Here is a 142474-nt window from a genome sequence, read left to right on the forward strand (position 1 = left end):
GCCAGATGTTTAGACTGGATTTGGCATTTTTATCCATCTATCGAGTCCTTTCCAAGAACCTGGGATAGGCAGATGTTGTTGTTTGATGGTGTTAAAGGTATCATCGCAGGATATAAGCTGTTCCAACTAAAGCTACCTTTTGCAATTGACTGATGAGTAAAGCTGCATTTTGCAATTGACTGATGTTGTTGTTGTTATATTGTTATTATTATTATGGGTAATCTACAGGTTCACAGTCAGACTGGTGAAAACTTAATAATTCAAGTCCTAACCAAGCACCTAAGAATTATTAAAGTAGCATCTGAGGATATAAGCAGTTCCAAGGAGAGTATGTTTTTGTAAAATTAGGGTGAACATGTCTGATAAATTCAAAATTTCCAAATATCGAGGGAATCCTTTACGCATTGCTCCAAGGGCTCCAATCACAATTGGCATAACAGCAGATTTCTTTTTCCACAAGCATTCCACTTTGATCTGCAAGTCCTGGTATTTTGTAATTTTTTTCAGATTGCTTTTCCTCTGTTATGTTGTTGTTATTATTAAGTTGCTGTTGTTATTGCTTAGCAGAATAGTAAGGAGTTCAGGGAAAGAAAAATAAGTTGTTTTTTGAAAAAAATCTGCAGAAAATCCAATTGGTGACATTCTGCATGTCAGACAAATATTATAACCATTGGGCTACTGGGACACCCTTGGTAAAAGTAGCTGTAGTGGAGGAGTCATTTCTGCCCCTGGGCAGTTGCCAATCAAAGTGCAGAGATTTGCCTAGAAGTGGCTTTGTGAGTGGATTTCAAGGACAGCCCATGTAGAACACATTGCAATAGTCACAATGTGATGCAATTTTTAATTGTGCCTTCAAGTCAATTTTTGACCCCTGGTGATTGCCTGGACAAGTCCCTGCAATTTTCTTGCTGAGGTTTTTCAGAAGTGGTTTGCCATTGCCTCCTTCCTAGGGCTGAGAGAGAGTGACTGGCCCAAGGTAACCCAGCTGGCTTTGTGCCTAAGGCGGGACTAGAACTCCCAGTTTCATGGTTTCTAGTCTGATGCCGTAGGCACTACACCAAACTGGCTCTTGATATAATTTTGCTGTTATTAATTCATGATTTCGGCTTTGGTGTATTTCCGTATGAATATTGATTACCTAATCATATTTTCAAATTACTATATACAAAGCACCATACAGAAAGCAAGTACTTAAAATACAAGCTTAATGAGTAGAGGATCCTAATATGCACAAAAACAATAACTATAGCTTTTTAAACTAGCATTAAGACCATAGAATTCAAATTTGTGCCTTCAAGTTAGTTTTGATTCCTGGTGACTACCCCCTGAAGTTCACTTGACAGCATTTTTCAGAAGTAGCTTGCCAGTGCCTTCTTCCTAGGGCTGAGAGAAGTGACTGGTCCAAGATCACTCAGTTAGCCTTATGGGTAAGGCAGGACTAGAATTCACAGTCTCCAGGTTTCTACTTTGATGCATTAACTGCTACACCAAACTGGCTCTTTTAACAGCATTGATCTGAAACCAAAACAAATCTATAAGGCATAACTGCTTTATGCAATAATGATTTATATTATGCATCTGCAACTTCATGTACCATTTATTTTATAGTTACCCGTATCAGTTTACCTTAGCAATATTTAAGTCAACGTTCAATAACTTTTTAATAATTAATTCAACAAACATATTTTGAGTCACTATAGCTTGGACAAATACAACGGATTGCATTTATTTGTGTGGGAGTGTGTGGAGTAAAGAATCATGTGCACTATAATTATATTTGTAAATAACAGGCAATTTTTTAAATATTCAGGAATCTGAATAAATGGAAGACACTGAAGTGGATATATAAGGCATAATCGAAATGTGCAACTATATTAAATAGCAATTTAAGACTATAATACAATTCAAATAACTTCAATTATTTTACATTAGTTGTCCTTTTTTTTATCAGAGCTTGGAGTTCTTATGTGTATGTTTCCTTTTACGAGACAAAGAAGGCAATTTCATGAAGATGACTGAGATAACTGAACCCGTTTCTTCCGTTCTACCACCTTGTGCAAAACCTCCAAGATTGTGTTTGCATTATTCTGGACATTATAGTTGGTTAGATTTAACAGCTTGTTAAAATCCTCCTCCTGCAGTGAGACCTGTCTTGTAGAATATGGAGAAAAGACACTTGAGACATCAACGTTGCCCTGTGGCATTTGAGCTGCATTACGTTCTATGCCTGCAGAAGAAAAATAAATAAATTAAGTCCTCCAACTAATTGTATATAAAAATATGACATAAGACTGAAGGCTTACCTTGTACTGTGCTTCTGTATTGACCAAACTAATGCCAATTGGAAACCCACAGGCAGGACATAACAACAGTCCTGCCCTTGCATTCTTGTTCCTTAAGAAGGAACAAGTATTAATGGGAATTTCTAGCCCTATTGTCGATATATTGATCTAATTACTTTTTTAAACTATTCAGTTTGGTAGTCATCATTAGAGTCTGGTTCATACATCACTCTAAGTCACTGTTTGTTTAATAATGTTTGTACTGCAAACCAGGGTTTATAGTCCAAAATTAACTAGGTTCATACAATATATTAAGCAAAAACCAAAGAAAGCATACTATGGTTTAGTGTAATGTATGAACTCAGTCTTATATACCAAAGCAGAGTTACCTGTGTGCTGTCCTTTCATATGTTCTGAATCTTTCACCATTCAACTTAATTAGATGAGCCAGGTTCTAGTGTTTCCAAATGTGAAAAAAGATCTATTTGCTTTCTCCACACAATACATGGTTTTATACAATATTCTTTCTTATTTTCCTTTTTTTCTGACTAAAAACTCAACTGCAATAACTTCTCCTAACATATTAGCTCTTTCAGTCCTTTGATCAATGAGTTTGTCCTGGATCAGGCAGCATCTAAACATGCTTAAGATCTAATCTATATACTACTAAAACTCTCGTGTCTGTAACTTTCAAGCTACGGGAGAAACGGTGCATCATAGGGCAACAGTTTTTGAAACCAGATACTGCAAATGGGCTAACTTACAGAATGAGTCCAAAATATGCAACTATATTAAATAGCAATTTAAGACTATAATACAATTCAAATAACTTCAGTTATTTTACATTAGTTGTCCTTATTCAATCCCATTACTCCTGTGGGATTGAAATTTGGGACCGCTTCAGCATTGCTGTACTGCCATGCCGCCAGTGCCATCCCAGGTCAAGTGATTGTCATGGGTGTATCCCCAACCTCTTTCCCACCTCCTTCTGTCCCCTGCACCCAATCGGCTGGCAGCAAGGCCTGATGGGTGAGTGGCGACTGGCTGCTTTGGAACTGAGGCTGAAATTTTAATCTCTTAACAGCGGTAGGCATTGAGGGAAGGTTGAAGGAGCAACTCAGATGCCTGCTGGTGAGGTAGGGCTGGCTGGGAGGTACCAGTGGTCGATGGGTGAGCCCTCTTCCTCCATCAAGGGAGGGAGCTCTTGGGGGGACACCAGAATGAGGAGTGGAGTGCAGTTTTCCTTGCAGTCTGTGGCTCCATTTATTCCACTCCACAGGCAATTCCATGGGTCATCTGAGGAAGAGGAGGAGGAGGCTTCACCAGGGCTCTCCCGAAGGTTGTGAGGGGAGGGCAAACAACACAAGCCTATGTTATATGTGGGGAGGGAGGGAGGGAGGGAGGGAGGGAAGGAAGGAAGGAAGGAAGGAAGGAAGGAAGGAAGGAAGGAAGGAAGGAAGGAAGGAAGGAAGGAAGGAAGGATTCTGACTCCCTGCCAGCTTCCCATAAGCAAAGTCAATGGGGAAGCTGGCAGCAAGTTGTAAGTTGCTCATACTCCCACTGCTTTTTTGTCCTTGGTCATTCTGTTTCTCTCTTTAGGTAAGGAAATACCTCTGAAATGATGACCCAATAGGTCATGGGTTGTCTAGTACCTACTAGAAATGTATTTACTTCTGTTTTGTACTATTAACTCACCAGGTGCAATGTATCTTTGGAAGGTGTCATTCACTAGTGGGAAATAAAGCACGATGGGTGCATCAGGATTGTTTGCATCTTCAAATACATAGCATTCTTTTGGATGTTTCTTTTCTTCATCTTTTAGCAGAATCTTGGGGAATGGGATTCCTTGCGCTGAGAAATATGTGAAGGCCTGTTCTAGAGGCTAGGAAGTACAATAACAGCCAATGTTAACAAGAGCAAAAAGGAATCCAACCAGGATTTTTTAATACAGATATTAATTTGAAATCATAATGTAATAAGCACCAAACTAGAATAATAATTCTTAGAATGAAAACAGTCTTGAAAAGACCCACTTCCTTCCTTTATGTTAGCTAACATTGGTTATTAATAATTGGTTATTATCAGATCTGAAGTTAAGGTTGGCCAGATTCTGAAATTCAATAACATTATGAATGCTTACCAAGCCTGCAAAGGAATGCTAATACTTTAGAAAACAGAAACATAATTTTAATTGGTCTAGGTGGAAGTAGGCTGAAAGGATGTATGAAACTTTTTTTTTTTTTAATGATACTTTAATTATTTCTTGCTGGCATAATGCAGTCCAGTTGCATAGGCTGCAGCTGGTCCACTCAGCCATTAACTGATAATTACAGGCAGAAAATAAGCTGGATAAGTTGACTGGCCTGCTTTTTGTTGACAAGCAAAACCCCTGATGTGGTTTTGTGGACAGCAAGTGTACTTCAGTTAACTGCAACCTGTTTCTGGTACTGTGGCTGGTCCTCAGCATTACAATTTCAGAACAATTCAGAAAAACAAACAGAAGCAAAAAATGGCAGCAAGAATGATTTTGGAGGACTGAAAACTAAAGGTTATAAGAGACTGAGGGAATGGGAAATGTTTAGCCTTGAGAACAGATGAATGCAGCAGTGTGATAATACTTTTCAAATATCTGATAGTGTCACACCCAAGAAGGACAACACTTGTTCTCTATGAGGGGTGCCGCCAGCAAAGCAGCATCCCTTGTGCCTGAATTGTGATACTGCTGTGGGGCAGGGCTTGTGTGGTGATAATCTCACTACATATGCCCAGACTCCACAAAACTGCATCAGGTTTTTTGTTTGAAGAAAAATAGGCCAGTCAGCTTAGCCAGCTTATTTTCTGCCAGTAATTGCTAGTTAATGGCTGAGGGGGCCAGCTGCAGCCTGTGCAACAGATAGAAATAATGAATGCACCATAAAAAAAAAAGGTTACCACCCTCTGCTTAGATTTTTTTTTTTTAATTTTCTAGAACTCAAGTTGTGTGCATTGACTTCAATGGCTACAGTGAGGACATCCCTGCTCTCCTAGAATACACACAATGGAATGATGGCCTGAAGTTACAGCAAGACAGATTCCAGAAGAGTGTTCAGGAACCATGTTAATGGTAAGATCCAGGGATGTCCACACAGTATGGTAAAAAAGAGTCAAGATGGCAGCTGCAACAGGGAGACTGAAGCTCCATCTGTTTTATATGTGCATTGCACTATATTTCAGTGTTAATTTCTCTTGTTTAGTACCTCTCCTTTCCACACACACATGCGCACATGCTCTCTCTCACAAACACACACAAACAGCATCAGATTAAATGTTAGTATAAATACTTATAAGAAAACTTAACCTTGGAATGTGTTGGCTACTGAAATAGGAGGCTGTGTCAGTCTAGATGGGATGGAACAGGTTGAGGTGAAACTCTGACAAGATGGAGTTACTGCTTGTTAATCACAGATCCCTGAAACCTTCAGCTGTGTCTCTTGATGGGGTGGCACTGCCCCTGAAGGAGCAGGTTGGTGACTTGTGAGTCTTTCTTGACTCACAACTACTGCTGAATGGGCAGTGGTGGGCATGATCAGGAGTCCTTTGCCCAGCCTTGGCTAGTGTACCAGTGCAGCCTTATCTGGTATAGGAAGATCTTACATCAGTGACCTGTGACCTCTACATGGGTCTGCCTTGAAGACACAGAAGTTTTAGTTGATCCAGAATGCAGTGGCCTGGCTTTTGGTGGGTACTTGCCAACATGAGCACATTATACCCATGCTCCAGTCCCTGCACTGGTTTCATATTAGCTTCCATGTACAATTCAAAGGACTGATTTTGACTTCCATGACTGTGTCCTCCACTCATTTTCAACCCACCCAATGCAATTCTTTCTCCCCATAAAAATCTATTATTAGCCCCCCTTTTCTGGAAGATTAGGAGGATTAAGACCTGAAAATGTTGTTTTTCTGTACCAGTGCTGAATACTATGGAGCTTCCTGCCACCCCAAATCCAATCAGCTCCTGTGTTGTTAGTCTTTGTGAAAGTATTCAAAATAGAATTGTTTAAAAGGGCCTTTAAGCTACAGATATCACCGTATATTTTTATTCCTTTTTAATTGGTTGCTTTATTATTTTGTACATGTTTCAATTATTGCTATGGAAAATTATTTATATTGTGGGTATTTTATTGTTAAGACTGTAACCGACTGAGAGTTTCTCGATTGCAATAGGTAAAAAATTGAATAATTATTGTTTTTAGGTGTGATATTGGGTAACTGGATTATGTTTAGAAGTATAATGTTATAGATTAGCCAATTAATATTATTTTATACTATACAATACAAAGAATTATTATTTTATTACAAATAATAATTTTTTACGGTATTTTAATGTTTCTAAATTATTTATAGTTTTTAGCCATCTTGGAGAGAATTGTATTTCTTTCTTTTTATTGTGAGCCGCCCAGAGTCACCCGTGGGGGAGATGGGCAGCATACAAGCCGAATAAATAAATAAATAAATAAATAAATAAATAAATAAATAAATAACATCAGTATAATCTCTTCTAACCTTGGTTTGTGATCCTCCAGTATAATTGAAATGCAGAATGACATCCACTTTCCTCTCTGGTCTGAGAAGTGGAGGACAACTAGTATCAAAGAAGAAAGCTGTATCTACAAGTTCCAGATGTTCTGTAGGATCTTTCAGTTGATTAGGGGATTCATCAAGCACTGTATCTATAACATACATTTCAAAAGTAAAATCAATCCCCATGGGCCATCACCAGACATTTTTTAAGGTGAAGACAAATGCTTACAAACTTCCTTCTTGCCCATGCCCATCGCACCATGAATCTACTTGCTAAACACCCAATTCATTCTCATCAGGATCCATGGCCAAATTATTTTAATCTCCTGACCCAATACAGAGTACAGCTCCTATTGCTAGAGATGAGTAGATGGAAAGAATTTTTTTCCTATTGCATGGAGCAAGTTCAACTTCCATAATTCCCATGCATTCCACTCTAAGGACCAATCTATCTCCTAAACCATACAACAGGTAGAGTAGAGAGTCCCAGATTCAGTTATCTAGTGACCTAATATAATAATAGTAAGACATTTTCTTTTTAATGAGAAAAATGCAATCAACTAGACAATTGTGGATTTCTAATAATACATAAGAACAACTGAATGCTGTTGTACCTTTCCATTTAGAAAAATGTTGATGCTGCACATATTCATTATGCATTTGGAGCCCTTTTAAAAAATTGTGATACTTGGACACTGCTGGACGATCCGTTAAAATATCCCGTAGAGCATTGGAAAGACCTCCTGCAGGAGTGAACATGCGAGTTGGCATCTCATGGGGTCTCTCTGGTAAACCAGGCACTTCATCTAAATACAAACAAAAGAAATAAACCTCATTTAAATAATAAGAGTCTTGTACTAGTATGGTGCAGTTCAGATGATACTCAAAAATGAACAATTGAGTGGTGGCATGAATGGGTTTTTCCTTCTCATGTACATCTATATTTATTTATTTATTTATTTATTAAACTTGTCCCTGCCCATCTCCCCCCCAATGGGGGACTCTGGGTGGCTTACAACATATTAAAACAATAAATAAATATACAGTTAAAATTTATAAGAAGACACATTTACAAAGAATAAAAGGAAAAGGAAAAATCCAGGAGGCCAATGGAAGCAACACCAGGCCTCTAGGGGGCTAGCAACCCTATATCTGATGACCTCCCCCCCCACCCAGGCCAGATGGCAGAGCCAGGTCTTCAAGTCCCTCTGAAAGGCTGGGAGTGAGGGGGCCTGTCTCACCTCCGGGGGCAAGATGTTCCAAAGGGCTACATATGTGTGTGTGTATGTATGTGTGTGTGTATATATATATATATACACACACACACACACACACGCATACATATGCTGCTTTAGAAAACATCAGGTGTGAATTTAAATTTCAGTAGGCCTACACATAAAAACCTAGGTTGCATAATGAATTCCTGAATTTTATTTCGGTATTTTTTACACAATGGATTAAAAACCAGATTCTCTCCAGATGTTTTGCATTACAATTTCTGGAGTCCCTTATAACTGGCAGTGCTGGCTGGGAATAGAGCAATTTTACATTTATATGTGTTATTGAAATTTTTCACCCATGCATGAATATTTACCGAGTGGATACTCTTCACAATTATGAAGGCCTGAGAAGGCTTCATAAAAGTACTGAGTAGCTTTGTGAACCAAACTGAAGCCGTGATGCTGAACTTGTGAGGCATAATAATAAACGGTAACTTTATATTGCAAAGATAATGATGGGTAACATTTAGAGTTTAGCTAGAGCTAGTTGCTCTGTTCTAGCTTTAGCAAATCTAGCTGGAGAAGGTGTGAACTGGTGTCATACAGAAGGAACAAGGTATAGAAAAAGTATTCTTATATCATGTGTTTCAAAAGATATTTAAAAATGGCTTTGCCCTTTGGAGCATCAAGAAACCATTAATCAATAAGCCTTGCGCTCTTAACTGGTAGCATATGACAATTTTTTCTTTCAGAGAAGTATTTATTAAAAGAATTTGTTTAAATAATCAGATTACTGTATATTTCCAAGATACTTCAAAATAAGATGCAGGTGAAAAGAAGGGGAGATATATTATGCAAGTAAAGTAATATGGATATAAAATTACAGGTAAAAAAATTTAGAAGCAGGTAACGCAGCAAGAAGGAAGCAAATAAAAAAATTGTTCATAGCAGTCTAAGATCTGCTTGACCATTGAAGAGTTACAAAAGGGTCATCTCTTTTTTCCCTAATATTAATTTAGTTTGCATAAAATAAATGTATCTTTTGCTGGGAATTTAGTAGTAGTCCTGATAGTAGTTTATATGTAACACTGTGAAATAATGCATTATAGTTAGTAAGATCAAACTATACTTCTTCCCTCTTTTGTGGTTTGAATACCTACTCCTGGATATAAAGTCATCCAAATTCTGGGACCCAATTGTCCTTCAGTTTCTACAGGCAGGACAGATAAATACAGTAGATGTAAAAAGTGTCAGCCAATTACATTCTGGTTTCCATCTTGTAATTTGGAACAAGTTTCATAGCTTACCAATCTCCGTGAGAGTATCTTGGGTCCACCTGTTCCAAAAATCTTCTGAATTGTCTGCCGCATGCCAGGCATCTAACAGATTCTTGGAAAATACACTACTCCACATTCCTTTGAAAAGAAGAGACCAGTAAAGTTGAAGCATTTTCCTTTTGAAACTTTATTTTATTGTTGGGACAGGGACATAAACAATGTTCTGTGCATGGACTGTTTGTACATAGAACAGGTAGTTTGGGGAAGTCCATGTTTGCACTGAAACATGCATGTTTTGTATTAGGTCTGGGCATGGATCCAGAATGTGCATGATATTGTCAGAAAGTATTTTGGGATGGATAGAATAGGGAAAAGGTAGGCCACTAATTGTGGTGGCAGCTAAGAGTAGGTGGGGAAAGGAAAGTGTTGGAAAGATCAAGGGAAGGGGTGAGTGGCCCAGTTGGACGTGTCAGCTTGAATTGCTGATGTGTGACAGCAGCTGTCCTACCCCTCCTCCAACCTTCCCAGTATCCTCTTTCCCTACCTCAGCTGCCACCCTTGAAATCAAGTACCACATATCCAACCTGCCCTCCTCTCCCCTGCTGGATAAACTGTGCTTGTATTCAGTGGTGGTAACAGCATGTGGTGGTAGCTAAGGGGAAGTAGGAAAAGAAAGGAACTATGGAGATTGGCAAACAGGCCAGCCCACAAGCCATGCATAGAAGGACCAACCTTGCCCTTCTTGCCCTTCTTGCCTCTAGATTTTGCCTTGATCAAAACCTAGAACAACCAACGTGTTCTGGGATTCTATTTATTCAAACCATGGCCACCCAGAAAGGTTTGACTGAGGGACACCCCTATTCTGGAACTAAAAATTTTCTCCCAATTCAGTGGAATTCTTCACTGTTAATCCACTAGTTATACTTACAGCTCAGAGAATAATTGCCTCTAGCACTATTCTTAGATGAATTGCCCCAGAGAACAATTGTGTACGTATTACTGTTATTATTAATTAAATTTATTATGGCTACCCACTCCAAAAGACTTCTATGAAGTTTTGTTCTCTGCATCCCAGCATGACATAGAAGCCTCTCAACAAATACAGACAGAACTGAAGCTATATTCCAACCATAGCTATCTTTGAAGTATTTATATTTTGTATTTTCTGTTGCCTCTCTTGGAACAGCTAAGATCAAATAATGAAGTGCTACCCTACTATTTTAATTTCACTGAAAATATCATCACATTCTGGGGAGGGATGGAGGGATAGATTAGAGAGAGAGAGAGAGAGAGAGAGAGAGAGAGAGAGAGAGAGAGAGAGATAATTGCCATTTTTTTTCTCCCATTTTACATAATACTGCATGATGGTAGAGCCCTGGGTTCTCTGAATAATGCTCAACAGCCAGGAGGGAGGGGGCCCAAGCTACTCCAAGATAATACTAGATGTATTCAGCTGAGAATCTGACTGCAAAGTGAATCCAGTTCTCATGAAAATACCATGGTAATCTAATACTCACTGCACTGTGCCTACTAGATATACCATTAGTATCTTCAACAAGGGAAACCCCCTCCCTTTCCACTTGAGGTAGAAAAAGGTCACCTTGCATAAAACAGATCCTTGATTCTGGGAGTTTCTTCATCATGTGCCCCATGAAAAACTCGCTTCCAAAATTTTCAGCAGGAACAAAGGCTCCATATTTCGGAAATCCTACTTCATATGGTGTGAATTCTACCCACTCTGTAAAGAAGGCCACCAGCAATACATTTAGTATCATACCTTCACTATGCAGAGAAGGAAATGCTTTCTTAGGTGAAACTGCTAAAAGAAATTATGTTCAAGGAATTATATGTCTTTTCAATGTCGACTGGCCTGATCTCAATAATACATGAAAATCAACAATGATCTGGCATTTCAATATTTTTCAAACCCATTGTTAGTTCTTACACCTGAAGTAAATGAAGGAAGGCAACTTTCAGTATGCATATAAACATTTCAGAGGGTCCATTACAATATTTATTTAGCCATTATCTACATTACAAAGTGTTAAAAGACACTTATAAACTATTTAGAAAAGATAACACTGCATTTTGTGATTTTTGCCCATCTCTTTGCCCAGATATGTTTATCATCTCTGGCATACGTAACAGGGATGTATATATACATACACAAACATACACAGATATGCATATACAAACATAGTTTTAAAGCTTGATATATATAGATTTTGAGAAGTTGCCAAAGAGAGAATAAAAACTTAAGAATCAAGTTTCTTTAGATCTCCAAGGCAAATCTTTGTTGTTCTGAATCTGAGAAATTGTTTGTAATAGGCAGCTCATACCAACAAAGCACTAGCAGAATCCAAATGCTTTCTTGGCATAATGGTACCATACAGAACTATTACATGAAGAAGCTAATGCCCCAAAATAAACTAGTGACCTTGTACTTGAGCTGAGATTGGGTCCCTCGGTGATTATCATAGCATGAATGGCTTCTTTTTAATATTGAGATTGAGGTGCTGTATGCATAAGGATAAAAAGTCCTCAATTCGTGGTGGCTAGGTGGACATACCCATGTGGTGTTTTGGCACAACACTGAAGTGAGTTGCCGTTGCCTTCCTCCTAGATGGTTTTTTTCAACTTCCCAATCTAGCCTATAGTCCTAGGATTTCCTCATGCACTCCCATCTGAAGACTGAACAGGTCCATCCCTACTTAGCTTTTCTTGTGATCGGCTAAGGGTTGCTACCTGCTTTGATCATATAGATTGCAAATGCTGTAGGTTAAAATGTTTGTATATGAAAGCCATCAGTAAAGAACACACCTCTAAAATCTTTTGTGGCGATGTTGTCTTTCACGTTGAGTGCCAGGTAGATTGGCAAAGGGTTCTGACCTCTGTTCAATGCCTGTTGTTGCTCTGAGAGTTTATGATTATTATTCTGTGTTTTTGTGAGAAAAATAATTATTTTATACATACACACACACACACACACACACACACACATGCACATGCATTAAAAATCTGATTAATTTAAGGGAAATAGAAATTACAGCTGATTTGTTCCCTTAGACCTCATATCCATATTCAATAGAGCAGCTGAGGATCAAATTACAGCTTAAACACCAGCCACATTATTTTTCCCAAACCTTGGTAAAATGCATGAGAAGGAAGGAAAAGAAAATGGAATATTTTGGGGGGAAGTGAGATGGAAAATAACAGCTGTGTGTCTGTGTAGGGTTGACTCCAAAGTGGGCAAAGAACATTAATCCCCTTTCCCTGAACACCTTATCCAGACTGGGGACTCATGTGGCTGGATATAATCACAATCAATAGTAGTACCCATAGCAGTAGTGATTGTAGTTGGGGTGTCTGGGAGGGAGGAGAGAGGTCAGAAAAGTCAATACAGTGGCCACAATCACCTGATTGAAGCACATAAATAAAAGAATGGTCCTGGCTGCAGTCTTGACATTTTTGAGCCCCTGGATCCTCTAGTAGTAGGAATAGTTCAAGTTTACCATCTCTCCCAAAACATGATGGACTACCATGCTGTTTGATCCCAGGAGCAGGGCCAGATTTAGATATGGTGAGGCCCTAAACTATGAGAAGCTGCAGTGGCTCTACTTGACAAGTGCTAACAGAGAATAAAGCTGTGTAACGACTGAACTTGGCAAGAATGCTGCCAAGATGCACAATAAGCCTGTGATGGGGTAGGGAAAGGCCTTTGAACAGAAGGTATGAATGCATGCAGAAACAAAGCATAACTTAATTACTTAATGAGCCATGCAGAGGGGCATAATTTATGGAGACTTTCATAGATGAAGTGGGGGTCTGACTAACAAAAGCAAAATGATGCCACTGTGGCATCATTCCACAAGGCCTGTCCCTTTTGTCCATGCATCATGGTGCCATAGACATGTACAAAACCACAAAGTCTGTAGATAAATGTCTGGACACTTACAGTATATCATTCTGATTCAGATGAAAGCAGGAGGATCTTGTGAGTGCAGTCCTTAATGCCTATCCTAATAACTAATTCTGCATGGGCTGGCTTTGAAAAGTGTCTGAACATTTCAGATGGTTCCAAATGACAGGCCAAGTGATAAAAGAGAGGCTGGTGGGATGGAGCTTATCAACAGATTTTATTATTTATCAATTCAGAATGCTGGCTCTTTGAAAAGTTTGGAACCTTCAAGTATGGCCCCAGTGAAGATATGGCAGATGTGGCAGCTTAACAGGAAGGCCCACCTGCTTTCTCTACTTTTGCTGGATGGTGAAGACCTGACATTGATAAACACCCTGGTGAACAGATGTGTGAAATTTATGGCGTTTTACACTCTTGCTCTGCTCTCATGAGGAGCAAGCATATTCTAAATAAGGGTGTTCAAAGATAAAGATTCCTTCAAAGAAAGCTTGACTTGTGGTCACTAAAATAAAAGTGGGTTGCCCCTATTGTCTTCACCAATATTTTTTCAGTGCCTCAGTCTAACTTTTAGCGCTGGGTTTTGCAGATATCTAGTCAAAGTGCTAATCATAGCCAACTTTACTTAGCTTTTGAGGTTGGCTATATGCTGCTCCCTGCTGGGGTGAGGTAAAGTAAGTAACTTTACATTATTTTTATGTGTTTATTTCTACAGATGTTATCCATTAGGCAATGTATTATTTACTACATAAATAAATACCAGAGGTAGGGATGGGGGAGAATTTGAGTTCTATTAATCATTATACACTGAGGACACAGTAGATAGGCACAACAATCATTGTGCAGGAAGATTTTACAAGTCTAATTCAGGGGATTAATTAAGGGATTAAGCAGGGATTAACACCAACAATCAAGCAGAAAACAATACCCTAATGAGGGAACTATCAAGGAGAAAACAACACCCCTACCAACACTGGCAAGGCTATAAAAACAGGGAGTAAACCCCACACTCACTAGCACTGATGATGTTATCTGGTTGGGTAATGAAACCTGAGCTACATATAATCTCTTCTATTGAAATCTAATTCACTTCAGTAATCTACTGTGTGTTATTGTTTGATTTAGAAAGTTGTTTCAGTTCAGAGATTCCTCATGCTGCCTTTGAATTTAATTTCCAATCAAAGCTTTACAAAGTCCTGCTAGACACAAGAATATTTTAGACTATTTCATTTTGTAATATGGTATTTTTAGAATTCATAAATTGCCCTTTTAATAGATACCCATGAAAGACACATTTTCAAAATGTATCAGGAATATCATCACTTTTTTTTATTTCTCCCTCCTCCCACACCTTTTCCCCATGACTTCTGATTTTCATTTGACTATGGTTTCCTCCATGCTTACTCACCTTACAACAAAGAATTCTAGGAATAGCCCAATTATCTTAATAGCAGAGGACAAAGTTGAAAGGAGCAGCTGTTATTTTATCTACAGTATAAATCTTGCTGAACTAAATGAGAAAGTGCGTTCATTAGAGGACACCATTCAGAAGCCTCTCCCTTCACTTTTCAGAAGCTGAAAAGCAGCAGAGGAACACCATAAATGGAGAGGCAGAAAAAGCCCTTTTGCATATAGATTACCCCATCATGTAGCATGGCTTCAATCATGAGTCCCCAGAGATCTATAAAAGAAGACTTATATCCTGCAACGGTCCGCTGACACAGCTCCTTGTGGTAAGCCTTCAGGCTTTCCAAGGAAAAGGCCTTCATCTTAGATTTGGCTGCTTGCTTCCGAGCTCGCATAATGATTTCCCCAAGATCTTTATTTGACCAGTTACTATCTTCATACAAATCTGTCATGGTCCTGAAAAGACAAATAAATATAGCAGGAGTTTCATGTTTTGTATTTATTAAAGCTTGGTCTTCTCCAGCCTAAGGCTAGAAGTGGATAACTCCTGATGGACTGGGCTTTGCAATTCAACCATTATTAAATGTTTAGTTATATTCACATATCTAAATGATTAAATAATGTAGGCATAGTTTTTCCTATGTGATTTTATTGCTGGACATTTTCCAAGTTTATCATCTAGGAGGATAGCCCTGCCCTTCAATTTACTTCGGGGAAAGGGACATACAATATTTCAAAACATAATAAAATATTTACACAAATAGATTAAGAAACAGCACATTTAATACATGCTCACACAAATGAATATAATCAATCCTGCCAAGATTAAAACAAAATTGAAAAATTCAATTCCGGAACAGCCCTGCTGGATTAGCCCACAGCACATTTTAGTATAGCATTTTGTTTCTTATAGTAACTAACCAGACACCTTTGGGCTGCTCCCAAGCAGCAGATAGAAACGTAAGCCCTCTCCCACCACTGTTCTCTGCAACGGGCCTTTGGAAGCCTGAAGTCCTGAACACTGAATCTTCAGTGCCAGTTGTCATTGACAGACTGGGCCTCCATGAATTGTCAGCTTTGCAGAGTAGTCCAGCCAAGAAACACACCCAGAAGTACGAGCTCTAACTCTATTGCAAAGTTACACTAACACAATCTTGCAAGTCTGAAAGTGCATTTCTCCCCCATCACCTTTACAACCCAAGAAACTAGGGAGGGTCCCTTCTGATACATTTGCCATACCCCCATTCCTTCTGCAGGCAAAGCTGCCGTTTGTCCGAACATTGTTCTGGCTGCAGCTCTTCCCCCTGTCTCCCAAGGTCATTCCCACATACCATTGCGTGAATTTATCCAATGCCCTTTTAAAGTCATCTAAGTTAGTACCCATGACTATGTTTTGTGGTAAAGAATTCCACAGGTGAGTTATGCTCAGTGTGAAGAAATACTTCATTTCGTCTGTTTTAAATATCATTCTAAGCAGTTGCACTGGATGGCACCCAGTCCCAGAATTTTGAAAGGAGAAAAACCTGTCTCTACTTTCTCCTTGCCATGCATGATTTTATATATATGTCAGTCATGCCCTCCCTCAGTCATCCTTTCAAGCTACAGAGTCCCAAACATTCTAGCCTTTTCTTGTAAGGAAGATGTTTAGCCTCCCTGATCATTTTGGTTCCCTGGCCTGCACTTTTCCAGCTGGGGCATACTTTTTTTCAAATGTGGCCACAACTGTCCATCATATTACAGATGCAGAGGTACCACAGATTTTTTAAGGGCATTACAATGTTGGCATTTTTTTTTCAATCCCTTTTTTAATAATTCCTAGCATGGAGATTGACTTTTTCATAGCTACAACATGCTGAGTCGTAGTCTTTATTTTACTATCCATTAGGTCTGCAAGATATTTTCTCTTGATTAGTTATTTTATTATTTTTTTTATTTATACGTCACATTTATATAGCTGCCCGTCTCACACAAAGTGACTCTGGGTGGCGTACAACAATTAAATAAAATAATAAATGGATAAAAACAATCATTATAAAAAGATAAGTGATTATTAAAATGAAAACATTATCAAAAAATTTTAAATGTTAAAATATACAAACCCCACAGAGAGATCACAATATCAATTACAGTGGAGCCATCTAAGAATATCTCCAGTTCCCAAAGACCCCCAGGCCTGATGACATAGCCAGATCTTGAGGGACTTCCTTAATGACAGCAGGGAATGGTTGAGCCTCACTTCAGGAGGGAGAATGTTCCACAAGGAGGGAGCCACAGCGGAGAAGGCCTGCCTGCTGGGACCCATTAGATGCAAGTCCCTGGCTGATGGGACGTATAGCATACCTTCCCTGCTGGATCTAATGGGATGGGCTGATGTAATCGGAGAGAGGTGGTCCCTCAGATAACCCGGCCCCATGCCATGAAGGGCTTTAAAGGCCAAAACCAGCACCTTGAATTGGACTTGGAAGCAAACTGGCAGCCAATGCAACTTGTGAAGCAAAGGTGTAATATGTGCTCTTCTAGGAGTACACAGCTGCCCACACTGCCACATTCTGCACCAGTTGAAGCTTCCAGATACTCTTCAAGGGCAGCCCCATGTAGAGAGCATTACAGTAATCCAGTCTGGAGGTGACTAGGGCATGAATGACTATAAGCAGAGCCTCCTGATCCAGGAAGAGGTGCAACAGGCGCACAACATGAAGCTGTGCAAAGGCCCTCCTAGCCACAACTATCACCTGCTCTTTGAGCAGGAATTGCAAGTCTAGGAGGACCCCCACATTGCACACTGGGGCTGTCTGGGGCAGTGCCACCCCATCCAGCACCAAAGATGGTATCGTCCCAGAACCAGCAGGACCTCAAACCCAAAGCCACTCAGTCTTGCCAGGATTCAGTTGAAGTCTGTTGTTCCCCATCCAGACCCTCACAGCCTCCAGGCACCGAGATAAGGTGTCCACAGCATCACTTAATTCGCCAGGGGCAGAGATGTACAGTTGGGTGTCATCAGCGTACTGATTATACTTCACCCTGTGGCAATGGATGAGCTCACCCAGCGGTCTCATGTATTAAATAGGAGAGGGGAGAGCACTGAACCCTGTGGTGTTGTAGGGGCCAAGGGCCGAGGTGCAACCTCTCCTCCTCAATCATCACTGACTGGAATCGACACTTGAGAAAGGAGGCAAATCAACACAGCACTGTGCCGCCCATGGTGTTATACTGTTGATATGTGATGGAATGGTTTGGTGAAGGCCGCGCTCGGGGAGATAAGCATTTCCTTAGCCCCCAGAATAAGCATGGGAAGGTGAAGAGGTTGAGACTGGCACCGCCCTAAGGAATTTGCAGTGTTTGCTTGCTGGCTTGGGAAGTTTAGATTCAGTCTGGTGAGACTGATGTCAGGTTCAGCCCAAAGAACTCCACGAGACAGTACTCGGTCCTGTAGGTGGAAGCTAATAAATGCAATAGAACTGTATCCGTACTGTCTCGTGGAGTTCTTTGGGCTGAACCTGACAAGATATTTCATACCCCAACAATGTGTATGTGAAGTTAGGCTTGTTTTTTGTTTAGTCCAGATATGTTATACTTACTTGAATTGTATTTGGCCAGTGAACCAGTTTAAAGGGTTGTGGGGTTTTTTTTGGTCTTTATTTATGGTTTTTAACCTTCTAGAATAGGTTAGTATCATTCACAAATGTGGACAGTTCACTGCATAAATCAAAATTGTTTAAGAGAACGTTATATACAGTAGTAGTGGTTTCAACACAAATCTTTCTGGGACTTTACTTCTTAGTTCCCTCTATTAAGAAAATTGCCCATTTATTCCCACACTTTGCTTTCTATTTTGACTAATTAACTTCTATAAAAAGAAGAGCCTGTTATTCCACAGCTACAGTTTCCTTAACAGCCTTTGACTGTCAAAGACTTTTTTGAAAATCAAAGTATACAAGTTATCAGAATCCTATCTATCCATGTGCCTGCCCACACTCTCAAATGGTAGTGAATCAAGATTTACCTTAAAAAAAAAAAAAGATTTACCTTTACAGAATCCATGCTGCTTTTCCTTTAGCATGGCTTTTTCCTCTACCTGCCTAGTTATTATATTTTTTCTTTGATTACTGTTTCTATCAATTTGCCTAAAACAAATGTTATACTCATTGGCCTATAATTTTCCAGATCCCGTTTTAAAAATTAACTACCTTCCAGTCCTCTGGCAGTGAGCTGATTTGAGTAAGTTACATATTTTGCTAGATTGTCAGTAATTTCGCATCTGAGTTTTTTGAGAACTCAGGTAAATGCTATCAAACCTAGTAATTTACTGCCCCTGTGTCAGTAGCTGAAGTTAAATCTATTATCCAATCCTTGAAACCTAATAAAGCCCCAGGAGAGGATTTTTTACCTCCAGAACTCTTTAAAACTCATATTGACTGGTGGGCCCCATTACTTGCAGGTCTGTTTTCCTACATAAACAATACAGGATTTATTCCAGTAGGGTGGGAAGTTGCAATCGTCGTCCCTATACACAAAAAGGGAGACAGATCTGATCCTCAAAATTATAGACCAAAAAGTCTCATCGGAATTGTAGCGAAAATGTATGCTAAACACCTCTTGGGCAAAATAGAGGATTGGGTAATTAGGACAAACCTCCTTGCAGAGGAACAAACTGGTTCTAGACCAGATCGCTCTACATTAGATCATTGTTTTATCTTATATCACCTTATTACAAAACAACTGGCTAGAGGCAATTAACTGTTCACTGCTTTTATAGATCTAACCGCAGCTTTTGACTCCATAAATAGAACTACCTTATGGAAGAAATTGATTAACTTAAATATGGAGCCCAGACTCTTATTTCTGGTAAAGGCCCTTTATTCAAATACCCACCTAAAAGTACGAACTGGTGTAAATGGCTCCTTAACTAAGAGCATCCCCACTCATAGAGGTGTTAGGCAGGGTTGTATCTTAGCTCCAATGCTTTTTAATCTTTACATAAATGATATGCCAGGGTTCCTGCGTACCCCAGACACACACATGCTAAAAATTCATGGTACATTTGTAAATGTTCTTTTATAAGCGGATGACATGGTTTTAATGGCATACTCTCAAATAGGTCTGAGAAGACTCTTGAAAAAGCTAAATAATTATTGTGTTTCTAACTCTCTAATTATAAATAAATTCAAATCTAAAGTGATGGTTTTTAGCAAAAAGAGAGTGAAATACAATTGGCAGATAAAGGGGGAGCCGACAGGTGAATTCTTTTACCTATTTGGGAGTGGTTTTTACTGATACTGGAACCTGGGAAAATCACTTTCGAAGGACAGCAGGGAGGGCTGAGGTCTGTGCCAAAAGTTTACTCAAACTGTATAATTATAAATATCCTGGCACGCTGACCCCTATATTGAAAGTATTTAGAGCAAAAATTGTCCCAATGCGGAAGTGTGGGGCCTTGCAAAATCTGTTGCACTTGAACATGTCCAGACATGTTTTTTAAGAAATATATTGGGAATTGATAAGAACACGTCAGCCCCCGTGATCAGAGCGGAAACAGGTACCCATTCTATACAGAGCCAGTCAGTAATTAAGGTCTTTTCTTATTGGCAGAGAGTCCATTTAATGGATTATGATAGGCTTCCCAAATTATGCCTGTTGGAACAAATAAGTATGGACTCGCCTGGCTAAAACATCTTACTAAAGTTATCTCACAATATGGGCTTTCTACTCAACAGGTACTCATAAATACCTCGCAGGCAAAGGATGTTTTTAAACAGTGAGCCCTGGATATCAGTGCCCAAATGGACATGGAGAAACTGGCTAAAAATGGGTCATTAAAATGGTTAGCTAAGAATAAAATTACCTTTAATTCTGAAAAATACCTGTCGATGAGTCTAACTCAAAACCTAAGAAGGGCCTACACTAGAGCTAGGTTTGAATTACTGGACTCCATGGTCAAATATGGTCTTTTCCATCATGTGCCTTATGATGAGAGGCTATGTGTATGTGGGTACCCAGCCATAGAAGATATTGCCCATGTTTTGTTCGACTGTAAACTTTATGACTCACTTAGGCTTAATTATTTGTCCTCTCTGTTGGAAAGAACAGTCCATTGGGACTCCAAACACAGATTATCCTATTTTCTTTCGGGCACAAATATCTTTATTGTGAGTAGGACTACCAAGTTTGTGGACAAGGCAGTTCAGTTGAGAGCCCGATATATAGAACAGATAGGAGTATCACGTAGGGGTGACGGTCTTATATGAATCTGGATTATGATATTAGCGATACATTATTATTTTATAGTAGTATTATATTTTGTACTATCCCATTTTATTATTATAATATTTTATTGTATCATGGATTTTGTGTATTAGTTATTTGTTTCACCTTTGCTGATGTTTCTTATTCTTGCTGATATGGTTGTAAGACTAATCAATAAAGTTGAAAGTTGAAGTTGAAGTAGTAATTTACTGTAGTGTAGTCTCTTGAGATGTTCTAAATATCTTTTCTTTTTACCTCAATTTGTTTCAGTTGTATAGTTTTATAGAATACTGTATATTCTACCTTCAGCTCCTGGAGGAAAGGTGGAATATAAATCTAACTGATGAGAATGAAAGACTCATTAAGATTCCTTACGGTCTAAGCAATTGAAATAAATCCCCAATAAAAACACAGTCGCTTACCATGTGGTTCCAGATGACCCAGTTATATATGAAATACAATCCAAAAGCTTCATTCTCTGGAGGCCCCAAAGGGTGCCGTAAAGACCTGTTAATGCTCTCATACCAGTTCCTGTTGTTGTCACAGCAACCACTGGCACCTGTTCAGTGAAAGAAAAAAACAGATGTTATGACCATGTTCTGAGGGTAAAACAAAGTCCTCAGAGAATTCTGTCAAAACCTTTCAAACTAACATATTTGATGTGTCATAAGTTTTCATTGATAGGCCTGTACTTCAACTGATGCAGATATTGGATTGGGATATACAGTATATGAGAAAAAAATTAGATGGATTAATATCAAAAAGACATATTTATTTTATTTTATTTATTTATATTTCAAATTTACTGCAGAGCGACTCTGGGCGGTTTATAGTAAAAAAAATAACTATTAATTAAAATAGAATAAATATTAATTAAAATACATTACAACAGGATTCCTATATAAATAATAAATATCTTCCAAGAAACTGATGTTAACTAGGAGTTATTAGACTTGGGGAGCACCTTCAAGGCTCCAGCCATCTCCAGGGTTGGTTATATCCCTTCTTGCCCGACACGAGTTTGCAGAGCCAGGTCTTCACCCCTTTCTGGAAGGCTAGGAGAGTCAGGGCCCACCTCTCCTCTGGGGGAAGAGTGTTTCATAGGGCAGGGGCAACAGCAGAGAAGGCTCTCCTCCTGGGGCTCTCCTCCTGGGCCCCACCAGTTAACATTCTTTTGTAGACAGGGTCCGTAACATACCTTCTCTGCCTGACCGGTGGGACAGGTCGACATAATGGGGATGAGATGGTCTCTCAGGTAGCCTGGTCCCATGCCATGTAGGGCTTTAAAGGTGATAACCAACACCTTGAATTGTACCCAGAAGCAAACTGGCACCCAGTGCAGCTTCCACAGCAAAGGTGTTGCATGTGCGATCCTTGGGGCACCCAAAATAGCTGCATTTTGCACGAGCTGCAAGCTTCCGGATACTCTTCAAGATTAGCCCCATGAAGAGTGCATTGCAATAGTCTATACAGGAGATGACTAGGGCATGAATGACTGAATGGAGGGCCTCCCGATCCAGGAAAGGGTGTAACTGGCACACAACGCGAAGTTATGCAAAGGCCCTCCTGGCCACAACTGCCACCTGCTCCTCGAGCAGGAGTTGTGAGTCCAGGAGGACCCCCAGTTTCCGCACCAGGTCAGTCTGGGATGGTGCCACCCCATCCAACTCGCTTAACAACTTGCTTAACAACTTGTTTAAATTTAACAGGCAAAACTGTTAAAACAGTTTTAAACAGGGGAGGTTAAAGGAAGACTCATGTATTCAAAAATGCCTTATATATTATGAACAGTTATATCAACAAGAAATAACCTCCAAAGATGAAACTAAAATGTATTTAGAAAATGCTGTTACCTAAAATACCAGAGTTGACAAAAAAAATGATGGAGGAGGAAATAACAATGATGAAGTTGGTGGAGGCAATCAAGAGACAAAAAAGCAGCAAGGCACCAGGACCAGAGGGATTACCAGCGGAATTATATAAAACCCTACAAGATGTGTTAGCCAATCCTATGCTGGAAGTCTTTAATGAATTGATAGATACTGCGAAAATTCCAGAGTCGTGGTTGGAAGCTTTCGTCACTCTTATTCCAAAAGAAGAATCAAATTTATGTCAAATAAAGAACTATAGACCTATTTCATTACTAAATGTGGATTATAAAATATTTGCCTCTATAATAGCAGAGAGACTTAAGAGATTTTTAAAGGAATTTATTCACACGGATCAAAATGGTTTTTTGCCTAAGAGACAGATTAGAGACAACTTGCGAACAATTTTGAATACCCTGGAATATTATGAAACTCACTCTGAGAAACAGATGGCACTAATTTTTTTGGACGCACAGAAAGCATTTGATAACGTGAATTGGCATTTCATGTTATCACAATTGAAAATTATGAATTTTGGGGATAGATTTGTTAAAATGATTAATATGATTTACTATAAACAAACTGCGAGGATAATATTGAATGGAGAAATGACAGATAAGATTGATATTCAAAAAGGTACGAGACAGGGGTGCCCGTTATCACCATTGCTATTTGTGTTAACATTGGAGGTCTTGAATAGAAAGATAAGACAAGATAAAGAAATAAAAGGCTTGAAAATTAAAAAGGAAGAATATAAATTACAGGCATTTGCAGACGATTTGGTTTTTATTTTGGAAGAACGCAGGAAATCAGGGAAAAGATTGTTGGAAACAATAGAAGAATACGGCAAGGTTGCAGGGTTGAAAGTTAATAAAGAAAAAACTAAGTTAATTGTGAAAAACCTTACAGAAAAGCAGAAAAAAGAATTGATAGAGGAATTAGGTATGCAAATGACGAAGAAAATTAAATATCTGGGGATATATTTAACAGCAAGATGTGTAACAGTTAGGAATGATAACTATGATAGATTGATAAAACAAATTAAGAGTGACCTGGAAAAATGGAAACACCTGCAACTTTCATTGGTAGGAAGAATAGCCACAATTAAGATGAATATACTGCCAAGGTTGTTATTTTTATTTCAAACAATACCGATAAAATTAGAGAAGAAATTCTTTGAGGATCTTCATAAAATTGTGTTGAAATTTGTTTGGCAGGGAAAAAAGGCAAGAATAAATTTGAAAATGCTACAAGATGCACGAAGTAGCAGGGGGTTTGGCCTGCCGGACTGGGAATTATACTATCAAGCAGCAGGGCTAGTTTGGATAAAAGAATGGATAGAATTAAGGAACATAAGACTATTAACATTGGAAGGACACAATTTACAGACTGGCTGGCATACGTTTTTGTGGTATGAAGGAGGTAAAACCCATAGTTATTTCAAGACACACTATATAAGGAATGCTTTACTAATAATTTGGGAGAAAATCAAAAAACAACAATATGGGAAAATTCCGGTGTGGGTTTCAGCAATAGAAGCACTCACACATCCAAATCTTATAGAAACGGAGAATGTGATTAGATATAAAGACATATTAAATGATAAGGGGGAGCTAAAAAAAACATGAGTTGGTGGAGCAGGGAATTGATATGACTTGGTATGTACAATGGCAAATACAATCAAGATATGAGAAGGATGTTAAACAATATGGACTTTATGGGCAATTAACAGAATTGGATGAGATATTGATAGGGAAAGATGAGAAAATGATTAAAAATTGATATGACTATTTATTAACATTTAAGATGGCGGAAGAACAAGTTAAAGGAACTATGATTGCATGGGCAAAGAATTTTGGACACTTGATAGATTTGGAAAAATGGGAGAATTTATGGGAGAAAAACTATACTTTGACAATGTCAACAGCATACAAAGAGAATCTTTATAAAATGTTTTATAGATGGCATTTTCCCCCTTCAAGATTAGCAAAGATGTTTAAGAATAAATCTACTAAATGTTGGAAGTGTCATCAAGAATTAGGATCCTATTACCATATGTGGTGGACCTGCTCAGAAGCTAAAAAATATTGGATGAAAATATGTGAATGGCTAGAAAGAATGACACTTCAATACATAGAAATGAAGCCAGAGATATTCCTATTAGGAATGATACCAGAAAATTATAGTAAAGAAGATATATATTTGATCATCCATGTTTTGACTGCAGCTAGAATTGCATTTGCTCAGAATTGGAAAGGGGAAAAGATACCGAATGATGAAAATATAATAAGGAGGATATTAGACTGTGCAGAAATGAATAGGTTGACACTGGAGATTAGAGATAAGGAAGATACTGAATACTATAAAATATGGCAGGTATTTTATGCCTGGCTAGAGAGTAAATATGAAAAAGAGTAATAGAAAAAGTTAAGGAGTTTAATTAGATAATATGTGATGTTTTACTTTTATTGATGATACATATGTATTTGGATATATTGGTAATATGATAATATGATTATGCACATTTGTATTTGTAACCCGTTTTGACTCGCTGCTCGATGTTTGATAAGATTGTTTTTTAAGAATAAAAAATTTAATTAAAAAAAATGCCTTATATACACAGCCAAACCCCAAATGCTATACACATTAAGGGAATAACACTGGAGTTTAAAGATATGTTTCCTTTCTCACTGGTGAAGTGTAAACTTCCCAAGAACACAGCAATAAGGCTATTGTGATAATCCAAGGCATTCTGTAATGGATATTCTTTCATACAGGGATTAATATCAAATTTAGCATGAAACCAATGGTATTCAATTGTGCAATTAAAGTGATGCCCATGCAAATTTCCATTGTTCCATAATGCTATTAAAGTTACTGCCCTAGACAGAGAACAGTCAATCGAAATTCATTCTTGAATCAATTAATATTGAAGGAATCACCTAACTGTAAACTGCCTTTCATGTTGTGCAGGGATGGGCCCATAGTTTCATAGCAGGCAATTTAATACATAGATTTTGGAGGAAATGGGGTTGATACTTGCATTGGGCTCCACTTACTTCGTGGTCATTCAGGTTTTGCCCCAAAGGAAGAATACTTTTCAGAGTAGCAGCAACTACTTTCTTTCGTTTCTGCAGGAAATTCTTTTCCTCTGAGCACAGACCATATCCTAGGCGCACATCAGGAACTTTTGGTCTTTGAAACAACAGCCCCTGGGTCCTAAGGTACACAGAAAATCCATTTTAAATGTTGCTATACTTTATTGGCTTAAATCTAGCAAAGACACATTTATTAATCTGTGCAAGAATTAATCATATGCAACTGATCATATCAACCTATCAAGAGCCTTGGAAAGAAAAAGTAGCTACATTGCGAAACATTACAACTTCTTACAAAATAGAAATATCAGTGCCACAACAACTTTTGCAACAACCTGGGCAGACAATTAAGCAGACATATACAAACGAACAGGGTGATAACTAGATGCCAGCATGGATTTGCTAAAAACGGGTCATGCCAAACAAATCTTATTGCTTTCTTCGATCATGTAACTAGATTAGCAGACCAAGGGACCACTCCAGCCACAATGTGGTTCTAGTGTACTTAGATTTCACTAAGGCATTTGATAAAGTAGACCACAGCCTCTTTCTTGATAAACCGTAACAATGTGGGATGGATGTTCTCCCTACCAGATGTTAGTCCTTAATGAGTCTATGTCCACATGTAGGGAAGTATGTAGTGGGGTACCTCAGGGTTCTGTCCTGGGGCAAGTACTCTTCAACATTTTCATATATGACTTAAATGAGGGAATAGAAGGGATGCTCATAAAATTTGTGGATGATATAAAACTTGGGGGATTGCTAATACTCCAGAAGACAGACTCAGGATTCAAAAGAATTTTGATAGACTTGAACATTGGGCCCTCTCCAACAAAATATTATTCAGTGGTGAGAAATGTAAGCTTCAGCACTTAGGCAGGAAAAAACAGATGCATAGGTACATGATAGGCAGTACTTGCAAGAAGGATCTCGGTGTCTTGGTAGACCACAGACTGAGCCAGCAATGTGCCACAACTGTCAAAAGAGCCAATGCCATTTTGAGCTGCATCTATAGAAGTATAGCGTCAAGCTTATGGAAAGTGATAGTACCGCTGTATACTGCACTGTTCAGAACATACTGGAATACCTCTCAGAGTCCCCCATTAAGGGGAGATGGGCAGAGATAAATCTAATAAATAAAATAAATAAAAATAAATAAAATACCGTGTCCAGTTCTGATCGCCAAAATACAAAAAGGATGCTAAGAAATTGAAAAGTCCTGAGAAGAGCAACAAAGATGGTAACTTTAATTGTGTACACTACCCAGAGTCTCATGCAAGTGAGATGGGTGGCTATATATATTTAAATAAACAAACAAACGAACAAATAAATGGCTTGAAAGCTAAATCCTGCAAAGAATGGTTGAAGGAACTTGGTATGTTTAACCTAAAGAAGAGAAGGCTAAGGGGAAATATGATATCAATCTTCCAATACATGGTGGGATGTCACCAGGAAGAGGCTGTGGATTTATTTGCCAGAGCATCCAGAGAGAGATGTTTTACAGTGAGAGATCCAAACTTGACATAAGGAGGGATTTTCTGGTTGTGATTACTATTAAGCAATGGAACAACTTACCTCCTGAAGTTGTGGGTGCTCCATCACTGGAGGTTTTCAAGAAAAGATTGGATAGCAATTGGATTCCAGTACTGGGCAGGAGGTAGACTAGAAGACCTTCAAGATCCCCCAACCTTATGATTCTGATTCAATCAAGTTTTGTTTCACTGGTTGGATGTATCTATTTTTTTTTCTTTGTTCCAATCCATCATGGCTCTTTGAAAGCTTTGCCCCAAATCCTATAACTTCCCCAAATGTAGGCATTAGTTATCTCCAAATATATAATTTAAAAGGATACAGAGGATAGCAGGTCCCCCAAATACTTGCAGTTATCCTTACTTCCTTAGTTTTCCATCACAGAATGTTTGGATTTAATGCAATATTTGCATTTGCATTGAATATTTCCATTTAAATTAATTATTGCTATCTTAAATATAATCTGTGCCTATTCTTTGGCACCCATAGACTCATTCTACTGGAACAGTCCCTCATTGTTGCTGTTTTGGTTGTCTTGCTCCTACTCATTGCTTTGCTTGAAACATTAGCACATTAGCATCTTCTAGATCGGAAGTACAGATTGTACAATGGAGTGAGATGTTGCTTTTCCCCCTCTACCATCCGAAAACATTGTCACTGAACCCATAAATCATAGAATAATACAGAGCCAGAGCCATAGTTTCCTACAAGTGAGTAAAACCTGTTTTGCAACAATGAATATTGCTCTGGAGCAGAAGTGCTTCACTGCCTTGTGTTGCAAGGCAGGCTGCATTTTCCCTAGATGGGACACCTTGCTTGTCCTACCTCCTGGGCATCAGAACCTCCTGGTCTGAAAAATAACCCATATTCTTTTCTGGATCTGGACTGGTGAAATCTCTTCAGAGGAAGGAGAGATCATTGAGATAACCCACGTGACTCTGGACAGCTGCTCCTCATGAGTAGGCCACAGGAAATGTTTTGCAGTCAGCTTATGGGTTGAGTGGCCGGAGTCCAGATTATATCAAACTCATACTTGTAATGCAGCCTTTTAAGGACATAAAGCTTGACCAGGTCTTGTTTCTTAATAACTTTTTGGATTATTTTGTTTTTTATTGTACTGGAAATATTAAGCCTCTTCAGATCAGCAATGTTTTACTATATTCATCAGGTCAGTTGTCTTCTCCTTGGACAAAGATGTTTTAAATGTGATTTTGAAAGCTCTGGAAAAATATTATTTTTTTGGTTTAAACAGAAAAAGGATGCTTAGAATATGGATTTTGGAAAGTTAACAACAGATTAAGGTTCAAGATGAACTTGGAATTACAGTTTTGAATTAATTAGAAGAATTTTCCCTGTGGAAAATAGCTATTGTTTGGGTTCATATAAGAGGAAATATGATCATGGGACCTTGAAGGTTGGACACCAGAGGGAGCTAGAGGACAATAAATTCATTTCTTTAACAAAGAAATAAGAATGGAGCAAACAACTTTAATGGATGTTTTTGAATATTGGTCTTTAAAATTACTTGATATAATAGACAGATCATGTGTCAATGAAGTTACAGAAGAACATCAAGCTACAACAGATAAGTTTGAAATTAATTTGAATGTGGATTTAATTGTGCCAAGCAATGAGAATGATATGGAGAAAGATGCACTGGATTTTCAGACAAAACTGAAGCATATTTTACTGCTTAAAGAAGATGTTCAATTACTAGACCAGAAAAGCAATTTGGGTAACTTTTTCTTACTGGATTTACAAAAGAGATCTGTTAAAGTCTTTAAGGACTTTATGAGAAGTGATAAAAAAAAAGGACAAACTTTACCTATTGGATGTACAAAAGAGGTCTGCTAAAGTTTTGAAAAATGTTTGGGTCAAAGAGAAGATGAACAGAAAACAAGCTCTGTGACTATTTTGGAAGGGATTTTTAAAAAATTGTTAAAAATTCAGGTAAGGAATACAGAGTTGGCTTATTTGATCAAGGTTAAAATAGAAAACTAGTTATATCTGGTTTCCCTTACTGGACTTTTGCTGATAAAGAATGAACAACAAGGCTTTTGGACTTTCTTTTTTTTAGTTAAGAGATGAGTTATTGGGTGAAGAGAGTATATGTTGTATTAAGAGATGGTGATAAGTATAATTGTTTTTACTTACTGGGATGAAGGGGGAAGTTACTTCTTTTCTTTTCTTTTCTTTTCTTTCTTTTTCTTTTTTCTTTCTTTCTTTCTTTTCCATACTTTTTTGTATTTTTCTTTTTGCATTCCTATATTTTTTGTAGTTTGTATTATATTGTATTATATTTGTAGTTTGTATTTTATTCTTTCTACTTGTACCTCTTAATAAAATTATTTGGGGAAAAAAAAGAACCTATATTGCTGGATTCAGTACATGAAATGAAAGTCTAGTACTGTGCTCCCAAGATGAACCAAAACCAGAAATGCATTCCTTTGACCTTGTGTTATTTTTACTTATACTTAAAGGCAGGAGAAGAAGCTCAGTCATGAAGATTTAGTCTGAAGTGAAAGGCAAGACATGGCAGTCAGTTTGTGGCCAGAACCAATTGGTTGTCAGCTGCCTTAGTCAAAAAGTAAAAGCACTGATTGGCAGCCCTAACAAGTAACCTTATTCCATTTTCATAGCATTCCAATGTCTGAAAGGATCTAGAAGGGTCAATACAGTGGGGAACAACTAAAATCAGAAGGGTTTGGAAATAGGAAAACTGACTGCTCATTTTTCAAATTTTAGACAGGGAACCATGCTATAGATTATTATTAATTATTAGAATTATATCCTGCATTTTCTCCAGTAGCTCAAGGTACATACACAGCAACACTTTTCCAATTTTTCCCACAGCGACACTCTGTGGGCTACTGAGAGAGAGAGACTGGCTTTAAATCACCCAATGAGCTTCCATTGATAACGCCAGTCCTCCCAGTCCTAGGGCAACACCCTAACCACTTAACAAGAATCCTTTTCTTTTCCTTGTGGTACAACCTCCATTTTACTCTGGTATCTTATCTGCATTTCTAGGAGCAGAATAATTCCTTCTTTTCTTAACCTATTTGATTGTCTCTCTGTCCAGGCAGATCCTTTTCCTCAAGACTGAATAAAGAGAAAAATGTGACAGAAGAGAAGTATTTCAAACATAAAGTAACAAATTGCTTCTACTCAACCTTCTGTGGCACAGTGTATCTACTAACACTGTAGACAGAGTGCTTATGTCAGGATGATACTATATTTAAATACATGAGAAGCTAAAGTGAGTGCTCCAGTTAACCTTTTCTAACAGCCCAAGGGAAAATATGCAAATAGGAGAGTGTGGATTTTGTTTGTCATGTCTGCAGAACACCTAGGATTTTGCAAATGTGCATGTGCAATTCTAGAGGGTATGAGAAATAGAGTATTAAAGATACAAACAGTAGGAGGAAAGAGAAAATACATGAGCACTATCCAATCTCACTATTCATAAGGATATCTCTTTCTTTCTCAATGGGATTTGCTTCCAGGTAATTGTATATATAATTCTGCCCTTTATTCTGGAAAGGTTGCTTCATAATATGAAGATCAAGTATTATTCTATCATAGTTAGAAACAGGTGTACTAGCAATATTCAGAACTGAAATATGAATTTATCTGCATAATAAGTTCAGATAGGAAATCAGCTACACGTTACACTACATTCTGATTGCAATTACACCGGTAGAAAGAAAACAAACTTACTTGCAAATATTTTTGATGGTACGATTACAGATGAACTACAATCTTACAGATGCCTGCTCAGAAAAAATACCCAGTATATTTAATGGGACTAATGGGATTCCCAGGGAACTCCTTATAAGACTGCAACTCTTTTTTTTTGGTAGGAAATTGGGAAACCTATATTCATAGATACTTTTTACTTTACTTTGTATTGGACTTAATCAAATTGTATGAAGAAATCAACTGCAATTTAGTATGTTTAATTTTGCTAACTCTTTGGGAAATGTATTAATCCCATTCTGTTCTTTCTAAACAAGGAGAAAGGCAGTTCTCAAATGACAAACCTTCATGTCCAAATAAGGGTAAATAAGCACATTTCAGATGTGACATTCCAGGAAACCTACTATCTGCTACCACAGATATACTCACTGGAAAGTGTTGCCAACTACAGTTCCCCAGCAAGTGACAATAACAGGGTTGTCCCCAGAGGTGTCAAAAAGTCAGTATGGGAGCCAGGACCATGCAGTCAAGTCATGTGACACATGTAAAAAAAAAAAAAGGACGAGGTTTCAACTGCATGGTCGTGGCTGCTTTCGTGACTTTTTTGACTCCCACTGTTCACTCTTCTGGGCAATCATGTTGTCAGCTGGTCACATTTGCCCTTCATATTAAAATCATATTAGGTTGATACTACATAAAAGCAAGAAATATAAGGACCTAAAGAATTAGAGAGCATGTGTGAAGTTATAGCTCAGGGTTAGAAAATGCCTCCTTACCAATCCTTTGACTTCACGCTCAAATCAAATATCTTGTCCTAAAAAAAATTAGAAATAAAGTAGGTGGTTAAATGCTAGAGGACATTTATGCTTTCATTTCTTTCAATTTCAGAACATATTTTACTTTCTCAATAATTGATACCTTTGTGGCTCAGTAAGAGTTTCAATGTGCAAAGGATTAGGAATGAGCAATCGCCATCATCCTAAAGCATTGCAAAATGGGAGCTTTATCTCACAATTGGATAGATTAACCCTCACATATATTTCACCAGATCTAAGTTTTAAAACACAATAAAGAATTAAAGAACCAATCATATTTATCAGATATAAATCAGTGTAGACAATAGAAAAGCTACCTAACAAGACTTCAGGTAGTCATTGATTCATAACTATACTGTAGATCTTTGTTTCTTTTTAAATATGTTTTCTTTATTTAAATTAAGCAGATGAAACAGGAAGAGGAACTAGGGATTTATTTCAGGATGGTCTAGTGATCAAAAGAACTCTTGAACTTAATTGTAATGCAATAAGTAAAGCTGAGCTAAAACAATAATTTATGGAGAAAAGTTGGTAATATCTGAAACTCTTTAATCAATGACATCCCCCTTTCCCTTTGGTGCTGCACAATGCTACAAATCCTAGCGTATTCCAGACCAGTGTTTCTCAACCTTGTCCATTTTAAGATGGGTGGACTTCAACTCCCAGAATTCCCCAGCCAGCATACTGGCTTGTGAATTCTGGGAGTTGAAGTCCACCCATCTTAAAATGGACAAGGTTGAGAAACACCTCTCCAGACTATAGCTACGTGTTACATCAAACAACAGGAATGATAAGAAAGAATAAAAGAATTTTTTTTAATACGGATGACAGTACAAATGGCACCTGTTAGAAGCCACAATAATAGCATGTGCGTTATGATGTAATCACAGGTGTGAAGTCATTGGCCCTCCTTGCCCACCCACCCCCTTTAATATCCATGACTTCATATTATCCCTTTCAGCTGAAACTATCTTTCTATATTTTTGTTCTAAAAAGGCAACAGCTGATTCTCACCGGTGCTATAGTCACTTTCTCATTTATCGGAAGTGAGTTCAGGGGAACAGTTGTTGATTCATTGGTTTCTCTGGATTGCTGCATATAAAACAGATAAGTAAATTCTCACTAGGAAAAAGTCCAACAAATTTACTGGGGCAAGAATAGCTGTGGTGAATCATGAAGGAATATTTGATGGCCAGGAAGTGGAATGGCCACTGGTCATCTGACCACTATTTTTCTTCAAGCTGTTTAAGCAGGGACTTCAGCTACTTTGGGCTTGTTCTGACTCTTGGAGGTGCTACTTGGATTGACTACTTCAGCTCTGATCCCTGACGGCTGCTGTTTCATGGCTGTCCATTGCTCAGCCCAAATGTCTGTTCTCTCTCCCATCAAACCACTAACACATATAAGGCATTTCCACGCAACCCCAAATATGACATCCAAAGTCACATTTGCACTGTCCTATAAGCATTCTCATCACAGATGCCAAGACATTGACTACTGTGCCCTCCCTCCAATAAGGCTGTATAAAAATTGATGCTCCAACCACTACCCCAGTCCTGCTTCACTGTTGCCATGTCAGGTTTGTTTTATGGGGTGGAGTGAAAATAGGCACTGTGTGTTAAAGAGACCAAGCTGTCCCCTAAATCCAGCAGACAGGATTGGGGAACAGTAGCAAGGTGCAAGAGTTTATTGGCAAAGTTTCCCCTGGAGCAGCAGTTGAGCCAGAAGTTAATTGGGTCAGCTGCTGGAGACCTCCTCTAGACCAACATTGTTGTGGAGACACAATGATGCAGTGCCATTCTCAGGTAAGCACAGGCTATGTGCATGGAGACAACCAACTTACTACACAGAGGTGCCTTCTTGGCAGTTCAATTTTAAGATCTGATTGGTTGTATTTGATATAGTGAAATTGAGCAGGAGAAGCAGGACAAAGCCAGTTACGTAAAGTGAGATTTTGAGCTTCTTCATGGGATCCACCCACTGAAAGGGTAAATTTTCTTTCTAAATAAAAGACAAAACAAGTTTGAAATTAATTGATTGGTAATCTTATGAAAATATGCACAAATATTAGAAATACCACTTAGATTCTTTGATTAATGAAGAATTTGTTCCAACTAAGGCTGCCTATCATGAAAGAAAGAAGGGGAAGACATTTTTCTAAATTCTCCCTTTCATCTCCCGCTCCTTTTGCCACATTCCATATTATTTTGAAGAGCATTCAACTCTTTTTAGTAAGTACAGAAATTAGCAAGAACCAGGGAAATTCACCCTCCCCACTTCTTTCTATGAGTAGAACTTCATTCTCTGATCACTAGATTCAACCCTAGATAGGAGAGCAGCATAAATCAAATTCATATTCTCTTGGTATGTGGATTCCAGCATCACATCTTAGGAGTCCCTTTAGAATATGAAGGATATCAAACCATGAAAAATGGTTTCACTTAAAAAAAAACAGCATGCAACAAACCAAATCTAGATACTGAAAAATGTGATGAATAATCAATGAATTGATAACCATTTACACAATTAGCCACTGCCCCAAGATAGAGGGAGATGACATATATGGAAGTTGACCATTCTTTTAGAGTCCCCCCAGCCACCCAGGTGTTGATGGATATTGCTCTGGTACAGAGGTGACATTCAGTTGCCAAGAGGAAGGAGATGCCATTTGATCCTTTGCCTCAGGCATCTAATTTTCACCCAGAGTCATCAGAGCCATCCCAGAGTCTCCCATTTTGTTTCCATGCCAGATTAGAATATGCAAGAAAGCTGTACCTCTAAAGAGGTAAGATGGGTATTACCCCTGTGTTGGGTAACAGAGTTCAACAGAGCTGTAGGGTGCTCAAGAATGTTTTCTTCTCAAAACATGAATGATTCAGAATGTTTGCTATATCAGGATGCAATTAAATAACAGTGCATGTTGTAATTACTTGGTAGTACTCATAAAAAAGGGGTATTAAATTTCACTGGATGTTACACCCTTTACTGTATTTTCATGAAAGCAATTTTTTTTGTAACATCTTTGGGGAGGAATGATAAAAAGGAGACAGAGATACAGATAAATCAGAAATTTTATATAGATTTCACAAAACCTGTACAACCATATGCAAGACCCCACCATGGGGAGTTTATAGCCGACCTAGTTTTGCTAATTGCTGGACACTACAAACACAAACCCAAAAGGGTCTGTGAAGTTTAGGGTAGGCCACAATCCACAATTAATAGACTTGAAGTTATTTCATATGTCTCAGTTGAATCTTATAGGTGAGCTATGAATCTCACTTTGGATTTCTGAATCTCACCTGTACCATAAATTCAGTAGACGGCCTTAGGGTAGATCCTTGGCCTGCTCTCTCTACTAATAGGAATAACAATATTGGCTTTCATTTCAGAGTTGTAGTGACAATTTCACTATTTTAATGGACACGATTTATAGTATTTGCAACTGCTATATAAATGCTACACACATTTTTTAAAACTTCATTTGTGTTTTTGAATCCAAATAAACCAATTTTAACAAAGCTGTCCCACTGTAGCAATGGGTAAAAATTCATTGATCAATGTGCTGGCACTTATTTGTGTGATAGGATTTTTGAAGGTGTAAGAAGGATTGTGGTAGGAAAAATAATTGTCCTTTTTTGATCCCACTGGATGATTCATCAGCAGAAAAATCTTTCTAGATTTAATCTAGTCAGCTGTTTTATAAAGCCCTGTAAACAATTAACATTTAAAATTAAATGAGGAAGGGGGAGTCTAAAATAAATTGCAGAAATGATTAATTTCTGCATTAACTATGTGTTCAGATCTGCAGTTACCCAAAATGCTTTGAATGATAGGACCCAAAATTGTTCAGTTTCTCAGCACTTTCTAATAAAAATCAGAATCTCTCCCTCTTAGGGTTTGTGCATGATTTTTCCCCATTCAATCCAAATTAATTTTGGATTTTGCTTAGAGAAGATGTGGTATTTGTCAAGATTCTAGTTTTCTGGAACACTCACTACATGCAATTAAAATGTTTTTGAACGTTCCATGAGGTCATAGCAGTTCAGTACGGAATGGGAAGGGGAACAGCTTGCAGAGAGGAAGACAAAATACTAATCAGTTCTTCATACATAGCATAAAAATCAAAAGTTGTAATTTACCTGATGAATCCCTTTTCTTTCTTCCCCCATTCACTTGAACTTCCAAACAGGCAACTTCACGAGACTGTATAGGATTTTTTTTTTTTAAATGCAATAATAATAATTAATGTGGTATAGGGCAAAGTTATGTTTTTATACTTCCATCCTGATTCTGTTATGCAGAATGGCATGGGATTTAAATGGTGCACAAGGCATCAGGCCCTAAGCTCTGGATTTATTTTCTGTGATAACAACATGCACAAATGAAGCATATGAAGGAATAACTAAGCATGGTGTTCTTAATTTATTGAAACGCTTTCCCTTTCTACTCTGTAGTCAACTTCTATCAGTCTTGGCTTTTTTAAATTTAGAATTTAAATTTAGAAGTATATGAGTAAATCCTCCCCCAGTAGTAAGCAGCCCTGAGTAGGTATGAAATGCCAGTACATTGTTTCTCCTTCCCCCAGGCCAAGAAACTTTGGGATCAGGTACTACAACATCTAAAACTACCTCCAGCTCATCTGCTTGTTTTCTGTCTCCCAAGGTATCTGCACGTCTTGCTAAGAATGGAGATAGAGAAGAGGAGATGCCTGGATTTTATACTTTCAGAAATGGAGGGCTCAACTTGTAGCTTGTTTTTCAATTCTCTATTTCAATCCACTCAATTACTGAATTTCTTTCTTCATTCTAGAGCAATTTGAATCATTTCAGTATCCAAGAGAGCCTAATTTATATGTCTGGCATAGATTCTCACGTTCCAATCAGATTGTAACTAAATGCTTGATTCATCTTATTTTTTATGTTTGTTTGTTTTACTCTCATGTGCATACTTTGCTTCCCCCCCCTTTTTTTTTTTTTACTATTTACTATTTTGTTTGATAAATTTGGAGAAGTACAATTTTACACACTAGTTCTAGTTCAGCTAATCACACTACATTAATACAGATTTTAGGTCCCCCCCATTTTGGCACAGTTACCTTTATACTGTTGCCGTTGTTGTTATTTGCATCTTTCCTCCTGAACACAAGATTGTATAGCCAGTGGTAATGGCAACACATTGCTCAAGTTTCCAGCTAGAGATTGTCTTTTGAGCAATTGAAAAAAATGTTCATTTGGGCCTTGTAGTACAATTTCCTGTCCTATCCTATTTAAGCCTTAGAACAATCTATCTTAAGCAAAGATCTATAATTATAATAATGTATAAGTGCATACAATAAGCTGAGTGTCAAAACCTGATCTGAGTGTAATCTCTTGATATCTATCTCCATGTCAATATTTAAAAAAAAGAGCGCAGTACAAATATTTGCTGCTTTGTAGCACTCAGATTGGGGAAGATGTGGTGGTATATAGAAGCTTGCACTGAGAATGTCTCTTCTAGCTTGGCAGAAGCTGAGCATCTTCACTTTAAGAATCTTCCCTCCACCAATTGTTCAGTTCAAGAGTTAGAGTAGAATAGTAAAATTACCACAAAGACTCCATTGGTAAAAAATTTTTCTGGACCATCAGGGCTAAAAAGGGGGAAAAAATTACACTATTTCAGTCACTGTTTTAACAAGCAGGAATGACATTCCATCTGCCATGTTTGTAATCTTCCATGCATCAATTCTATAGTTTGGCTAGTCCAACTAGATAGTCATTGGACTTAGTGAGAAGGAACCTGGTCTCACTGTCCTCATCCCTAAGTATCTCAAACACCCTGTATTTGGTATTCTTTACAGAGAAAAAGGAAGCAAGATAGAAGGGCAAAACTCCACTCAGAGAGGAACCCAAAGCATCAGCTGTAAGAGGGAGAGAGCAGGAAGACAAGAATCATTCTCTGGGGCACAGCTGGGTGAGAATACTTAAGAAATGCCAGCCAAGCAACTAACAGACAACCCTGTGAACTGCACAAAGACTCCAATTACAATCAGGGTCTGAAGCAATAAGACATAAAGACACATATTAGGAGGTGATGTTTCCGAGCCAGGTATATAAAATCTGAGGGGAAATTCTGCCAGGGGCAGATAAGTACTTCTGAGGCCATCCCTGTATGACCTTGCTCTTACCTTAACTCTCACAGAGTTATTATTAATTTGGTTGATAATAGCTCTGAGGTAATTGGAGGATAATTGGCATCCAACTGTGGGGGCCAATGTGCCAATGGATCCCTGTCTTTGTGACACTTTGCCCCACTTGCCTTTTTGTACCAAAACTTTGATAATTCAACTGACTGCATAAGCTTTCCCAGACAAAAAAAAATGGCAACTGATTGAAGTTCACCTCTTTGCTTGAAAATGTGCCTGCTTGTCTAGAAAAAGGACAAAAATAAGGAGGGAACATCCTGCTGTAAAAGTGGTATATTCCCCCAAAGATAAGCTGATTGATTCAGCCCTCCAATTTATTTCTCATATGCTAGCTCCAAGGAACAGACTTCTCCATTCACTTCAATAGGAGTAGAAGTTTTCTTTGTGAAAGTGGTGCATAGACCTATCTTTTCACTGAAGTGAATGGGAAAGCTGATTGCACAAAAATTCCATGTGTGTCACAGACTATGTTCAAGTCTCTGAATCAGGAAGATCACACACACAAAGATAGCATATATTATGCTAGACTCCTTTTTATATATAAATTTACAAAGTTTTACAAGGCATGTAAAAACTAACCCACATTAATAAAGAGTAGAAACAATAAAGAAGAGAGAGAGAAAAAGCAAAAGTGCAGAAAAAAAAGTAAAAAAGAAAAAATAGAAGAAGCTTCCTATTTCCTCTGCAGTAAATATAAATACAATTGCAAACTTATCTCTTACTCTATGATTTTAAAAAAGCTCACTTTTTTTCCTATTATTCAATTTTTTTCTAATCATCAAAACCACAAATCCTAAGGGCATTTTTTTCTGTTTCATAGAAAAAGTCTATAAGATCTAGACTCCTTCTCCTATGTATCTGCATAAATTTTACATGAAAGATCAGGACTCTGAAATGCAATACAGTAACTCAGAAACAATTTTGTTATGTATTCTGTTGGAAGCATATATATGTGACGTACTGTAAATAAACAACACTCAAACCCTTTAGTGAGTAGTTGGTTTAGTAACTATTTAGCTATTAGACACCACTGTGGCCAGGGGTGAAAATAGCATTCTGCTATTATTGCCAGATGAATTAAACCTGGATACATACTGACAGCAGTATCTAGTAGGTGCTAAGGGTGGTCTAAAGCAGACTGTCTCTGTCGGGAATTCTCTTTTATGGTTCATCTAACAGTACTTCCTCTTACCTGCTCTCCATTGTGAATTCAACTTCTAGTTCCTCCTTGCCCTGAAAATATAAAATAAATAAGATGTTTCACATTTTCTCACATTCCTTTAGGAATAAGCCCTTTTCATGATTAAATGCTTCAATAAAGTTCTCTTTGCTGAAACACACAATGAAACCAGGTCTCTTTCCCACCCCTGCCCTACTATTTCCAACACCCACAAGTTAAATGTGGATGACCAAGCCAGGGAAACCAATATAACTGTACAAGATAATACATTGTCTCTTATATATAATATTTACTACATATTTTTACAGATAGTGTGATCTGTAAACCTAGAAGTAGAAAAGTAAAAACAAAACAAATATTTCTTGCAAATCTTTGAATTTGTCAGACTCCAAACCATAGGCATCTGTACTGTAGAAGCCACAGTGATATTACAGACATCATAACAACATCAGATAAATTATGCAAATTATGTAGTTTGCACATTATTTGTATCATTTGCACAATGACGTCGTGGCACTCATGTTATTACTTGTCTCATCCATGTGTCTGTGCTACTGACAAAGGATTTGCTCTCCAAAAGTTTTTAAAAAATGGAAATAAATGTGGTAAATTAGTTCATTATTAAGCAGTCTTAATTTAAAGGATACTTGTGTGGCTATCGCTTTGGAGTGGCTTTGATGTCCAGGTGCCTGAGTGTCTAAAACCTCTCAACTCAGTACCCAAATATTTAAAGAAGAATGCACACGGCTCACATTAGAGTTGGGCGGAGAAAAATCTGCATTTTTCTTCTGCCAGTCCTCATTTAGATTGCTGAAAAAGCATTTGGTTTAGATGTATTTTTAATGGACTAGGAGTAAGTATGATGTTATTGCATTTATTTGAAGGCCCTGTTTTTCATTATTCAATCACCTGTCCAATGGCCCGTAGCCACCTTGACTTCCCATACTTCCATTAAATCCCAGGGATGTACATCATGAGGGAGCCTCATGTGGGCTTTTTCAGTAATGGTAGTACTGTCCTCACTAAAGGGAAGTGCTGCCCTTGAAAAATCAAGAATCTTTTCTACATTGGACAAATTCAAAGATTCTTTTCAGCCCACAAATTAGGTAAAAAAGTCCAAAAAACTATTTGTGACAAGCTGTACCTCATAAGTTACATATTTGATATGAATAGTACCATCTTACGCAAACCAAATATCCCACTTATAACACGGCTCCACCTTAACAGAATGAGAAAACCAAGAGAAATGTGTCTTTTCCATCAAGGGGAAGAAGCAGGCTTGCTAAGTTTAATGGTCACCTTTGGATTCAGCTGAAAGCTCAGGGGAACACTTTCTCCGAGTTGGATTTTAGATACATCAAAGAAAACGGTGAGGAGATGGTCATCTTCTGTAAGTTTGTCTTCATCATAGACTTTAAGTTCCAAAATGTTCTAGAGAAAGCCACAACAAAAGGAACTTCAGAATTCTATCCATGACTCAGGCTAGCATCCCGCCTCACCCTATTTTTTTCCCCCTTGCTGTTTCATTTGTTCCTTAGGCAACAAAAGACTGAACATTTCCCTGCAAAAATAATGGAGCAATTATATGTCGGTGACTTGTTCATTTTTACTTATAATTGCAGGTCCTGACTATACAACTAACTATTTATTGATATTGTATCCATAATCCATGGGGCAATAACAAATTTCCACTGAGCAGGATTTGCTTGCCAACAAAACAACTGAAGGAGCAAGTTGTGAGTTATTATATATAGGAAGTCATGTGATCTTATTAGCCCAAGATCTTATGGCACATACGCCAGTATAATCCTGGAAAAGTTCCATTTAATTAACATGAAATTAAATATGGAAATCCCTATTCAGATTATTGTTTTGTCAAGCTTTCCAGGAAACTTTTTAAAAATCCAAAAGGAGCAAGACTTTGTTTGTTTGTTTATATGCTGCCCAACTCTCAGTGACTCTGGGCAGTTTATCCATACAGGGAACAAACATTTCTCACAAGTAAGAAATGGGCAGAAGGTAGGCCTACTCTACTTTCAGCCTTTGCATGACAAAGCATTTCTTCTATCTCTATAAAGACTGCAGACCTCATTCATATTAATTGGGTCTTAATAGAATTATGGACTTAAGTCCTACTAATGTGAGTTGGAACTGAGTGTAACTAAGGCTGCATTTTTCCTTTCCCTGAGAATAAGCTCCATTGGACTCACTCTTTGTGATCCAAGATACGGAATGTACTAAGGAGAGTGCCAGTGCAATCTCATAATATCTGCAGATTCAGTTGGACTCATTTCCATATAGATGGGTGTAGAGTTGTAAAGTATTTACTCAAAAATGAGTAGCATACCACTTGTAGGCAAATGGGGAAATATTTATCTCCTTGTAAATAACAGGACTGTGCAAAACCTTGTAAAGGTGTACTACATAAAGCCCCCCTTCTTGAAGCATTGAAGCTGCACATTCTTGGATAGTATCAGCCCAGCTGTTTTGAGGGCTTCCTCCAGTTGTTTTGGTCTCTGTAGATTTGCACAGAGGACCCTCCCACCGGGGCTATAGGTGAAGTAAAGCTGTTGTGCATGAACATGCACGTGGAGGCAACAGAGAAAAGCTTGCAAATAGATGCGCCATACTCGCAGGGTATTTTCAAATGCTGTTTCAAATACTTGAAAGATAAGTGGAAGACACCTCAGTTGTGTATGCCGTTGTTGTTTGTTGTGAGGCAACAAGAGAGGCAAAATGGCAAGTTTCCCCATTGCATTATCTCTTGCCTGAGGTGTAACTCTTGAACGCCCTTGGTAATTCATCTTTTGCTGTATGGATTGATTCACTGTCAAGGCATTTTGTTTGCTCTCCTTTTATATTTACATGAAGTGACAGTTGAGCAGCAAGTGGAACTTGAAATATTGGGAGATATCGTTCTAAAAGTATGCAGCCAGGCATGAATTTTTCAAAACTATTCCTCAGACAATTCTGGGAGGTAGCTCTCATTTCATAGTTTTAGCCTCTTTGCATTATTATTTGTATATTGACTTCAGAAGGGTTTGCCTCCCAAAAGAGCAACAACATCTGAGAATTTCCCCATAGAAATTGGGCCTTCGAGGGCATCTGCAGGGAGGAGGGGGATGTAATAAAAAAAAATCAATATGACAGCCATGGCCACATGATCAAAGCCCCAGCCCTTTCTTATGTGTGTCAGAGATTTAATACCTGTAAAAAGGGCAGGTTTCAATTGCACAGTCACAGCTGCTATCTTGACTTTTTATTCCCCCCCAAACAAGGACACCCTTGTCATACCTGGTGCCTTCTAAATGTAATACAACTTCAAAAATTACCTTACCTTTATTTTATTCTGAATTCTAAAGTAAAAAGTTTCATTCCACACGGGATCCTTGGAATCTTTGATGGTCTGTGTCTTCATCCTTTTCGCTGAAGCGGTAGGCAGCCATAAACTCACATAGCAGTCAGACTGGGTTACTGTTCCAAAAGACACAGGCCTTTACTAATAATAACAATGTATTTTGATTACATAGTGGTCTGCCTGAAACTCTATCATTCTTACTATGTATAGTCATTTAGTACCATCAGCTGAACTGATCCTTGGTCTGAATAGGGGATAGTGGGAGAAGAAGGGGTTGAAGTCAGAAAAGACGTGGCTAGCCCAAGATATATGGATTTAAAATATATTATTAGTAGACTGCAGAGCAATAATTATGATCTTGCTTGTGGTAATGAACCAGACTAGTACAGAAATATGTTAAGAAAAGTGTTGCTGACATTTTCATGGTAGACTTGCGATCCAGAATGTATAGGAACACTGTTCAGGGTTGCCAAATTTCTCTGTTCAGTTAAGTACAAGAACTTGCATATGTATTTTTGTTTTGTTTTGTTTTGTTTTGTTTTGTTTTGTTTTGTTTTGTTTTGTTTTGTTTTGTTTTGTTTTATTTATTTTATTTTATTTTATTTTATTTTATTTTATTTTATTTTAATGCCATGCCCATTCCCAAAGGCTCTGGATGGCTAACAGTCAGAAACATCACAGAGCAACACCTCCCCCTCAAAAGTAATAAATAAACCCACCCATAAAATAAATCAAATATAGTATCAAAATTATACAAAAAGAAAATAAAGAACTGTAAAGTAATATGAATACACCAAATTCAACTCTTCAGTCACAATATGCCCTCCTCCTTTATGGAATAACAGGATCTTAACTGCCGTCCTGAAACCCAAAAAGAAAAGCACCAACCAGATCTCTGCAGGAAAGGAATTCAGAGTATGGGAGTGGTGATAAAAAATGCCCACTTCTGGGGTTCCATCAGATGGCTTTCTTGTATAGATGGGATCTGGGGAGAGTTGACACTATTCAATCTGATCAGATGAGCAGATGCATGCGGGATAAGGCAGTCCCTCAAAAAACCCAGTCCAGAGCTATGTAGAGCCTTAAAGGTGATGACCAACACTTTGAATTTCCCCTAGAAAGCAACAGGCAATCAGTGCAGCCCCCAGGTGGTCAGCCCCACAAGGTAGATCAGACCCAAAATCAACTCCACAGAAAGATTAGTACTATAGCTTACGGTAAAGTATAATAAGAGAATCTTGCAAGTTTGATTATGCTCTTCCTCCCCTTCCTCTTATACGCCAATGAGTCAGGGAGGGGCCAACCTGATTCTTAATACCCTCTCTCTTCCCAGGGCTTAAGGAATGCTTTTATCCTTTTTTGCTTACATAACAGTTTCTAAATAATTATTCCAAAGCTACCTCTCTGGCTCTGTACACAAGCACTGTGGTCACCCAAATATATTGGGATACGTCCATCACTGCCTGGACCGCTGCATTTTGTACCAGCTGTAGCTTCTGAATGCTTTCCAAGGGAAGTCCAATGTAAAGCTCATTGCAGTAATCCAAGCTGGAAGTCTGTGATGGAATGTATCTATGAAGGGGGAGGTGATGTGGTGGAATGCAATAGAGCACCTGGTTTTCAGGAAGGAGGGAGCACATTCCAAGAGTGGGGAGGTTGAGACAAGAGGCAGCACAGTCCGGAGCAGGAGCATGGAAAGAGGAAGAGATTTAGGATAGCCATTCCCTAGAATCTCCCAGGTATACCCACTAGGTTAGAGTCGAACAGATTTAGTCTGGCAAGATTCTGTCTATATGGTATAAGCAATAGAAGAACTGAACTTGGCCAGACTGTTTCCCTGTTGTTCTTGGGCTGGGCCTGACAAGTCACTATGACATGAGTGACTGTGAGCAGGGCCTTCCAGTTCAGGAAGGGTCACATTTGGCACACAAGATGTAACTGCACAAAAGCCCTCTAGGCTACAGTTGCCACCTGCTGAGTGAGTAGTAGCTGTGAGTTCAGGAGAACCCCAAATTGCAAACCACCTCTTGAATAGGGGAGTACAATTCCATTCAAAATCAAAGATGATATTCCCCTGGAATCATTTGGTGCACAAACCCAAAATAAACCCTTCTTGGACGGATTCAGATGGATTTGTCCCTCCCTATTCAGACCCTGACAACCTCCAGCTACTGGGTCAGCACTTCCTGTTTGGACTGGGGCTGAGATATATAGATGGGTATCATCAGGATGATGATGATGATGATGATGATGATGATGATGATGATGATGATACCAAATCCCATGCTGACAGATGACCTCCCCCAGCAGTTTCAAGTAGACATTAAAAAGAAGTTGAGAGAATAGAGAGCCCTGAGGCACTCCACAAAGTTAGGGAAATGTTTCCTCCTACCTATTGTCCTCTGGGGTTTCAGAGCCATCACTTTCTCTACAATCTTCCCTAAAAGGGGAAGGTTGGAGAGGTCTAAAATTATCCAAGATAGTTGATTCGAGCAATAGCTTCTTGAGCAGAGGTACATCGCAGCCACTTTCATAGGTAATGGGAACTCTCCCTCACTGTAAGAAGGTTGCTGCTCAAATCCAATCTCTTGCTACCTCATGAGAGCCCTTAAACAACATGAGAGGCAGGCTCCAACTAAGAGGTGACCGAGTGTCTACAAAGAGCTCTCTCTGCTTCTCCAGTACTCACAGGCTCAAAATTATCCCAGATCATTTCACAGGATGAAATCTCAGTTATTGCCATTGGCATTGCTAGCTAGAGTCCAAGTACATTTGAATCTGAGTGATTTGCCAAATGGTACAAGAATTCTTCACAGTGGCCATTCAGATGTTCTTGGTGGCGGTCTTTTCTAAAAAGGGAATGAGTTACCTTAAAAAGGGCTGCTGGGCAGCATTCTGCAGATGCCACTGAATAAACTCAAACATGAGCTGTTACCAGTTTCTCGTCAGACTCAAGATGGGTCTTCCTCCAGCAATGCTTTAGGTGTCTCCTCTGCTGCTACATCTCCCTGAGCTTCTCAGTAAACCAAGGAGCTACAGTGGATCTGTGAGAGGGGAGCAGCCACTCTGGCACAATCCAGTAGTTGCCCCTTTATTCCAATGTGGATGACCAGGGCCTCCACCAAACTGCCCAGCAGATCTTCATGAAACTTGCCAAGTTTCCTTTGAAAATCATTAGGTAATTGTGGAAGACAATCTAACCTAATTGTGGAAAAATCTAACAGGTTTCTTCCCACTCCATAGCAAAACTGCATAGCAATCAAGAGAGTGATCTGTCCATGACAAGAGCTAAGCTTGATTGCCCTCCCCTCCAGGTTCAGATCACATTGGGTCTGCCCCAAGGGAGAAAAAAAGTTCTGGTGTGTGACCTGTTATGTGCATCAGGCCCTTTGTAAATTGTATCAGGTCCATGATTGTCTTGGGAACCATGAACTTCTGGGTTGCTCCAGACCCCTCACCAGAGAAGGCACATTGAAGTCCCAACACCACCAGTTTGGGGAACTCCACTGCCACACCTGCAATTAGGTTGTGTAACTTGGCAGGGATGGCACTGTGCAGCAGGTGGAGTAGCACAACTTTTCCTTTGAGACTAACCACACAAAGTCTCAATCTGCTTATATGTTGAGTAGCACCTTTCAGAATTGGGCTAACTTTATACTTTGGCCAGTTTACAGGTACTGTTGTGAATAAGAGGGCTGGATTTGACTTTATAATCAAGCAAACACCTGCATCTATCCTCCTTTCTAATCTCTCCTTAAATTAATCAGAGGAGGAGACACATAAATTAGTAGAATTGTCCCTGTACTTAGCTCTTATTTCTGGAACAACAACAACAAAAAAGGATTCTTGAGCTAAGATGTCAAAGTTTATAACTGAAAGCACAGCTAAATGTGAACAAAGAGACCAGATGCCTAAGCAAGCTCCTGTTTATTTTCAGACAAGATCATTTGAGTACCATCTTCCTGTATAAAGCAAAGGAAACTAGATGTTCTGTTATGGACAGAGACTGCACGTTAGACATGAGAAGCTTAATATTTATAAAGTTGAAGAGCTATTTTAAAATACGTATAACAAGTAGAAATGTAATGGATGAACACATTGCGGAGGTGCAAAATGTGCTCTAGTCTTCTCAGCCATTACTTGATATACAAAAGAAAGAGGTTTTTCCCAGGATATCAGGCTGGGGATGGTTCACATCACCTATAGAAAGATGTTAGTTCATGCACATAAACCGCCATCACAGCCCTCAGATCATTCTTGGGCAATTGAATGCACAAGGCTGAGTGGCTTAGATTTTATGACATCACAGACACTTTACTAAGACTACTAAACAGGTGCTAATTATCACTCCTACTGGCAGGGCTGGGGCTTAATTGTGCTGCATAACTGGAAACACAGAAGCAAAAACATTCAGATGAAATAATACTTTTGTCACATAACACTTTTCAACAGTAATACACTTGATCCAAACAGTTTGATATGTTCATAGTGCAGTGTTTCTGAACCTTGTGAACTTTAAGATGTCTGGACTTCAACTCCCAGAATTCCCCAGCCAGTTGGGGAATTCTGGGAGTTGAAGTCCACACATCTTAATGTTCCCAAGGTTCAGAAACACTGTCATGGTGAGACATTTTTTAAAAAATTGAGTAATCAAAATACTGATGATAAAACTCATATTAATTTGAATTAGCATAGGATTCATAGTACATCATGGAGTTCAACATGCTGGCATGCTGTTTAACGGACTCCTTTAATTTTATTTGCTCCAATTTACCTGAAAAACTGTATCATACTTAGTGGCATGCTAAAAACATTCTAACACCATTTACATCACCATAAAGAAAAAAAAAACCCTGACATTCTAGAATTTGTTGAATTCAGAGCCTCCATGAGTGACAGCACCAATTTCTACCTACCACCATACTCCAGAAGAGTCATACGGAGAGTTATCACTAAGTTATTTCATAAAATGAGAAATCTCTTTGCATGTCCAATCTTTCCATCCATCTGTCATCCCTTCATGAATATGACTAAGCAGTGAACCTGCTCAGAGATAGAGAACCTAGAGAGAAATCTAGAAGCAATGGATGCATCACTCATGTGCAAGCAACAAACTCTGTTCTCTACTTGAAGGGAAGACACACAGAAAAAGGAAAAAATTAGAGGGCAGTGTGAGGGAGTGAAGTTGGGGTTGCTGTCTGTGATTGGGAAAAGTAGCTGCAGCCAGGCAGAAACTCTTCTCACCCCATTTCCCTCATTTCCGTCACTCAAACTTTGCTCACAAGCATCCAAGCCAGAGCTCCAGCTGCCTGTGGTAACTGAGCCAGACCTTGGCATTTTCAAGGGCATGCCGACATGTCCAGAGGCAGCCTCACCCCACCCAGGTTAGAAAAGCAAATGCTAAGCCGGGGGGGGGGGGCAGGTAGGAGGAAAGGTGAAAGCCTACAGATGGGGAAACAGAGGCGACGCCTGAAGCTTGGCAGCTATTACAAGCAGGCAGGAGGAGTATAATTCAACTGCCAGGACCACAAGTTACAGTGAGTAGCATATCCTGGTGGGAGTCCTGCTTGGAGCTTAGTAGCAACTAGAAGAAGAACAACCACACTGAAGCAGCACCTCATCTCAACTAGTTTAAAAAGATTTGGAAAAAAGCAAAGGTTGTATGCTGCTTTACAGACGTTATAGACTTATATGTTTATATAGATGTTATACTCTTTATAGAGTTTTGCTTGAACCAAGTATTAAAGGACTGAGTATTAAAGACACATTTACATGGCAACATCACCTTGCAAGTCCTAGAAGGTGGACAGCAATAGTCTGTTGTTGGGGAAGGTGTCTGCTGCAATAAAGCATTTTGTACAGATTTGCTATGCTGTGGTGTGTCCAGTCCTTGGAAAACAAAGAACCCTCACAGGTAGAAGGAGATCTGATGGTCTCAAATCACAGAACAGTGCATTTTATCTCCCTGAGCTTGTGAAGATGTTATATAATTCTGATAAATAATTTTTAACAATGCTGAATATCCAGAATGTTTAAATGGGTCATCAACTTATGGATATATCAGCCAAAAAAGTAGAAGTGAAATCCCATATAAAATCCATGAATCAGCCACAGAATCTGTGATTACATATGATGTTCTATCCACAAATCAAATGCGGGTGGTTTCAGAAGTGAGGTGGGTACAATAGATTACTAAGGAGGAAAAACATGTCAAAATGTTAAGGAAGAGATTTGGGAAAGGCTCCTCTGATATTTCCAGCACACCTAGAGAAAATAAGATATTTTTTAAAAGGCTTGTAGATCTAGATTTAAAAGGCAGGTGCCAAAGCAAACTGGTTTTGCCATATGCTGCAAAGAAAGGTGGGAGGATTGATCCCAAATAATCATCTAAGCTGGCATGTGAGTAAATTTTTTCAAGCGTGTTAATGATCAATCCTGTTGAGATCACGCAAGCACAACCTGTCCATCCATCTGCCTCCACAGTTCACTTTAGTGCAGTGTCATCTCTGTTTCCTAATTGTGTGTCACTCCTTAATCAAGACTGATCACATGGAATTCTCTGTTTTCTCACCACCCAGGCTTAGAGTTGGAGTGGTAAACTGAAGTATGTAGGCCAAGAATTGGAAGAAGCATATTCTGTCAATCTCTAATATTAGAATTCAGTTACTGTCAAGGAAGTATAACTGTTGCAATCACTAAGAACTCAGAGATCCCTCAGATGTCTTGAGCCAATAGGCACAAATGGAATTTTAAGAGTATGTCCTAGGCACAAAATGGCTTTCATGAAAGTGTTCACCCTTTCACAAAATAAACATAGCAGCACTTCCATTCTACTGATTAAGTTTAAAGAAACTTTCCCAAGAACTAAAGTGTATGCCCATGAAAAATTGGTGGAGAAAGGGAAGGACAAGGGTATTTTTAAGTTTCAAAAGAAAATTAATAATTAGGTAGGGCAATAAAAGTAGCATTCATGTGCCTATTGATGTCCATATGAGCCACAGTGGAGCCCCAAGGTTAAAGTATCAAACTACAGTATTTATTCTATCTTTTCTAATAAAAAGCTGACTATTTGGCCAGAAAACCAAGGCCAGCCATTTCAGAATAACTATAGATGTGATATAATTGTTTCTGAAAGGAGTTTAATTTTAATTAAAAGCACATAAAACTAGGACTTAGGTAAAACCTACCCTGAGTAAAGCATCTGGGGAAGGCAGACTTAGTTTTTCTAATGCCTGAAAAGGGCTACTATCAATTCAATTCAATACATTTATTGTTGTGGCCAAGGCTATAATAAGCATGATGACATGATGTTGTTACAGTGTTGCCTTCAGAAGTAGCTGATTTCTGACAGTCACTAAATCCAGAGTGTGCAGTCTTCAAGCTTATGTGTAGTTTTTTGGAATCATGAGTTTTGCCAACTGGGTGAGAGGAAATTCTTATCATTGTTGCAGTTGTTAAACAATTGGTAAACAGAACTCCTCTACGAAGTACTTCAAATCAACTTGAGTTCTATCAGTAAATTCCTATGGATTACCTGCCAACCACTGCATTAAGCCGACTTGGGTGAACTTCATTTTCATATCCTGACCAGAGAAATACATTTGCTATGTAATCAGAGTGCTCCCCACTCCCCAATTTCTGAAGCCAGGTTTTTTTCGTGTCCACTTAAAACTTGTAAAACCCATCATTCCTTTTCATTTCAACCCTAACTTTATTACCATCACAACAGAAAGATGCAATTGTTATCTGTTATGTGTTTGTGAAAAGGAAGGAAACCTATTTTTCATTCACTGTTTATTCATGAGAAGAAAAGATAGGTAGGGACAAGTAGGGAGGGTATAGGGAGGAGCATTTTCCTCCTGCATTGTGAAGCAAGAAACAGCCAAGAGCATCTTACAGAGGTAAGTAAAAGATGGAACCAATCGATTTTGTGCCTTCTAATTACCACAGGAATTCAAGAGTAGCATTTCCCAAGTAAAACCAGAGGGTACCATTTCTAAGGTAACCAAAAAAACTAAGTCTTGTATAAAGATAGCTTTGACTGACTTTATGATTGATCAAAGACATCCTGAAGATTATCATCCTAAGAAACAAAATACTGATTTTGTCCTTCAGATACTTGTATTGCTAAAAGTTATAGGTTTCTCTATACGGTCACATTTGATGATTACATGGCATGCTGGGGGTCATATTCCAAAACGTGGAAAGTGTCTGGGACCAGGATAAAAAAAAAAAGTCGTCAGACCAGGATAAAATCTAATTAATTACATTTAAACAGTTCCTACCATTATTCCTGAGGTAAGAATTATAATTCAATGACAATTTGGGGATAACTGCAGGGGGCAAGTCTTTAGGGGCTTAGGCATCATCACTTGCACACTGGGTAGTTTTCTGATAATCTTTGTAATTAGTAAGAACTTTCAATTAAGCTCTATAATGAAATGGAATCATATTCATTCATTCATTCATTCATTCATTCATTCATTCACTCACTATATCCTGCCTTTTTTCTAGGAGCTCAAGGTGGCTGGTGTAAGCTTTCTCTTCATGTTATCCCCACAAGAATACTGTGAGGAAGGTCGAGCTTAGAAAGAGTTAATGGCCCATTCATCTTTTATAGTAGTATCCCCCAGTGAGCTTGCATGGCCTGCCTGATTCTAGTCCAACACCTTAACCATGGCACAACAACACATGGAGCTGACCATCAGTTGGCAACCTACAATTCTCCACACCTTGAAGGATGTCATTTACCAGAACCTTTACACACTTCCTTTTCATTATTTTGCATTGTGTGCTCCATTAATTAATTATCTAACCAAAAAAAAAATTAGAATAGGCAAGACATATTAGTTTTCAGAATACTATTGATTAGCTGTTAGGCAACAAATAAATCAAGACAAACAATAAATACATCAAATATAATCATTTAACCTTTTGTTCTTCTTGTCTTTTAACAAATGATAGTGTTTTTGCTGTTGGCATTCTTCTTTTTCCACTAATTAGTCCTATGCAAAAAGGTTTGTGATTAGGAGATTTTATCTCCCATATTCAGCATGCATCATTACCATTTATAGCTCTATGATGGTTGTGGCTACATGATATAGTGAGGTTTTAATGAAAAGAAAATTCTATAAAAGTTGTAATCACATTATCTTTGATATAAAGATAGAAAAAGCCTCTCTATGTTCAATAATAAATAAACATAAACATATCCAGGCATTCTTGCAACTAAGGAAATCCATCTTTAGCACTCTAACAATACTTTCTGTTAACTATAAAAAGTCAGAGCAGAATACATTTCTTCAATTCCTTATATCCAGGTCTTATGAGGCCAGGAACTTCTGCAGGCCTGAATAATCTATTGCAAATAATTCAGTCAGCATGATAGCTTGGATCTGTGAGATTTTCACAAATACTGCAAATTTTAAAACGCTTACAGAAGCATAACTTGTATCACATAGTGATCCAATGGTAGACATTAGGATAAGAGCCTCTAAATGGATCCATCGCAAGAGAAGTGGCCTAATTTTTAAAATGCAACATATATTTTAAATTCCAAATGCAGTTTCAACACTTTCAGCTGGGGATGCTGTTTTGGCTGGCCAAACCAGTTCACAGCTAATTCCTATTGTCTGGAGCTCACTTTGTGTTCTTTTCACTTTGCACATTTCCATATTGAGTGTGCTGCATTTTTTTAAAGGAGAGGCACATCCTTCCTACTTACAGCTGTAATTTCCAGTGTGATTAGGCATTCCATTTTTTATGAAACTCGGAGGTGTTACTGATGATCACATGCTTGTTGCATTATACAAGCAACAACTTGCAACTGAATGTAATCAAAGTCATTTGCTTCAACAGATTCTACTGAAATCGCATTCTTTTAATTGTTTGCAAAGAACAGCAGAAGTATAATGAAGGTGACTATCTGCTGTTATATGTTGTTGAGTAGAATATATCATTTCAATCTCATTGAAAAGACTAGCTGAAAAGGTAGGGCTGGGGCAAATGATTGCAGGCTAGAGTGTCTTGCTTAGGGTTCCAGACAGCTAATCATCCGCCATTGCCCAAGACGTTCAAAAGAGTGGCTATATGTCCACAGGCTGTGCATAGGATTTGAAGGAGAAGGCATAAGCAACATGTCTCTTCTCAAAGCACTGGGGCAGCTGCGCCCTCTGAACAGGTTTGGACGGCTGATTAGCTAAGTCAACGAGACTTCATATTTGCATGGGTTATCTTGTCAACCTATCTCTCAATTAATATTTAAATTATATTGTGGGTAAGTTTGCATCTATATAAATTAGCCTAATTATTATTTATAAATGAATTTATAAATTTGCATCTATATAAATCAGCAGGCATAAATGTTAAGGATACCCGTGACCTCCTTTTGGCAGAAGGCAAACCCTGGTATTCTGAGCAGCCCTCTCTTTTTTTTCACATCAGTCAGGTAGCATTTTGTGTAACTGAACAGGTGAATCTGCCAGGAAGTGGGGGGGGCATTGTGCATGTAAAAAGGGGGCAGGGCTTTGAGCACATGGTCACAGCTTCCACCTTAATTTTTTTGACACACACGTACCTCATGGATACTCCATTACTAAATGTTCTTACAGGCAGTTCTCACTTAATGACCATTCATTTAGCAACCATCCAAAGTTACAACAGTGCTGAACAGGTTACTTATGAAAGGTCCTTGTACTTATGACCATCGCAGCACCCCCACAGTCATGTGATTGCAATCCAGATGCTTGGCAACCAGCTCACACTTACAACGGTTGCAGCATCCCAGGGTCACATGATTGCCATTTGCGACCTTCCCAGCTGGCTTCTGGCAAGCAAAATCAATGGGGAACAGCATGATTTGCTTTAACAACCATATGATTCACTTAATGACCATGGTGATTTGCTTAATGACCACAGCAAAAAAGGTCATAAAATCAGGTGTGGTCACATGATGTTTCACTTTAACAACCACCCCACTTAATGAATTTTCCGGTCCCTATTGTGGTCATTAAGCGATGGCTACCTGTATTTGGATGGGGGAATTGATTTGTTTTTTCCTCTTTTAGGGCTTTTCCCTAACTAGTTTTTTAAAAAATCTCTCTAAACCTTGGGATTCTCCCAACCCTGTTGATAGCTCCCTGTCATGCTAGTTTAACTACCAAAAGATCAAAATTTAGTGACTTGTTGTTACTCTACGATAAGGATGAAGGTGAAATTTATTCTCGCAAAACATATATATATTTTAACATGGCTGTTTTAAACAGGAGACCCAAACATACGTATTTCCCAAAATGCCCATTTTGTCAAATACATGTATTTGGGGTTTTCCTGTTTGACAGAGCCAAGCTGAAATATGTATACAAAAGTTAACTAGTGTACCATCCTCGAGATAGCTTATTCAAACATTCAGGCGAGCATGATGTTTCTTCAGGTACCAATAACACCACAAATATATATTTAGGTGAAGCCAGTGCTTCTTTTAATGCAAACCACATCAAAATCTGCTTCCACATGGAATGATTGCATAGCAGGAAGAAGATTATACTTAGTCATTGAAGCTTAGACTTTCATATGGATGGGTGGGACTGTCAATCTGATTTTCATTGAATTTCATATCTGACTAACCATTTGTTCTCATTAATGCCTTTTTACAAACTCAGCAGAAAAGGTTTGCATAAAAATACGTTTTCCTCAGTGTTCCAAAGGTATGCACTGTTTTAAGGTCTTTTTTTAATAGCATGTTCACTCTTGTGAGCAACTTTCCCACAAGAAAATGTATTTCAGTATGTCCTTTAAAATGCACCTAGGGTCAGAACGTTGACTGCCTTCCTGTTGCATTTTGCCAAGCTTTTGGGGAGTAGATGGGATACAGAGGCTGCTGTCACTGACATTCTGTGTTGGCTTTAGTTGTTGATTTAATGGAAATCATGTTGCATTGGTATTTTCAGTGGTAGATTCAGAGTTATGTTCCAAACATAAACTGCAGAAGGTTTTTATACCCCATCCTTACTTGTCTATTCAACAGTAAATTTGTTTCTTTGTTTAATTAAGGACAAATTATCTTGTGTAGAGAAATACCATTGGTACATCATTAGGAGATAATAACTTTATCCACATGACATGGCTGACGCAGTGAGCCTCCTGCCTGCTCATGATCACGTGTGTCTCAATCAAACATCTCTGAAATATGTTTCCCAGTAACCACAAGGTTGGCTGTGAGATTGTCACTTCCTGGGTTCATACAATTCCTTTTCTTTTCCTTTCTTGGGAGGTTGGAGGGATTTTGAAGAAAAGTTTTGTTTGCAGTGATCTGATTGGTATAGGTGTCACCATAGACAGAGTTGGGAGGGTTACCCACCCCTATCCTTTTCTGCCTCTGTTCTGTCTTCCCCAAGGCCTTAAGGAATGAAAAGCAAACCAGGGAAACACAGAACTTCTAGGGCAACCACTGTTTATGGAATAGCTCTAGCAGTTCATCTCTGCCCTAGGAGCCACCTGTTAATTATCTTATCCCTGTCCAGACTACATGGTCAACTGGAGGAATTTCATTTAGTCACAAACAGTCCTGGGGTTTTGGGGAGCTGAAATGTTTTGGTGTTCATAAAACATGCTAATCATTCTTTGACCAACTTAAGTGTGATGAGCCATTATAATCTAGTATTAGGAGTTAATAGCTACTATATTCTGTCAGCATGACCAGTGTGACCTATCCTTAGATTAAGCTAAGGATAAATGGAGAAAACAAACTATTAAATGCTATTTGCAGGATAGAAGGGCATTTATGGCATGTATTGCTTTAGCATTTCATATAGCAGCATTTGTGCTAAGTTGGTTCTGCCCAAGAAATTCTCATCTCATGAAGAATCGGTAGCATGGCACCCACAGATATTCATACATAGTGCCTGTACCTGCCCAATACATTTAAAATAAAATAAGGAGTTTTAAGGTATGTTTCTGTCTTTACTAAAAAATTTAGTAAAATAAATAGTGCATTAACAATACACTGAAAATTTTAAAAACAGCATGAATATGTTTTGCAATGTGGTTTCAGATAAGTATAATAATTTCTTCTTAAGACTGCAGATGCAAACCAATGAAGAACATCAACAATATTTGAAGAACTGCATATCTACACATCATTAAAAATCAAAGATCCTCTTCAGTATTACAAAACTCAACAATGAGTTCTCTTGAAAGTCTTAAAAAATATAGAAAGAAGACATGGATAGGAACTTGAGCCAGCTTGGGATTCTTTACTGTATAATTTTTTTTTCTAACCTACTCTGTGTACATATTAGTACTTTAGCTGGCAGTGTTGTTTAGTTACTACTTTTGGTTACATTTTTGGGGAAACTGGAGAAACGTATCCAACCACCTCTCATTATGAATCTTAAGGCGGAGTTACTGTCCATTTTCCCCAAATCTTATGAAACAGTGAAGCATAAGAAACTATTCTGACTTTTACAGTTAGATGAAAAATGATTCTTTTCCTATTGATGGAAAAATGTTACCAATGATAGGCATCGGCAGAAGGGTTGGTGGACAATGACTTGTGTCATGATGTCATCACACAAATAATGTAACTTACATACCTGCATCAGACATTATAAAGCAGTTTGTGTGATGATGACATGAAATGGATGTTATCCTGTTAACATTATTGTGGCTTATTGTGGATGTCTATGGACACAATAGCAAACCCTAAAGAATGCTTCAATTATGGTTTGTTTGATTCATCCTCCAGAAGGTGCTTGGCTTTTAGATTAAGTAAATGGTGCCTATGATGTTCAAGTAGTTTTACTGTTTACTGTTTCTATTATTTACATATGTATTTAATGCATTTGTTTTTACTTTGTTGTATCCCTCCCAGAATCCATTAGGATTGGGATGTGCAATAAATATTGTAAAAATAAATACATCATAAATAAATATGAGGTATCTATTTTTAATTATATTGACCAAGTATTTTTTAATAGATTGCCTCAATGGGTAAAATGTCATGAACTTATAACATCTCCTGAAATGTCATACTAATATACTAACCTAAAGATTTCAATGATGGTGGGCACTTGGCCTATCGTGCACATTTAGCATTCAAAAAGGTTGCTGATTCATGTTATACTCGGAATCAACCTTTCTGTGATTCTTTTGTCCCGTATGATTCTAAGCATCTTAACACCAAAAGAAAAGTTCAGGAACTCACATAGATCTGCCTTCCGGAGATTCTTGATTTTTATGATCTTTACTGTTAGGAGACTACAGGGAGCTGGTTCCGTCTACAGAAAGAAAGTAAATAGAAAGTATTGATTAATATTTAGTTTGTATCTGGCTGGCTGTTATTTTGTATATCATCAGACAGAAAGGCGAAAACACAATTATATTCCCCCACTCGCAAGACAATCAATATTCTCTGCTCTCCCAGACAAGGACTGTTGGTCTGAAATACAAAACTACATAGCATGCTGCAAGCCAGGCAGGACAAACTCATTTTGTCAAGTTGCCTGAGTATTAGTGACCAATTATTATCTATTTTTGGCCTGTCAGCACATTTGGAATTTGGAAATGTATCATGGCATGTAATTAAATTTGAAAAGTCAATTATGAGTTCTCTGTCATGGAGTATTTGCCTATTCATGAAATGGCTACCACAGTGGCCATGGCCAGTCACAAAATACTCACTTACCAGAAGCCAGACTGGCAAGGATTTCCCTTACCCCATATGCTCTTGATCATCTTTGTCTTTTTTTCCACAGAGGTGAATACCTTTCCAAACAAAGCACTGAATTTCAGCCACCACTTTTTTCTTTTCTAAGCATGCTTATGGAAACTATGTGGAATATGGAGGCAGCCTTGGAGAAACAGATGTGACTGACGGCTCCCCATTTAATGTTCTCTTTAATTAAAAGAAACTGGAAATCAGGAGGAACCTGGCAGGGAGGAGCCTGTGTGCATTCTAGACCCTCAGGCACCAGGCTGTCTTGTGCCTATACTGGTAAGTTAATTCATCTGTTTGCACAGCTGTACAAGGCTTTACCAAGCATGGTATACTCGGCCCTTTCTTGATTGATATTTTACAATAAAGTTGAATTGATTCCATCTTTTGCTTAAGATCCAGTGTGCAACTGATAAGGAACTGCACACTGGAACATATGACAACAACGTCAAGCATATCTATTTCTACAGAATGATAATTTTCAGTTCAACCGGATATGAATTTTTTTAAAAAAACTCCTGAGATTCTTTTTATAAATACAAAAGCAAGGTAGGAAGGCAGGAAGAGTTACTACTATTGCATTTCCCTTTGTATTTCTACCTAAAGTGGCAGATACAATCCCTCCAAATACACTCTGAATTTTCACAAACCAAACACATGTAAACCAAAAGCACACAATACCAAATGAAAAACCCTCAACAAAGCAAAAATTGACTCCACTGTTACTTCCAAGAAGCAAAAATCTGGATGGCATCCAAGGCTTAAAAGATGTAGAATTCTTTCTTTGGGATGTTGCCAGTGAGATTCTGAGATCCCATCCTGGAGAAAGCGATGAATCTGCAATCTCAGTGAATTGCAAGTTCTTCAAGAAATGTTTATTTGGAGATGTGAGAACTTCCATTCTCACTCTGAGAGCTTTAAATTGCTTCAGAATCCCTGAAGAAGTGCTGACTGTTGAATTTTGCTTTGATTAACAACAGTACTATATTACGCAGCTATATTTTACTATGTATTAGTACAAAACTATATATAATGTGGATAGAATTACAATAAACCTTGTGGCCCTAAAAGTTCTCAACCATTCAAAACTGCCTAGGTTTTTACCAACGCTGCTGCTACAGCAGTAATATGCCCCACAGCCCAGTTCAGGTAGGTTGTCATAAAACTAAGAACACTTTTGTCACCCTTATTAAGTTCTTTCAATTTTGTTACTTCTTTAAACAGTAGATGCCTAATTATGTTACAGATGGTGGTGCAGCCATGGGTTATTGCACTAAAAAAGGGAATGGACAGTACCATTCAGTTCCTCTTTGTATCCCTCAATAATTGGCCTTAGAAATTACTACTTGTAGTACTAAATTATTAGGGTGTAATCTGAATGAATCGGCAGCAGATAAGGAGCATTAAGTAGCCCTATTGGACTAGAACAGGGATCCCCAAACTCTTCAGCTCATTGACCTCTTCATGAAGTTTCAAATTGTTCATCAAAATGTTTACCCCACAATATTTATAATATGAAAATAATTTAATAAATACCACTTTAACTAATAGTAGTGCAAATAATAATAATAACAGCAATGATAATTGATAATCCCATCAACCCTTGGAGGCTGATATTGACAACTTTGGGGGACCCTGGACTAGATGGATCACCAGGATGACCAAAAGTACTTACAGACTTCTCTGGAATAAAATATCCAAATCTATTTACTCATGGCACTTAGGTAATCAGGCTAAAAATTACAAAATGGGAAGCTTTGATCTTATAAATAGGCATTGTTTTAACCTGGCATAACTGAAGTCTCCTGTAAGGGATGCCAAGATATTTTTTCAACTTGGGCAGTTCTATGTGCAATTTGCAATTGGCCTGGAAGTTAAATTTTTCCCCAATAATATAATGAGGTAGAGGTTTTCACTGCACCTAAAAGCGGCAGGCTGTGCTAGAAGCTTATGGAAGGCGTTCTCCCTAATACCTGCTTCTGCCTTCCAGCATCAGCCACCTCACTTGGTCTCATGGTAGGGCCAATCCCACATCCTGTTATCTAACCCATTGAGCAGTTTGTCCTTGCCTAGGAATGACTACCAATACTGTAATGCTTCCCACCTACCTTAATATAGCCTATAGACACCCAACTTCTTTCTTGATCACCACTTCACCAAAGCTCCAAATATTCCATGAGACAATTTCACTGTGATTACCTAGAATTTGGAGGCACCCGTAAACTTTGAAATCCCTGTCCCCAGTGCCATCTGCAAATCTCTTAATTTGCTGATAATGTGAGGGTGAGCCTGGCAAGGATGAATTTTCATATGACACCTTGCATTGGTATAACCATATACTGGAACACACTTTCCAACTTTCCCATCTGCCAAGGGGCTAAAATTAGGATATAGAAAGATAAGGATGATATATCTGGGCCACCAATGTGGACCCAAGCAGCATTTCCACTATTTATGGTCCCTGATAAGCTACCTAAAAAGTGTCTTGAAGAACAGTCAAGTTTGTCCCACCCTGCCCCATGATTAAATCAACTTTCTGAGGCCATTTTGCTGCATGGCTTCTCACATCCTTATTTAATTTTGGTCAGCCACCAAGCCAAGGACACCTCCAAACAGAGGGTACGGGATATCCGTGTTCAAACTGACATAGAGATACTTGCCAGCATGAAATCCTTAAAATGGCTAGCCAAGAATAAAAAGACATTCTAGATGGCAAAATATCTAACAACTGCCAAGGTGATGATTTTATCTGAATATTTTCCTGGACATTTTTTGCACATCTTGGTATGTTGCATCTATTCTATTCTACTTTATTATGTTGATGTTATGTAATGATTTGATATGGTCATTTGACTAATCAATAAACTAAATTAAATTAAACTAGACTAAATTAGACTAAACTAAACTAAACTAAACTAACTAAGCTATTCATAGTCATTCATTATTCTATTATTTTCATATGGTCCAGGTTGACCTTAATCATTCCCAAGCAGCACAAAACAAGAGTCACTTGCAAATGGCTCTTCCACACCTTATCAGTTTGGACTGAAAGATTCTTTCTATTCTGTCAATATTCTAAACTTGGCAAAGATATTTATGGATAAACATGGAAGTTCTCATAAAATTACATTTTATGCATACTATGCAATTGGGGAATTATAAGATTAGGGAATGATATATTCTAGGCTTTTACGTTATGACCATGGAAAGAGCTCTGTATAAATGTGGGAGACAGGGAGAAGATTAAACCAATTAAATCAGGATAAATATCTATGAAGCTTGGAAGCTATGAAGCTAAATACCCAAGTCATTACTTGAAATTATTTTGTTTCAAAGTGCTGAAAATTTAGATTCACACATCAGGAAAAATTTACCTAACTTGCATTTTTAAAAAAATTAATTCATTATCAAAAGCTTGTTGAAAATTTCAATTTTGTATGCCTCCCTTTGTCGGTGAATTTTGACAGATGTACCATTTAAAAAAAAGAGGGCTATGAATGCCAAAACATACTTATAAAACCTCTCCATGTAACTTCTGACATGTCCATACAGAACTCCTATTCTGATGTTCTCTTGTACAATGCATACCCCCTCTACCATAACACTGGAGGCGTAAGAAACACCATATACTACAGCTGGCCCACAAATGAAAGCTATGTGAATATCTCAGCATTGCTACATAATCTACATTCTAGTTGACAAGCTGAGTCAGCACCGGGATCCCAAGGATTTCAAAGCTTCCTTTGCTTTAAGTCAACCAGCTGTCTTAGCTGAGTTTGATCATTCTCAGTTTTATAGTACAACCTTCAGTGCCCAACTGTACTAAACAAGATGAAGGTATATCAAAATGTCAATCAACTGCTTAAGGATAAATATTCCATAAAACTGACGATGTCAAAGAATTCTGCACTGAAGTATCATAACTGTATGAAAATATAGTCTTAGTTAAAACTCCTAAGTAGCTAGTGAAATAACTTAGAAGTCAGTTGGCTTTCCTGAGCAACTTACCTGTTGTTTGCTTGGAAATAACCCCATTGTGTCCCTTGTCTGACAGATCCCACAACAGTTTCCTAGCAGGCAGCGATGGATAAAGCAAATGTGTGCTCTTTAAGTTCAGGAGTCGATGAACAGGTATTTTACAATCTGGCTCGCAGCTCCACCCCACTTAATTAACATAAAAGTGAAGCAATCGCTTTCATCAAACTATTATGCTCAGAGCAATGAACCAGTAAACCAGACATCTACTGGCAACTTCACTGATACTGGCCAGAAAAGTACAATCTAAATAACATTGATGACTACAACAATAATGATCATGATGCCATTAATTACATTAATGAATGACGTTGCAACCGATCCCTTAATGTTGAGTTAGTTATAAAAATGGGCTAAAATAAAAATTTTAAACACCAGCTTCTTTATTTGAATGGTCTGCGAAATAGAAATAGAAATATTTTGGGCCTTTTGGCTATAAAATTACACACACACACACACACACATACACACGTATATAAAAGAATTAAGCAAACATGGTAATAAAAAAAGGAAAGAAGAAATTAATCAAAATAATACAGAGGAGGCAAAACCAAGGCCTGCTAGAAGAGGAGAGCCAATTGGCTCTTCATGAGATCAATTCAAGGAATGGATGAACATCCCTACTCTTCATACTTATGTCAATACACCCTTATATTATATATTACTTTACTTCATCACAATTTTTGGTAGGTGTTTATAGTATTGGGTAAAGACCAGGTCTGGTAACACGTAGTAAGGCTTCCTGCACATTAGTAAATAAAAGGACTCTTAAGGAGTCAAAACAGGGTCAGGATTGCAACAGCCTGATCAAGGGGTCTCTACTATCCCATTGTGTGTGCCAGCTCATATTACTTGACTGCTGGCTTCAGGTCAAGGCTAAGAACTTGCTATACCTGGTGGAATTCTCCAGCATGCATATGTTTGCCAGCAGGAAGATTGGTCACAGTATGGGTTGTGCATCTAGACCCCAAACTGCATCAAATCTTGTGTCAAGTTATAACCCAAAAAATCACAGCAAATATTTCACACTGGATGGCAATCACTACACTGTGTCTCCTGTATTCAAGGATCCTAGCTTCTCTTTCTTCTTTCCTACTAAATTTGGCATGGCTATTGAAGTAAGTGACTTAGAAATTTTAGAACTCAGTTACACATTATTTGTGTTTCAAGAATGCTGCCAAAAAATCAGTATTAGAACAGAGGTGCCCACAGGATCCAATGCTTTCCTCAAAATGAAGAAAGCAGCATCACACCATCATGATGCCAACTCCATCCCTTTCATATGTGCACTTGAGGTCATGATGCACTACAAAAGGGGCAGAGCTTGTGTCACAACAGCACAAAGCTGCTTTCTTCAGTTGCCCTCCCTTGATTCCTTTGCACAGTTTTCAAGAACTCGGGAAATAGAAATCTAAAAACTGAATTATTTTTTACACCATAGAGATGGTATGGTTGTTGTTTCACCCTCTCTCCTCTCTTGAGTTCCTTCCCACTTTATTTCATTCAAGAATAATGCAAATAAAGTTCAAATGCACAGCAGAGACAGGACCACACAGAAAGGCCATACAACCATCAGAGGCTACATCAAACAAACATTTCTGTAATCTCATATAATCTGGTCTCTCTCACTTCATACATCTAAAATCAGGTGGAATGGAGCTACAAGGAAAAGAGAGTGGTGATCTTCCATAACCTAAGAATGGAATTCTAGACAGGGTATCCAGGCAAAGACCTATAATGATGTACATGGCACATTCTTCCCCATGCAGATTGTGGAAAGTAAGAACAAAGGTGTGACGGGCTTGTTTCATTGTAGCTAAAAGAAGTTTAGAACTTTAGTTATGCAATAGAGAAGAATACAGTTGGAGGATAAAAGTAGCCTTTTGAAAATTAGAAAAGACTATGGCTAAGACTGGGTTGCATCTAGCCTGGAAGATATTATACTGTTTTTTCACAGGCTAGAAATAGAGGATTAATTCTTCAGAGAGCTAAGGTGGAATAACAGAGGGAAAACTCCTTCCCTTATCTCTTATGTTTGCAAGCTTTGAAAGTTTGGGGATGTTTGAAAAACCTGTCAAACTAGTTGGACCAAAAATGACAGTGGGATGAAAATATCCTTGTGGATAGTGTCATTATATACACTAGTCACTAGGTGACACTACAGTTAGTTGTATTTGATTAGAGTCAAGTCTCATGGGTTGTTTTTGGAAAGAGATCATAAAATTGTTGTCTTACTTCCTGAATAATATGTCCTTTTAGCCTTGCAAGGAGACACATTTTAAACCCACTAGTTATTAATAAAATAAAAAACAAGGCACAGTGCCCTTAGCCAGAAATCCTCAATATTAATAATCCTGTACCTCAGGTGCCATGCATATGGTTTTCTCATGCTTGCTACTAGTTGTGCAGATACATACCATTATATGACATGCATCAGGTTGGTCATTGTGAGAGAAGGGTGACCTCCAATCTAGTGGCTGGCTATCTTGACTTCCCACCCTATGGCTTCATCCTAGAGACAGGTTGCCAGATTGCTGGAGATCTTGGCCTCAAGGTGCTAATGTCAATGCCAGGTTTGTTTGTAACAAGACCACCTTTATCTATGACTTGCTGGTGGATGAGACAGCAGACCTGGCATGCATTACCAAAACCTGACTGGGCAATGGCAGTGATATTGCCTTGCCTGAAATCTGATGAACTGAATATCAGACCCTTCAGCAGACTCAACACCAAGGCCAGGAGGTGATAGGAGGTAGTAACAAGTCATCTTATTTGTGGTCATTGACTCTGCTGCTGACATACGGGGATGTGAATGCCCATATGTTAGGTTGGGTTATAGAGACAAATGTGAGATCCTGCTGGTATAGCAGCCATCCTGCTACCTGGCAGATCTCTTCCTGGACTGCAGGAGCTGGCCTCTGGGCTGGTGGTAGAGACCCTCTCCTTCTGTTGAAGGACTTCAACCTCTATGCCTTAGGAGCATGGCTCTGGTAATATCCAGGCCTGACAAATGAAGGAGGTCATATGTTACACCTTGTCTTTTTTTTTTTTTTGGTAATAATTTTATTAAGATTTTTAGAAAGAACAATAAAAGATAATACAAAAGAAAAATAAAAAATAAAAAATAAAGTGCACAAAAAAATAAAAAGACCCCTCCTTTAAGAAAGCAACTTCCCACCTTCATGACAACTATAAAAAGTTTCCTAATCTCTTCACCTCCTCTTAATTAACAAATATAAAACTCTTCATCTCATAACCCATCTCTTAGTAATAGGCAAATCAAATAAGTAACATCTTCTCCTTATCCAATTATCAGCAAAAAGTCCAAACAGAGCTCTAAAATATTAACATTAATTAACATATATAATACTCAACATTCCATGTCTCATCTCTTAACTGTAAGCAAAACCCCATTTAAAAGGCATAAAAAGGTCCCAATATCCTAGTGTAAACAAACAAAACCTAAAGTTTAACATGACAAAAAGAGACAATTTCTCCTTTAAAAAAGACAAATGCCAATACACAACATTTTTCCCATTCCAAATGCCAACAATTCTAGGAAAAACCACCCCAGATAGAAACATATCCCATTCAAATAAACATTCCATATCTCAAGTCTAAACTATAAATACACATTTCACAAATATAAAATAATCCCAGCATCCTAATATAAACAAAATGCTAAACATAACAAAAAGAGATGGTTTCTCCTTTAACAAAAACAAATTCCCCAAGCTTCCTTACTTTAAGTAAAGGGGAAAAAAACAATTACATACAGAGAGATACAGAGAGTTTAGATACTGAAAAATTAAGATACATAAAATAATTATAGAGTAAAAAGTTTAAACACCATATAAGCAAATCCAGTATACCACATTTTTCCAGTCAAAATATCAGTAAATCCAAAAAGAACCACCCAGAATAACAACATATCCCATTTTAACCCTGGTCAAATAAGCCAATTTTGTATTCCTTTTTTTTAATGCAACTCAATCTTTCTCTGTAATCCATTCAAATAATTATTGATCCTTGTTACAGATTTCTTCAATACATTAAGCAGTCTCTTTTGTGAATCCAACAAAAAGGAATTATTCCAACTGCTTTCTGGGATTGTCATTTTTATTTCCTTCTTAATTTTTAAAGCCTCATCCAATTTTCTCTTTATATCTGGTGGCAAATTCTTATTCAAAGTCACGTTCATGTTGTTCTCAAGTGGAATTTGTTGCATATCTGGTTCTATAATATCTTCTTCTGCAGACAGACTGTTCCCAAAAAGACAAAACACAGCTGACATAATTGATTCAGAGTCTCTATGCAGTTCCCAGTGGAGTTCCTCAAAGATATCTCCAAATGCCATTATAAGTTATTTGTCTTATTATGTATCCAATATCAAAAACAATTTTCCTTTCTCACAAATATGCATGTATTCTTTAAAATAATTTCAAAGTTAATATTTAAAATCCAATGTTCCAACATTTTTGATCCCTTAGTCCATTTAAAACTTTCTGTACCCAAAACCTTGTCTAACTTTTTGCTGTTTATTTTAAGTTCTTAAAAATTATAGAAATAAATCTTCATTTTCTCATATTAAGGAATGAAGGCACTCACCCGGTATTTGCAGTCTTGCTACTTTGAAGGTGTCTAACTTCTTTGAAACAATTAATTGGCAATTGCTATAGGTAGCAAGGGAAGTACATGAACTTAGTGTCCTTTGAAAAGACTCCATTTGCAGCTTGAGCAATTATAGCAAATCCCCTCATCTCCCGATTCCCCTTCCCTCCAAAAAAACTGCTGTCTTGTAGTCTCTTCATGAGGAGAAACCATAAGAAGAAATGGCTTGGGTGATATCGCATCTCTCTCTTTTATCCAGAGAGGATAGTAGGAGCCGATCTACTAATCAGCTTCTTATAAATGTCCACAAACATTGGCTTTATTTGTTTACAGAGCTGTCTTCAGTCCACTATCTTCCCCAGAAGTCCACACCTTGTTTTTTTGGGGGGGGGGGGGAGAGCTGATGTATGATTTGGAGAGAAAAGGGATTTTCACCACCCTTTTGCTGTGGTCAAATCACATCCTGCTCCTGTTGAAAGTCACCTGTGACCTTCAGGAGGGGGCATAGCAGGACTGATTCGGATGATCTGCCTCGTGCACTTAATGGATCCTATTGGTTTCTAGCAGGTGCTTGGGAAGTTTCTAACTCTCTGACAAGTGATTCAGTTCAGTCCCTGATAAATCAATGGCAGTATCCAAGGTAGACAATGGACCCAATTGCTCCCAAGCATCCTCTTTCTGGAGGCCAATCCCAGTTGCTGCCTCTCAGAAATGAAGTCCCAGAAATGATGCCTGGAACCCAGTGAAGGAAGACAAAAAGCAAATTCTGGCTGAGCACAAGTACATGCTCATGTTCGAGCAAAAACCACAGCTGTAAGGGAGGTGAAGCAGGCTCACTTCTCCCTTATTGGTTCAGCAGGCTGTCATCCAACATCTTTTAAACATTAAATGTTGTTTAATGTTTGGTATTTAGGATATGTACTGTGTAAAAATAGAGAAATTCCCCCACACAAAGGGGTAGAGTGAAAGTATTATAAATCCCCATACATGGGGGCATGACATGATGTAACATTTATATCTGTTTGAGAGCTTAAGGGAAGGTGTCCTGTATGTACCATTCTGTATGCATCCATGTTAGGGAGGGGCATTACAGCCATCTCTTGCCTGGCTGCAGTGATCAGGTACTTGCCCACAAAGTCACTCAGACTCACCAAACTCTTGACTCCTCATGGGCAGAGTCTTTAGTAGCATCTAGGGTGCCATCTCTCCATATTATCTGGGTTTCCTTTTGGCTTGTGAACTCTTGAGGAAGTGGATAGGGCACTGTCTAGATTATCTTTTGCTACATGTAGTTTGGACCTCTACCTATTCTGGCTTGTGAGGAATGGGTAGAGAAGTAACCACCTGGATCTGTGAGATTGTTAATGCCTCCCTGATGAACAGATGCTGCCAATGGCCTTGAAGGAGGCTGTGGTGCACTCCCTTCTCTAGATGCCATCTTTGGATCCAGCAGCTCTAGATGACTACTGGTGAGTCTCCAACCTTCCCTTTTTGGAGAAGATTGTTGAGACATTGGTGGCAGAAAAGTTACACAGCACCCTAGAAGAAGTGAATTAACTGACTCTTTTCAGTCAGGTTTCAGCAGCAGGTATCAAACTGAGATAGTTTTGTTTGCTCTCCTGGATGATCTTTGTCAGGACCTGGATGGAATGCTGCACTCTCCTGGTCCTTTTACATATCTTGGTGGTTTTTGATACCAGTGAAATTGGGTATGTATTGGACCACTACAGGAGCTGGGGATATGAGGCACTGCCTTACTGTGCTTCTGCTCTTTTTCAGTGGAAGGTTCCAGTCCATTGTGGTGTGAGCTGAGAGCTTATCTCTGGACAGGCATGTGTTGTCAGTGAAAGAGCAGGCTTACAATTTGGGGATCCTTCTACACTCACAAATCCTGTTTGAGCAGCATATGTAAGCTTTGGTGTTGGCTGATGTGCCCATTGTAGTTTTACCCAGCTTTGGCTTATGTGCCAGTTGTGGCCTTACGTGGTGCAGGAAGACCTATTTACAGTAATTCACAACCTAAGTGCTACTCAGATAGACTATCGCAACAAGCTTTACACAGGGCTGCCTTTAAAGACTATTTGGAAATTACAACTGGTACAGAACACAGTCCATATGTTAACCGGTTCCAGATCCTGGGAGCATGTAACATCAATACAGCAGTCCTTGGCACAGGGGTATCTGCAGGACCACCTTCTCCAACCTGAATCAGTTTAACTTACTATGAGGGAGAAATCCTTTGTGGTCCCACACTTCTGAGAAGTGAGAGAAGCTGAAGCTAGAAAGCTCTCTTCTCAGTGGCAGCCCCAGTGCTGTAGAATGGTCTCCCTGTGGAGATCAGGCTGGACTTGTCCTTGATGGCACTCAGAAGGTTGTTAAAAACTGGGCTTTTCCAGGGAGCATTCCAGTGATGCTTACCCACTGCACCATCTTTTACTTATTTATTGTTATGCTACAGGTGGTTGTTAATTTTGTGATATTGTTTATGATTTAGTTTATTTTTGTTTTAATTTTGGATGTTTTAATCCTTTTGCATATCTTCTAAAACTGCTGAATGTTGTGAGACTGCAGCAGAATATAAATTCAATTAAATAAATATCGAAGCAATCCAGAGTAACCTCTACTAACTGCAAATACAAAAGGGAAAATAACACTGATCGTAAACAGAAAGGAAGTGCCAGATCTATGCAACTAAAAAGCAGCATGACCTTCAACCTCAGCTCAGTAATTAAATCAGAAGCCCATTTTTTTTAATTGCAGTTTATAAATCTACCAGTTACATCCATTAACATCATTATATTATATTAGACACTATATTTACTCATAAGGTAATAGGGCTTAATATCTTGGAACTGTGTTTAGCACCACAGCTTAAATTTGTATTACTGCTCCATATTACTTCTTGTACTTCTGGTGTCTTTTTCTCTGCACTGCAACATGCAAGGCTTCAATGATCTTGTTTTCATTGTTGAGGATGTTGTATTCTGTTAATTTCACCAGTTTGTCAAAATTGTCCTCTGAGAAGCTCACCTCCCGTGTACCAAATGGGGAAAGTAAGCTGGAGACATCTACATTGCCATCTTCCATATTAGTAGACAAACGTTGCACTCCTGTAAAAAAAAAAAAAAAAAAGCAACACTTTCATCAATAAAGCATTTATTTAAAACAGACTTTCCCAATCTGGTGCCTTTCAGATTATTGGATTTCAACTCTATTCCTACTCAGGGAAGGCTGATCTACACCATGACAGCAAAGATGCAGTCAAACCAGTCACATGAATCTGATATATTTAGTACCATTGGCCTTGCTTAAATACCATCTATTATTTAGATCTCTGGTGTAAATATAATATTGGTGTCCTATAAATTAGTTTTCTGTAGGAGTACACAAAACTTTATGAAATCACATCAAAACTCATCCAAAATGACCAAAGATAGCACCCAGCCCCTGTTGTCAAGTGTGTAACAGACACACATAACCAATAACACTAAATTCTCATAGAGTTTCATTAGTCAGATTTATCAAAAGAAAAGGGGTTAAGTTACAGAATCTTGGAAACAAGATATCTCCCTTTTAACACTCCAGTTTTGAGTAAATACATCAAGACAGGTCTCTTTGATCCCTTTGACCCTCTTTCTAACTGCCTCTTGATGCTAGGGAGATATTGCTATGCATTTAACCAATAAGGAAGGAATACACAGATGTTCTGGCCTTGCAATATTTTGCAAATCACTGTTCCTGTTCCCAGAGAATTCCATGACACCTGGGTATCTGAAGGATTACAGGTAGAACCAACTCTTCCAGCACATTCAGCCAGAATGGGGATGCTGAAGATATCTCCCCAAGTGCGATCAAAGAAGGGAGGCCAACATTTTCTCAGGATAGGCTCCTATACTATAGAATACCTTTTTATCTCCAGAAATCTGAATGGTATCCTCCCTCACAATTTTTGGAGGGATTTGAAAATGGAACCCTTTTGGAGAGCTTTTAATGAAAGAGGAAGAAGGAAGTCAGCATGAGATGCCAGGTTTAGTAGTTAGAGGGGTGCCTTAATATTTATATTTCATGGCTTCAGGTGCAATTTCTGTAAACTCATGAAAACAGCATGATGGAAATAAATAAATAAATAAACAGCATGGTGGTGCTTTTAGGACCTCCAATACCCACTTTGGTAATGTGTGTGGAGTTTCCTTTAAAGATATCTGGAACTTTCACTTAATTGTTGATAATTGTTGTGACCTCTCCTTCCCTCCAAAAAATCCAGATCCAAAGAAAACCTGGAAATGCCAGCCCTGCCCGATAACATAGAGCAGCCCACTTGTTGCAACTCTCTCCACTGCAGTCCTTACTACTCTCCCAAAATTACTCTGAAAAATGTAGTTCCCATCCCATGCAAAATTATTCAACCATGCTTTAAAGTTTCAAACGATGAATGACTGGCTGCAGATATAGAAGCCTTCATGGATCCTGCAATCAGACAATACAGATCTACATTCTGTCTCATTACATGAGAAACATTAGATTAATAGATACCAGGGAATGGACTTTTTCAGAAATGACCCAGAATTGAGAGTTCTCCCCAATAGTGGAAATATAAAAAATAAAAAGCTTAAGGCATATTTGCTTCAGTCTACAGTAGCAAAATCAGTCACATGGGATAGATTGTTGGATAGACATTTAAGGGTATGATCTCAGTGGAATGTGACACCTTGAAATGCAGAAGTAAAGAAGTGTTTGTAAACAGAAAATATTCAACTCAACAATACCATCATTTGAGATAATAATTTTCAAGTATCCAGAACATTCTAAAACAGATAGCCTTGTAATGCAAAATATTTCGCTTTACCAATACAAAATTTTGTACCTCCTTCATTTTCAAATCTTTCTCTTTTTTCATTACATTATTATTAGGAACAAAAGTGGGAAATTAAAAAGATTGGCCGGATTTACAAATTAAGTTTAAGATGATATGGTAATCCAATTATTATCATTTACCAAGCACACTTTATGACTTAGCATGATGAGTTTGCTTGTTCAATAAAACCATCGATAAAACAAAGTGTGGTTTAGCATGATATGTAAAGTCATAAGGTGTACCATTATATACCATTAATTGGAGGATAGGCTGCATAATGAAGCCAACAAACAATTATTTTTATAATCTCCTTAAATTCAGGTGACACATGGTCAATTCATCTTTCAGATATAGTGATCATAGTATGAGTAATAAATTAAAGGAATGCTTATGTGCACTGGATAGGATTAGGTTATCTTGGGAAGTAACGTAGTACTATTCCAATACAACAAAATATTCTTTCAGAACTTACCAGGTGCTTCAAATGCTCTGAAGGTCTCATTGGTCAGGGGGAAAAAAAGCACTAAAGGAGCAGCTGTGTTTTCTGTGTCTTCAAAAACATAGCACTCCTTCAGGTTGTCCCTGTCTTCCTCACTGACCTCTGTCTTTGGGAATGAGACTCCCAGCTCAGAGACATATTTTGAAAACTGGTCCAGATTCTGTGTGAATAAATTATCAAAAAGTAAGTATTAAAGTCAAGTAACAAGCAAAACAAACTGTGTACCAACAAATATAAGTAGAGTAAAACAGAGAATGTAAAAACCTGGTGCTATATACTGTCTAGTATTGCTGTACTCCCCTTCATGGATCACTGCCTTGTCATGGCAAAGGGGCTTGCGTAACTCAGTGAAGCCATGAGCTATACCGTGCAGGGCCACCCAAGACGGACAGGTCATGACAGAGAGTTCTGACAAAATGTGGTCCACTGGAGAAGGAAATGGCAACCCACTCCAGTATCCTTGCCAAGAAAACCACATGGACAATGTTAAAAGGCTAAAAGATATGACGCTGGAAGATGAGCCCCTCAGGTTGGAAGGTGTCCAATATGCTACTGGGGAAGAGCGGAGGGCAATTCCAAGTAGCTCCAGAAAGAGTGAAGCGGCTGGGCCAAAGCCGAAAGGACGTTCAGCTGTGGATGTATCTGGAAGCGAAAAGAAGGTCCGATGCTGTAAAGAACAATATTGTATAGGTACCTGGAATGTAAGATCTATGAACCAAGGCAAGCTGGATGTGGTCAAACATGAGATGACAAGACTGAACATCGACATCTTGGGAATCAGTGAACTGAAATGGACGGGAATGGGTGAATTTAATTCGGGTGACCATTATATCTACTACTGTGGGCAAGAAACCCTTAGAAGAAATGGAGTTGCACTCATAGTCAATAAGAGAGTGGGAAAGGCAGTAATGGGGTACAACCTCAAAAACGACAGAATGATCTCAGTGCGTATCCAAGGCAAACCATTCAATATCACAGTCATCCAAGTCTATGCCCCAACCACTGATGCTGAAGAAGCTGAGGTTGACCGCTTCTATGAAGACCTACAACATCTTCTAGAACTAGCACCAAAAAAAGATGTCCTTTTCATCATAGGGGATTGGAATGCTAAAGTAGGAAGTCAAGGAGTAATCGGAATAACAGGCAAGTTTGGCCTTGGAGTACAAAATGAAGCAGGGCAAAGGCTAATAGAGTTCTGTCAAGAGAACAAGCTAGTCATAGCAAACACTCTTTTCCAACAACACAAGAGACGACTCTACACATGGACATCACCAGATGGTCAATACCGAAACCAGATTGATTATATACTTTGCAGCCAAAGATGGAGAAGCAATATACAGACAGCAAAAACAAGACCAGGAGCTGACTGTGGCTCAGATCATGAGCTGCTTACTGCAAAATTTAGGCTTAAATTGAAGAATGTAGGGAAAACCACTAGACCACTCAGGTATGACTTAGATCATATTCCTTGTGAGTACACAGTGAAGGTGATGAATAGATTTAGAGGATTAGATTTGGTAGACAGAGTGCCTGAAGAACTATGGACGGAGGTCCGTAACATTGTACAGGAGGCAGCAACTAAAACTATCCCAAAGAAAAAGAAATGCAAGAACGCAAAATGGCTGTCTGATGAGGCTTTACAAATAGCTCTGGAAAGAAGGAATGCGAAAAGCAAGGGTGAAAGGGAAAGATATAAGCAACTGAATGCAGATTTCCAGAGAATAGCAAGGAGAGATAAGAAGGCCTTCTTAAATGAACAATGCAAAGAAATTGAGGAAAACAATAGAATGGGGAAGACTAGAGATCTCTTCAAGAAAATTGGAGATATGAAAGGAACGTTTAGTGCAAAGATGGGCATGATAAAGGACAAAAAAGGCAGGGACCTAACAGAAGCAGAAGAGATTAAGAAGAGGTGGCAAGAATACACAGAAGAACTATACAAGAAAGATCTTAATGTCCCTGATGTCCACGCTGGTGTGATCACTGACCTTGAGCCAGACATCCTAGAGAGTGAAGTCAAGTGGGCCTTAGGAAGCATTGCTAACAACAAAGCTAGTGGAGATGACAGTATTCCAGCTGAGTTATTTAAAATACTAAAAGACGATGGTGTTAAAGTGCTGCACTCAATATGCCAGCAAGTTTGGAAAACGCAACAGTGGCCACGGGATTGGAAAAGGTCAGTTTATGTTCCAATTCCAAAGAAGGGCAATGCCAAAGAATGTTCAAACTATCGCACAATTGCACTCATTTCACATGCTAGCAAGGTTATGCTCAAAATCCTACAAGCTAGGCTTCAGCAATACATGAACCAAGAACTACCGGATGTACAAGCTGGGTTTCAAAGAGGCAGAGGAACTAGAGATCAAATCGCCAACATTCGCTGGATCATGGAGAAAGCACGAGAGTTCCAGAAAAATATCTACTTCTGCTTCATTGACTATGCAAAAGCCTTTGATTGTGTGGATCACAACAAACTGTGGCAAATTCTTAAAGAGATGGGAGTACCAGACCACCTTACCTGTCTCCTGAGAAATCTGTATGCGGGCCAAGAAGCAACAGTCAGAACCGGTCATGGAACAACCGATTGGTTCAAAATAGGGAAAGGTGTACGACAAGGCTGTATACTGTCACCCTGCTTATTTAACCTATATGCACAGTACATCATGAGAAATGCCAGGCTGGAAGAATCACAAGCCGGAATTAAGATTGCAGGGAGAATCGTCAATAACCTCAGATATGCAGACGATACCACCCTAATGGCAGAAAGTGAAGAAGAACTAAAGAGCCTCTTGATGAGGGTGAAAGAGGAGAGTGCAAAAGCTGGCTTGAAACTCAACATTAAAAAAACTAAGATCATGGCATCTGGACCCATCAATTCCTGGCAAATAGAAGGGGTAGAAATGGAAGCAGTAACAGACTTCATTTATTTGGGCTCCAAGATCACCGCAGACGGAGACTGCAGCCATGAAATTAAAAGACTCTTGCTCCTTGGGAGGAAAGCTATGGCAAACCTAGATAGCATATTAAAAAGCAGAGACGTCACCTTGCCGACAAAGATCCGCATAGTCAAAGCTATGGTTTTTCCAGTAGTAATGTATGGCTGTGAGAGCTGGACCATAAAGAAGGCAGAGCGCCGAAGAATTGATGCCTTTGAACTGCGGTGCTGGAGAAGACTCTTAAGAGTCCCCTGGACTGCTAGGAGGTCAAACCAGTCAATCTTAAAGGAAATCAACCCTGACTGCTCATTGGAAGGATCGATAATGAAGCTCAAGCTCAGATACTTTGGTCACCTAATGCGAAGAGAGGACTCTTTGGAAAAGACCCTGATGCTGGGAAAGATTGAAGGCAAAAAGAGAAGAGGACGGCAGAGGATGAGATGGTTAGATAGCATCACTGAAGCAATGAGCATGAAACTGAGCAAACTCAGGGAGGCAGTGAAGGACTGGAAGGCCTGGCGCAATATGGTTCATGGGGTCACGAAGAGTCGGACACGACTTAACGACTAAACAACAACAACAACAATTGCTGTACTATAATTTTTATAAGGACATATAGAATTTTCTCATTTCACCTCATCTGTAGCAGTATCCAGGACAGACAGACTATTATTACAAAAAGCTTCTACTTTCTGATTCAAATACTAGTATTATCAGCCTTATCAAAACTGAAACTTAGTTTTGTGTTGCAGTGGTTAAACATGTCATCATATGCTACATCCCTGAGTATTCTGTTTTTATATGAGTTTATGTTTTAAAGTGGATTGTTGATCATAATCAACAAGTATAAACAACAAACACTACATGTAAAGTCATCACCTAAAATCTACATAAATATTTAGAAATGTGGAAACTATATGCTAGAATCTGTGCAGCATTAAAAAACAAACTGTAGCATCATTATCCTCTAGAACATTCCTTTTCAAAGACTTCAAAAAGTCTGAATTTGAATATTTCTCAACGTTGTCAAGATATACGGTCTATAATGAGCACCTGCAATATTTGTACAATATTTGTAGGAACAATAATTTGAAATATCTAGTCCATATTTAACAGATAGCAAACTGTTAAGGTTACATCACAGTAAGACAAGAAAAGGGGATGAATTATCATACGCTGCTTGCAATCCAGAATATCATAGTGCTTCTCAGCAGTGCTTATGATAACCACTCAACCATGTTCCAGAGAAACTCCAACTCTTAAAATTTTTACATAAAAGAAAACCTATCCTAATCCAGAATTAACATTCTCTGGGCTAGCCATATTCTTCACTAAAATAATTAATCTTTGCCAAAATAAACAAGAGTCCATAGCAGGTAAAAATCTGACTTTTTAAAAACTTACATAACGTATGCAAATTTGTGGGTACAAAAGAGGCAAATATATCTCCTGTGAAATTAGGGTACTCTTGAAATATCATGGAGTTCAGTGTTGACTCCAATGCAAAAGATTAAAGGTAGAGTTAAATTGATGTCTCTTACCGAAGTCTGTACTCCCCCACTATAATTTAAATGCAGTATAACATCCACTTTTCTCTCTGGTCTTAAAAGGGGTGGGTAACTGGTATTGATGAAAAACCCAGTATCCACCAGAGACAAAGTTTGGTCTGCTGTTTCCATCAGTAGGTTAGGTCGAGAGTCCAGCACAGAGTCTGAAAAGCAAATATTTCCAGTCAACATTCTCTAGCAGGAGTGCACTTCTCTTGGGCCATTGGCTGCATGTAACCTTCATGGGGTGCTCAAAAACCATGCTAAAAAGTAATGGAAGGGGTAAGACAACAACTTCCTTTTATTTACACTCACATCTTAACATTCTTTATAGTAAGTGCAGTTATTTTCCAGCCATGTTTTAAATAATACCATGCCATATTCTTGCCATATTTAACATTACAGGGTAGTAAACACTTCTGAAGATCTCCAGAAGATGCGCCCCAAATTTTAGAAGCTTACATGTGTATGGAGGGGTACCTTTTACCACCACAGTGTATTCCTGGAGCTCCAAGTTGTCTACCTTTGTTCTAGAACAATAAGTTCCTAGATGAAATAGAGGTATTCCCTCTCCTACCTTCCAAATTTCACATTTGCTAGCTTTCTTTTGCAGTTCCCAAGTCCTGCAGTTTTAAAGAAGCATATTGCTTAAAGAGTAGCACCTTCTTTTAATGTTTTAAAAGATGTTTAATTGTTTTATCTTTTAAATAAAAGATAGGATAAAAAATATACTGGCAAATAAATAATGTTTGGAAGAGGAGCACAATGCATACTTCAGTTATTCTATCCATTTGTTTATTAACAGCATGATACCGTGTTGTTATTGAAACAAATGGAGCTTGATTAAGCTAGGTACCTCAAAGAATTAGGCTTGGATCAGCCAAGTGAGCTATAGTCTTCTATAGGCCTTAGAGCACTACTGGAGTACAGAACAGGATCTACAGTATTAGCCATTATTCTGAGCAAGAAGCACAGTGTCTATGGATAGACTATGCTTAGAATAAATTCTAGGAGGCAAGGATCTGTCTTTTCTCTCTATTCCAGCCAACTATAGGATTATTTGTTAGAAGAAGCTTCAAATGGCTTTTCCAAGACATTTTGCTGCCTGATGTGAAGGACAAGTTACTACCCCCTGTTCCACAATACATCTAGAAACCAACTGAAATGGCATTTTATTTCAGCACTCACAATGAAGCAGGGTTTTCTACTCCAACTGGCCATGAAGGAAACCTAATTCAATTTACAGGTAGGATCTTTGATAGGATTACCAGATCTGGGATGCAAAGAACTAGTTGGCCACTAGATGGCAACAAAGAGATAAATGGAAACATTAAACTCTTTGCTGCATATAGTAGTCATCTGGATTTTTTAAACCCAGAAATCTAGCTTTAGATTTGGGTTCCGAAGCTGTGTCCTAGCCAGAAAATTGCCACCCTGACTAAGTCAAATACAATTCAGCAAACACCTATTACAGTATGATATATTGAAAGAGTACTGTGTTTATCTGCCAGCCCACTGGAACTTGTCTATGTAGGAATACAGGAAATGATGTATAGTGAATCAGATAATTGATCCATCTTTTAATAGTGTGGACATTAACGGGCACAGGCTCTCCAAGATTTTAAGCAAGAGTTTGCAGCCTTGCCTGAAAATGCCATGGGCTGATTTATGTACTTCTGTATCCCAAAAGGTCTTGTGTATTAACTTAAAGCCCTTCCTTGGAGGACTACTGGATATTTTTTACTGCTGTTGGTTTATTTAATAAATGGTGCCTTCATTTCATCTTATAAGTACAACATCAATATATTATTTTTTTAATGAAATCTAGCATTTGAACTCCAATTCTTTATTTTGAAGGTTTTTTTAACCCAACTTTCCCAGTCAAAGAGTTAGGGTTAGCTAGCAGATGTATTTTCAGTCTGGAAAAGTTTGAAAGGGGTTTTGCAGAAAATGAACATGTGGATATTGTTCTCAAATGCTGTTGATGGCATAAGCACATGCTTTCTATCTCGAAGAGAAATCTAAAGCACCGGGGGGGGGGGGTTTGTTTTGTTTTGGTTTTTCACCAAATCTCAGGGTTTGATTAAAAAAAGTAAAGGGGGCAGCTACTACAGTGCAATGGAAGTTCCACTTGTTTTTTATGTGTGTCATGCAGGGAACTGAACATCGTGGCGGCCATCTTGATTTTTTAAATCCTAACCTGCAGATATTCCTGTAAAGCACAAAAGGTGGCAACAAACAACCTGTGCAATTAATACTGTGGCACCTCAGCAGAGGCAGCAGAAGATGCAAAGTATCCCAAAGCTTTGTGCTTTGACACCCATGCGTGCCTCAACTACCTTTTCATTTAAAACAAAAGATACTTTCTGCCATTTCCCTTCCCAAATGTCTTTGGTGGAGTGAGTGCCAGGTTCCGATTGAAGCGATCCTTCCATTAGACCTTGTGAAGTGAACCAGGACTTGAATGAATTCCTAGATCCTTTAACACTAAGATAGGTTATCCATTGTCTTCAGTGAAATGTGGAAAGAAAGGAACATCATTCTCAGGTTGGAACTGGCTAGCTACATCCTAGTCAAGTATGATAACCAAGAGCACTTTATAAAGCTAAGATAAACCACAAATGTAAATTTATTACTGTGCCTTTCCATGCAGAAAAATGGTCATTCTTCAAGTATTCATCATGAAACTGGAATCCCCTCAGGAAATTAGGATATTCTGCTATTGTTGGGCGTCCAGTTAAAACATCTCGGAGAGTAGAGGAAAATTGGCTTTGGCAAGTGAGTAGGCGAGAGTCCAGCTCATGTGGTTTTGAAGGCAGAAGAGAATCATCTGTAAAAGACAGAAAAAACCGTTCATGCCTTCTGACTCTACTCAAGCTTTCTTATGTGGGCACAATAGGATCACAACTTATAGGAGGACCAATAGCTATGGCAAAGCTTTGTGCAAAAGGAGGGTTCTAAATGCTCACATGCAAATATTTGTATATTTATTTGCAAAGTCTAGTGGTAAAACATGTGAAGAGTGATGGACTTACACATGAGAAAGATAGATGTGTGGATTGTTGGGGAGACTACTATTATTGCAGCTTTCCATAAAGGAACCAGCCATACTGTGGCTTAGTTGCTGGATTTCTGGCAGTATGACTGTGGCATCCTTAGAAAACAGAGCCTCCAAATACCATTCCTATATGACATGGCGTTACTAGCAGGCACGCCATATGAAAAGAAGGGGCTGCCCCCATAATCCAGCCTTCAGCATGTCCAGTTAAAAGATGCATGGTCAAGGAGACAAGTTGGGAAAGACTGGTTCAAAACCTTGGCAAATCATGGTTCATCACTGGTTGATGAAGAGCATACATCTAAACCACAGTAACTTGGGAATAAAACCCAGGGTATCTTTGGATAACAACCACTGGTGCAAAGATGTATAGAAGTGCATATCAGACAGTTTCCTTCTATAGAGTGTCCTCCTCCAAGTATTTGGGACAAAAAGTCCAGAATTCCCAGACTGCATGGAAGGCATCTGGTTGAGATAAGCTCATTTAAACAACACATTTTAAACAAGCAATTGTCTCATGGATTCTAATCATACTCAGAGTCAGAAACGAAAGAAAATGTAAACCATCATTATGGGTTAGGCATGAAAAGGACTTGATATTTCACACTACTTGTCAGAGTAATTGGGAGAACTTTTCCAGCATTTCCAAATATTGTATAAAATTATTGATGTTCAACTAACATCAATAATTTCATACAGAAACAAGTCCTGTGTCTTCTTACTGGGATGAACTCATTAATCTTAACAAAGGTAGGAGAACAATAACAAATTTACAAACCAGGAAAGACAAGAAGGGAAAAAAAGAAATCACCTTACCAATGTCTTGCACTCTGTCTCTTGTCCAACTATACCAGAATTCTTCTGAGTTATTAGCTAAATTCCAGAAATAGATTAAATCCAAAGAAAATATACTGCTCCACATACCTGTGAAATAAATTTAAATAATTGGTTCAATAAATGTAAATAAATAGTCTTAAATTTGCAGTGTCAATATGAAATTGTTTCTTTTCCACTGCATCTGAAACTTCAGCTTTTACCCCTCATTCTGAGTTTTCCAGATATTTCCAATCAAGAATTGTTAGGCTATGCGAATATATTTTTACATAACCATAAAGGCTTGCTTTATAAATTGATCAGCTAGATGGGAAAAACAAAGGCAGTTTCCAATCACCCATTTACTTCCTTTGGCCCTTTACTATTGTTCAGCTTCAATCATAATTTGTATCTCTCATTTCCCTTTTCACACCAGTAAGGGGGAAAAAACACATCAACCTAGAGGAATTCAGTCATCACTAAGTCGTGTACTAAGTTATATCTGCCAAAATATCATCATCTATATAGCTATGAAATGTACAGAATTGCGGGGGGGGGGAGTATCTCATGCACATTTACCATTCATCCTATTGATAGTTCACATTTTCAGTGCTTGGAACAGTCAACTGATCATCAAAAGAAAACAATCTGTCCCCCAACAAAAGTTAAATCACATTAAATATTTTGTATGAAATTTGTAGAAAACAGAGTAGAGTTGATAAAATAAAACTAGGGTAAGACCCACACAATTTTTTTAAATGTACTGATGAAACCATGACACTTCTTGAAAAACAAAACAAAAGTAATATAGGCAATTTACAACAGGAATTATTAGGCAGTAGCTTGCTTTAATTTAAACTACAGTTTCTTATTTATTTACCTTGCATGAAGCAGATCCGAGTTTCTGGGAACTTCTTCATCAATCGTCCCATGAAAAATTCATTCCCAAAATCTTCTGAACAGATGTATGCACCATGTTTTATACTTCCAACCTCATAAGGAGTGAATTCTAGCCATTCTGGAAGCACAACATGGGGGTTAATATATCCTATGGATTCTTAATTACAAAATTAACCAAAGCATATCGGCTGTTCTTTCTTTTTTTGCTTGCTTGCTTTGCTCTGGTGTGGGAATTTTTTCCTACTCTAGGAACCTGGGGCCTGCAAGAAACTCATTTTTCTGTTCCCTTCTAAGGTGAAAAAAATGTTATTTTTAATGGTCTATTTAATGGTCTCATTTTAGTACTGAACAATTAAAATGTTAGTACAGAATAATATGAATAATATACATACAGCATTACCTTTAAAATCTTGAGCACTGTAGTTGTCTTTTAGGTTGACTGCCAAGTAAATGGGCAAAGGATTCTGACCCTCACTCACAGCCACGCGCTGATCAGAAAGTGTGTGATTGTCTTTCTTCAAAAGAGGGAGAAAAATATGTCTGTTGACCATCATGTGTCCATAGACATGCAAGTCTTATTAGAGAACTCACTTCGAACTTTAACATTACAATGATATATAGAGACCTTCTGATTGTCCAGACTGTAGGCAAGATGGGATGAGGGAGGGGAAGAGTTACCTGTGTACAGGAATTCATGCGTGGAATATCTATGTGAACCCTCATGGAAGAACCCTGGAAGGACCTTGCTAAGGCAGATCTAAAGATCATCTAATAAAACATTTTAGTTCCTACAATGCACAAACATTTCCAGATTGTCCAAAAGCAGACTCTGTAGGTCAGCTACCTTCTCTCACTGCCCGTGCTTGCTTTTAATCCTGAAGATAAGTATATGTGGCTAATAGCCACTGAGAGATGCATCTTCTATAAATTTGTATCATCCCCTTTGAAAACCCTCTCAGCTTGTGACATGGCTTAACTAACCTCCATAAACACAGTATATGAAAAAGGACTTTCCTAGTAGACTACTTCTTTTTCAAATCATGCATCTATTTCATAGATCTCTCCCTTTAATTAATATGAAGGCTTATTACCTCATCATGTAACATGGACTCAATGACAAGGCCCCAAAGGTCTATGAAAGAAGTTCTGTGTCCTTCTTTGGTTCTTTGGCTCAGCTCATTATAATAATACTTCAGCTTATCAATTGAAAAACAGTTAAATTTAGATTTGGTCACATGTCTTCGGGCTTCATTAATGGCTTCTTCCAGGTATTTCTGTGACCAATCAGGATCTTCATATAATTTACCCATGGTCCTGAGTTTTTATTAAAAATAATAATAATGAAAATGAAAATGAAAATGATAATTAAGAGTAGCACACAACTAATAGCATAGAAACCTTACTTTCAGAGAGAATGACACTATTGTTATGTTTAAATATATTTTGGGTTATAATAATATCCCCCTGCTTTCCTTCCTCCTAGAGGGCTTTCTGAGGAATGGGGATAGCTATCCAGGGCTTCCCACATGGAGGGGGCAGCATTCAAAATATAGTATCTGAAATGCCACATGACATTGTCCCATGAGTGTCATAGTACTTTTCATTTAAGGTAATAAAACTGATAAATTAAAATGAAATCCCAACATTTATTTCAGTATTTTGTTTTTTCCACAGACAAAACAGTAACAGACAGTTACTGGGCAACTGAATTTAATGGGAAAAAAACAGAGAGGGGAAAACCAATATTAATATAGGATGCTGTAAGAAGGGAGTGGTTGGGTCTCTGTTGAATATTTTGCCTAGGAATATTCTCCAGTTTTACACTGAGCATAGTTTAGCACATCTATCTCAACCATAAATTGTTGTTAATCTTAACTCTAATTAGTAGAAAAAAGCTTAATTCCAATTAAATGTTTGTTTATGAAGTTGAAAGCTTCTATCATTGTTTCATTTGATAAATAGATTAAAATTTAATTATATTTAGTTTAAAATACAAATTTAAAGTGATATATTTATTTTAGAATGATTATAAATTAAAAATGGTATATTTATTTCTTGCCCGAACCTATCTCAATGAAATCATTAGTTTTATTCATGGGAAAAGTGGAGGTTATATACATTCATTTGTTACTTTTAGCGGGCCGTGGTATACAAAGTTTAACAACCCTTGTCTTACGTATTGTTCTGAACCTTTTCTGCAACATTATGCATACATCATATACTGGACAGGTCATGAAATATAGTAAATGAAAAGAAAATCCTCCTTACCATGTTGTGCCAGATAAACCCGTAATGTATGTAATACAATCTAACAGATTCAGTTTCTGCAGACCCAGAAGGCTTCCATACATTGCTGTAAAGGATCTGGTTCCACCACCAGTTGTCATTATTGCAATTACTGGTACCTATTTAGCACCAAAGGGCAGAGTGAGATAGGGGGTAAGCTGCTAGACATTGCTCCAATCTTAAGGTAGAGAAGGCTGAGCAGATGTACCATAAACAAGTTCTAACTGCAGGCATTGACAGAGATTATCGAAGCAAAGACAAATGCTCTTGTATTTTTTCTACCAGTTCTCATTCAATTTGATGAAAGAAAATTTACTTTAGAAATTATTTGAAAGGAAAATAAATATTTGTGGGTTGGAGAATGTTTGTAAATGGAGTGTGGTGTTCTTCCTACTTATTTAGTTACAGGGTTGCATAGGGGTATATGTGAATGCCCTGTCCTTCATTGACTGATCATCTCTCCAGTAGTCTGTACCTTTCTTGCCAGCTTCCTTAGCTTCCCACATTTCAATTAGGACCAAAGGCAAGACATCAAGAAAGAGTTTGTTGTATGAAGCTTTTTCAGTAATGGTACTACAGTTAGTCCTCACTTAATGACCACAATTGGGCCCAGCAACTCCATTGCTAAGCGACATGGTTGTTAAGCGAGACATTACGTGACCATGACTTGTGATTTTACTGCTGGCTTCTCCATTGACTTTACTTGTCAGAAGCCAGCTGTGAAGCATGCAAATGGTGATCACATGACTATGGGATGCTGCAACAGTTGTAAATACCCAGCAGTTGCAAAGCACCCAAATCTCAATCACATGACTGCAGGGACTCTGCAACGGTCGTGTGAGTAAAGTAAAGTTACTTTTTCAGCACCTTCATAACTTCAAATGGTTGCTAAACAGGGCAGTTGCTAAGTGAGAATTAGTTGTCCAAGGAAAGAGGTTCCTGCCTTTGAGAAAATGTTGGAGATGTTCTCCTTTCCCTGGAGACATTCAGAGAAATTGTCCACCTAATGTCTATTCACCTAATTCTGAAAGCTCATTTGTACCCAACTGTAAAAATAAGCTGATATTCAAATTATGCTTTTAGCAGCCAACATGACCAATTTATTTTCTTCCAGTTGTTCTCCCATTGTCCAAACAGGAGATTCCTGTATCCTCTGTGCTGGTACCTCTCTTTTATTCTTAGATCCTCTCTACACACCCATCAATGTTTGGCATTGCGGTGCCTACAGAAGGGTGTTTTTGCTATTAGTGGCACTTTGCCCCAAAATATAACTTACTAGTCCATAAATGGAGTTAGCAGTCTACTCTGAACTTACTGGGGAAAGAAAAAATGTGGGCATGTCCCTGCTTGACCTACCTCATCATCCTTCAGTTCTTCTTGTAGCTGAAGAACCTTCTTCAGGGCAGCAGCAACGTACTTCTTTCTCTTCCTTAGGAAGACTTGTTCTTCTGCACCCAAATCACACCCTAAGCGTACATTGAGGTCTTTTGGGCTGCAATATGATAACTTAAATTTTGTAATCAATCCTCTATTAACATATCAGCTAACTAAATAGTATTTACATTACCATCTATGTTTATTTCCAGAAGTATAAACATGATAGACTGTTGCACAAACACAATCATAGTTTGTTTTTGTGTATTCATATTTTAAATATTAATCTTTTTATTAATTGCATAACCTTTTGTTATCACAGTTTATCCTGACAGATGAATATTACATATACAGTATACCCAGTGTTGGGTGTGGTGGGGAACAGCAAAAAAGAGAGAACAGGATGAGCTGGCAGAGAGATAAACTAATTCAAATGTTTTTTTGAGTAACCTTTAAGCAGGTATTTTAAGAATTCCTAATTAAAATGCACAAAGAAATAAAATCTGCTTTAGATACTGTATTATTATATTACCATATCCTCTATAGTCTCTCGTTTTATTAATATTTTCAAAGACAACAGATTGGGATGGAAAATAAATTATTTAGGATTTCCAGATCTCTTGAAATGGTTGAGTGTAACAACAGCCAGGGGTTCAAATGTTTATCACCAGTCAGTTTAGTAAAAGTTTTAGAAGAGGATCTGCAACTCCCAGTATTGTTCCAAAAATATGTCGTAGTCATCAATTCTGCAGACTTGTTCACAAGAATTAATGAAAAAGGCCACTTCCTGAAAGGTGTAGAGGAATTTAGCACTGGCTTTGAAAAGGAGATGGACAGGTAAAACAATTACTCAGCCCTGGGAAAGTAGAAAATGTGAGAAAGAAACTCAGAATAGCCCTGCCTTATCCTTGTCTTAAAAAGGGACAGTGAAGGTTTGGACAGATTCTGTTAATACACCCCACAACAATGAAGTAGCATTCCTGGAATCTCTAGAGCAATGTTTCTCAACCTTGGGAACTTTAAAATGTGTGGACTTCAACTTCCAGAATTCCCCATTTTGCTAAAACTAAAGCCTCCTCATGCTATTTTATTTGTCCTATCCATTTTTTTAAATAGCCACACATCTTAATTTTTATCTAGTTTTATTTCATAAACCCATTCTCTGCAAGAGGTGTTCTAAAACTGAACACCAAGTCCCTGAAACATCGAAAAAAGGCTTCAGTCATGATATGTTGACACTGAAGCAATGGGGAAGAACAAGAAACGCGACAGGACAAGCCCAGGCTCTCAGATCCTACCCAAACCAACAAAGCAGCCAAAAATGGATGGCTACATGATGGACAAGAAAACTGTGAGTAAAAATAATAACAAAATAAATTCTCTCCATTGCATCCCTACCTCCAATATCTGTGATATACTGACCTGGGATTTGGAAACAGAAATTGAAAAACAACAATTATTAGAGCTGTCCTCTACTTTGCATGAGGAATCAAATCATCTGATTGAATCCCTGTCTTTATTACCCTCTCCTGTTGTTAGTACACCTCTGATGGGGGAAGAGCAAGTCAAGCAAACACCAAAGGAATTCACAACAGGTTTTGCTGCTAGACAATGCTTATTAACTGCACAAACTGTAATTTCAATTTTTGAATATTTAACCTCTATAAACACAAAGGTGGATTCTTTAAAAACAGCCTTTGAAACTCTTATGCAAAGTTGTCCAGATAAGCTAGCAGCTTTTACAGTAACTCAAAACATTGACACCAACTCCAATCTGTTTATGGACAACCAAAGGAAACAAAATTGCTCAAAAGAACAAATTAAGATTAGAAAGGGAAATCAGATACAGGCAGAGCTTACAGCCTCACTTTCTACCAAAGAGATAAACCCAAACAAGCACAACCGCAAGTTGCTTTAAGGATTACACACAACAGTTGGATCTGATGGATTGGTTTCAAGGGCATGTCTCTAACCAATGTTCTCTGTAAGTCAAGGCCTGGTATTTAAAGTGAGAACATGAAAAAGGAAGAAGAAATAAAGCTTGGACTGATAGCGCTTTAAGAAACAGCAGTGAAATTTAATGAACAAGTGTCTGTAATGATGTTTGTATTCCTGATTGAAAAAAAGTGCTTCAGAATTCAGAAAAAGAATTGAAGAAGCAAGAGGTTGTATTTCAACACATATGAGACAATGAAGAGAAAATAATAAAACAAAAAAGATTTCTTCAAGAAAAAGTCTACAGTTGAGTTTATAGAGGAAGTAATTCTACACAAGGAAGAAGATCAATTGAAGTTACAGAACAAGAATGACAATCGGAGGCAAGAAATGTACAAGATATTCTGCACTGCTGGAATTCCAAAATCGCTTTCAAACCCTCAAGAGAAAACAGTCTTTGAATTTTCAGAGATTGTATGGAATGGGAACTGAGTTGATGGATCCCTGAAGGAGAGAAGAGAGCTGGTCCCTGCAAAAAGAAAACAAAACAAATTGTCTTAGTAGCTGGTGACTCACCACAACAAAGAACTGCAAAAAATATGTGGTGTCCAAACCTGCTGGATTGTGAAATGTACTGTCTGCAAAGAACATGGATCAGGAATATGAAGAATAATTCCCAAGACTTATCAAATCCACTGCTAATTATCCCTTCTTCCCAATTCACGTGGGGGCAAGTAACACTGCAAGGAAGCTAAGAACACGGGGGCTCAGGTGGTTTTTTCATCCATTCCACAGAAGAGTTTTGGAAAGGGAAAGAAGAATAATTTCTTTATTTCATTTATTAAATTTTTCAACCGCCCATCTCCCCCCAACGGGGGAACTCTGGGCGATACAGCTGAATTACCAGAGACACTTTTGTTTCTGAGACTATGGTGTTAATTATCTACATGATGGGTCTGCTACAACCCTGTGGAGATGGAGAAGAAAAACCAAACCTCAGGAGTAGAACCTCAAATAAAGGCTTGTGTCTTGCAAAAGAAGTTTGAAGTGTTACTGTAATAAGACCTATCAAACTGCACAATTAAAAAAAAAAGACAGGAAGAACATGGTTCATGAATTTCATGGCTTTCATTGTCTATAGGTTAATGCTCAAAGTGAGAAAAGGAAATAAAGAAAATGAGTTTTAATTGTTAGTACAGGAAGGCAAATGTGAATTATAGGTGTAATGGAGGTATGTGGATTGTGGGAAAGCTGCACATATAGTTTTGATTTCAGCAAAGCACCATTTGACAAAGTCCCCATGATATTTTGATTAATAAGCTGGTTTAATGCGAACTAATTGGCATGACATTTAGAAACTGTAACAGCAGCCAATTAATAGTTGCATAATATGATTTTTCAATAAAAGAAGGGAACTCTTCTGCACCCAGTATTTTCCTTCTTTGATCTAGAGCCAAACATAGCATTTTTAGAAAATATGATTTTTTTAAAGAACACTGTTCTTTTTAAAGTAGAACTTTACAAGAATATGTAATGTTTGGGAGCCCATTTCTTAGCATTGTTTTGATAGGTACCATTTTTTTGACATTATTTATCTTATGGCTTTTTATATTCCTGAAGTAATCAGATAAGTAGTCCCAGCCAAATGGGATTTACAAAGGGCTGGAATCCTTTGATCTTAGTGATTTAATTATATAGGCTGTCATCTTGTTAATTAAGTCACCATGATTAAAGGATTTCAGCACTTCCTAAGGATACTGTAAACATTTCCTATGACTGATATAAATTGTAAAACCGATCACATTTTAAAAAGAGAGCTAAATATTCAGCAATTGAGGGAAATGTAAATTAATAAATCATTATTTTGTATATATTGGTAATTCTGAAAAATTTTGCTCAAAATATTCCTGCGTATCCAATGCCATTACTAGCTTTACTTATTCATTTTAATCAGGTTTAAGTATTCAGTCTTTTTAAAATGAATTTTCTTTGAATCAAGATCAGAGAATCTTGTTTTAAAATAAAATTGTACAATATGTTGCTTCTTTATGATGTTAAAAATCTGATATTTTACCAGTCTTTTGCCTTCACATGCAGATCAAAAGATTCATTCTGAAAATCAAGAGAATAAGTACAAGATTAGGCATATCACTCACTATTTTATGCCTTCTACCTTAGAAAAGGATAAACAAACAACCAAATCTTGTTATTAAATCAACTTTAGTTTCAGGTCTAAGATACAGCTGAAATTATATCCAGTGTTAACAACAGAATGACAGATTTTCCATTTCTAAGTATCCACAAAAATATTCCCCCTGTAGTAAGGGAAGAGAAGGTGAGTGTTGTTTGTTTTTGTTTTGTGGGACCTTCTGGAACAGTCATTAGGAATCCAGAAAGCTACCTTAGACTAGAGTCAGATCATGCTGCAATCCTAGACATGAGATTTAGGCAGCTCAAGTCCATTGGCACTGGGGCAGCCTAGATTCTGTACATACATACATACATACTCAACAAGACTTATTTCAAAATAAGTGTGTATGTGTGTGTGTATGTGTTATTTATCTTATAATACTTATGACCTGCCAATGTGATGTAGTGTGGTTAAGGCACTGGACTAGGAGAAGGGACACCCATGGTCTAGACCTTTCTTAGGCATGAAAGCTAGTTGGGTGTCTTTGGGCTAATCACACTCTCTCTGATCTAGACTGGGAAGTCAAAAAACATCTATCTGCCAACCCACACTAAACCAACATGGCTACATGTTACAATCCATAGTTTTCAGTGAAGAGGCCTTCTTCCTGCAGTAGATTGATCTAGGCTCATCATCATCACCATCATCGCCATCATGATCTTCACACACAAACACACATAAATTATGACTCATAAATTATAAAAACCTATATAAATATATATTAAAAAACCACATACATACATAGCCAAGCTGTGAATAACAAACAGTCCCTTCGTAACAAAGTGGGCTCAAATGCCAACCTGGTTCAATGTGTGGGAGAAGAGCCAGATCTTCATGACTCTGTGAAAGGCTAGTAGGGCTAGGGCCATCCACACCTCAGCAGGGAGCTTGTTCCAAAGGATGGGCGCAGCAACAGAGAAGACCCATCTCTAGGTCTCATAAGATAACACTGCTTCAAAGAAGGACCCAGAGCATGCCCACCCTGTGTGACCTAGTCAGATGAGCAGCGATAACTACAGGCAGCCCCACAAATAACCCAGTCCAGTGCCATGCAGGGCTTTATAGGTGATAAGCAATACCTTGAATTGTACCCATAAGCATACTGTGAGCCAATACACCTCATGAAGAACAGGCATATCCATTATTACCGGCGCTGCTACATTCTGGACCAGTTGCAGCTTCTGGATGGTCTTCAAGGGCAGCCCCATGTAGAGCTCCTTGCACCTGGGAGGCGACTAAGGCACAAGTGACTGTAAGCAGGGCTGCCAGATCCAAAAACATGCAACTGGCTTATAAGGCGGTGATGCAAAGCTATGGTTGTGGCTGCCTCCTGCTCCTCAAGCAGCAGTCAGGAGTCCAGGAGGAACCCTAAAATGTGCACAGGTTCTGAGTGGTGGAGTGTGTGTGTATACACATGTACTCACGCGCACACAGACACATATACACACACACACCCCTTTCCATTTATCTATAAGCCTCCATTTATCTATAAATCTCTCTCTGTTTCTCTGAGGTGTGATAACTCCTACGGCATTGTTTCCTTTAAGAAAAACAGCTCACCTCTCCTAGCACTATTTTCTCTTGTATGGGAAGTTCAGTCAAAGGCAAAATCACAGTAGAAGAATATCCTGAGTTTCCTTTAAGTGAAGCCAGCTAAATAGATACATATACATATAAAAACTTAAAAGAAGAAAAGTTGTGAGCATTTAGTACATAAATGTTACATTACCCAAACACGGATTAACACCAATCTTTATCATAAAGATTAAATGAAATTTCTGAAGGGTGCAAACCAGCACTCACTTCTGCAATCAGAATTTTCCCACCCTCTGCTGTCTCAAGCAGCTTAATTCTTTTTCTCTAAATCCACTCTAGAGGATGCTCTGCCTCTCAAGAGTAGATTTTTATAATGTTTGGCAAGTTGTAGGGGACACTGATTTGCTCCCTTCCCAGACAGAAAAGGCTAATTGGATAGAAACTTAAATATGAAAAATGGTGCTAAAATTTAAAATTATATTTTCGATTCCTTGTCCTTGAGACAAATTGGGAAAGAACTGACCTAGGAAAAGTTGAAAAATTCAGTCCTTTTTTCTCAATCTGAAAAATCAAATTGAGCAAGTGGGTTTAGGACCATTTTTCTCAGCCTCAACAACTTTAAGATGTATGGACTTCAACTCCCAGAATTTCCCAGTCAGAATGCTGACTAGAGAATTTTGAGAGTTGAAGTCCACACATCTTAAAGTTGCTGAAGTTGAGAAACACTGATTTAGGATAATAGAATTTGTCAAAATATTTCCCTCTTAATTTGTTTCAGCCACATCACTGATGTAGTACTATCAGTAATAACACTACCTTTGACCAAAACATTTCTGTAGGTAAGGTGATCTCCAGATTTGACTGATAATTCTTGATACAGTGAAACTGAATGATGTTACTATTACTCTGGCTGGAATCAGGAGCCAGTGAAATCTTCTGTGTTTCCTCAAAAGAACCCTTGACTGTAAGTGTTAATTCATCTTCTACGTAGATAGAACGAAAAACAAAGGAATATTAACAACATTAATAATCACTCTTTATAGGCTTCAGTTAATAAGACTCATAGAAATTTGGGATAGAAAAATTACTGCTGATCTGAATTTCCAGAGCAAATTCATTTCTTTTAACAATAAAAGAAATGGGGGTAGTAGGAAGGGGAGCATTTCTTGAGAAATCAAGCCAGGGAAACAAAAGTAGTATTTTTCTTAGTTCAAGAGCAGCTTCTTAAAAATTTCAGCCCCTGGGGAGGGGGGCGGGGGGCGGGGTTACCTTCACAAATGGCAGAGCAGCTTGTGCCCATGATCTTTCTATAAGAAACTGGTCCACCGTTCTTGCAGTGACAGAGTTCCAAATCAGCATGCTGTCAAGCCACCATATTTTCTCCCAATGCCTCAGAAATGACATTTTGTCAGTATGAGTGTCATTTCAGAGGTATTGCAGGTAGTAAGAAATGGTGATTCCCTCAGAGTGGCTTTAGGGGTTACTGTTTGTATTCAGGTAAGGACAACGAGCTATAAAATAAATTCACACACTGTCACATGCTGTACGCTTCTAAATGAATCATTAAAAGCTGAAACAATTAAAAGATAATAGAAAAGATAGCATTTTAGTCCTCCTAATTCTGACCCAAAGCAACACAGGTAAAACCAGTTAATAATGCAATGACCTCACTTGTGAATTGTTGCTTCAGTTTCTCAATATCCACTCTAACCTCCAGACATGAAAGTTCGCGTGACTGTAAGAACAATGGATATCAGTTACACAAAGATTCATTGATCAAGAATGCTATTTTGTTATTCCAAACTAGTACAAACATTTTTCCTCAGCCTACTAAGTTTACTCTTGCTGGGTTTCCAACTTTCCAGCTACTCTGCCGCCTTTCCTCCCATAATATACATATACTTTCCCCCAAAATTTCTATTGACTCTTGCACCTTCAGTTTCCTGACCCTTTTCTTCTATTTCTCTCAGCCAATTGGAACTGGAGATTCATGACTATATAGATCAGTTCATCAGTTTGACCCACATACAGTATATGTGGCTAATAATGGAGATACTTCAAAAATGTGTTGCCACTATCAGGAACATCAAGTGGGTGCATACATGTCACTTCTACAGAGATCTGTAGATGGAGCCTCCTCCAGGCTGTAAAAATCTGGGCAACCACTAACTAGCAGCAAAGAATTAGGGGGCTTTATGTTTCTTTGCTGCCATCTAGTGGTCATCCAGATTTTTCAGCCTTCATATGATATGCCAAATGCTCCTCAGAACCCAGATTACTTGTAAATCAGTTGTCAAATTTGCATGTTCCCAAGCATTATGAGAATGGAAGCTATCTCATGACATGAATGGGCACATAATTTCTGAGAGTTAATACTATTCAATAATATATTTTGGGGCATAGAATCTGTTTTATGCCAGGTCAAATTACTTGTTAATTCAAGAGTAGAATAATACAATACAAGTCTATTCTGATTGGCAGTGGCTGTCTCCAAGACCTCTCATCTCCATATCACTTACTATCTTAAGTGGAGATACTATGGATTGGACATGAGATTTTCTGTATGCAAAACTTGTACTGTGTTATTGAGCTATGGTTGTGTCACAAGACAGTACTTATACTGAACTGTTATAGTGTGACTAAAGCTGTTGGACACACATCTAGCTGTGTGATGAGTTGGAGTAAGCCTGTCTGATTCATAGTAAGAATTATCCTATTTTTTAAACAACCATAAATATCTAAAGCATAATAGTGTTTGTGACACACAAGATTAAGTGACCTGCATCTCTCAGAAGTTACTTTTCTCATCAGTCTAACAATTTCAAAGCCGTAATGAGAACAAAATAGCTGTAATTATAATCTTATTCTGAGTCACATACTTCTGTCATATATGTTTTTGGTGATGGTTAGGAAGAAAAGAAACCAATCAATTGAAGATGGGATGATCAACAAAGGAGGAGGAGGAGGAGGAGGAAGAAGAGGAGACTTGGAAAAAAGGGTGGCTTATTGAAACTACTGAATATATGCAAATGTTGTGCGCTGAAAGGAATAAAGTTAGTATTTACTTATTTTAACTAAATGACCCATGAGTCTCTATGATGTGCCTTGCTGGTTGGACAACCTAAGTCAGTAACCAGCATTGTTGACTGCTGGGGATAGACCTAATAAAGGTCAGAATCAGTGGGATGGAGCCGAGGAAGAGAGCCTTCTGTCCCATCCATGGCATGAAAAGAATCCGTGGCCATGGCAACTCCCTCACTCCTAATAAGCTCCCACCATCAGTATGATTATTTCTATGAAAAAAAGTTTAATCATGGGTTCCCGGAAATTCTACCTAATTTCATGATTGGATTAGGCGTGATGCAGGGTTTTTGGTCTTCATTATCAGTATTGTTGCTCTAATTAAGGGTACACAAGACATTTTGAAGACTGTTTCACACTCAAAACAGAGTATTATCACAACCCCAGAAATGTTCTGGGCTTACAGCTGGGCTGTTTCAAGCTCAAAACAATTCTGGAATGATTGGAATGATCCATTTTAAAGTAAACATGTATTTGCATATCTTATGCATACCCCTAGTTATAATGTTCTGTATTACCACCCTGAGTACAGGCACCAGTCCATTCCAGTTGTTTTTATACCTTACTTTCCCATTAAGGGATCATTGTATGGGATCCACCTCATCTCAAAGACTGGAATGCCAGCTGCACCCCCAAATGGCACTGTCCCATATCCAGGGTATTGGTAAAAATCTACTACACCTTTCTTTGCCCCAGCCCATGTGATAAGCTGGAGAATCAGCTAACAGTGAGTTGCCTGATGATTAGGTCCTTGTTCTAAGCCATGCCAAATCTGTATCAGCTGCAATCCATACAAAATTGTTGCAATTGTTGAACAATCCTGATTACATGTAGTTTCTGTTTCCATCTTGCTCTCTAATGGGTGCTGTGGACTCAATCATTTTTAGAAAATATTTTTGAAAATAAACCATGATTACCACCAATATTCCATTTGTAATGATGTTTTCAGGATGATCTGGGCTACAAAACAAAATCAAAGAACATAATGTTATAATTTGTTTTTTATATTTTCTATGGCATAATTAGATACAAATTCCTTTACACGCAGATTTTTTTCATTGCATACTCAATCATCATTTGCAATCCCTTCTGACAAATGAGAAACTAAAATGGAAAGATAGGGCACAAGACAATATATTAGAGTCTATTGATTTGGGTGTGTTTGATGGTTAAGTGTCTGTGAACCATCACTTACAGCATTATGGAACAACTAGCCATTATTTGAGGCCAGACAACTTCTAAAACTCTGAAGGTTATACTGCAAGTTTCACTGGTGGCTCTTCTAGAGTTATCCCACAATCCTCAATACTCAAGTACTTACTAAGAAGTACTCTTTAGGGAATTGCCTTGACTACTTACTATAGTCGAAAGGCAGAGTATAAGTCAAACAAAGTGCTACTGTAAATTAGTATGCACAGTGTGGCTTGCATTCCATTATGTTTTTCCACATATAGAAAACTCTGATTTAATACAAACTTCTATTGGTGGAATGGGAAGAGATTATTTTCTCTTACTGCCTCACTTTCTTACAACCCTTGGTGATTCCTCTGATTCTGTTCTAAAAGATTTTATAATAACTTGGAGCAGATTTGAAAAATTAACTCCATCCTCATTCTGCTAACGATGTTACCTATTGGGAAACATCACCACTAAATATCAGCGGAGTGACTCTTCCCAAGTATTTCTACCAAAGCTTTGAGGGCATCATCAGGGTTCAGGGCATCATTAGACAGAATTCACCTGATGTAGTACTAGATGTCTCTACTCAAGAATGGGCCTTTTCAATAGTAGTCCCATGCCAATAACTCCAACTTCTTTTTTTTAGCACCAGCAAGCATATTTTTATTCATCTTTCATCATCTTATGGATTACACTGTTGTATAGTCTCTGCAGCTGTTTTTTTTTTTTTTTAGTGTTTTACTGTGCTTATTTATTTTTTATAGAATTTATTTGTATTTTAATTGATGTTCTACATTTACTAGCTGTGGATTAGCTAACACGTTTTTTAAAAAATGATAAATTGAATATATATTCACATATATCAGAGAAAGGAGGAATTTTAAAAAATGGTCACATAAAAGCAAGAAATATCTAAACAGAAAAAAAGTATTTATGTAGATCAATGTAAATTAATTACGATGTGGTGGTTAATTCACGGTGAACCATGCACTTCCAGGGGAGTAATGGTCGATTGAGGACGGTTCCATTTTTGCGGACCCAACAGCTGTGGCAGTTAAGAGAAGCCAACGAAAGGTCTGGCTCCTGGGAACCATCTCTGTATAAAGGGGATGTCTAGATCATCCACAAGCACTCCTTACAGAGGCCCCCTGTGAAGAGATTGCAAATTTGCAATCCCCAGCAAGTTGAGCGCTCTGGGAGTTGTGGGAAACATCGAGCCCAAGCTGCAGTGTGGAGCCTTCAAAGGACACTAGGTTTGCTTTCACTTCCTCTTTTAATTACTGTTGGAAACTACTTATTTGTGTTTTATTTGGAAATTAAAAACCTTCTGAAAGGTAAGTTACTGCACACCGGGAGAATTTCCTTCTATCCAAGAAGAAAGAAGATTTAAGTAAGTCTTAAGATTAAAAAGAAAAACTTTAACTTTTAGAAAGCAGTGAAAGTGAGCTAAGAATATTAACTGTGGACAGATAAGGGGCCAGATGAATCTGAAAGAATCGTTTTTATGGACTGTTCTGAAATTTATAAAAATATAGCTGATGATTTTGGAATTAACAGCAAGCAATTTCACAGTGGGAAAATTTCCATTTTGAAAATAAACAAAAGATAAGACTGGGCTTTGAAGGTTAACTAGAGGGAACCAGAGAGCAATTAAAGGAAAAGATACTTGTTAACATAATGGAGGAATATTGTCTTACTACAGAAGAATTTAACTCTGTTTGGGAACAATGTGTTCAGGACTTACTCCTAAAACTTGATCTAACAGAGGTTACAGAAGAAGAAAAGATTCCACTGGGTAAAACAGAACCTGTTGGTGATTTGAATAAGGATTTTAAAATGGACTTTTAAAAAATTGCCAGACTATAAAAGAGATATGGAAGACTTGCAAAAAGATGCTGTGGATGTGAAAATAGATTTTAAAATGCTTGACTACAAGGAGAAAGAAGTTGTAATGGACATGCAAACTTTTCTGGTTGATGTTTTAATAATTAAAAGGGATATCCAGATTATAAATCAGAAGAGTGACTTTGAGAGTTATTTTACTTTGGATCCACAGAAGGGGAACACTAAATCTCTCAAGTTGTTTCTGAAAACAGACAGGCAGAAAATGAGGAGAGACTATTATCTGGGACCTTATTTAAAGTGACTGGAGATTGAACCTCTTAAAAAGAAGACAAAGGAGTTCAAAGTGGACTTATCGGATCAGGGTTGAACTGTATAAGTTCTGATTTTGGGTTGTTATTATTGGAATCGTGTTTTTTTTTCTGACCAGGATTTAAGATGTTGATTTACAGATGTAAAAGGGATGTATTTGACTTAGTGTAAAATATATATGTTACTATAATTGGTATGCCTATGGGGATAGATCTTTTATGTTTTACTTATTAGAAAAAGTTATTAGTTAATAGTAAATAGTTTTGTTGAAGGCTTTCATGGCTGGAATACGATGGCTGGTGTAGGACTTCCAGGCTGTGTGGCCGTGTTCTGGAAGTTTTGTTTCCTAACGTTTCGCCAGCATCTGTGACCGGCATCTTCAGCAAAATCATGAAACAAACCAACACACTGACAAGGAGCTCCTCCCTTCACCCCAAAGTACTTCAACACATATGCAAGACAAAAGCCCTTTCACCCAGACTATACGGACTCCCCAAAATCCACAAAGACTCGATCCCACTCAGACCCATCGTAAGCGCCATTGGTTCCCCAACATATGAATTATCCAAACATCTGGCCACCCTTCTGCAGACCCACGTTGGACAGACTCCAGCCCACATCAGAGATTCAGGACATTTCATCAACAAAATCAGCACCCTGAAACTCAACCCCACGGACAAACTGGTCAGCTTTGACGTGGTCTCCCGGTTCACCAAGGTACCAGTGAGGGACACCCTGGCACTCATCAAACAGACCTTCCCAGAAGACATCACAGCTTTATTTCAGCACTGCCTAACAACCAGTTACTTCCAATGGGATAAGGAGTTCTACGAACAGATGGACGGCGTCGCCATGGGAAGCCCCCGAGCCCAGTCGTAGCAAATTTTTACATGGAACATTTTGAAAAACGGGCTTTAGAAACAGCACCCGTTACCCCAACAGTCTGGTTCCAGTTTGTGGATGACACCTTCACAATTTGGAGTCAGGATGAAGAAGAACTAGAGAAATTTCTGAACCACCTAAACAGCATCCACCCCAATATACAGTTCACCATGGAAAAAGAAATGGACGGCAAACTTCCATTTCTAGACACGTTGGTCATACGCAAACCAGACCTCAAATTAGGACACAAAGTTTACAGAAAACCCACCCACCCAGACCAATACCTACACAAAAACCCCAACCACCACCCACGTCAGAAAAGAGGCATTATCAAAACCCTCATGGATCGTGCCAATTGGATCTGTGAAACACAATTCCTAAACTCTGAACTTAACCATCTTAATTGGGTCCTACAAGCGAATGGCTACTCCAAGAATGAAATAAAAAGAGCCATCAAACCAAGAAAACAACATGCGACTGAAGAAGAAAAACAGCCACCCACCAACAAAGTATTTCTGCCCTACATCAAAGGGATCACAGACTGCATGGGAAAACTGATGGAAAAACACAACTTCCAAACAATCTTCAGACCCACCAGAAAAATACAACAAATGCTAAAATCAGCAAAAGACAAAAGGGATCCCCTCACCGCCGCAGGAGTATACCGCATACCATGCAGCTGCAGACAAGTATACATCGGGACCACAAAACATAGCATCCATACCAGGATAAAAGAACACGAAAGACACTGCAGACTACAGCAACCAGAAAAATCTGCAGTAGCTGAACATGCTCTCAAGCACACTGGACACAAAATCCTATTTGAAAACACAGAGTTACTGGACAACACCAACAGCCACTATACCAGCGGGAAGCCATTGAGATTCACAAACACCAGCACAATTTCAATAAAAAAGAGGAAAGTCTAAAAAATCAACAAAACCTGGCTACCAATCCTGAAAAATGCAGCCTGCAGAAGGTCAACGAACTCAGCTCAACCACCAGGACGCGTGAACAATTCACACAATGAACATGCTAATCACCCTCAGCAGCCACTCGTTAACAACTCAATAGAAAAAACCCTGCCTAATCCCCAGGAAGATACACACATATTCTGACACCAAAACAAGCAGCCACTCGTTAACCCAACTCCCACACACACCCCACACACACACCCTTCAGGCACCCTCGCTGATCTCTATAAATACCCACAACAGGGTCACATCACCCTGGGCACAGAGAGAACTGCTCCTGTCTGTGCTCCTGCCCTCAGAAGATGCCGGTCACAGATGCTGGCGAAATGTTAGGAAACAAAACTTCCAGAACACGGCCACACAGCCCGGAAGACCCACGCCAGCCATAGTAAATAGTTTTATTTGTTTAAGCTTAAAATATATAGTTTACTTTTACTGGTATTCTTAATGCTTTGCTGAATAAGATTGATTGATGAATATTTTTTAATAATTTGGCTACTGTTTAGGGATGAGAAATAAGAAGAAGTGGGTTCCCCCCCCGTAATATTAGAGAAGATGTTGTTACCGTAAATGCTTATACTTGCTTGGAGGGAGGGGGAAGTCACTTTTTATATGTCTTTCTGTCTCTCTTTTCTTTTTCTTTCTCTTAATATTTTTCTTTCTTTTTTGTTTGTATATCTTTTTAGTTTTGTATTAGCTTATATATATATAAAACGTCAATAAAAATATTATACAAAAAAAGTTACTGTGCACCACCACTCACAACATAAATGGAGGAATGGACCAAGGATGAGATTTATGTCAGCACAGTAAGCGCAAAGAGCACCTGAAACAAGTCAGCCAATGTGTTGCTTATTCAAACTATATCAGGAGGAGGGAGTGGCACATTCACTTCTACCCTCTATTAGGGTGAGAGAACTTCCAAACTGTCGCATAATAGCACTGCATATGGGGGATTTAGAGAGACAATGGTAGCCACCAGCCAGCATCTGCTTCAAAGAGCAATATTGCCACGACTGTTTTTTAAAAATATATCCGATGTTTCATTCCTGAGCTTAAGGTGGCATACGTAGCACTCCTCCTCCTATTTTCCTCACTGAAACAATCCTCTGAGGTAGGTTGGACTGGGAGAGAATGACTGGCTCCAAGTCATCCAATAACCTTCATTACATCTTTTTTAAAAAAGACCTAACTGCCATTACTAATAGTAAAGCCTCTTGTCCTCTTAAAAAACTGCATCCCCAAGAACCACTTATGAATAGGGACTGGGAAGACGTGTTTTTTAACCATTCTTGCTGAAAGTCTGTTTTTATTTATTTTTATTTTATTTATCAAATTTGTCACCACCCATCTCGTTGATTCTGGGCGATTTACAGCAAGCTTACAGTTTCGGAACTGTTACAGAAAGCTTACAGTTTCCAGCTCTCAGATCATTTTTGCATAACAGGTATTAAAAGAAGCATAATCCAAACAACTTCATTTCATTTTTATTCATTTGATTTATATCTTGCTATTTTACTTGTGTGAGTAATCAAGTTGGCTTACAAAATGCACTCAAAATTAGCATTGGCTAACTAATGAAAGTTGACTTCACATTCAGATGTGCTTGTAAATATATACAGGATTTTATTTATTTATTTTTGGTCTTCAAAACTAATTCCTCTGCTGCTTGAGATTCCCACCGACTGAAGAGACATAAGCATCCAGCAAAATGCTTAATAGAAAAATATTTGCATTATCTCATTTGAATCCAATGAACTTGCCCTCATCCTTTGACAAGTTTTTAGCTTACAATACAAGATGGTCTAAAGTCTCTCTTACAGTTCCTCCTCTCTTCTTATTAAAACAGGTTTCTGTGGAGTTCTTGGTGTTCTCTGAGTCTGGTTGTTTGCTTGCAGACATTTCATTACCCAAATAAGTTACATCATCAGTGTGAGATTTCTTTTTACCAACTGTTTCTATAAAACAGGTTTTTATTTACACACTGAAGCAAGTAAGAAACACAACTTCCGTTGTATGCCTGGATTATCCAATAGCACTATGTTGTAGTATGCTGTTTGGTTTTGGCTGTTTTTGTGATATATAAGTCCCTCATAATAGTTTATGTGATGAATGTCACTATGGCTTGTTTAATAAAGCTAAAAACCCCAGTTTAGCCCAGTAACTGAGCCTGTCATTTTGGTCCACTTTTGAGCTCAGTTAAAAAAATTGCAACATTTCATACCAATTGGAACAACCAATTTAAAAAACTGCTAAGCCATTGCAGTATGTCAGATATTACAGAAAGGACTCTGAATTAGTAACATGCAAACATGCCACACAAATAGTGAAATTTAGGTAGTACAGTGGACTGAGCAACTTCAGACTGAAAATAATTCCATTGTTATGCTTCTCTACTACTGAGCTGGCTGTACCTTCAGTTTGTGGGATCTACTTTATCTTTGATCAGATTTTTGCCATATTAGAGACAGAGTAATGTCAGAAATACTGTAGTAGCTTAGGAAGGAAGACACCAACTTGGAATGTCTCTGAACTGATGCTCTCTCTCCCTAAGGACCTGGTACCAAAAGCAGGGCTCATATACAAATTACTCCTACTGGGGTGTTGGCCACTATTGTTAGAAATATTGGCAGATGAAACTGTGCTGACCTATTACAAAACACTTAGATGTGTTTTGCAAAATGCTAGATCATTGCCTGTTTCTGTCCAACCATTCTCTCTAACTCCCTATAAATAAAATGTTGGGAAACATGAAAGAAAAGTTCTAAACTACCTTGTTCCTTGCTACTACTTGTAGTAAGGCTTTATTTGTATTGGGGAACCTTCAAAAGCCCTGCAGGGTCTAGTGCTTCAATCTGTTTCATATGTAGAACAGGCTGCTTGTACAAACTCATCTGCAAGAAAATACCTTTAAATTGTTTTACTTCCTCCCTGCCTGGAATACTTGCACTGGTGCCCATCTTTTCTTTAATTTGCAACCTATTATTTCACAGTCTTGTGTAATGGTGGTCCCATGTGCACACTAAAGTCTTTTTTAAAATGTTTTTATTTATTTCAAAGTCTAGGTTATTTTCAAAAATACTGTTTTCCTAGAAAGCAAATGATACAATCAGTAGTATTTCCCTACTGGCATCCAAAGAACCATAGAGGGATTCAAGAGTCCATCAATAGCTCTGACTTGGATTATGTCTACTTTTCATCATTAACAGCTACAAGATGGGTCAGCTTTTAATTCACAGAATCATAGAATTGGAAGGGAATCCAACCCCCTGCACACTGCAGGATTCACTACATCACCCTCAATAGATGACATTTTTATTCCTCTTCTTGATTACAACTCTGTTTTCCAGTGAAAATCATTGCACCAGAAATGTACATCAGTAACTGCTTTTTTGAGTTCTTGTAAGCTTGTGTTTGCTTCTACAAATTCTTCTCTGCCTATTTGCCTTGCATAGGCACTGCCCACTGACATAATCTTACTCTGTTTTACTTTTATTTTAAATTTGGATCAATGCAATGCTCAATGGGCCATTGTTCTACATGGTAATGACTCGATTCCCTATTTAAGTTTGTTCCAATTCATCATTTATTTGTGCTACTGTATTAGCATTCATTTTTTCTTGTTAGTATTTTGTTGCCATATGGAATAGACAATACTTTTTAAAATAAACTACTGCCTTATTATAGTTTCTTCATCATCAAGATTAAATCATCAGCATTTAAAAGCCTGTTTAAATGTATGTGTTTTAGGGCTTTTAAAAACCACCAAACACATTAATCTTCTCAATCTAGCAAGGACCACAGTCCAGAGAACCAGGATGACTCCAGAGAATGCTTTATTTTGATTCACTAAGTTGAAACCATGGCAACTGTGCAGCAACTGCCTTATATGATCTCAATATTAGATTTTTGCTCCAGCATATGTAGCACTCCCTCCTCCAATTTTTCACCGCAACAATCTGAATTCTATGTCAGGTAGGCTAGGCTGAGTGTGACTGACCCAAAGTCACTCTGTAAGTTTATATAGTAGAGGCTGGAGCTGAAGTTGCCTCTCGCCATTCCCAGTTTATCACCTTAATCATGATACTACAATGAAGACAACTACTTGTATTTCTAAGAATAATGCCAAGTATTCTGAAGTAAACACATTATGAAAATGAAAAGTACATAATGTACCTGACATTCATCCTCAGATTAGGAACAGTGCAAATAATTGTATGAAAAGTTGAGACAATAGTGTAATTAGTAGAATGAATGAGTAAAAAAAAATTGTAAGTGTTAAATCAAAATTAAAAAAGATCAAACTCATTTATTTAATAAAAACAAAACAATGTACAATATATTTTATGTTCTTTATCATCAGCTTTTAATATATATTAATTCCTCTACATATTTTATTTACAATTTTCTTTAGCTTTCTTCTTTGCTGCAATTTTCTTGTTGGTGTCTAGGGATACAACTTCAAATCTGTTGGAAAGCAAGAAAGAAATATATCATTATTCACATTATAGACAGAACAAGCACATCTAGAGTCTCTTGGGTTTGTTCAATATATCCAATTCCTAGGAGCTCATGTCGCTGAGCAGGCCCACAACATTTCCTCTTTCCTCTACTGCAATACAGTAATTGCAGACCTAGTAGGAACTATAACATAACATAAGGCAAAAAGTATCACTAAATGATGTGGACAGGGCACCTTCCTATTTAGATATGCCTTAAACACTATTTTTACATTCAAGCAATATAATGTACCATTGTGTTTTCCAGGGTCCAAAAGTAGGCCTTTAATCTCAGCTCCTTTAGTCTCTTAGAAGCCAGGAGGCTTAGGAATATCAATACTGCGAAACCAGCTGATCCAGCGAGAACCTAAGGCAAGAATGCCATCAGCAGGAGACTCGCGATTTCTAATGCCACTAGCAACAGGCCCATTACGCAGTCTTTGAATCCTATGAAAACAGAAGAGACATCAAGTGTTGTTATGCACAAAATTCAACATATGAATATGTGAAAACAAAAACACACCAGAGAACCATCTAAATAAAAATATAACTTACCTTCTCACCCATTGCCTGCAAGGGGTGGTCTACATATGGAGCCTCTTGATTCATCTGAGGATGGCTATCCTAAGAATTGCTGCTCCATGTGGTTAGAACCAATCCACTGGGTTGGGTGATATTGTCAAATTCATATTTACCAAGTTCAAAATATGAATTTCCCAGTTTGTAACACTTAGCTTACACACTGAACATTATGATTCTAACTCAGAAAGCTTCCAGATATATACAGAATAATAAGAAGTACTCCCTGGAGATGTGAAATACGTTGGAAAGCCAAACACCAAAGAGTTCTTCTTGCTGCTGTGTTTCTTATGTGCTTTGTGATTGGTAATTTCCTGGCGTCCCTATTGATTTCTTAAAGTTTCCCTCAAGACAAAATTGATTCCTGATGATTATGTAGGCATACATAACATATTCGTGTTGTTTTCTTGACAACAATGCAGAAGTGGTTTTCCACTGCTTTCTTCTGGGATGTTTTTTCAACTTCCAAATGTGGTTGGTCTTCAACCCTGGGGTTTCCTGGTGGTTTTTCATCCAAATATTAATCAAGTCCAACCCAACCCAACCTAGTTTTTTCAAGATGAGCCAAGATCAGTTTGATGCTCTGACTTCTTACTCTCGCCATTACATTGTTCCAGGTATATGAAGGAATAGCTACTGCTGCCAGCACCATCATCATGAGAGAAAATTTGGCTGAAAGGAAGTGGTATGATTTGGAGGCCATTGCTATGGAAATGGGGAGGAGCTTTAGGAGTAGGATGTCAGGATAGGACATGATATTTGGCCAATAACACTCTTAATGATGTGGTCAAGAATACAACAATTTTCAAATTTGAAATTGGACTTAGAGAAAGAAGAACCATTTTCTGATTTCCTACTTATTTTTAGATGTGAAGAACAACTTAATCTGCTGAATCCAAACTGAGTTAAAGTGAGTTTGGCCATCACTTAGCTGGTTCCTAGAGTATGCCAGTAATTAATAGCAAAGAGGTTGTCCACTGATAGAAAGGAGTGCAACTGCAATATTGCACTTCAGGACAATGTAAGGACTCATACACTTGGTAGAACAACCCAACCACCATTCTTACAAATAATGATTTCATCAGAGGAGCCTTGTTCTGCAATACACATACTAGAAAATATTAAAATGATTTACCATGTTTTGTGTTACTCACAGGAACTTATTCCAGTCCTCTAATGAAGTAGGCATGTTCCATGATAACGCATATAATATGACTGTATCCACATCCAAGCCCTGTGCCACTCCAAGACTGCTGCCTTGCCCTGTGACCCCACAGCACTTTAGGGCTTAAGAAGCTATGCTGATGCACTCCTGCTCCAGAGTTTGTGAGAACTCCTGCCTTGCTCTTGTAGGGGAAAATTTGAGGGGTCCAACTTGGACCCTAAGTCATATATACAGTATTTTTTAAAAATAAACAGTATTGCAAACTCAGCTAAAAAGCAATCAGTTGCTTGGATTTCTCAGCTGTATCAAAGATAACAAGGCACTAACAAGATAAGCAAGAGTGTTAAACAGGAATGCAAGCCTGGCCTTTTAGTGTTAGGAACTCAAGGTTTTTAGATACTGGCTAAGCTAAAATAACAACTTGAGGCTCTAAATTATAGGCCCCTTTATTCAATCCAAAGGATCCACTGTATAGGAAAGGTATGATCTCATTCTTGCCACTCTTCATTATACATTCCAATATACATATGTATTCACTCTATAATTACTGTTACCACAAAATGTGACACCAGCTACCAGCTTGGCTGGCTTCAAAAAAGGGTTGGATGGTCATGGAAGTCATGGGATTCAATGACTCTTAGCCTTGATGGTAATGTGACTACCTCTGAAGGCCATCCACTGGGAGACTAGTGGGCTTCCTTGTGCAGTTGTTGACTCCTGTAAGAACAGACTGCTCCATTAGATGGGCCTGGGGTCCGATCCAGCAGGGCACTGCTTATGTTCTTAAGCTCTTTTCAATCACACAGACTGCTGTGTCTTATCACATAACTAATGAGTATCTGGAATTGTCATGGAATCAATCAAATAAAAGTATGTTTTGCATAAGCCTCTAAAGAAGGCTTGTAACTCCATCCCTCTTTGGGCCTCTTCTTCTGCCTCCATTACCAAACCTGTCAATATACCAATCTGTGCTTCAGTGTAATTGTGTCCTGGTCTCTGGTTCAAATGCATCCCCAGGAAAAATTCTCCTTCACTCTGCTTCCTGGGATTTTTCCCATTCCTCCTGTAGCTATGTCATGGCGCCATGTCACTATCCCTCCCTACTCCCCAATTGCTCCAAGGAAAGGCTTCACCACTCTTCCCAGATAGCTTCATAGATTTGACATGGCATTTGGTGGCATTTTTTCCCTCACCATGAAAAGCAAATATAGTTCACTGCTTATGATACATTTTCTTTGTTCTGGGCCATCCTAGGCATAACTTAGGCCTTTGAATTCTTTATGCAATTTTGATAGAAATAAAACAAATGTTTGGGAAGTAGGAAGCCTCCAGCAGAATGCACCTAATTAAGAATAAATGTGATTAAGTTATTTGGGATGAAATTGAAGTGAGGGAATCCTCAAATGAGTATTTTATAGATTTGTGTGGGAATTATACTGATATGCTGAAGAATGGAATTGAAATGAAAGTTATAAATATTAGCATCCAAGAAAAATGGATGAATAGGAAATTATAATACTGTGAAACAAATTGAAAATCAGTAAGGCTGCAGATGTAGATACTGTAACTGAAGAAATTTTAAAATATGGATGTGAATTTGCTTGTTATTTGTTTAATATGCGTGCATCTGTGCCTGATGTTTGCAGAAGAATGCGGTTATTATAGCCCTTTAGAACAGGAAATGTAGTAAGATTGAATGCAAAAATCACTCTGTAAATGTGTTAAGTGTGCTCAGAATGTGTTTGGCAGGAAGTGTATAAGCAATGGCAGTGAGCAAAATCTGGGATATGCAGTGTGATTTTATGCCAAAAAATGAATGTGAAGATCAAATTTTTATTTTCATCAGGTCAATGAGAAAGGTATAAATCTAAAAAAGAAAGTTTTTTGCACATTTGATGATTTAGAGAAAGTGAGAAAGTACATTGGATTGATTGATTATGGAATGTTTAAAGCATGTATGATAATACAAAGAATGCTTAGTGAATGGTTCAGCTTTGGGCAGAGAGTAAGGCAAGGATATCCCTTTATTATTTAAGATATTTATGGACAAATGTATAAGAAATGGTTGTGGTGACATTAGAGTTGTGTTGCTTGAGGACTTAAAAGTACATTTATTTGTATGCACATGATGCTGTACAGATGGCCAAGAACCCAAAATAATTTGCAGCAAACGTATGATGCAATGAGGAGTACAGAGCTGAAAATGAGTGGGTCAAACACAAAGATGGTTGTGTTTAACACAAAAATCGAAATAAACAATTGCAAGTTATACATAAATGCTGAAAAGCTAGAGCAAGTACATGAAAGTGTATTCCTTGTTATAATATTTACTAAAGATGGGAGAATAGAAGAATTTAAAAGCATTAAAATGCCACTTGAAAGATAGTGGGAAATATGCAGTCTGTGTGAGAAAGTTATGGTTGGATGGAGCTGTTGAGATCTTCAAAAAGGGAGCACTATGAATCTGTGTCTGGACATAGTGGAACCAAGAATAGTTTGCAAAGGATAGAAACGTATGGAGAAGTATAGTGAATGGCAGTAGTATAAGCTAGCTTTATGTTTCCTTTTCTTTTTTTTATCTCATGCCTTAATTTCATACTCCTTTTGGCTCACTATTTTTAACTCCTTTTTTATGATCTGCATAATATTGCTTACCCCAAAAGGAAATAGTATGATGGGTATGTACATATGTGACTGGATACAAGCTACTTTTTGCAAAATGTTGCTTATTTCCTGTTTGTTCTTGTTTCCGAACAGCGGACTGTTCACACACTTCTTTGGCCATCCATATTTTATTGCTGAAAACTCATTGCATCTTCACCCAAATTTTGAAGGATCATCGGTCTTCCTCATTTTCATCTGACCCCAGTCTGTCATCTCTCCTCTGTTCCCTCTCCCAGCAATCAAACCAACAGGTACTCCTTCGTTCATGGTCGAACAATGCATGCAGAGCCTTTTTTGGTTTTTGTTACAGAAGTTGTGGAAGTCCAGAATTTTGCACAACACAAAAGTATGAAAATATGTGTGTGATATGGAAGCTGCACATGTTTGCCGTAATTAACTATGCATTGCATTTCTAAAAGTTTATTTGGACACAGCCTTTGAAACCATGTAACTGATTTTCAGTCCAGACATCAGCTGTCTTTTGTTCCCTACTCTTTACTGTCTTGTTGCCTGTACGTTGCAATACCTATAATCTCTGCACACTGATTTGGCACAAGCAACTGGGTTTCCTTGGTCATCATTTTTGTGTTATGCAACTTCTGTTCTACTCTGATTTCTAACAACATTTCTAGAGTCAGTTTCCTTTGCTTTTTCTCTCAACCAATTTTGTTTCTCTCTGCCTGAGAAATCTGCTTGCCTATGTACTTCCCACTGCTGAGTCCAAAGGCTGTTCCCGTATGTAGCATGGTCTCAGTTGCTAGCTGTTATAGCATGCCTTTGGGTGGCTGGCAGGGCAGTTTACTAGACTACAGAAATCCCTTTATCCTTTATGCAGAATGATGAACCTATGCATAGCAATTATGTTTCTAGTAATTATAGCTTATCTATAGCACTCTATAGCTCTCAGGGTTGTACTATAGCTTTAAGGGTTGTACTCACATGTTTTGCAACTTGAATTCAACATCCAGCTCTTCTTCTGACTATAAACAAGTAGGAAAAAGAATTATTCTCCATGCAAGACAATCTGTCCTTTTCCAAATAATATTTAGCTTATTGCCACATTTCCCTAATCTTCTCAACTCCCAAGTACATAAAGATGGGTAATATGGTGCCAAGAATTTGTATCTCTTCCCTTTTTTCCTTCATTATCACTAGATAAGCATTTTAAAAGTATATTTTTTCTATTTTGATATGTTCTCCAGCACCATTTGGATATTATAAGAGTTTTCCTAAAAGCCAAAATATAATATGTGTATGCTTTAATCTGTTGCATATGAATCATAATATGGTTTGTATGGGTTACAATGTGTCAATTTAACAAATTGTGGTTTACTCATTAAACCACAGTTAATTAACTTTTAAAAGGCTGCACAAGGGACAATTTGGCTAACATTTTCAACAAAATCTGCAGTTATATTTGTTCTTAAAACACAAACAATGAATAGAGATAAACATTTCTGAATTTCCATACAACAACATTGATGAAATGTTTAGTCCATTTGTTTATTATGATTCCTACATGCATGCTCAAGGAGTTGTTTATAGATTCACATAATCTGAATACAGCTATAGAAGGGATCTTAATAAAGTTCAGTTATACAGTAGTGAAAGCAAAGATGTATTTGTTTCATTGTATATTTCTTAGCATAATTTCACCACTTACTTCAGGATTTAATTTGAAGCTCACACGAGTAGTTTGTCCTGTACGCAGTTTTCCAACATCAAAGAGAACTGTGTAAAGATGATCGTCTTTGGTAAATGTATCTTCATCACAGAGCTTCAAGTGTAGAGTATTCTAATGATAATACATTTTCATTATTTATACAGTATTAATAAGCAATAAACTATTATATGTTGAAGCTTATAGAATGAGTTTTAGGAAACACAAGAAAGGGAGATGCAGATTAAAAGCTGCATTATTCCACTGGTTGAGGTACACAAGCAAAATATATAAAATAACTTTGAAGATAATATATTACTCGTCCTTAAAATAAATCTGTAGATGGACAACATGTGCCTTTCCAGACATTGGGTTGCAAATTCCATCTTCCTTTACCATAGCCCATGCTGACTAAATTGATGAGAACTGGAGTTCAACAATATCTGGCATCTCATCCCTAAGTACCTCTGGTCCTAGTTGTGGTCAGTAAAATTTTGTCTAGATTTCTGATACATTCTCTAAGTCTTGCATGGCAAAAACCTTTGTTCTGACACCTTGATACTAAAATCATTTAGTATTTGTGTTGAAAAAAAAAATCACAGTGCAACGATAAAAAACAAAAGGCAGTGATACTAGAATTTGATTAAACATAATCCTAATGTCAAACATGCTAATTTTTTAAAATTTAGCCTATTTTTTTTCTAATTCAGCAGGCAAATAGTCCTCAAACCTGCTACTTATAGTACATAGTTATATGTCTTTCATTGCTTCAAGAATTTCTTCTGCATATATTAATAGTCAATGTAAAAAACATGCACCAATGTTAATGTTCTCTTCATTAATTTAAATATTTTTTAATGTACAAGATAAGAATGTTGAAATCAGCCTAAATATCAAATCAGCTGTTAATATCTGTTACTTATTGTAATCTTTGATTATCACATGTGTAAGCTCTGGGCAGAAAACCATACTGATTCTATGTTCTTATAAAATATCTCAGTTCACTCAGCTGACATAACATGGATTATACAGTACATGCTAAGGTGGCAGCACATATTAGTGATTAACATATATTTTTGACACACATATCATAATGTCACCGATATTTTTTTACCCCCTCAAAAATATTTAAGATAATTTTGGTGACTCATCTGTCCACCCTAAAAATCAGTATACCTTAAAGACGGAGCTACCAAGTGGTCTACGCAAAAAACAACGTAGGACTGCAAGGACCTCAATCTGGCTATGAACTCACTAAGAATATTCACCTGTAATCTTTGCTGGCCTCTTTGAAGGGTAGATGATTATGATGATGATTTTTTATTATTATTATTTTATTATTATTATTTGCCAGGCATTTGGAAATGGTGCATTTATATTGCTTTATCCAGTTGTATTATTTGGATTTAACTTTATAAATCATCTTATGAATAATGCAACTGAAACAGAGCTAAAAATCTGAAGGGCAAGGTTTCCTTTAAGTCAAGCTCAACTCAAGGGATTTTATGAACAATGCAGAACTGATTCTCCTCTGCATTCTTTGGAGATGATTGTTTAGCTTCCCACTCTAGCATGCAGATCTAATATTCCCTGGAGGCCTCCTATTCAAATGCTAACCAGGCCTGCCCTGTCCTTCCAGGTGAAATCACCTGCTGTGACCTAGAAATGATAATAATGAACAAATAAGAACTGCAGTGATTTAGCTGAGCATTTCAGAAATGTTACCCACTTAGTAATCAGCCATCCAGCTTATCTGCATATAAATAAATCTGCACTCCATACCAGTCCCTTTCTGTCAGATGTCTCATGCCTACTTCAAGTGTATATCCAATTATTAGTTATGTTTATTTCTTTTTTTTTAAATAATGTTATTAAAAGTTTTAAAAACAAAGGTAAAAACTAATACAAACTAATATGGAGTAGGGAAGAAAAAAGAAAAAAAACAAAGAGAAAGCTAAAAAAGGAAGGAAGGAAGGAAGGAAGGAAGGAAGGAAGGAAGGAAGGAAGGAAGGAAGGAAGGAAGGAAGGAAGGAAGGAAGGAAGATACAAAGAAATGGCTTCCGATCTTCTTTATAGCAGTTATAAGTACAGTTATATATTTACCACTTTCTCTAAAGTTACTCTCTTCTTTCTATAATCTAACCTATAATAATCAAAAGCATAAATTATAAATTCATTTTTTTTCTGTTTTATGAAAAAATCCATAAGGGGTTTCCAGTCAGCAATAAGCAAACATATTGTCTTTTCTCTAATCAAACAAGTCAATTTGGCCATCTCAGCAAGTTCCATCATCTTCACAACCATTCCTCCATTGTAGGTATTGCCAAATCTTTCCATTTTTGTGCATACAATAATCTCGCTGTGGTTATCATATAAAAAAAACAAAGTTCCATGACTTTTTTCCAACTGTTTGTCCATTAGTCCCAAGAGGAAGACTTCTGGTCTCGACTATATATGAATCTTTAAAATCCTCTGAATCAGTGTATGTATTTGAATACAAAATTTTCTAGCTTTTTTACACATCCACCAAGCATGATAAAATGACCTTTCTTGTTGTTTACATTTCCTTTATACATTCTAGACAATTTCTCTGGTGCCATGTAACCATGGTACATCATTTTATCAAAGTTCTCTTTAAGATTATAACATAATGTAAATTTCAATCCTTTCAATCACATTTTCCCATTGTTCGATCTGTTTATTATAACCAAAAATTTTAGCCTACTTTATCATACATTCTTTCATTTGTTCTTCTTCTGTTTCAAATTTCAATAAAAGTTTATAAATTTTAGCGATTATGTGTTCATTATTTGTACACAGTTCTATTTCAAAATCAGTCTTACAAAGTTCAATATCTTAAACTCTTTTGTCTACTTTAAATCTTTCTGATAGCTGTAGATAAGAAAACCATTGGCAACTATATCCCTCTGCCACATTAGTTGGGTTTATTCCCAAAGATCCCCAAACACATTAAATATCAGGAGGAGTCTGGTAGCACCTTTTCTGGCTAACAAATATTATTTGTTAAATGATTTTACTAATTAAAATTATTAACAACTAGTAATAATTTATTTGTGTTTATTCAAAGAGATCCTCAAACATATTACACATCAGAAGCTCACAAAAGCTTATGCCTTTTAATAAAATTTCTTAGTCAGAAAAGGTGTTATCAGACTTCTCATTTTCACTGCCACCACAGACTTACATGGATTTTCTCCTACAAACATACCACATAGTATCTCACCCTGTGTTCCATCACAATAATTGGTAAGCATCTCGTGTTCAGTCATTATATAATTCATGTTGAGATTTGGAAGAGGGATTTCAATAAGGATTTTTTGTTCCTAAAGACTTTTGTACTTCTGCAAATCTTGGGGAGTCTACCAAACCCATTGACATTTTCCCACTGTTCATGAATGTTTCCATCTTTATTAGGTAAGTTTCACACTAGAAAAATTGGTCCATTACTGAGATAGATGGTAGGTAGGTAGGTAGGTAGGTAGGTAGGTAGGTAGGTAGGTAGATAGATAGATAGATAGATAGATAGATAGATAGATAGATAGATAGATAGATAGATAGATAGATAGATAGATAATCTTGTTTTTAATATATCAGTTAAACCTGACTGGATTTTTCATATTTATGGCAAAAAGAAGAATACATAATCTTACTTTTATACGGTTGTCGATCCTATAGGTGAAAGCTTGATTCCACTCTGGATTTTTTGAATTGGGAATAGTTTCAGTCCGAACTACTTCACTTGAAGCAGTTGGTAATGAAAGAGTCACATAGCAATCAGATTCAGTAACTGTAGAGTAAGAAGAAAAATTGTGACCAGCAATCCTTTAACACTGAAACAATTGGAACATGGGATCGTATTATATGTATAAGAGCCAGTCATAAACTGTGCAGAAGGCATGGTGGAAGAAAAAAAGTTGCTTCCCTGAGTCCAAGTTTTCTACAGATTTAGATGATGTGAGAACAGAATGTCTGTAGGGTGGCAGAAGACTCATTAACTCTTATTGATTCAGATGCAGCAGATCTAGTGTCCATATCACGCTCATTACAACAAAGGAGAATGGTGAGACCAAAACTTCTGGCTGCTTAAAGAATAAGATCAAACCAGCCCATCAGGCATGACCACTAGCAGCCCCAGCACTAATTTAGTTTGCAGTACCACACCCGGAGGTCTGGTTATTCTGGCTCAGCAAATTTCAGTCTCCTTGTCTGCATCAGCAGCTAAATTAAAACAAATGAGTGGTGCACTTCTCAACAAAGAATAGCATATGTTTTAGAGAAGTTACTGAAGCCACGATGAAGTAATTCAGAATAGCCAAGACTCCCTGTACACTGTCACAAAATGTCTCTTTGCATACGCATCATGGTAGATCATTAGAATTAATTTCTAATTCAAACTCTATTGGCTATATTCTATTTATATAGGCTGTCTTTTGAACCAGCTTTTTTACCCTGTAAAATGTTTTCCTCTCCACATCTCCCTCCCCACACAGGTAATCTTAGCAAATAGTCTAAGCCCAACCAAGACTTTCTACCAATGATGCAAGAATAACAATCAACATCATTTGCCGTACTTAAGAACAGTGGGATAACTGGGGATGTGCAATACATCTTTCCAAACTGTTTCAAGCTCGAAAGTTTGCAGTGTCCTGCATGAGTAAGAAACTGCAATCCTGCATGTGAAACAGGGCTGTTTCAAGCACTCTGAGGTGTCTCAAGCTTGAGAGACCATGCTTCCAGATCAGATTTCCCATTTCAAACTGCAGTTTTGAGCTCAAAATATGACATTTGCAAAGTTTTGAGCTTGATACAATTCAAAATGAAACATTTACATCTTTAGAATAACTTAGGGAGCTCATAGCAGCATATATGACACCCACCTTTCTGCCCTCCAACTCCTCCCCTTCCCCAATACCTGCTAATTGAGGTAGTTGGACAGTTCTCTCCCTCTGTCCAATGCTATGACCATAAGCATGCTAATGTATAACCCATGAAAACATGCTTTCACACATAAAAAAAGGACCACAGAAGGGAGAAGATGAAATCCTAGTTTAGGCATCATTATATATACAGATCAATAATGACTGCTCAAACACCAAACTGATAATCTAGTTCACCAGTGCAAAATATACCTCATTCCTATTGTTTGATTTGCTTCTATTTTCATTGTGTGATTCCCTTCCACACATCCACTCATTTTTTATGTAAAAACCATCTTAGGAACTGTTATTGAAGGACAGTATAGAAATTATGATAATAATTCCATAATGGATATAATAAATCATTAATTTCTCAGTGCCCAGCAATGGATTAAATTACACAATTGTTCAATAATACCCATTTGTGATATTTTAGGAAGGCAGTGGTTTTCAGGATATATCTTCTTACTGTTTGGGACCTTCCAGAAGGTCCATTTTAAGGGAAAGTCATGATGTGATAGAATTTTGTCCTTCCCCTGGAATTTTGATTTTGTGAACTGATCTCCTTTCTCATAAAAAGTCAATATATTTGCGCCATTGCTTTTGTCTCTTACCTATTATTCCTGCTTTCCCAATACATAAATGGCCTTTTCTCATGAAACAACTAACCTAGAGATCTTTTCCTTCAGTCAATTCATCCACTTTCACATGCTGGCAACACAAACTGAGGGATGTTTGGTTAGCTATATTTTAGTCCTCACTGTTATCACTTCCTCCCCCCACTTTTGTTTTTGAAAGTTCCTCCCTTTTGGGAAAACAAAAAACAAAAAAACCGTCACATTAGCATTGCTGGAACCAGCACCATAATGGGCAGGATCTGGGAAGTTACCGAGCACTTTTTCTCCCTTTTCACCTTCCTCTGGGCATATGGGGGAATGAAAACAAAATGGCCACAAATAGAGAATTCCTAGAGAGACCCCCATATTTGCATAACAGGCTTCTCTTCCCTATCTTCTTGAAGCATGTGGTAGAAACAGGGCCATAGATTTCCTCATAAGTATATTGTTTTTCCATCATTTGTAAGCCTCTTAGGAGTCTGACATCTTTACACGAGCAAAACTGCCCAAAGCTGGCCTTCTGCATATTCAGGTGATTGACAATGCAGCTACTGAAGTAGCAGCAGCAGCAGCAGCAGCAGCAGCAGCAGCAGCCCTTTGTATCGCATCCCATACCAGGAATATCTGGGCCAGAAATCAAAATGTCTCACTTTGTCACCTCACCTCTGTCGAACTTCATAAAATCAACCATGTTTAGCAGTTATGTATATGAATTGTGACTATAAGCAGCTAGCTAATCTTTTCTATCCTGGTACTATTAGGACGATAGGCGTTGTTGTCTAATAATCTGAAGATGGAGAAAGCTGCACTAAGTAGCATTCATCCTACACAAAACATGCTGCTTTACATGTTTGTGACTTAGAAAGGGAAGGCCAATATCTTTGTATCCACAAGCAGGGCATGAAAATAGCATCTCTTGCAGCATTTGTATCTCCTAAGAACTGTATTTAGACACATTCTATCTTTAATTTTTGGAGCCATTGGTAGACTTATTGTCCATGAATCAACAAAACCTGGCTACCAATCCTGAAAAATACAGCCTGCAAAAGGTCAACGAAGTCAGCTCAACCACCAGGACATGTGAACAGTTCACACAATGAACTTGCTAATCACCCCCAGCAGCCCCTCATTAACAATTCAATAGAAGAAAATACCCTGCCTAATCCCCAGGAAGATACACACATATTTTGACACCAAAACAAGCAGCCACTCAGTAACCCAACCCCCCCCCACACACACACCCAATCCCCCCCTTCAGATCTCTATAAATACCCACAAAAGGATCACATCACCCTGGGCACAGAGAGAACTGCTCCTGTCTGTGCTCCTGCACTCTGAAGATGCCAGTCACATGTGCTGGCAAAACGTTAGGAAACAAAACTTCCAGAACACCGCCACACAGCCTGGAAGACCCACACCAGCCATTGTATGCTGGCCGTGAAAGCCTTCGACAATACATATACTATGTGTTGTATCTTCCACTTTCTTCCATAAAGTTCAGGTACCTTTATTAATCTAATGTATGTGTATTGTGTGCTGACAAAGAATTGTCTATCTAGTGGCATGGGAGTTCCACTAACAACAAAGATACTCACACGTGTCTGCCTTCTGTATATTTCTGGCTTTCATTATTCTAACTGTGAGAAGTCTGAACGGAGTTTCTTCCCTCTGTTAATAAAACAGCAACACATAAACATCAGCATTTGTGTGATTATATTTGGAGATATGGACCAATACAAATGAGAGAGAGAAGAAATAGCATGTAGGGCTTCAGATTTAAAGGGGAAAAGGTGCTCCTGAATGCACAGTAACAGGCATGTAGAAGTTCTCAATGATGCCTTAAGCCAAATGCATCCTTTCTGAAGGTCGCACTGCAATACATGGGGCAGTTCCCAGGAAAGAACACAGCTGCTTTATGGAGTTGCTGCATGAGCAAGATAAGCATCTGTACATGCTCCAAAGAACCATTTTTCTTTCAATTCTGAAGCCCTGCACAGCCCAAATGGTGAGTCAGAAATAGATAAAAGTTAATAGTTTCTGAATTCTCTAAACCAGTGTTTCTCAACCCCAGCAACTTTAAGATGTGTGGCTGGGGAACTTTAAGCATGCTGGCTGGGGAATTCTGGGAGCTGAACTCCACACATCTTAAAGTTGCTGAGGTTGAGAAACACTGCTCTAAACTAACGGGGTGACACACTGACTGCCCTCTCCAGAGGAGGTAAGACCTTATGAAATCTGGGTCAGAGCTCTTCCACACCAACAGACCATTCATTTTTGAGCTAGTTGAAAACATACCTGAGATTGATCCAGGCTGCTTGGACCATTTTAATATCTATTCGGGTGTGTGGTTGGTATGAGCACAGGCATATTCCATTTGTCAGGCAACAGTTCACAGAGAACCACTAGCCAGTCAGCACTTGGTCTTTCTGGCCAACAGTTCCTCAAGCAGATCAGTAGCAGGGCGCCTGGTCCTGCTGCCCCCACAAGCTTAAGTCATTATCCCTTTCCTCACTTCACTACAATAAAAGAGAATCAGTTGCTACCTTTTCCCTATGTGCTATACTGTGCCTTTCAGGCTCCTAGTGAGGCTTGTGGTGGCAACTCTTCAGCACACCAGCACCCTGCTAAGAGATGGGGAGGGGGAGGGAGGGCAACTCAAGAATCCTTCCAGTGAGCACAAGGCCACTTTTTCAAGCATTCCCTGTCTTGACGGTGCATTTTCCTGTCCATGAACACAATGTGCTATACTGTGCCTTTCAGGCTCCTAGTGAGGCTTGTGGTGGCAACTCTTCAGCACACCAGCACCCTGCTAAGAGATGGGGAGGGGGAGGGAGGGTAACTCAAGAATCCTTCCAGTGAGCACAAGGCCACTTTTTCAAGCATTCCCTGTCTTGACGGTGCATTTTCCTGTCCATGAACACAACAGACTGGCCGGGTTATATTTCAAAATTGTTTGCAGTTGAATGCCCCTGATTACACTACTGTACTGTTTGAGAAGGGGGCTCATCTTGCGGGGTTACTAGGTCTGCATTTATGTCTGGAGGATCTTCTAATGAACGATCACTATTATATGTTACTTTTTTCCCTTAGTAACATAGGGATCTGTTCCTAACCACAATGACAGCAAGATGACAATATATTTATTTATTTATTTATTTATTTATTTATTAACAAGATTTATAAGGCCGCCCAGCTCAAACAGTGTGACTCTGGAAGGGGTACAGCAAATAATAATAATAATAATAATAATAATAATAATAATAATAATAATAATAAGCCAACTCCCCGCCCCCAACATATAACATTAAAGGTATACAATATATAAATATAAAATAGACCAAGCAACATAACAGAACAACTAAAAAGGGACTGTCACTCAACTGGCCCCTAATGTCTTGGGGGAAGTGCTAGGTCTTAACAGTTTTCCTAAAAGTAAGTAGAGTTGATGTGATGTCATGATACAAGCTCTGCCTCTCCTTGTACTTGTTTCATGACATCACACACAAGTACATAAGGGGCAGTGTTTGCATTGTGACATCATGATATTTTATAACTTGCCTCCCACAGCCTCCAGGCATCTGCCTGTGCTTCATAAAGCTGTATTTGCTTGAGAAATGCAGTTATGGGATTTCTGTCCAATACCAAAAACAAACAAACAAAAATCTACTAGCAAACCTGCAATTTGAATGTTCAACCACAAGACCCAGACATGTTGGAATTGAACTGGAGGGAAACATATGAATATTATTAGATACTCTTGGAGGTGTGTATAATATTCTACTCTATTCTATAGAATAGAAACCATCAAAGAGTGGTCCTCACATGCAAAAGAAGAGGGTGTGCATGCTACCACACATAACATTACTAAATAGAGAGTTGGTATTCATAAGGTGTTTATGCTGGCAGAATGCCAAACATCTCTTCAGCTGTTTGTGTTTGTGATCAGCAAATAGCTTCATCAGCTACGAATGCTGTATGCAAGGGGTCATCCTTTCTGCTGCATTTCCAGTGGCCTGTTCAGAATGAACATGTATAGAGAATGCCTCATCCTCCAAATATCAGGTCAATAATTGCTCATTCTTCTTATTATTGAGCTGTGAGCCCAACATTAGAAGTAATATAATAACAGCAAACCAACAGCAGCAACTATTTCCACAGTGAGATGGGCGGTGACAAATTTGAAATATAAATAAAATAAACTATTAGGAGAGAAAGGGCAAAATTCCCAGGACAACTGCTAATCCCTAACGGCCACAAAACAGCCACAGTTATGTGCTGACTTCCTTGGGACTGAAGCATGCTTAGCAATCTGTACATGTTCACATGCTCATCTTCCTGTGGGCTAGGTGTTCATTTGAGGAACTTGCTGTACAGTACCAAGTCTGACCAAGTGCCCTGGCCCTGTGAAAACAGTGTGGTAGTGATTACAGCAAAACACATCCTGGATATTAGGAAACTGAGGCTGGGCCAGGATATGATGAGACTTCACATCTGATGATTCCATGCTGACTTCACAAGGTGAAATTAGCATTCCATAACTAACTTGTGGGGAAAGCCACATATGTGAAAATTACCATATGAATCAGCTTCCATGTCAAGTTCTATTACATTGCTTATGGATTGATACTACTAATATGAAATGTCCCAGGAGGAAGAGGGACTGTTGGTGCCTGTTTGAACAACCAAGTATGCAGCTGAGTGTATTCCTCCCACAAAGAGACAGAAGGAAACAAAATAAGGAGACATAATGTGGGAAAGATCAAACATAAGAAAAGATGTCTAGCTTCTCTGAAGTAGGACATCCTCAACTGCTCCTATAATTTCAACTAGGCTTTACTGATTAATGGTTTACTTACTTCTGGATTCAGTGGCAATTGCCTCAGTAGGATTTCATTATTCAAATGTTACATTCTTTTTTTAAAAAATGAGAAAAATATTAATTAAAGTTTCCTGCTCTCCCATTCAACTACTCACAAAATGACCTGGCACATACATTACCCTAGCCCATGATTTGCTTAACAGTGTTTTGTTGATTAAACCATAACTGGATGAGTCCTCCCATCATATTAAGCCAGAAACCATGGTTTATAAGCCATAGTGGCTGGGTTCATACAAAACACTGAAACGAACATGAATAAACTATGCTATGGCTTAGTATGTGTGAACCCACTCAGTGAGACAAAGTATCTTTCAAAAAATTCAGAGAAGCTTCACAATCCCCCAGTCCAAATCAACAGGTAACAAAACCGATTAACATATAATGTAATTTATTTTGTTTAAAGCACTAAAGCACACCACCCCAATGTTTTAACAGCATTTTGTCCACCCTGGTACTATGGTTGCTTTATAACATGTACAAAATGTATTACAAATCCAGTTTAAAAGAACAAGACCATTTCCTGTCTGGGGCATCCTCGTAGCATCATCTAGCCTTTGCTGAAGTAATATAAAGTCTGTCCTCACTATTGTAATTTTGCCACAACAATGGTTAGATGCTTCTAGAAGATGCTATACATTGCCAGTGGGATAAATGACCTCCCAAAGAAATAAAAAATACAAGATTTAAAATGAAAATAGGAATGATGACTTTTTGGCTATTCAAAAGCATTTTTAGCTACAAGATACTGACTACAATGTAGTAAAAGTTAAGTCCAAGGTTAAGAAATGCAAACTTTTATTTAATTTACATCAATGATGCATACAGCTGAAGGAAGATTATCTCACACCTAGTTTAAGGAAACACACTACCACCTCTTGCAAATTAAAACAAGTATTATAAAATTTGGAATTTAAAACAGTTATTATCAAATTATTATAGCCAACCAACTTCATCCTCTATAAAACAACAGACTGAAAAAGGGCATTCAGCTGCTATTAATTCAGCTTTAAACTCTGGCAGTTAAAAGTATAAAAAGGAAAACAGCATAGCATATACTACAGCCTGATACTTAGAAAGTAATGGATTTAATTGTACATATGAAGCAAACTGAAGAAACTCAGCACATAAAATTCATCAGCCTTTCTAATCTGGTGTTCTCTGAATGTTTCTGTCTACAACTGCATCATCTCAAGCTAGGATGGCTATTACAAACAAATTAATTGAAACATAAATGAGCATAATTTACAGCACCTCCCAGGGACAGGATGTGGTAAAATAGTCAAGATGGTGGCCACAATTATGGGATAGAAGCTCCGCATGTTTATTATGTGTATCACATGTGCTATCTTGACTTTTTTTTACCATGCCCTGTGGAGGCCCCTCTCTTCTCCTCTTGTTGAATGGAAACCATGCCCATTTCTCATCAGATAACAAACAAACCAATAAGGTACCAAGTCATATGGAAAGGTAGCCTGACAAATGATTTAAAGGGGAAACTGCATTATCATCTAATTAGACTACACATTTATGAAAGTCGTGGAAAGATTCATTATCCTGAAAAAACTATTCCCCAAAAACAATCTTCACATTCTTCTCAAGTGAAAGATACAGAAAAAGGTTTGCTCTATTGGACACTACCAAGACAGAGTTTAACAGGGAGATAAATTTATCAGTGCACAATATAGGATCCAGAACTTGCTTGGAAGCAGTAAACAAAGTTGTATTGCTCTATTTATTCCTATGAGCTTTGGACGCAAACATTTATAGCTTCTTAAAGCAGTACCAGGGTGACAGGGTGACAGTACAAGGCCTGTCTTCATTATCGACACATGGAAACAGCAGTGGATGGCAGATGCTTTAAGTCAGTATCGATTATGTGTGTGGGAATGACTTTTCTCTGCTTTTAAACAGGTATGTGACAGAGCAACATTCAACAAATATAACTTTTCCAAGCATGTGATAGGGAGTACCTATTCAAATATAAAAGTGTGTGATGCGATTCTATGTGCATCTAATCAGAAAAATGTTTAATTCAGAGGGACGTGTTCACTGCCAGATATGTTTAGGATCGCTCCCTTAAACATCATATTGGATACCTAACCCTGGGTGTTATAGCCAGGGCCTGTAAGACACAATCTTTACAAAGTTCCAGCTTAGCTGCTTGTAAGAACCTCTAGGAAAGGAGATGATGGTTCCAGCAAGAGTACATGGGAAAACTGTTGTGTGGCTCAATATATGATCATATAGCAGATACACTCAGTTGGCACCTACAAAAACTCCAACATGGGGGCAAACTCACAAAATAACTCAGTAGGTCCTAAGCATGTTCCAAGGATGTGAAATGCTGCCTTTCAAGGGAAACTTGCAGAAAAGGCAGAATGAAATGGAGTAGTTGGGACTCTAATAGAAGCACTGAATACTGCAACTTGAGTGTGCTCACTGTGGCTCTTTAACTACAATGTGTCACTCTGCTATGGTTTAACACTGCAGGTAAGCACGGAGTTAACATTAATTGGCATGTGGAACTATAGGTACTTGTGGACTTCAATGTGTTATTACAGATTCCTAGGAATGGTAGACACTGAAGATTTACAGTTCACATAAAACAAAGTGGCACTACCAACTGAATTTAAAGATCTGTGTTGAAGGAAGAGGAAGAATTACACAGCACATATTTAGCCAACCCAGTTAGCATGCTAAAAGAATTTGCCCATTTTCTTCCTATTCTTTAATGGTTTTATTACTGTATTGCTATTTTGGCCCAGCAGTTTGTCCTTTTTATATAAAACAATTCAAATGTTTTATCAATACAATAAAGAGAAGCTTGACTGCAAATATATCTTCAAAGGGATCAAGTATTCAAAAACAGTTTTGGTATCATCTGTATAGTCTTACACCACATTCTGTACCCTGTGCATCAGGTCCAGTGCCTCAAAATGGAGAGGGGGAGGACTGGAATATGTGCATAAATATAATGAAGCATACATTGTGCCTATAAGACACAAATACTCATATTTCCATGAAATAAGCTAAGAATAAGAGAATGAGGAGAAAAAGTATATGAGGGAGGGGGGAATCACCTATAATGAATAAAAGAAAAATGAAATAAAGATGTAAGGACCTTGTAAGGCACATGCTATTGATATAAACAGTAATAGCTTATAAATCAGCCAAGTTTGGGGTAGGTTTGAAAGGCTTAAGGGACCCTATTCACACCTTTAGTCTCCTGAACTCCTAAAAGAAAAATGGGACTGAAAATTTCAGCTCCACCTACTTTGAAGGATCTGAGGACTTCAAATGACTGATAAAGGTTGCAAACTCATCTTATTGTTTCTGTGGTTTTGTTATTGCTGCTGGCTATTCCTCCTGAATTTCATAGCTCTGCATTACTCTGCAGCCTTTCTGCCTATCTGTTCTTCCTGATCTGAAGAAGAACCAAGAGAAGAGTTTCCTCACAACTCCTAGCCTTCAGCTTTAATTGATGTTCACAAAGAAGATGTCAATTGTTCGGTAAAAGACAGGTCACATCCACAGACTCCATTAGCTACTATATAAGTACAAAAATCCATCCCGGACAATTTTTCAAAGTAATTCACCTTTTTTCCAAAAGCAGTTTTTCTCTAAAATTAAAGCATTTTTTTCTCTAAAATTAAATGAGAATAATTGAAAAATATGCAAACATTTTCAACTCAGTACTTGTCCATTTTGTACATACCACTCTTTCCCGCTCTTCTCGATTGTTGGCTAATCCCTAAAGAAAAAACAAAATACATGTATTTTAAACACAAATTTAAAATACTCATTTGATACTTCTATAAGTATCAACTTGCATATATATACCACAATTTTCCCATTAGCATTTGTTTGTTTGATGTAGGGATTTCTATCCAGCTGTTTTCAAAGGAAATGAAGCACAAATATACTGTACAGCCTCCCTAAAAGAGTAGAGACAATAGGCAACTCTTCAATGAGCACCATCTGTGGACTTGTCAAAAAGCAGTCTAATACATTCTAATTCTCTCTACATTTAAAATTAATCACAATGAGCTTCTAAACTAGCTTTTCACAAGTTCAAGGTACATTATTTTGCGCAGAAGAATTTCTTACCTCAGATGAACTTGAATTTGCTCCCATGGTAGTATCAGTTGCATATAATTCACTCCAGGGGCTTGGAATGGAACACAGTGATAGACTCCACCACTGACAATGCCTCCTGCCTGAAGGAGACAAGAAGATGTTTTAAAACATGATTCATGACCACACCCCTCTCCGAATTCCAGAAACATAAATAGTTCCCTCCCTCTCTTCCTCAGTCTGTTGAAGTAATCATCTTGGTTAATTGGGGGTGAAGGCCTTAATACTGCTGTGGACTTAAATCACTAGATTGCTACCACATAGATATGAAGCAAGTCAGAGCATCATCAGTGATTGTATCTGTGTGCTGCGTCCTCCACAGATGTGGCCCATTCTACAGTTTGCACAAACAGGGGTTCAGAGAATCAGAAAAAGAGAGCAGAGATCTGAGAATAGGTTGAAAATTAAACACTTTAGGGTGGAGGACCTAATTGTGGTAATCGGGTACAAGGCTAGCAGATTTGCTATCCAGTATAGGAATTCCTACATCCTTCCTTGTGAAAGTATGGATTTTAATTCATTACAATTTTATCTCTCTGTTCTTCTAAGGGGCTCAGTGTACATATCGTCTTGCTTCATTTTTATTCTCACAACAACTATATTGTGGGGAAGATTGGAGTGAATGAAAATGACTGGCCCTAAGTCATCCTTTGATGTCCATGATTGAGTAGGAACTTGAACCTGGGTTTCCCAAATCACTGTAAGCCAACTTGTCTGTCCTGGGATTTTCAGCAATTAAAGGAATAGGGAGCAATAAAAATACAAATGAATCGGGTTCCCCAATTTATTTATTTATTATTTCAGTTTATATGGCTGCCGATCTCAAATTCATTACTCTGGGTGGCCATATAAATAGTGCCCTCCAGATGCGTTCAGACAGTTTTTGGACTTCCCAACCAGCAGCAATACTATAGAATTTGCTTCTAACTTTTTCAATGAGATTCCACAGAACAATTAGGGCTGGCATTTGAGGAACCAACACAATTCAGTTCAAATTCAGAAGTCCTATGGCCCCATTAAAGTCAACTGTCATGTTGAACATACTCATAAAATCAGTGGGACTTTACTTAGATCTGTTCAGGGGTGTTATCTAGTCAGTTTGTTTGAACTAATAATTAATTTTTTGGGTTCTTCCTGGGCTTTTTCCTGAGGAGCATCACACTGGGACCTGGTGCTGGCTGACCCATCGATGTTCTCCATTAACTCTGCTTATTGCAAGCCAGTTGTGAAACACACGAATGGTGATCACATAACTATAGGATGCTGCGATGGTCATAAATGTGAGGATTGGTTGCAAAGCTGTTTTTTTACACTGTTGTAACTTCAAAAAGTCACCAAATGAGGCAGTTGGTAAGCGAGGCCTACCTGTATTAGGCTGCAAAACAGTTTTCAACATCTTTAGATAATTATTGGGGGGGGGGGAGAGTTTAAACATGGTAAGTACCCTTCTGTACTTTGAGGTGGATGGAAGAGAGACCATAGGAATAGATTGAGTGCCTAATGAGGCCAATGCGTGCATATTTAGGCAAAGGATCTGATTCTGCTTGAAAGAAGAGTGGGGTACAGAAGAGGAGAAGCTGGAACCACTTGTTGCCTAAGTTAAAAAACACCCATGGATGTTCCCCAGACTCCCAAAATGTTGGGCCTGCAACAGATGTAGGATAACTGTCCTTCCAGGGGCATCTATGGAGGGTGATCAAAAGGTCAAGATGGCAGTGGTGACCATGTAACTGAAGCTCCACCCTTTTGCAGATGGGTGTATCTATAAAGAGTGGGGCTTCAACTGCATGGTCACAACCACCATCTTGACATTTTGACCATCTCCTGTGGACATCACTGTGTCCTTCCCAAGGATGAATTGTATTCTGCCAACTGCACACACGTGAAATTGCTTGCAATGACTCACCTTATAAGTCATATATCATATGCACACTTTTAAAGCAATATTAATAGCCTTTGGTAAGTCCATTTTGACAAAATGCATTGCTATGTAAGCTATTAACCACCAATAGGGAAAGAGGATAATAACGTCTTGGGATGATAAATCAACTTTCTGATACCAATGAAACAAAAACATTGAGGAAGCCTTTGATCTTATAGGGCATCTTATTGTGCTGTGTGAAAAGTTTGGTGCCTGACTGCAATGCAAGCAAGGCATTCTTTTTTGGTGTTCTTCTGGTATAAGACCCCATAATCCTGAGAGTATCAATTAAACTACTCTCACCATTTCTATTTTGGTTTGGGTTTGATGCCCTATAAACAGTATATGAAGGAAGTTTGGGGTTCTATAAACATAGACAAGGAAAAATATATTATCAAAGAAGTTTTGAAAGAATTTTTAGAAAGTGGATAAAAACTCCATCCAAGGTGTATTTTTTCCTCCTTTCTACTTGCATTAGTTTCAAGGGCTCTTTACACCTCAACCAAGAGAGAGCCAGTAGCCAGCATAGGCTCCAAGTCCTTGCTCCATCCAGTCCTATCTTCAAACTGATGGATTTCAGGGTTGTAGTGCAGAAGAGGAAAAAACAGGTTCTGAGATTCACCAGTTCCACCTTCAAGTCCTTATCCTCCTTTACTTTTTTGCCAAGAAGTAGCAGAGGAGAAACTGGTAAGAGTAGGAGCAGCTGCCTCCAGTTATCAAGGTGCCCCCTTCCTCCTCCTCTTTGTGGCCACTCAGCTGGGCTGAACGGCTGGAGTACGAATATGCCCAGTCCATCCACCAGGCTTCCCTCTTCCCCCACACATTACTTGACCCACCAACCACAGCCACCCACTGCTTCTCTGAGACTCTCCTATGTGTAAGAATAAAGTCACAGTCATGTTGTGCCTCCAAATCCCAACTCATAGTCTAGGAGGATATCTTGGCAAACTATATCAAAGGCAGCTGTCAGATCAAGCAAGAGTAGGAGACTTGTGTTCTCTTTTTCTCTTTTTCTCCCTCCCCATCTCTCCCATGAACTTTATCAGTCACTGGGAATTATCATGGCTGGTTCTGGCCTGAACTCTGACTGAAAAAGATTGGGACAATTGGTATCTTTCAAGAACATATGAAATTGTATAGACATCATTTTCTCAAGTACTTTGGCCAAAATCGGCAGTTGTAGAAATCCAGTGGATCAGGGAAGGGATTCTTCAGAAGTGGGCAAACCATTTTCTCCTTTAAGGTTGGTTTTACCACATCATTGTGCAAGGATGTGTTCACCACTCCCTGGATTCCCTTAGTCACCCCTTTTGCCTAACTTGAATAAGTCAAGACAGGCAGGGGTCAAGACAGAGTGTCACGCTTCTTGTCTGTAACTCAGATCTTAAAAGCTGCAAGCAATTTCCTAACAGGCCAGACATATATGCTACGAAATACCAAATACTATTACGTACTAGGGCAGAGCATTACTTTGGATTTGATTTTAAAAAGGTGCTTCAGTGAGTACAGGAATAAGAATATACACCCATCTACTACCCTTTAAAGCAGCTGCATGTTTTCCCTGGGTTTATGGCTGGTCTCTGCAACTGCTGCAAGATCCTGGGAGAAGACACAGCTGCTTTAAAGAGTTGAGACAGGTTCTATCTTCATGCCTCCACAATGTCCCAAACTCCTTTTTGAAATCAAATCCAAAGCATTGCACAGCCATAGTATTTCATGTAACAACAGCAGCATTTGATTAAACTTCATCCTCAAAGGGTCTCGCAGATCTGTCATAGCAGAGGGCTCTAATACTGAGGTTTCCCACAATCAACTTAAAAACTTTTGCTGGATGGCTGAGGATCCCTTGGAGGCTGCAAAGTAAGCTTTTTAGTCGCTTTCACTGTCACACAATAGGATTAACTCAATGCTTTGACCCTTTGCCAGACAATACTGGGGTAATTCTTACATCACTCGCCCTCTAGCCATCTCCTGGCCTATGTATCTGTTGGTGTCTTACTTTGCATTGGGTTCATATGCCTTTCTCTGTGTCTGCTTAGTTTGGATCTGAATATTTGTGCGTATGTGATTGTCTGTAAATTTAGCTTTTTGTCTGCGTGTTTCAATGTTTGCATGTCTGAGTTATTCAGAATTATGTAAGTTAAAATGTTTTTTTTAGATTGGACTAAAGGCAAATTTACAGCCATGCAGACATACATACTTGTGAACATTGAAATATAAACTTAATTCAGAGCTGCCTCCCCATGGACTTGATTTGATTGTGTGCATGTATGTGTACAGTATATATGTGCACATTTGTGGGTATATCTGATTAATACTTGGATCTGTGAGCATACAGATACACACAGATACTTGAATGGGACAGCAACAAGAAATCTCAGGGTTATAAGCTAGATAGTGAAGTTAAAAGAAAAAAAGAAAAACATTCCCAGAAGTATACACTAATTGTGGCAAACTATTCCCATACCACTGCAAAGAAAATTACATGGACTTGTCTCTGAGTTCAGCATGTATCCAGCTTGATTCAAAGGAAATAACTTTGTGTATGCCTGATGTCTGTATAATTTTGCCAGTGGAACTTTGCTTCGTACACCTGCACGAGGCATAATTTCATGGGCCATCCTTCTGAAGTGACCAGAGTAAATGTACCTTTCAATCTCTGTGTGGAGAAGATCCATCACCAGCCCAAGCTTGTCCTGAAATTCCAGTTCAAACTGTGAATGAAGGAAGTTTAATTCTAATTCCATAATAGGATTTATGAGGACGGCTACCTTATATGGGTTGCAAAAATCCAGAACCCCCCGCCCCCCCCGCCAGAGGACAAGAAACCATTTTCAGTATGTCTTTGCTGCCATCTACTGGTCATCTGGATTTCTGCAGTGGAAATCTAATATGCTGAATGCTAATACAGGTAAAGTCTTTACCAATTGATATTGTGTGATTCATTGATTGATTACATGCTGTTAAGTCATTGTCAGCTCTTAGCTACCACACAGATACATTTTCTCCATAATGATCTGACCCTAACCTGGTCTTTCAAGTATTTAATTACCAGTTTGATGGCATTTTGAAACATGAGCAGAAAATGAAATGGCCTTAATATTACCATCATAATATTTTTGATTCTGGAATATATTCTACTCAGAATGTATTACATTAATATCCTACCTTTCTGCTCTTCCAGTACTTAGGAGAACGATATTCTCCATCCAGCTTATAAATTGGACTAAAATCCATGAAAATTTATGGTATAATAAATGTAAAGTACCACAAAATGCTTTGTTGTTTTTACCATGCTCATTACATCACACGAGAGCCAACTATTAGAAATTATTCCCACTGAAAGAGGGTTATTCCAGCTAATTAGATTGCAATTAATTTGTTTTGTATTTTTCACATGCTTTAACTTTCTGTGTCAGTTCTGTTGCCATCTATTTATACATTTATTATCTAGCATAATTTTAGACCCTTAGATTGCAGTTTCTGCAACAAGTACAATTAAACCGGTTGAAGCAGTCAAACATCTTTCTTATCCAAGAAAATAAATACTTGTGTATTTAAATAAACTGCTTGAGGCACTTTCAGCAACCTTGTTTTATTTCTACTACCTGCCAAATGAACTGTTGTTCACAAAGTCTCAAATAATAGACATACATTTACTTGGTGCCATAGAACTTCCAGATTGTTGGGGGGGGGGGAGACTAACAGTATTGTAACCAACTACATTATGCCAAGAGTTAGAATTCCTATTATCAAATAAATAAGCATTTTATTATATTGAAAAGTTGTTCTAATATTTAAACTCAAGCCTGTCTACTTGTGGTTCACAGCAACAGAGGTTTCTACATAACAGCCACTGAAATTAATTGATATAACTTGATTCCCAGAAACGTTTTTTTAAAAATTCAAGCAGAGGGCAGGAAAAAAAATGCTTTAATTATTCCTTGCTGGCAAAAAACAGGCAAGGAGCACAGGGTGTTGCAGCCAGTCTGTTCTCAGACAATCATTGGTGATTACCAACAAAAAACCAGCCACCTGGGCTGGCCAGCCTTCCCTTTGCCAGCAAGCAAGGAGCAAGTTGTGCTTTTGTGGAATTTGAGCATGTGCGGTGGTATTACTACACAAACTCTGCCCCACAGGTGTATCATGACACAGCAAAGTAAAGGAGAGCTTGCACAATGATATCACTGCAGGAGGGGCCTTGCTATAACTTATTCCATTGTGCTGCAGATACTCATGTATGTCAGCTTTACACAAGTTACATTTATTCCATCTTGCCAACTTTATATGCTTAAATTCATTTCAGAAATCCTATTTTCAGTCACTGAAAATTACTAGCATCCACATTTAAATAAGTTCTCTACAACAGGTAAATAGGATTCAAAGGCAGTCAGTGTTACCTAGCCAGTTGATACTGGTTCTTAAAACATGGTTGTTAAATTGTCACACACTTTTCAGCTAAGCCCAAAGCATGTTTTTCCTGCTCTGGCTAGATCAGCTGCCTTATTCAGAGAGATTGGGAAGAAAAGTTTCGACCACCTCTGACAGAGATTGGGGTTTGCGTGCACAGACCATGCTAGAGTCTTGGTGTCCTGTGCCATACAGTTTGTAGACATCCAGTTTGTCCAAACAACATTGGGAAAAAGGTGGGGGTTTGGTCTAGCCCTCTTGAACTGAAAATACTGGGTCTTAAGGCACCGCAGGAAAATTTGAACTTCAATTGATTCTTTTTCAATAGAATTTGATATGCATAATTGTGATTTATGGATAAACAGTTCTCTTGAATTTAATTCAAAAGGACTTTGAGAATATATTGTATCAAATGACCAGTTCTAAGCAGAAGTGTGGCCAGAGAGTTTAGAATTGCAGCTGATACCTCTTACCTAGTAAAGCCTTTAAAACTGTTTAATTATCTGTGTACCATATCAATAATATTTTTTTTAAAGTGGGGAAAGAATTAAATGTTTAATATATATCTCGATGTATTCATACTTTCTCCATCAACATTCAAGAGGAACATGAAGCTATTTCTCCTTATATTGTCAGTTTAAGTCAAGTTAAAGTAAAGCACCCAGGACCAAGAAATTATCAAGAAATATCATGAAGGTCAAAGAACATTCTTTATACAAGTAGTCCTCATTTAGCAACCACAATTGAGACCAGCAACTTGATTGTTAAGCAAAGCAGTCACTAAGTGAAACCACGCGTGTGCTTATGATCTTGCTTCAGCTTTCCTTTGCTTTACAGACCTGCAAAGATTGTAAATATGAGGATTGGTCACAAAGTTACTTTTTCATCACCATCGTAACTGCAAATGGTCACTGTACAAGGCAGTAGCTCAATGAGGACTATCTGTATGGAAGATTGTTTTCTGCCAGTCTTTCATTCCAAAGTTACCATATTTTTCCATCAATAAGACTCCCCCATGTACAAGACGACCCACACTTTTCCAACCCAAAATTAAGAAATAAATATTTTAAAGATAGTGCAGAACACATTTTTATTTAGTAATTAGGTAACATTTACCTGATACACTCGGTGGGAGGAGGTCCAAACCGTCTCTCTGCAGCTCTATTTCCATGCTCTTTTGCATAACTGATTACATTCGATTACAAGTGAAACCGCCGATAGCTTGTCTCTGCAAACAGACTTTCTCCAGTTGGTTTGTTCAGCATCAGCTGACGTCAGTTATATAAGGCTCGTGATTGGAGGAAGTCTGTTTGCAGAGACAGTAGGGGCAGTTTCACTCGTGATTGGGGGCTAGTGATTGGAGGAAGCCTGTTTGCAGAGACAAAGTATGGGCAATTTTGCAACCGCACGGTTCTCTCCTCGGCTTACTTCCTTGTATAAGACGCCCTTCAATTTTTAGTGTAAGGATTTTAGAAAAAAGTATCGTCTTATAGTCAGAAAAACACGGTAATGTGTTTCTCAAGGCTTCAATTGAAGTACTGCAAGTTAAGTAATATAAGTTAAATTTGTATCAAGGTGATGAAAAAGGTCAAACTAATTTGAAAGTTTAGTGGTTTGTGGCACTGCAAAGTTTGAGAATCCAACGTTGCTGATGTTGTGACTTACTTTTTTTTTTTTAACTTTATTGAAATAATACAGCTTTTTCTAAGGTATGCATTGCTACATCCTAATTATTAAACATTTTGATAATTTCTCATTTGGAAAACTAACATGACCAATTAGTATTGAAAATGGTTGTTGCCTAATTTAGATAATATCCCTGAAAATGGAATAAGGGATTGGAGCTATACAGCCTCCCAAAAATCACAGACTGGTGTGCTTCAGCATTTACTCCCTGACCTGAGTCCTGGGTCACCAGAAGCATCCCAGGTTCTCGTTTTCAATGTTTGATATCTCCTCCTCTGAGGAAGAACCCAGAGCAGACATCACAATATTCCTGGCACAAAGGAGTCATGAGATACTAGGCAGTTCCTAGAGAAAGTGGATAAGGAACCTGCCTTTCTAAAATAGTAACTTTTTTCTCTCTTAGTTAATGTGATTACATGCTTCTAGAACCTCGGTCAAAGATATTTGTCTGGATAGTGACTGACTGGGTTAAATATGTTATGGAAACAGAGCCTCAGGACACAATACAGAAGAGCCAATTATCACCCACTTTCACATTCCCTATAAAAAGGGAGAGGGTAGCAATGTTCTAGGGAATGGAGGGGAAAAGTCCACAAATCATAAATGGTGATACAGACTCCCAGGACAGAATACCCTGAATAATGTAACAATTCAAAATTAATTCTGAGTACTGTTAGGTTGCTCAATCACTTTTTGAAACATTTTATTTATAAAATGGAATTATCAACCAGATAATTCCCAAAGTATAGAGTTTTGCTAGTCTGTAGTGAACCTCTTTGTGCAACCCCCAAACCTACCTTAAAAGTCTTTACCGAAGTGTTAGTCATGAAGTTTATTAAGAAAAGCTGATTGCTTACACTGAATGCCATCTGCTGGTAGTAGTACAAATGAGATAATGTTTTCAAAAATCCAACAATGTTCTGTTTGAATTTGGAGATATATATACATATACCAAGTTTTTTAATGACTTTAATATCCATCCATCCTTCCAAGAAACCTGGGGAGCTCTACATATAATGAGGGAAAGTACACTGATTTGTTTAGATATTCATACGACACACCAAGGCAGAAAGTCCCATTAGTCCCTATGTTTTGCTGTCTTACCTCATGTTGCATGTAGGCTAACTACATCATCCCACCTTGAAATGGACAATATTTTGCATTTACAGAAACTAGAATTCTAACCACTCCTTGCTGTAGCCTACACATTACAGTTTCAGTAAAACCCAAATAGGAGTTAGTTGGGATTTGGACTACAAGTAAGTGTAAGGCTTTGCTTATAGACCCACACTTGTTCAGGAGGCAAGGGTAAGATGGTGGACATAACATTGAGGGAGTGTGTGGAGATGCAGAGATCCCTACTACTGTCCAGCAATCCTCCCAGGCTCTATATAGATTATGATAAACAATCAAACAGCTATCACCACATGATAATGCAGATATCAGAACCCTCTTTGAAATTATAAACTTTAATAGCACCTGAAAACACTTCTGTGCTTTTCCAGATTGTTATCTGGGAAGACGAGTGAGGAAATGTTTGGATTTAAATTCCAATTTTACACTTTAAGAATGATATATGAACTGAAATACAGCAATCTGTCAGGATTTGGCCTAATTTTAGTTCCAGAAAGGCCTTTTCTGAGGCAAAAGAATTGGATTCTATAGAAAATCCTATTTTCCATGAGCTTCCAAAACTAAGAAAAATATAGACAGAAATGTCAATATTTATATACAGTAAAGGACACACACATTTGCATTTGAATGTTCATATTAGAAGGAATTCTAGGGCTGCCATATCTGGGCTGCAAAAATCCAGATGACCACAAGATGACAATAAATAGTGTTCTGTATCTCTTTGATGGCCAGTTTATGTTTTAGAATGTCATGCAAGCAGAGCCAAATTTTGCCACCACAGGAGGGGACTTTCTTCCTCCAGTCCTTTTAAGACTTCCTATCCTAAATGTATCTTAGGAGAGGACTCTGGCTCTGAACACACAGCATGCTAACCCATAGTGTTTCTTTGACCACAGTATGCTGCACTAACCCCATTGAGTTTGCACAGCACTCTGAGCCACTTCAGCTAACCACGGTATTCTTCTGGACTATCTGACTTGGTGGGAATGGGGGCATGTCTTGTATTGGTTTTTTCTTCCTGAGTGGGCCAGTCTAATTTATGATAGTAGGGGGCAGAGTTTAAGTCCCATGACCCTCTGTGGGATGCCACAGAGCTAATGCTTTCACCCCTCCAAATCAACCTCTACGTGAAGCTTACTGGGTGAGGTCATCCACTGGTATGGAGTCTGATGTCATTAATACACTGATGATAGTTAGCTTAACCTCTCAACTGGTGCCAGAACAGGAGATACAGTCCAGGCCTTGTCCCAGTGCCTGTAGGCTGTTATAATCTGGATGGGGATGAACTGGTTTAGGTTCAATTCCAGCAAGATAGAGTGGCTTTGTATATGGAAATCTTCCTTCTTTAATTCTAGATGGTGTTGTATTTCCATGGGCAGAATCATTTTGTAGTCTAAGGATTCTTCTTGACTCACAATTCCTATTCCAGAAGCAGTTAGAGCTGTAACTAGGAAGGCCCTTGCACAGCTCCATCCTCTACATCAGTTAGTATCTTTCCTGGATTTTGAGGCCCTGCTTGCTGTCACTCATGCCTTGATCATCTCTTATGTAGACTACTGTAATGCATTCTATATGTGATTACTCCTGGAGACTACCTGGAAGTATCAGTTGGTTCAGAATACAGAAGCTCGGTGACTTATGGTTTACCCACACAACACTACTGCTTCAAGAGCTGCACTGCACTGGTTATTCATTTGTTTTTGGGTGCAGTTCAAGATGCTGGTTGTCACCATGGAAACCTTCATGTCTTATGACCTACATATCTTTGGGAGTGCTGACTCCAGTCATTTCTGTGTGTCAATTAAGATCCAGAAGATAATGTTTCCCTCCCTCCCATGTCCCTTCCCTGAGGAAATGTCATCTTCAGAGACCACAGAGTAGGAAGACCTTCTCATTCTCTACCCCTCTCCTCTGCAATTGTCAGCCCTTTAAGGTAGACAAGATCAGGAAAGAGACTAGAACTATACTTTAATGAGACAGGCTATAAAAACTTTAATATAATAGGCTATAAAAACAAAATCAAACATGTCAGATTGTGCTTTTCCTCCCATCCCTTTTATACCCCAGGGAGTCAGGGAATAGTCAGCCTGAGTCTCTTTTTAATATTATTTCCCTTCCCAGGACTTAAGGCATACTTCTGTCCTCTTTGTTTACACAATGATTACTAAGTACTTGCTTCAAGGCCGCCTCCCTGTCTCTCTACAGGAATAATCCAGAGATTATTTGGAAGGACCACCCTCCTACTTTTCAAAAAACTACTAAGACCTGGTTTTTCCAGTGTGTCTCTGGGGTCTTTGTTCTTTCCTGCAGGGGAGAATGTTGTGTGGGGTTGATTTTTAGTTGTCACTGGGGTATGTGTGTGTGTGTATGTATGTATGCATGCTGATTTTAATCAATTACTATATCAGGTATGCATGCCACTCATGTTCAATTTATGGTTTGGAGAGCTAATAAACAATCAAATAAATACTTCAGTGTAACATGTTGTGCAGCCTAGCCGAGGGCCCATATACATGGGGCAAAAAAAATGGGGTTATTTTGAGGCAAAAATTTGGAACCACACAGTTGCTTTATTTGGTTTATTTAATATCCAGGATTGGCAGAAGGGGTGTTTACCAGACAGAAATTCTACTGTCATTATCCCTAATGAAATCCTTCCTTTCCTTTTGTCTGCCCTTTGCAATGAAGATAGTTCTCATGAGTGTCAGAAGACTTTATTCTTATAAGAAATGTCAGCAGGAAGAGGCAAGAATTCTGACTGGGATCGTGCTAGAGAAATAATGATCTTCATTTGGCTTGGATTCAGTATTTCTTTCTGTTTACACGCACATACATAATCACAATGCATTTCATAATCAGTTCAACTGCATATTTTAGAGACAACTACAGGTAGACTTTGCTTACCAACTGCCTTGTTCAGCAACCATTCAAAGTTATGGTGATGGTGAAAAAATAACTTTGTGACCAACGCCTACACTTACAATCTTCTTAGTGTCCCTCAATCATGTGAGGGATCACCATTATAGTCAGTATACATTGTCCTGAGCCTGACTGCTTTTTTCCCCCCTCTTGCAGAACAGAGAGATTGAAGGGATTACAAGAGAGTAAGCAGGCACATAATGGGGAATACACATCAAAAGGAATGCAGGAGTGCTAGCAGCCCTGAGTGTGCTCAGGGCTGGGAGCCACAAGCTTGCTATGCAAACAGCCAGCATATTCCCCATTGTGTGGCTGCTTGCTCTCTTGTAATCCCTTCCTCTCCAATGAATGTAAATACAAACATTAATTCCGTTCTTGCTCATTTTCTCAGCATCGGAGTGAGCATTCCAAAGGGTGGGGGAGTGGGGAAAAAGGAAAGCACAGTCACAGTCATGTGACTTCCCACTTAAGAACCACTTAACTTAACAACAGAGCTACCAGTCCCAACTGTAGTCACTCAAGAAGAACTGCCTAACATTGTTCCAATCATTTTCTCGGTATATTCTTCAAAGAGTCAGGTTTTATAGATATGAAAGGGTATCTTTTTGGGTGGAACTGTGATTTCAGAGACACTGATGTTTCAGCAACTCGCAACCTACTGACAAGGGGCATGGGAGTGTAAATATGGGATGAAAGATTTATTGCATGTCCTTTTTTCATCTGTCACTCTACCTGCCTATGAGATTGCTAAGAGAGTCAGTTCTAAGATCGGAGGCCAGGTTACCCAAAATTGAAGCTGAAGTTCAACTAGTCATCTTCATAACTTGCCTAAGGCTTAACTTTACACTCACATGGTTGCTTTCATTAATATCATTTGTCAACTTTGTATCCACATTGTGGAAGGACATCATAAGCAAACTACATTCCTACATTCTCTCCCCTGAGCAACTGTAATCTTTAGGATTAGACAAGTTTAAAGCGGTTACCAAATGAGATCTGGGACAGAGACAAAAACTCAAGGATCTATCAATCTCTTAGAGAATTTCAGAGATCTGCTCCAGTAATTTTTCTGTATTCATGTTTCATCCCAAATATTGATGGGCATTCTCCAGAATTCATTTTAACATTTTCTTCTTAGTGCTGTTAGAAATCAGATTTCATAAATACCAGCCTTGATCAGAGATTATGCCCCATACAAATTGGGAAAGATTGTCAAATAATCTTGTTCTACTGCACAGCAATTTTTTACTCAGATTCTCAATTAAATTAATCCAGCCTCTAGTTTAAAAAAAAAAAAATCTCTCCAGGTTACTTAGATGAATTTTGTATTCATTTCTTTTTTGTTGACAAAGCTTTAAGGTCTATCTGCAAAATTTTAGTTTCTTTTTAGCAATAAGGGCTTCACATATTCTTGTAATCTCCAAGGACTGACTTGAATAAGACATCTGAATTAAGTGTATACAACATACAGTTTATGTACTGTTATGTACTATGCTTTAGTACTTAGCTACCAACATTTTATTAATTTTATTTTAACAACCATTGTTTTGATTGCATGATTTACTACGTATTCTGGTCTAAGACCATAATAAAATTGGGTTTGGATTGGTAATAAAATCTGCTTCACTAATTATTGCTCAGTTTCCAATTCTCAGGAATGTTCAAATGCACACTTTCACTCCAGGACTTTTGATACTTCATTGAAAATGCAAACTGCAATGATAGATGCAAAGTAGATGTGTGTGTGTGTGTAATTTTTATTAAGAATTTTGATTATAATAGTGAAATCTAATACACACTAAACTTAAAAAAAGAAGAGAATAGAGAGAAGGAGTAAAAAGTGCAAGGAAAAGAAAAGAAAAAAGAGAAAAGAGAAAAGAAGAATATAATAACGAAAAAGAAATAAAGAAGTGACTTCTAACCTTCATCACAAGTGAAACGTTTTTTTCTTATTTTTTTCTTTCTAATTCCAACTCCAACCTCCAACCTCTTGGAAGGTGGGAGAAGGCAGGAAAGGGTTAGTTTATGGCGTGCCACATACATACGCTTGGCAGCACCCATCACACACTGGGAGGCTGAGCGTGCACCATTTGGGACACTAACGTTCATTAATGTGTAATGACTGTGAATTACAGTATGTTTGCAATTAAGCAGAAGAGTGATAATGGGGAAGGGGGTAGTGCTAAGAAGTGTCAATCTATCAAAATGGAAATGAAGGTGGAGATATTAAGGAAAATGTACTGAGGGGAGAAGATGGCCAACGTGGCACATGCTTACAGCATGAATCATTCCACAATTGAAATGATCATTAAGAATAAAGAGAAGATCATGGAACATATGAAAAGTTCAGTGCCTATGCAATCAGCGATAATAAGCAAGAGGAGGGGAAAAGTGATAGAAGAGATGGAGACACTGCTCGGCAAGTGGATCGAAGATCAGCACCAGCAGCATGTGCTGCTCAGCCTAATAGTGATCCAGGAGAAGGCTAAGAGCTTATTCCTTGACTTGCAACAGAAGGCTGGTGAAGAAGGAGACGTTTGTTGCAAGTCATGGGTGGTTCATGCACTTTAAGGCTCATGCAAACCTTCATAATGTGAAAGTGAGTGATGAGGCAGTGAGTGCAGACAAGGATGCAGCCAAGGAGTTCCCAGAAACCCTCAGGGACATCATTGAGGAAAGTGGCTATTTACTGCAGCAGATATTCATTGTGGATGAAATGGGGCTTTATTGGAAGAAAATGCTGGACAGAACATACATCAGCAAGGAGGAGAAGACTACGCCAGGCTTCAAAGCTGCAAAGGACAGACTAACTGTCCTACTCAATGGCAACATTTCTGGTGACCTGAGCCTAAAACTGCTGTTAGTCTACCATTCCGAGAACCTGCACTCTCACAAACATTGCAAAGGGTTCACTTCCTGTTGTGTGGAAGGCTAACCAGAAAGCTTGGGTCACCTTTCTCCTATTTGAAGACTGATTCTTCCACCACTTCACCCAAAAGTGAAGAAGTATTTCCACGAGAAAAACATCCTCTTCAAGATTCTGCCAACTTTGGATAATGCCCCAGGTTTACTTGGACAATTTCCATCTGGATGTGAAAATCCAAACATCACCTCTCTCCTTCAACCTATGAACCAGGGCAAAGGGGTGATAGCAAACTTCAAGAAATACTATCTTCGCCACACATTTAGGCAGTTCAGGCAACTGAAGGGGGCTCCCAGATGACCTTGCTCCAGTTTTGGAAATCCTACAACATCTACAAAGCTACCAAGAACATTGATGCAGCCTGGTGTGAGGTTACCCGTACGAACATGAACAGAGTGTGGAAACATCTGTGCCCTCAGTTCATTCATGACTTTCTAAGGATTTGAGGTGGTGGAAAGGGATTCACAGAGCATTGCCAGCAACTTGGTTGCCCTCAGCAAGGAACTTCAGCTCAACCTAGAGGGGGAGGACTTTGACAACCTGTTAGCTACACACATGGAAGAATCTCCAGATGAAGACTTCATTGAGTTGGAAAGCCAGTGAAAACAAGAGGAAGAGGAAATGATCAGACCACTAAAGAAGTTCCAGACCAAGCTGATGACAGAGGAGTTCAGCTTGAACAAGAAGGCCACCACCCAAACTTCACTGGACCACTTCTTCAGGAAGGTGGAGAAACATGCCGTATCAACTCTGGAGGATGAGCCTACACCATTGCGTAAGGTAAGGTAAGGTAAGGTAAGGTTTGCGTAGATCCTGACAGAACTGTACGTGCATGTATTTTTTTACTTGGTTGGTTGGGCTTAAGAACAAAATGGACTTACAAACAGCCTCTTGGAACATAACCTGTTCATAAGTTGAGGACTGTGCAATAATCTATTGCAGAAAAAAAAAGTAACAATTAACAGGGTTATAATACACAACAATTAACAAATGTGTTGTAGCAAAAGCCTTTCCAGACTAAAAACTAATGAGCTAAATCTTTGTTTTGTGTTGTAATTACTGTGTTAATTTATAACGTGCATCACCATTTCTCATCACTTACTTAATGCTTTATGACCATAAACTGAAGTGTGAATGGACTTAATGGGAACATATTGTGGGTAAGATGACTAGGATGTAACAAGGTGTTTTATCTGTGGTAGCACAATGCTGTCTATTGCTTAATGTTTCAGTCAAGTGATGCATATATCTGTGAATCACCCCTAAAATGGCGTATGATTACACTCTCCAAATATTTTGAAGTGTGCATTTGGGAGGAGATTTAGGTGCAGGAGGGTGAAGAAATTCAAGAGACTATCCGTAATGGTATGTGGGAAAGACCTTGGGAGACTGGGCCCAGAGACGCTGCCTAGGGAACAGTCAGATAAGAGACAGCACAGCCTGCAGCTGGATAGTGGGTGGGGCAAGAGGCTGAGAAGAGACCCTCCCTAATTTCTCGGGCTGTAAGGGAGACAGTGGGAGAACTGTACTTTCAGACTTGCAAGATTCTGTTAATGCAGCCTTACAATAAAGTAGAATTAGCTCATCTGGTCAAGTTTCCTGTCTGGTCTATCTGGTAAGGCTGACACTATCAGATATCTGCTGCCCAAGTACAATACTGCTATATAAGAAACGCAGAAAAATATCTTGTACAAATATCAGCAACAGGGCATCTCCTGGAAATCTACCCCATGCCTTGTATCCCCTTCCTCTCTCTAAAGCTTCACAGAATCCCTGGAAGTACATTAATTAACTGATTAGCCCATGGTTCTTACTCCATTCCTCCTAGTGAAGGAGGCTAAACATTACTGCTATAAAAATAATAGTTGTTTTGCTTTTTCAGGGGGAGAGTAACAAGGCAATAGTGAGATGGAGTTGTGGATTAGGTAGGAAAGGGAAAAGAAAGAAGAAAGGGAAAGGAAAGTATAGCATGATGAATGGAAAATGGGGGGGCACCGTCTGGGAAACGCAAAGGGGCCTTCCCAGGCTCCTTGGGGAACTGTATGCAGTCCATGAGTGTGTGTGTGTGTGTGTGTGTGTGTGTATTAGTAGAATATGTATATTTGTAGTATATTTGACCTGGCTCCTTCATATCATCTGTTTAGCCGTACGACCTTTGTAACCATTTTCCTTATATAAATGATGTCCTTCTATAAAATTCTAGATGTACCCCCAAGCCCACAAAGTCTGCTTGTTTTTATGAGTGGAAAAGATACAAGCGAAAAATAGAAGGACAATTTCCATTGTAATATTTGCCGTGGCATCTGCACTGCCATTGCTAGTTAGTTTGAATTAACAAAAATCAGGATAGGAATTAGCCCATGTGTGTGTTTTGGATTTGCCATTAACACTGTTTTCCTCTCTCAAATATTGCAAATATTAAAGGGCAAAGCAGCTGGAGTGGAAATTATTTTAAGAGAGATTCGCTGATTTTAAGAGCTATTAATTAACACTTACCAAATTACTGCTATGAGACCTATTAAACATGTACAATGCAACTCATAATTATCAGAGCAATTCTACATAAAAGATACGTTGCCCAAAGTTTCACTTTCTAATTGGGAAGTGCTTAAAAGGTATCACATGATGAGATGAAGTGCTAGGAAAACGTTCTGTGGTTTTTGATCTGTAATAGTTTTTTTTTTTTGCTTTATTTAAAAAAAATGATGAAAAGAAGAAAGAAGCAGACATAACATCTGATGTTACACAGTTTTTAATAAGTCATTTGATTTGATTGAATAATCAATAGTATAAACCTCATGTGTAATATAAAGCTTGATAAAAAGGAAAAAAATGATAATGTGTATCATATACAAAATAACTCGAGGCATTTTTACCACATTCCTGGAAAACCCTTCTCCTTTCCCTCTGCTGAAAATGATTCATTTAAAGGTTGATAAATGGCATGACTGCCAGCATGTCCAAATCAGAATAGGGCATAATATGTACAAAACATGGGATGCTCAATTTATTCTTTTGCTCCTCTCCTCTAACCCACCTGCTGATTCTCAAGCCTTAATTGGACAGATCCAGCCAAACAAGACATCAGCAACTGGAGCTAAAGCAGCGCTTGGCGTTTTGGGAACCTCCTTCCCCTAAGCCCTAACTGGCAATTTGTTATCAAAACTCCCATCTGTACTCAATGAAAAGTGAGTTTTTTATTACCTGAAAGCTGCAATAAATGAGTTTTGGTTAGCATGTATGCTCTCTTTTTTGATACAATAGATAAGTTGACTAGCTTTTGTGAGTCTTCATGCATATTTTACAGCTATTTCAATGTATGGAAAATCAATATTTCAGTTAGTTTCCTGAAATTGTTATTTACAACAAATAGCAAATTGTGCTGCAGGAAAAAAAACTTGCAAAAGTCCTTCTGCATCCCCTGCTCTGTCTGTCAGGATCTGCGCATGCTAGAAATCAAAGCATAATTAAAATGTAGAATAGTAATGCATAGTTGACAAGGTTAAATGTTAGAATGGTTAATTGGAGGCCCGCTTGCTTTTTCCTGCCATAAAAGTCAGAAGAGAAGAGGGAGGAAAATATCCAAGCAAGGTGCAACTGTTATCTTGGCTAGAGGTGCCAACAAGGTCAAGCAGTTGTGAGAGCAGGAGAAAGGCACAAAGAATTTCAAGCAGGAAAAGGGGGGGGGGAGGGGAAGGGGTTTAAAAGGAAAGCTTCTGCCTGGGAAAAACTTAGACTCAACAATCTATAGATGCTGTATGCTACTCTCAATAAAGAAATCTTTGATGGACCTAATTCGAGTCCAGAGGATTTACTGAACTTGAGAAATGAGTGTGCAGACTCTGACACTTTCTGTCACTGGATTATTGATTGTGTAGATCACTGTTTTTCAACCTTGGGAACTTTAAGATGTGTGGACTTCAACTCCCAGAATTCCCCAGCCAGCCTGCTGAATTGAAGTCCACACATCTTAAAGTTCCCAAGGCTGAGAAACTCTGGGGTAGATTGACCAAAACATCCATCATATACTTTGTTATGTTATGAATCCCATCACGAGATAGTAAGAAGTGACAAAAACCTATTCTGCAAAAAGCATATGTAAGGTTGTCTTCAAGTCAAGCTCAGCAATGGTGGCTCATCCATTATAAA

General features: G+C 38.2%; 2 protein-coding genes across 2 annotated transcripts; both read right to left on the bottom strand.

The window, feature by feature from the left end:
- Positions 1–2003: 2003 nt before the first annotated feature.
- LOC103059779 (cytosolic phospholipase A2 epsilon-like) lies at positions 2004–61387 on the bottom strand. The gene is made up of 20 exons (XM_088145507.1): positions 61361–61387; positions 56843–56915; positions 42619–42755; positions 40581–40712; positions 39294–39334; positions 37504–37546; positions 36060–36123; positions 33761–33918; positions 32932–33009; positions 31879–31916; positions 25835–25994; positions 21330–21466; positions 14898–15120; positions 12162–12276; positions 10942–11079; positions 9372–9479; positions 7459–7650; positions 6827–6993; positions 3978–4164; positions 2004–2227 (listed from the first exon to the last, which is right to left on the bottom strand). The coding sequence occupies exons 1-20, from the start codon at positions 61385–61387 to the stop codon at positions 2004–2006; spliced, it is 2442 nt and encodes an 813-aa protein (XP_088001633.1).
- Positions 61388–68893: 7506 nt separating this feature from the next.
- On the bottom strand, positions 68894–123332 carry LOC103061859 (cytosolic phospholipase A2 epsilon-like). Its single transcript, XM_088145506.1, has 21 exons — positions 123306–123332; positions 122917–122949; positions 115915–115987; positions 112437–112573; positions 108769–108900; positions 108045–108085; positions 93927–93969; positions 91600–91663; positions 90745–90911; positions 89953–90045; positions 88276–88313; positions 84249–84384; positions 82875–83011; positions 81698–81920; positions 81007–81121; positions 80587–80724; positions 79710–79817; positions 78477–78665; positions 75830–75999; positions 71326–71512; positions 68894–69108 (listed from the first exon to the last, which is right to left on the bottom strand). The coding sequence occupies exons 1-21, from the start codon at positions 123330–123332 to the stop codon at positions 68894–68896; spliced, it is 2466 nt and encodes an 821-aa protein (XP_088001632.1).
- Between the last annotated feature and the right edge of the window lie 19142 nt (positions 123333–142474).

The sequence above is a fragment of the Python bivittatus genome, unplaced genomic scaffold (genome assembly GCF_059951505.1).
Source record: "Python bivittatus isolate LINGU-HERP-01145 unplaced genomic scaffold, Pbiv_v1 ctg000480_np1212, whole genome shotgun sequence".
Classification (NCBI taxonomy): domain Eukaryota; kingdom Metazoa; phylum Chordata; class Lepidosauria; order Squamata; family Pythonidae; genus Python; species Python bivittatus.

Bases quoted from the DNA above. Each gene is read 5' to 3' on its own strand.
- LOC103059779 (XM_088145507.1), bottom strand. From the start codon at position 61,387: ATGGGGTTATTTCCAAGCAAACAACAG. The intron at 33,919-36,059 runs GTAAATTACAAC...TCTTTTATTTAG, and splicing joins AAAGAAAAGGGATTCATCAG to AAAGAAAATTTACCCTTTCA. The intron at 15,121-21,329 runs GTAAGCGACTGT...TTGTCTTTTCAG, and splicing joins GGGTCATCTGGAACCACATG to GACCATGACAGATTTGTATG.
- LOC103061859 (XM_088145506.1), bottom strand. From the start codon at position 123,332: ATGGGAGCAAATTCAAGTTCATCTGAG. The intron at 108,086-108,768 runs GTAAGTGGTGAA...ACTTGTTTATAG, and splicing joins GCTTCAAATTAAATCCTGAA to TCAGAAGAAGAGCTGGATGT. The intron at 69,109-71,325 runs GTAAGTTCTGAA...TTTTTTTTACAG, and splicing joins CAGAGCATTTGAAGCACCTG to GAGTGCAACGTTTGTCTACT.